The 118,427-nt window shown below is 47.5% G+C and overlaps 5 protein-coding genes across 21 annotated transcripts; 2 read left to right on the forward strand and 3 right to left on the reverse strand.

Moving 5' to 3' along the window:
- The first annotated feature begins 893 nt into the window (after window positions 1–893).
- ATG14 (autophagy related 14) lies at window positions 894–17,227 on the forward strand. Its single transcript, XM_038137567.1, has 10 exons — window positions 894–1,146; window positions 5,747–5,809; window positions 5,945–5,987; window positions 6,397–6,478; window positions 10,613–10,850; window positions 11,511–11,740; window positions 12,246–12,363; window positions 13,433–13,523; window positions 13,640–13,725; window positions 16,651–17,227. Exons 1-10 carry the CDS (start codon window positions 929–931, stop codon window positions 16,955–16,957), a joined length of 1,476 nt encoding a protein of 491 aa, XP_037993495.1. The 5' UTR covers window positions 894–928; the 3' UTR covers window positions 16,958–17,227.
- Window positions 17,228–21,257: 4,030 nt separating this feature from the next.
- On the reverse strand, window positions 21,258–63,018 carry FBXO34 (F-box protein 34). 11 transcript variants are annotated; one of them, XM_038137559.1, is made up of 7 exons: window positions 62,902–63,018; window positions 49,328–49,406; window positions 37,072–37,171; window positions 36,218–36,268; window positions 34,950–35,337; window positions 34,487–34,689; window positions 21,258–26,162 (listed from the first exon to the last, which is right to left on the reverse strand). In XM_038137559.1, the coding sequence occupies exons 6-7, from the start codon at window positions 34,561–34,563 to the stop codon at window positions 24,038–24,040; spliced, it is 2,202 nt and encodes a 733-aa protein (XP_037993487.1). In that variant the 5' UTR covers window positions 34,564–34,689; window positions 34,950–35,337; window positions 36,218–36,268; window positions 37,072–37,171; window positions 49,328–49,406; window positions 62,902–63,018; the 3' UTR covers window positions 21,258–24,037. The 11 variants fall into 11 exon arrangements, with proteins under 11 accessions (XP_037993487.1, XP_037993488.1, XP_037993489.1 ...); XM_038137560.1 differs by lacking the exon at window positions 36,218–36,268 and having other exon boundaries at window positions 34,950–35,121; XM_038137561.1 differs by lacking the exon at window positions 34,950–35,337.
- A 6,614-nt stretch (window positions 63,019–69,632) lies between these two features.
- On the forward strand, window positions 69,633–90,097 carry DLGAP5 (DLG associated protein 5). Of its 4 annotated transcripts, none has more exons than XM_038139544.1 (20): window positions 69,633–69,692; window positions 70,735–70,792; window positions 72,864–73,113; window positions 74,310–74,518; window positions 74,960–75,064; window positions 75,454–75,538; window positions 77,221–77,319; window positions 78,055–78,125; window positions 79,790–80,082; window positions 80,452–80,570; window positions 80,651–80,771; window positions 81,206–81,291; window positions 81,832–81,992; window positions 82,729–82,821; window positions 84,215–84,434; window positions 85,440–85,653; window positions 86,008–86,065; window positions 87,188–87,341; window positions 87,705–87,754; window positions 88,423–90,097. In XM_038139544.1, exons 3-20 carry the CDS (start codon window positions 72,873–72,875, stop codon window positions 88,543–88,545), a joined length of 2,502 nt encoding a protein of 833 aa, XP_037995472.1. In that variant the 5' UTR covers window positions 69,633–69,692; window positions 70,735–70,792; window positions 72,864–72,872; the 3' UTR covers window positions 88,546–90,097. The 4 variants fall into 4 exon arrangements, with proteins under 4 accessions (XP_037995472.1, XP_037995475.1, XP_037995474.1 ...); XM_038139547.1 differs by having other exon boundaries at window positions 80,654–80,771; XM_038139546.1 differs by having other exon boundaries at window positions 69,675–69,692; window positions 70,735–70,746.
- Window positions 90,098–90,593: 496 nt separating this feature from the next.
- LGALS3 (galectin 3) lies at window positions 90,594–96,046 on the reverse strand. 3 transcript variants are annotated; one of them, XM_038139548.1, is made up of 7 exons: window positions 95,973–96,046; window positions 92,984–93,036; window positions 92,833–92,855; window positions 92,134–92,550; window positions 91,896–91,984; window positions 91,468–91,636; window positions 90,594–90,846 (listed from the first exon to the last, which is right to left on the reverse strand). In XM_038139548.1, the coding sequence occupies exons 3-7, from the start codon at window positions 92,848–92,850 to the stop codon at window positions 90,691–90,693; spliced, it is 849 nt and encodes a 282-aa protein (XP_037995476.1). In that variant the 5' UTR covers window positions 92,851–92,855; window positions 92,984–93,036; window positions 95,973–96,046; the 3' UTR covers window positions 90,594–90,690. The 3 variants fall into 3 exon arrangements, with proteins under 3 accessions (XP_037995476.1, XP_037995477.1, XP_037995478.1); XM_038139549.1 differs by lacking the exon at window positions 95,973–96,046 and adding an exon at window positions 94,915–94,978; XM_038139550.1 differs by lacking the exon at window positions 95,973–96,046 and adding an exon at window positions 94,081–94,528.
- A 9,016-nt stretch (window positions 96,047–105,062) lies between these two features.
- On the reverse strand, window positions 105,063–117,710 carry MAPK1IP1L (mitogen-activated protein kinase 1 interacting protein 1 like). Of its 2 annotated transcripts, XR_005257189.1 has the most exons (5): window positions 117,580–117,710; window positions 109,442–109,469; window positions 108,173–108,886; window positions 107,611–107,749; window positions 105,063–107,327 (listed from the first exon to the last, which is right to left on the reverse strand). XR_005257189.1 is itself a non-coding variant. In XM_038138916.1 (4 exons), the coding sequence occupies exons 2-4, from the start codon at window positions 109,463–109,465 to the stop codon at window positions 107,738–107,740; spliced, it is 750 nt and encodes a 249-aa protein (XP_037994844.1). In that variant the 5' UTR covers window positions 109,466–109,469; window positions 117,580–117,710; the 3' UTR covers window positions 105,063–107,737. The 2 variants fall into 2 exon arrangements, 1 of the variants encoding a protein (XP_037994844.1); XM_038138916.1 differs by having other exon boundaries at window positions 105,063–107,749.
- Window positions 117,711–118,427: the final 717 nt, after the last annotated feature.

The following is a 118,427-nucleotide window of genomic DNA, read 5'->3' on the forward strand; positions in this document are numbered from 1 at the left end:
TGCTTAGTGTTTGATAACACTGGGAATGGGGGGAGAAATAGGCTGGGTAGGCTGGGAATTGCTCTTAAAAAAAAAAAAAACCAACAAAAAAACCCCCAAAAACCAACCAAACAAACAAAAAACCCCTACCAAACACAGGTAGGGTAATGCGTTGATGCAGTTGTGCTTCTTTTGGGAAGGGGCACATGGGGATGTTGCTTAAGTTATTCTGGCTTCTGTAGATTAATTGCCTACAGACAGAAGAGGAAATGACTTCAGACTGAGAGTAGGTTCATATTAGGAAATATTAGTTAGCAGGAAAAACTTCTTTACTCAGAAGTGGGTGTCAGGCCCTGGCCCAGGGTGCCCAGAGAAGCTGTGGCTGCCCCTGGATCCCTGCGAGTGTCCCAGGCCAGGCTGGATGGGCTTGGAGCAGCCTGGGACAGTGGAAGGTGCTCCTTTCGAAGTCAGGAGCTTGGAACTGGATGGTTTTTAAGATCCCTTCCCCTCAACTCTCCTTCATCCTGTGTATTTAACTCCTCATCGTCACTCCACCATGGAGGCCGGGTTGAGGCAACCTCCCTCTGCGTCGGTTTCCAGGGTGTGCCTCGGTCTTTGCCGCTCGCACAAAGCGCTTTGGATGTTACTGTAAATACAGGGCCGTGCTTTCGCTGGGAGCCGCAGTCCCCACAGCAGCGTTACTGTTACGACTACCCGCTGTGACGCCCTACGAACCGCATACAACACCCCCATCGCTCTGCGACCACCCCAGCGGCGCTCCCCTTCCTCCTACAGAAGACAAAGGGCGCAGTTCCCATTAAAAATTGAGACTTTTCCCGGCGGAGCGCGGCCCGTCCCGCGCCCTCCCCCGCTGCCGCCCGCCGCCTCAGCGCCCCTTCCCACAATGCCCTGCCCGGCAACAGCGTCCCACGTGACCCGCGGCCCCAACATGGCGGCTCCCAGCGGCCGCCGGCCGCAGCCCGCGGGGCCGGGCGGGGGCAGCGCGGCCGCGCCCGGGGCTCTGCGGGGCGCCGAGGAGGACGCCGAGGGTCTCTACGTGGCGGTGGAGCGGTGCCCGCTCTGCAACACCACGCGGCGCCGCCTCACCTGCGCCAAGTGCGTGCAGAGCGGCGACTTCGTCTTCTTCGACGGGCGCGACTCCGAGAGGTACCGGCGGCGCTGAGGGGAGCGGGGCGGCCTCTCCCTGCCCTGCCTCGGGGCCGGGGGTGGGGGCCGGGTTGTGCCCCTTTCCCGCTGTCCCGGGGCTCGGGGGGCTCAGGGTGTGGGTGGGGAACGCTCCGGGGGCCGCCGGGCCCACCCCGGGGCTGGGGTCGGACGCAGCAGGACCCTCGTACGAGCCTTGAAATAATAATACTTGTAGTAATAATAATAATAATTAAGGAGTGAGCCCGAGTTTCACTCGGTCAGGTGCAGATGTGTCCGTGTTGATGTAGCCACTGAAGCTCCAGGCAGTTCAGGGCACAGAGACCCGTGCAGTGTTATTTCAAACGGGTTGCCTCTTTTTGTCAACACTCCTTAAACGGTAGTTTTCTAAATCGTTAAGCAAAATTAGGAAGGTGTATAAGAAAGAAAATAAACGTTTTCCTGTGTGTATACCCATAAATGTGGACAAAAAAAGTATTCACTTGAGTTGACGGTGTGCCATGCTGCTCCTTTTGGAGCTCCGGCTCTCCCTGGCTGAGCGCTGTGCCCATAAACAAATTTCCTCATGGAATGAGTCAGATGGCTCCTCCGCCGCTGCTGTCCATCCCAGATTCTTCAAAAGTCCCCAGGGCCATGTCTGGAATGGCTCTGATCCTTGGCTGCCACCGTGTTCTTGGTCCCTCGTTAGCAGCTGTTGGGAGCGATTCCTGGGGCTATTTTGGGAGGGTGGCGAGCAGCCACCAGTGTGTGGGGTGGCGGTGTCCTCGCTCCAAAGGCTCCTTGTGTCCCCAGGAACAAGGGGACAGTGGTGCCTTTCACCCACCAACATCCACGGAAGCGGGGAAATGCTGTCAGCCAGTGTGAGTCAGCTTGCAGAACTCAGACTTTAGTCTGTCACTGGATGGCTTTCCCTTTTTTAATGTAAAAAAGCTGTGCTGGAGAACCACGAACTAGATTTAGCCTGTCTGAAATAGGTGGAAAACGTGTAGTTGTGTGAGACTGCTTGGGGTTTTCTGCAGATTCTATTGAAGGGTTGGATATGGAGCTTGGAATATAAACCAAGTTTGTTTTTTTCCTGTCTCTTTTGCAGCCTGAAGTTTTTGGCTAAACATCAGGTTTAATTATAGAAATTCAATTGTAGCCTTTGTTACAGTTGAAGCTCTATTGTTTTGCATTAACCAAGGCTTAAGAAGTCTGTGTCCATCAGGAAAATGAAGTCCTAAAGAAGCAGCAGTGTAAGGGAAAACCCTCTTTATCTTCTCACATGAGACAGGATCAGCTTTTCTGTCTGACAGTTGTCACTGCATCCTCCTGAGAAGCTTTCACTGCCCCACTTGTCTGTGCCTGGAAAGGCTCCTGTATATTTACCTTGTGTTTTTTAACTGCAAGGATTAAATCTCTTAATCTCTTTTTTTTTTTTTTGGTCTTTTTTTCCCCTCTTCTCTGCCTGGTCATCACAGTTCCATCTCTGAGGGTCACTGCTGTTGTATTAACCTGGGGCCTCCCTACACACTCCATTTCCCCAGGCTTTGTTTCTCCTGCTGCTCAAAACTTTTCCATGAATTAATTGCAGTAGCGCAATTCATTAAAAACGGCAAATTTATTTTAATGAATTAAAGGAGCAGCACTCCTGTGTGAATAACACAATGTTAACAACCTAAAAATCCCCAGTGGCTGCAGGAACTCTGTGTAGGGACAAAAGCTTGGGTTTTGAGGATAATGGGATTATGTTTAAACCGTGCCTGAAACATTTTGTTTGCATTCTCTAATTAATATTGGGAATGACTGATTTAAGAGGGGGGAAGAGGTCAGTTTTCTTTGTTTGCTCTTTGTGGGTGTCTCTGAGTTTCTTGTGATGTGAGCCCTGGGAGAGGGGGAGATGTTTGAAATGGTGACCAGGCAGCAGCAGGGCAGAGCCAGGCAGGGACAGGTGCAGTTCACTGGGTGCCTTTCAGCTGGTGTTTACAGCCATCGTTGTTTATTTATTTATTTTATGCCTTCTAGTAGTACCTGGGTTAATTTTAGATCAGCCACTGCTGGAGGAGTGTCGTGGCAAGGGCTTTGCTGAGTGGCTCAGGGTGAGAAATTCAGAATGTGGAAGTGTTTGGGGGCACTTGGGCCTCCCGTTTGTCTTTTTGAAGTGTTACAGATGGGGAAAAATGATCATTATCTTCTGGTTAAATAGAAAGAAACCAAGCATTACTCCTTGTATCCAACAGTGGTTTATTTTTAGAATTTTCTTGTGAATTTTCCTTATATGAAGACAAGCAGTTCCATGTTCTAATCATTTCAGATTTCCTGGGACTGTTTTGTGTGCTAACTTTTAGAAGAACTACAGTAAAATTGGAAGTTTTTCATCTGTCTGGCAAAAATCACACCCCGTATCTGTGAGGGGGAGAGACTGAGGAGCTGTTGAGATTAATTACTTAAGGAGAGCTACAATTAAGGATGAGTAGTCCAGAAGTCCTCCAGTAGAGCAGTCGCTGCCATCCTTCTTTTCATGACTAATGCGTTGCGTATTCAAAAGCCAAGCTGGCATCTTGATGTTGGTCTCAGCTCGGAGGTTCTTCTGCCTCCTGGGAGTGTCCTCCAGCCTGTTGTGTGCATAAATTCTCAGACTGTGTTTCCCAGACTGCTGAATTGCTTTGCTTTGTGTATCTGCAGATGGCAAAAGCCAAAGACAATGTAATTGTGACGTCTGAGCCTGGCTAATTTCTCCAAGCTAAGGGTTCTGGTTAGGAATAGTGATTTTTTTTCAGCAGGGGAGTTATAGTGAATATAGTGCCCTCAGCTCCTTCAGCATTAATCAACTGCTGATTAGTTGATTAGGAAGCCCCTCTCTCTGGTTGCTTCTCTCTAATCATGAACATGTGGAAATAAGCCAGGCAACCACAGAAAATCTCACCTTAATGTGATAAGACTTGAGGAAAGAGAAACATTTCATGGGCAATTCAAGATGTTCTCTCCTCTCAGTTTACATTTTATGGGAGTTCCTATAATAATTCATCCCCAGTTTTGTTTCTTTGCCAAATTGAAAGGCTAAAGTTATATAAAGAAGAAGGAGTTGCAGGATGCAGTGCAATTGAAATCAGAGCTATATAAAGCAGTGGAAATGTTTGCTTAGGAGGAACCTGCTGGAGGATTTGGTAGGAGCTGTTTGACATCGCTGCCGAAGCGCGTGGTGAGCTGGAATTTCCACAGGCTTCCACAAATACTTCTGTCTTCCCCCCGCAGCCAGAACTTCATTTATTCCTGTGTTCTTTGATGGATCATTCAGCTTTTTGCTGGTGTGATGGACAGGAATTGGGTGATTCTGTGCCCGTGAATCCAGCTCAGGAACCAAGAATTGCCAGCTTAGCCCAGCGCTCTCCTGGGTGGCTGCTGAGCTCTGTGTTTCTGGGCCAGGGGATTTTTGGTGGCAGCCAAAGGTCGGGGTGCAGTAGGTGTGCTCTGCTCTGAGGTAAACAGGAGGCTCGTGCAGGGCCTTCTGTCATTTCCAGGGTGACTCCTGGGGTGAGGACACACAGGAAGAGGAGATGAGCTGGGCTGAGCAGCTGGGCTCCAGTTGCACCGCATTCCTCCAGCTCACGTGTGGCCTCTGGCTTTTGTGCCAAGCACCTGCATTTGGTTTTGGTTTGTTTTGGAAGGAAAACAGATTCTTTTGCTTGACTACAAAAGCAGCAGCCAGTGGTTTTGTTGTTCTGATGCTAATGTCATGTGGGAGGGTGGTTACACACGCTCTGAATCCAAAGGTAGTCACCAAGCTTTCAGATTTCAGCACTTGAAGGAGAAAAATGAAGCATTTTGAAGTTTCACCTGAAATCAAATCCACAGAGAGGGAAAACCAAGATGTCATCCTGTCAAGGCTTAGTGCATTATTCTTTCTAAATAAAGCATAAATGTCCATGAAATGAAGGTGAAATCATAAAATCTCATGGTTTGGGTTGGAAGGGACCTTAAGGACCATCTAGTTCCACCCCCTGCCATGGGCCTTGAACGCTTCCAGGGATGGGGCATCTGCAAATATCACAGCTCTGGTAGGATGAAATTGTCAACTCAAAATATTGCAGAGAAAAATAGAATGGATTGTGGAACAAAAAGGGGGGCAGAACGTGGCTTTTCTGTGTACTCAAAGGGTGAAAACACAGGATGGTGAATCCTGCAAAAATTCCCTTCTGATCAGTTCCTGTATCCTAGAGTCCAGTGAAGCAGAGCTGAAGCAGACATTTGGGTCATGGGCTGTGTGAGATAGTACTTTTAATTTCTCCAGCGACTGAAGGTTTTTTAAGTATCCATGTTTTTTGTAACACACAAAACACTGATCTTGCTAAGCTATAAATCTAGAAATAGCAGTAAATTGCTATTTGTTTGATAGTTCAACACTCTGATGTTTCTCCAGCTTAGAGGCTCTGTTGCAATTCCAGTGAGACTCATGCTCTAGAATTCTGCAAGAGTTTTACACATTTAGCCATTAACTTCCCCAGATCAAGACAGATAGCTGAGGTTTGGAGAATCCCCAAGCTTCAATTTTATTATCTTTTTCAGACAACTTACAGTGCTGTAATTGTGCAAAATATCAATAAAAGAATTTAATCTCTTCCAGGTTTTCAGACAAGAAAGAAAGGCTGATGCATCTTAAAACCAAACAGAGAGAATTCCAAAAACAGTAAGTTGCATTTATTAAATTGATATAAAAGCTAAGAGATCTCATAAAAGGAAACAGTCTCTATTAACACACTATTGCTGCAGACAGATGAAGTCCAGATAGTCATAAAACTTTCAATCCTGTTTTTTCCTCTAGTGTTTTGAAGGCCATGGAAGGCAAAGAAGTAACTGATCAGCTGGTGAGTTGCTCCAAGTATCCCATAATTTTTAAACTCTCTGAATTCCTAGATCTCATAGTTTAAAGTTACAGTGTACCTTGAGGGCATTGTGTTGCTTTCCCAGAGAGCCTGTTGTAAGCAAAACTGAAATGGGCTCTGCCAGCAGAGTGTTCCAAGCTGTCTGAATTTTTCATTTCTCACTAGATATTTGTTCAATAACTTATTTTACTGATTCGCTTTGCACTAAGCACTCGTTTTGTTTGTGGCATTCTTCTGTGCACAAAACACTGTATGAAATATTTAGTTGTTTGATCCATTCAGGAGCATCCTGCTACTTTTTTGCACTAAAGCTGCTGGCTTTGCTGTTAATCATTTATTCAGCGTGTTTGAAGTCGTTTGTGCCCTAGAGTTGCTGAATGTTCTTTTTCAGAGATGGAAAATAATGTCTTGCAAGATGAGGATTGAGCAGCTGAAACAGACCATTTGCAAAGAAAATGATGAAATGACAAGACGTGAGTAATGCCTGTGCTTTTGTGATGTGGAAAAACTCCCTGTGCCTTAGAGTGAAAAATCAATTGAGGTGAATTTTTGAGCGTTAGGTTTTTTTTTTTTAATGGTGAATTTCCAAACAGTCGCTTCCTAAATCAACTCGAAGGCAAATCACTGAGTGGATTTTGGCCTTTTTATGCTTGGGTTTTAATTAGCAAACAGCAGACATTATTCAGCTGGATGGAGATGGTTTTGCAGCAGCTTTAAGAGCAAATGCTTAGCAGCCTGTGACTCTGGCTGTGTCCCTAGAGATGGCTTTATTCAGCGTAGTGTTTCTGATCACTTCCTCCTGATAAGGAGGAGCAAACAGTTCTGCAGCTGTCACAAATTTCCTGAAACTGCTGAATTTTAACCCACACCTGTCTGAAAACCCTAAAATCCTACTTGAGCAAGAGTCCCTGAAATTAAGGTGTAGGCTCCATTCAGAAGCTTCAGTTTTTGAAACCCATTGGATTGTTTCCCACTAAATTTGCAGGGTCATTTTCAGAAGAGAATATGCAGCTCTCCTTACAACCTATGTGCAAGGGAAGTAGAGGAAGCATATTCAGAGGCATATTGATTGAATCTGGGATATTTTTATGGCTTGAAATTCAAAAGGAGCCGTACAGAGGGTGGAAGCAGAGGCAGAGCCTGAGAAGAGTCATAAAGGATTAGCACGGGCTTGGGGTGAAAAATCACAAAGGCTGAGATGCAAAATTATTTTCAATTCAAAAGGAGGATGGATAGGAACAATAATAAATGGATGATAAAGAAAAGGTGAAGGAGCAGACAAGTGTGTTAGTTAACAGGAAAGAGAGCAAATAACACTGCAGGGAAGTCTGAGGCTTCAGTCACTGCTGCCTTTGCTTCGTCTTTCTGCAAAGAAAATGGGATCAGCTGCTTAGCCAGGTTAAATTTGACATCATGAGAGGACTGCAGGCTAAGGAAAGGAAACAGACAGCTACACATTAGTTTGCTTTATGGAAGCCAAGGAACAGGCTGAAGGGATCTGTGGAGCCTTGGGAACACGTGAGGGAGTGAGGGTGTGTGAGGCAGCTGAGAACAGTACCTGCTTTCAAAAGGTGCAGGAAGGCAGAACCTCAAAGTGATGGCACAGGCATCCTGTTACAGACCTAGGGGGGCTCTGCTGGTAACTGACAGGTAAGGTGGGTAAAAATAGCCATCACTTGGTTATGGTATTCTTGTCAAATCCATGTTTTGTTATTTATGTCATGATGTTCATGTCAAATCAACCCCTCATCTGGAGATCAGGTGGTGCAGTGGAGGATGAAGCAGAAGCTGCACGTAACTTGGATTTTGACACTGCCTGAAACTGTGTCATGAGCAAACAAAATTTGCTCCGGGTGTAAGCCCTGCAAGGTCATCACATAAGGTTAGAAAAGCTTCATTCAAAGAGTGGTGGCACTGGTGAGACAGGTGGAGCTCAGCAGGAGCCACTTCCTGGCCCAGTTCCTGTCAGTATTTCCCATAATAGCTCAGTAGAGTAGAGGGTGGAGTGGAGGAAGCCAGGCTGGATGGTGAAATTACTGCTGTGGAGACCAGGACCAAATTCAAAATCATGCAGATAAAATAGCAGCATCTGAAGAGGACAAAAACAAGGCACACATTGTTGTAAAGAGAAACATAAACCCAGAATGGGGGATGGTGGTGAGATTTGGCAGGAAGGGATCTGGGGAATTGCAAATTAAATAAAAATTATCAATCTTGTGCTGCTCCAGAAAGGTTCAGGCCTCTTTCTGGGTTAACTAATATAAGTGCTGTATTTAAGATGGAAGCAGTTATCCTGCTGTGCCAGGTGTTCTTGTTGCTTCAGTGGAAGCCTGGTGTCCAATTTAAACAATTTAAGAAAGATACAAATCATCTGAGGAAAATCTGAGTAAAAATTGGAAATTAAATAGAACAGCTAAGAAAATTCATGTTTGGTTTAGAGAGGAGGAAGTTGAAGAAAAACAAGCTTTTCAGTGGGTAGAAGATTATTGTTATGGAGATTAGATTGTGACTTTTTGTCTTTTGCCTGTGAAGAAAGGAGAAGAGGAAATCAATGTGACTTTAAGGAATTAGTCACCTCTTCTCAAAATGCTCTCCTCTGGAGGTGGCAGAGTGTTAGGACCAACCAGCGAGTGGAGTTCTCCATTTTCCCACTCTTCTGTGGAATTTACTATCTGCAACTTTTGCAACTTCTCTTGACTCACAGTGAATTTGATTAGATGTAACCTAAAAGCTGAGCTGACTGTTGCCCAACTAACCTATTATTAGCACAGTTGCTTTTGGAGAGAAACCAGAAATGAATTCTAGCTGTGAGTAGCCAACAGATCAGGATCCAACTTGGTCACTTTTGGCCACATTAAAAAGTGTGGAAAGGTTGTTTCTCTGCTCTTGGATGTGGCATAGTTTAATTTTCTGAAATAAAAACCATTTCTGGAACACTGGGTTCCTGCTTTTGGAGTTGACTCTCCTGGAAACCTCAATAATTGGTGGTGCTTAAAATAATGTTTTAAAATCTGTGTGTTTGCCTTCTTTCAGTGCAGAACAGTTCAAGGAGACAGGCTCGCAGATCCCTGGCAGAGCTGTCTGGGCAGAGATCAGGGTGCCTGGGCTTGCATTTATCAGCCAGTGCAGGTGTGTGGGACACAGTGGTGTCCTCCAATACTCCCGGGGACAGATTTTTAATCACCTCATAAACTGGGTCATAAAGCAGAGGTGCTGTGCAGAGGGCAGGACAGTTGTCTGTGCACTGGGACTGCTGAAGGGGAAGTTTGAGTGCAGTGTCTCCCCTACTCCCAAATAATTGCTGTTGTACCTGCAGGGAAGGGAGTTCACTCTGAAAAAGTAGCCTTTCAAGTCAGACATGAATGTGAAAATTGAACAGCAGGACCTTTTCCTCCTTGTCCTGTCTCCCGTTCTTTTTGGAAAGGGAGAGTTTGGGAATATGACTGCAAGTGTTAATTGATTTTCTGTTGATGTTACAGGACTGCTTAAAGGAAAGGGAATTACAGCTGACACATAGGGATTCTGGCATTGCCCAGAGAAAAGTGGATTTTTCTACTGCTTTTCTAACAGGGGTCACTTATTTGTATTATATAAACCTGAGGATTATTAGTTCTTATCTTCATGGAGGAGCTTTTTTCACCTCCTTTAATTTGGGACTTTGCATCTCCCACATACCAGATCTCCCTTCCTGCCAGACACACCATGGATTGCAGCAGATCAGATGACTGGAAACAATTCCTGATGTTCAGAGAGAGCAGCCTCCGTGTCTGCAGGGGCAGGAACACTTCAAACTAGGGCACGGGGAGAGTTTAAACATGTACTTGGGGACAGCACAAGAAATCTTTCCCTGTGCTTTTAAAAGACAGAGGTGGTTGACTCTCATTGCTGCAGCCACTTATTTTATATCTGAATTAGCAGATTATAGGATCATCAAGGTTGCAAAAGACCTCTAAGGTCATCAGGCCCAACCTTGGATGCTTCAAGATGTTCTTGCGGGATATTTTTCACATGGAGTGAATCCAGGCAGTTGCAGCACTGAAGCCCATGAGCACAATTCCCATTTGTGACTGGAAAGAGAGATAGCCAGTGTTCCCTGTGGGAACAAGGAGCCTGCACTGTTGGGATCCAAGTGCTGCGAGAGCACATCCATGAGAGAATCCCAAATAACCCACACTGCCAGCAGCAGAGGTGCCAGGACTGCTGAATGAAGATGCTATCTGCACTTGATTTTGGCTGCAAGCAGGGCTGGGCTTTTTTGGCCAGCACGATGCAAACATGTACAGTCAGGCTATTTCTGTCAGGATGATTACCTCAGGAGTTTAATTAAACTGGGAAATCTTGGCTTTTGTGCTCCAAATCCAGAAATAGCTGGGTGAAAGATAGGGAAAGAACAATCCCAGTTGCAGTCTCTTTGGAGATCTCCAGAGGAGATTAAAAAGTTGTATCACTGAGCAGCTGGAAGAAGTTAATAGTTTAGCAGGGTTTTCTGTTTTAAGCTGCCATAGATCTTGTTTTCCATAAATATTAATAAAGCTTCTCTCAAGCTTGTCCTACAAGCACTTCCCAGCTCCTTTTCCAAGGGATGACATCTGCTGCTGTTCTCACAGACACAGAGGGGCTGCTGAGGATTAAAGAGGAGAACCAGAAGCACTATCGCAGGGCTCAGAGGCACCAGGAGAAGAAGGAGAAGATCCAGAAGCACAACAAGAAGCTGGGAGACCTGGTGGAGAAAAAAACCTGCGACCTGAAAACGCAGTACGAGCACCTGGCCAACCTCCGGCGCGCGCACATCCTGGAGCTCACCTCGGTCATCTTCCCCATGGAAGAGGTGAAGACAAGCATGAGGTATGGCAGGCTTGTCCTTTTGGGATCATTTTGCTTGGTTTTAGGCACCCAGAAGGGAGTTGTGTCAGTCTAAGGTGGGTGGTCTGGTTCCCTTAGCATCTGTGGGGAGGAGGAGTTGTGTTCTCACCCACAGACACAGGTCCAGGACAAAAGAATCTGAATCTGGAGGTGCTTGCATCTCCCCACTGAGAGAAATGAGCTGCATGTCCAGTGTTAAACTTCCTTAAAATATGGATTCCCCATCCCTGGAAGTGTTCAGGGCCAGGCTGGACAGGGCTTGGAGCAGCCTGATCTAGTAGGAGGTGTCCCTGCCCATGGCAGGGGTAGAATGAGTTGAGGTGTCCCTTCTAACCAAAACCTTTCTAGGATTCTACAAAAACAGATAATTAAAAATCCCAGAGCAAATGAAAGTAGTTTTGGGAATGAGGAGTTTTGCAGAAGTGGTCTATAAGGTCCTTTCCAACCCAAACCATTCCTGGATTCTACAAAAACAGCCAAATGAAAACCCCAGAATGAATGAAAGTAGTTTTGGGACTGAGGACTTTTATGGGAGCATTCCTACAAGCACTTTGCCCTGGGTGAAATCGGGCTCAGTGCCTGCCAAGTGTGTGTTTGATTCCATTCCCAACCACTTCTTTCCCACCCCTCTGGGCCCTGCAGGGACCCTGCAGACGTGTCCTCAGAGAGTGACAATGCCATGACCTCCAGCACTGTGAGCAAGCTGGCAGAGGCACGGAGAACCACGTACCTGTCCGGGAGGTGGGTGTGTGACGACCACAACGGGGACACCAGCATCAGCATCACGGGGCCCTGGATCATCCTCCCCAACAACGGGGACTACTCTGCTTACTACAGCTGGGTGGAGGAGAAGAAGACTACACAGGGACCTGGTAAGGGACAAGGCATGGTTTCAGGCAGCTGGGACACTTTGGGTGCCAGCAGAAGGCACTGAGGAGCAGTAGATTGATCCGTTTGCTCTCAGCCTGAGCCAGAAACAAATGTCAGAATAGGGGTTTTAGGAGAAGATTCCCTGCTCAGTTGGAACTGGGTGGTCTTTAAGGTCCCTTCCGACCCAAACCATCTGTGATTTTATGACTAGTCTGCTGAAATCTTCTTTTGCATGAAATGCTCCCTGGGATGCACAGCACAGTGAAATAGAGAAAGTTAATTATTCACAGTTTTGACACAGTTCACATGTCATCATCTTAACAGGAATTCCAAGAATTACTATTTTCTTCCAACTTCTGACAGATTTCACTGGAAATGATTGCTAGATTCAGGCTGTTCTCCATACTTAGAAATGGCATATTCCAGAGCAGACTCCAGGAACATATTAACACACCCACCAAGACTTCATTTAAAACAAAGATTTCGTGTTGTTTTTATTTCTTTCAGATATGGAACATAATAACCCTGCTCATACCATCAGTGCTGCATTGTGCTATGCAACTCAGCTCGTTAACACTTTGTCTCTCATACTTGATGTAAATCTTCCCAAGAAGCTCTGCAACAGGCAAGTAAAAACACAGCAGGGGAATCAGTGACCTTAGATCGAGTTAGTTTGAGGAGTAAAGTCATTAATTGGAACAGCTTTTGATAATATAGGTGGCTTGTGGATTTTTGTGCAGGATTTTAGACCATAGTTACCAATCCCTCCCTCCCTTTTTACTTCCTGAGAGGGAGACCAGCCATCACAGTTGAAAATAACACCTCTGTAATTGATGTATTCTGCATCCTCAAATGAGAGGTGAAATATGGCACTGCACAAACAGCACTTTTCCTTTGACTGGACCCCACTGTGCTTCCCAAAATCCCAGCCCAGTCCAGCAGCTCTTGAGCAGCTCTGCTGCCTCCTGTGCTGTAGGACAAGTGCTGTGATATGGCATGGCAGCAGTGTCCTTCCCAGTGGCAGAACAAACCCATGGGCAGCACACCTAGGAGTAAACCCCCTATGGGATGAAGAGCACTGTTAGAATTTCGGTGTCTGTGTGGAGCAGCTGGGATCTGCACAGAAGGAGCTTCAGACCTGCTCAGGGGTCCCAGATGTGCTGCTGAGATTCTTTTAAGTTTTTTTAAATAGTGGTTGTCGAAGTGAGGGCACAAAAGTTGTGTCGAGTTTCAGCTTTTTTTCCCACCCTGTGGCTGGGGGCTTGGAAGCAGATGATCTGAAAGTCCCTTCCAACCCAAACCCTTCTGTGATTCTCTGATTTTGTTTGGGTGTTCAGCCCTCACAGGAGGAAAAGGTTGGGAACAGGAAATGATGCAAGACTTTGAAGGAGATCTGAAACAGTTTGGCTCTGGTGGATCTGAGTTCCCTACGGCTCACACCACCTGTCCTGTGGAAACTGGTGAGGCCAGGGCAAGCAGAGCTTGTTGATAAAATGCTCACAGTCCTGCTAGGTTTAAAATTAATCTCCTCAGCACTCTAGAACTGGCTGTAGACTTTAAACAATCCTCACTGCGAGGATTTTTACTCCAGGATTTGTTAGGAAGCCAGGGCGTAGAATGCTGATGCCTCCAGGAAGTGTATTTTCACAGCATTTTGTTTTCTGTGTGTTTTTGTGTGTGTGGTGTTTTAACAGTGAATTCTGTGGAGAGAATCTCAGCAGACACAGGTTCACACGGGCAGTGAAGAAGCTGAATGCTAATATCCTTCACCTCTGCTTCTCTCAGGTAGGGGGGATGCACATTTGATGTCTTTAAATAGCTTTTTAAGTATCAGCTGTGCCTGCTGGTTTCCTTCGGGACCTGATCATGGTTTTTTTTTTTTTTCCCCTTCCCCATGTCAGCATGTAAATTTAGACCTGTTGCACCCCCTGCATACCCTCAGGAACCTCATGTACCTGGTCAGCCCAGACACCGAGAACTTGGGCAGGTAAGAAAAGCAAAATATGAACTCTCCTGTGGCTGAATCCCTTTGGAATTGATGACTTTGCCTTGTTACTTGTGAGAGAAATTCTCTTCTGCTGTGCCTGTAGATCAGTCCTCAGCACAGAAATCAGGGTAGGTCCAGGAGGAGGACAGACTGGACAGAAAAAGGGGATCCTGAGTAGGGAATTGAATTTCTGACGTGTGTTTGCTGTGCTTCTGCCTATGGCAGGCTTTGCAGCTGATGATGGACTCATTTCCCCTACACCCAGCAGCAGGAACTCCTTCCCTCCAGGGAACAGCAGCACAAATGCCAGGCAGCTTTGCCATGCTCCAAGTGTGACCCTGCCCACGCCTTGCCAAATGCAAATACCTGAGAGCATCCAGAAATACAAACCCTGCAAAGAATCCCAGGCAAACCTTTCCCAGAATACTTCCAGTCAATGAACTGCCTAGACCAAAGCTGACCCTTTAAATAATACTCATTTATATGTAAATTAAGATTAAAGACAACTGTTCTCTTAGCTTAGAACGTGATGAAAAGAACATCAGTTCTGGCAGGCACGCACTGGGTTTAATAATTTATTTCTTTTTTTTTACAAGTTAAATATAAGAAAGCAAACAACACTGATTTCCCCATTGGGATAACCCAGACACAAGTCACTTGTGCCCAAGAGAGTCTGCAAATATTTGTTTGATGTGCCTGGTGTTTTATTCCCCCTTTAAACACAGGGGTGTTCTGAAATCTGCTTTTCTGCTTTGCTCTCTTGTACGGGTCTGGTTTTATTCAAAAACCTGCAGTGCCACTAAGAGGAGCTGCCTGTTCCCACTTCCTTGTGTTCTCTGGTTATATCCCTACTGAGTCAGCCCACAGACACGGGGAGCCACATCTTTGTAAAAGATTTTGGACAAAAGTCTGTGCTTGCTGCCTGAAATAGAGTGCTGGAGATAGCCAGAGGATGGAGAGCTGTGTCCTCAAAGGAAAGCAGCTGCTCTGAAGGGTGCAGGGGCTGCAGGGGCCACCTGTGCAGGTGGCACAGAGCTCCCCATGCATCAGCTGGGTGCAGGGAGTACAAGAAAGGGTTACAGGAGAGCTGGATAAAATACCCACCAGGCTGCTGAATGGCTTCACAGACACCACTGGGAGCAGAGAGTCTGAGCTGGTTGAAATGAGGCACATGCACTTAGCAGAGACATTAATTACCCACAGGAATGAAGGTGGGGATTCTGTTGCCTTCTGTCATCCTCTCAAGGCTGGATGAGTTTCTGGGATGGATGCTGTCATCAGGCAGGAGTTGCTGGGCTCAGGACAGGGAGAAGGGTGGGACTCAGTGGCCTTTTTAGAGAGGAGGTCACTTGGAATGATCTCATGGTCCCTTCTGCCTCAACCCTGATGACTCCTTCTTGTGTTGGCCTTGTTAAGCAAAAGGCTTTGCCAGGAGGCAGCGCTCCCATTGCTTTCCAGATTGTGAAACAGGAGTGTTTGCCTTTAATTTCTCAGCTGGCTGCAGAGTTTGCAACAACCAGCTCTCTTTGTTTTCCTTTAGATACCTAAGCCTGTGGTTGCCTGACAATCTCCTTTATATGCTGCTGCTTTCATATGCTTATAATTTTACCAAGCTTTAATTATCTGGATTAATATTTCCCATGACAAATCACTGCTTAAGGCTCCTTCTCCCACTAAGGCTGGATAAACTCTTGCCTGTGTTAAATGGTTGCTGTGTTTAATGTGACTCAGTGATCTTGGGGGTCTTTTCCAACCTAAATGATTCCACGATTCCATGGAATTCCCGCTCATGTTCGAGGGGCAGTTTTGTGGCTTGGAGTGAACTCTGTCAGGGACTCTGCTTGCTGTGGGGAATCTGCCTTTTTCCAAGGCAGCCCAAAGCAGTGGGATGGGGCAGGATGCAATCGCCTCTCCCACCAGGCAGTGGCAGCAGGGAACTCTGAGTCACAGCAGAGCTGGGACACTGCAGGACCCTGGAGCTGCAGCCCGTGGCCCTGCTCAGAGCACTGCCCACGACTGGAGCACCTCCCTGCCCAGGAAAGGCTGAGGCAGCTGGGGCTGCCCAGCTGAGAGGGACCCTCAGCTCTGTCTGTCCCTGTCTGCAGGGAGGGCCCAGAGATCGAGCAGGCTCTGCTCCAGGGGCCCAGCAATGGCACCAGAGGAATGAGCAGGAACTGATGCCCACAAGTTCCACCTGAACGTGAGGAAGAACTTCCCTGTGCAGTGACCGAGCCCTGAGCAGAGACCAGAGAGGGAGTGGAGCCTCCCTCAGTGGGGACATTCCAGATCCAGAGCCATCTGAACCCAATCCTGTGCTCTGAGATGACCCTGCTGGAGCAGGGAGATGGGACCAGATGAGCCACTGTGGTGACTTCCAACCTGAGCCACTCTGTGATTCCATGTGGTGGGGTTTGGAATGTCTCCAGGGGGGACCCCTCAGCCTCTCTGGGCAGCCTGTTCCAGTGTCTGGCCAAGCTCAGAGTGAGAAGGAGCTCGAGGTGTTGCTGGGGGCAGAGTGGGAAGCCTCTCCATTGTGAGTTGTGCCAGACCTGGGAGTTGCAGGGTACAGCCTGGCAGAGCTCAGCTCTCTCGGCTTGGCCAGGGCTGGTGTTGGAAATTAAAGCTGCTCCACATCAAGCCAGGATTCCCCCCAGTGGAGCCCTGAGTTATCACCAGCAGATTTCTCTGCTCTGTGTGTTTCTCTGTCCCTGCCAGAGCAGAACTGCTCTCCCACCGTTCCTGCTCCATGGTCTGGAACCCTGTCCCTTCCTGGGCCAAGTGTTTGTGTTACATCCAGGGGGTGACACCGAGTTCCCTGCGCGGCTCCTCTGCCAGCTGATAGAGACAGGGCACCTGCTCTGTGCTGTGCCCATGCAGAGCAGGGTGAGGACAGAGGCACTGATGGCACCGTGTCCTCACGCACAGGTCCGGCCCCTTCGAGATCAGCGCCGACCTGGAGGACTCCATGGAGTTCGTGGAGCCCAGCGCGGCGGGCGAGACGGACGAGAGCGGCGACGAGCACGTGAGCGACGAGGAGACGGACCTGGGCACGGACTGGGAGAACCTGCCCAGCCCCAGGTTCTGTGACATCCCCTCGCAGCAGGTGGAGATGCTGCAGAGCCAGAGCACCCAGGTGTCCCAGCCCATCGCCAGCAGCAGCGCGGGCGGGATGATCTCGTCCGCCGCCGCCTCGGTCACCTCGTGGTTCAAGGCCTACACCGGGCACCGCTAGCGGGCACGGGGGGCTGTGCCAGGAACCCCTCCCCGACCGGGCTGTAGTCAACCTTTACCTATTCAGTTAAGTAGTGCCTGGAACAAAGGAAAGGTCAGACTTCCGTTTTGTAAACCGGAGAAAACCTTTTTATTTCCCCAAGATGACTGTGACGGCCCCGTTTTGTAAATTAGCTCTGTGCTCCCGAGGGATCCTGCGAGGCCACTTCGTGTCTTGGTTCTGTCTGCATCGAGGATTGGCAAAGGACCCAGCGACCTCCAGCTCTACTTTCTGAAGAAGAAACAGATTTTGGAGTGTTTGGATCGGGATGAGCGCAGGGAAGGCTGCTCAGGGCGCGGTCTGGACAGTGGTGCAAATGCAGTTCCCACTTTCTTAACTCCTTACAGGGTTTTCCTTTGTGTGTGTGTTTTAAATCTGTCTTGCATAATGCAAAAATGCGTATTTCTAAATTTTTTTCATTCAGGACATGAAAATTATGCATTTTTAACATGTTTTCTAATCTCTGTTGCCATATTTTTAATACAAATGATCAGCATGGGCAGGGAATTCACACAGCAAATTGCTCTTGGTTTAGATTTGGTTGTGAATCTTTACCCAGTTTTGCCATAGAAAACTGGTTTGTTTCATGCTGTTTCCACTGGCAGGTGTAGAAGTTTTGTGTTGTGCTGAGGCACACAGGCTCTGTACTCTTAATACCATACACCAAAGAAACACTGGACATTCTCTTGCTAGACCCGCATTGGATGCTGATACAGAATTGCATTGTTGCAATAATATCCATCGGTTACCACACCACGTTGCCACTTTTTAGCATTAGAAAAACCCCATTTCAAGCCAGTTTGGTGAAGTCACCCGCTCTCCACACTACATGTGTTTTTTAACCCTGTTTTTTGTGTGTTCACGGTGGGGTTTGTTGTTTACTGACTGCCAAGGTGTTGCTTTGGTTCCCCTGGCACAGCTGGCTCGTGGAACCCCGGGCGGTGGGTGCTGAACGGTGACTTGGTGAGCAAGGGCTCCTCCTCTTCCTCTGCCTTGCAGGATGGGACACCCTGACGGGTGGTTTGCTCAGCAGAGCTTCCAACGTTTACATTTAGAGCTGGGACAGTTCCTCCACAGGGCCAGCCGAGGGAGGAGCCTCCTGCCCTCCCTCCACCAGGGAGGATTTCTGCCACTGCCCCGCAGCTCCTAACGAGGACGTGGTGACAGAGGCCACATCCCTGCCTGATCCCAGCTCCAGGGCTGGCTTTCCCAGCCACCTCACAGGGTTTTTTGTGGTGGATTTCCCTCTCCCTCTCCAGTGCTGCCCCTGTCCCCACCCAGGAGGGGTGGGAAGCCAGGTGTGACAGTGACACCCATGTGCCACCCACCCCTCCACGGCAGCTGCTTCTCTTTAGCCCTGAGCTGGGCATCTGTTGTCAGTAGTTTCTTCTAGTTTTTCTTTTTTTCTTTTTTTTTTTTTAAACCAAAGACCCTTAACTCCGCGCGAGCGCCGCGCGCTGTCAGACAGCGCCAGCCTCGCTCCTGCCGCTCCTCTGCTCCAAGAGTTGGGTTTGTTTTAGGAGAACAGCCCAGGCCCCTGGGCTGCTGCAGCTGATGGGGGCCGGTGCCCCCAGCCCCGCTGCCAGCCCGAGCTCTGGGCTCTGTTGGCTCGCAGCACTTTATCACTCACAGCTCTGAGCAACCAGCACGCGCCAGTATTGGAAACTGGGCTCGCAGCCCAGCCCCTTCTGCTTCCCCGTGGATTTTGCACTGGACCCCGGCATCTAAATACCTTTTTTTTGTTGTTTTTTAGGCATTTCAGTCCCTTTTTCGTTGCTGCCTTTGTGCTTTGAGCCCCGGAAGGTCAGGCCGCGACTCAGCTTCGTGTACTGTCACTGAACTTAGGGAAGGAAAATCCAACACAATAACTTTTCTAAGCCATATTCTTCCTATCCATGTTTTCCAAAATAATTTATTTGCAACCGTGTCATACTCTGAGAGTGCACAAGGGCACCGTGGGGGTGTTCAAATGTGTCGGGGTGGGGCTTTTCATGGAACCTTTTTTTGTAACAGAACACGAGGTTGTGGTGGTTTTTTTAAGTGTTTTGCACATGTGTAGCTGAGGAAGAATTGTGTGTGTCCAAACCTTGAGTGCAATCACCAGGATTTGTTTCCCAGGTTACTGGGGGGGTGAGGGAGGGCAGGAATATCCATAATTATAAATATTTGAAGGCAGCCAGTTGAGAGTTTACAAAACTTTTTGTGTAGCATGAACACGGGAATTTCAGTTCAGGCCGGGACTTCTGGTGGTGACCGGTGACCTGGGGTGGCCAGTTTGGGCTGCCAAGGAAGGGCCTGATTTCGGGGGCCCAGCCCTGTGCTGAAAATCAGGTGCCTGTGCAGGGTCTCAGGTGTGACACCTGGGGTGGCTTTTTCACCTGGGGAAACTCACGGCCCCCCTTCCACAACTTCCGGACTTAAGATGTAACTAAACACAAATGGTTTGGGTTTTTTTGTTTTGTTTTTTTGTTGGTTTTTTTTTCTTCTAAATTTTATTGTATTATTGCAATAAATCTTTAACAGTAATTTTTTTAAAGTTGTATATTTATGACTGTTACTTCTGTGTGGTTTGTCACAAGAATTTCCAGCCTTCGAAGCATCACAGGGACCAGACCTGTTACAGTGCAGTCAGTCACACAGCGGTGGAATAAGCAATACCCAGTCTAAAAAAATACTCTAACATAAAATAACTGCATCTCCGTGGGAGCAGGGGGTGGAGTCCTGCACAGCACTCTCACACACACCCCTCTGTGTCCATGTAAACGGAATAAACTCTTGGGTGAGCCTGGCTCGGGGCTGCTCCTGTGCTGGGGGATGTTTCTGCAGGTGCTGGATTCCCTCTGCATGCAAAGGCTCCTCGTTACAAGCTCGTTTCAGGGTGCAGGGAGGTGTCTTTTGAAGGCTGGAGTTACTCAAGTGAAGCAGTGTCACAGTGACAGGGATGGGAAAGGGCCCAGCAGGCTCTGCCCGCGGGCCCCGGTGGTTCACAGGCTGCTGTGAACAGACCATGGAGGAGAAACAACCCCTCCCGCTCCATTTTTTGTGACACATGGGATGGGGAGGACGATGGCCCTGTGCTTCCTGGCTGCTGGACGCCCAGCAGTGGGAGCAGCAGCCAGCTGGGGCTCCAGCACGCAGAGCTGGGCAGTTCATGGCCTCGGGCCCAGCGCAGGCAGGCCGTGGCCAGGGCAAAGCCGGGTCTGGGCCCGAGCTCAGCTCCTGCAGACGATGCTCGGGCCACTTCTGCTTAAGCAGGACCAGCAGCAGCAGCAGCTTTTGTCCTCTGCCCACTCTGGTTTGTGGCAGCAGAGCAGCTGATAATGCCCTCACCTGTCCTACACCAGAACTGCCCGGACCAGCCAAAGGCAGGTGGGAAGGGGAAGCAGCCCCGGGTGAGGCTTCAGCACCATTTCCACCCTGCAAGAAGTGGGAGTCGAGCCTCAGGTTGGATCTGCCAGTGCAGTTTTGTGCAGCTGTGAAATCCTAGAATGGTTTGGGTTGGAAGGGACATTAAAGATCACCTCGTTCCACCTTCCCCTAGCACAGGTTGCTCCAAGCCCTGTCCAGCCTGACCTTGGACACTCCCAGGGATCCAGGGGCAGCCACAGCTTCTCTGGGAACCCTATGCCAGGGCCTCACCACCCTCACAGGGAAGAATTTTTTCCCAATCTCCCATCCATCCCTGCCCTCTGGCACTGGGAGCCATCCCCTGTGTCCCGTCCCTCCAGGCCTTGTCCCCAGTCCCTCTCCAGCTCTCCTGGAGCCCCTTCAGGCCCTGCCAGGGGCTCTGAGCTCTCCCTGGAGCCTTCTCCTCTCCAGGGGAGCACCCCCAGCCCTCCCAGCCTGGCTCCAGAGCAGAGGGGCTCCAGCCCTGGAGCTTTCCTGTGCCTTTCCTGACACTCCAGGGGCTGGCAGGGGGCAGATGCTGCAGGGAGGAACCTGGGCCCAACACAAGGAACTGAGCTGTGCTGCAGCATCCCACGATTTCTCTGCAGGGAACAAAGCCCAGGACAGGGAAAAGCTGCTGCAGAAACAGCCAGGATGGAGCAAGAGCCCAACCACAAGGCTCAGCCACAGGCAGCTGTCCATGCCAGGAGAGCCCCAGAGCTTGATGAAAACTGGAAGCTTATGGACAATGGAAATGTTATTACAACTTCTTTGCAGGCCTATCTGGAAATTCAGTCCAGTCACTCCAAATGCTCCCAGGCAGGGAAGTCAAGCACACGGTGCAGTCCTTCATCCTCAGTCCTAAACACTGAACTTTGTAAATCCAACACTGGATTTTTATTTTTTTTTTAATTGCTTTTTAGGAAAAAAAAAAAAAAACAACAAACCCTAACATTCATCAGACCTTGGCTTCTCCCTGAATTCCTTAAGGAAACAGAAATCTGCATTTTACAATGTTACAGGAAAAAAAAAAAAAAGCCTGCAGGCAGCTCAGCATGGCAACACTCAGAACCAACCCGCTTCTGGATGCAAAGTTTGCTCTGTGAAACAATTTTTAACAGCAATGCTGTGCAGGAGGGACAGTTCCAGCAGACAATGTAATAAATGATGCATAAACCAGCCCACGCTCCCCAGCCAGCCTGGGGGGAGGGCAGGGATGGGGTAGGGGAGACAGCAAGTTGTCCTCTGGCTTTACCTGCTCCAAGAACAAAATAGCCTCATGATATTATTTCATCCTCATTTTTCCCCTTGCTCAACAAAGGTGACCAAAATCTCACACCCTGTTCCAAACAAAATGACCTCACGGGCCCCTTATCTAATTACAAAATATTTTCCTCTGCCACTCCACTCCAGCCTCGCAGGGACTTTCCTCGCTGCTGTCAGCCTCAAGTTTTCCAGAGTCTTGGGTGGAGGAGCAGGAAAGCAGCTTCTTTCCCTTTTCCCCTCATCAGAATTAAGCTGAAGGCTTTTTGATGCCGATGGCTTTGGCAAAACAACAGCCTGGAGGTTGCTGTGCTGCTGGTCCAGGTGCAGCTGAGGGAGCAGATGGAAGTTTGGGTGAAGCCTGAGCCCCGTTAGGAGATGAAGTCAGGGGTTAAGGAGGGATCCTGCTTTTCCTCTCCCTCTTCCCAGCCGGTTACAAGGTGGCCACACCCTTCTTTTAGATTCCTAATTTCATTCCTCCTGGTTGTCATCATGTCTGCAGTGCAGGGAGGCTGAGCAGCTCCGGGAGGGGTGGATGACACCCGGTGGGTGGCAGGAGCAGGTGAAGGCAAAATATAAAACCAGCACATCCTTTCAACTTCCCTCAAAAGCCTGAGCTCACCAAACCCACATTTCAGGCTGTCAGGGCTTGATTTTGCATTTCCCACTGTCAAAGGAAAGAACAAAAGCCTTCAAATCCTTTTGTCCTCCTCATGCTCTGAAACCAGAATGACTCCCAGCGAGCCCAGGGCAGGTGGAGGTGGGTGGCTCAGCCTGGCCCCCACAGCCAGCAGTTTTTCCACACCTTGATCCAGCACCAAAGGACAGAGAACAGGATGAGGCAGGTGCAGGGCCACCCCATTCCTGCCCTTTTCAGCAGCTCCTTGGGGGTTGCAGGGCAGAGGTGAGCCCCGTGGGAAGGTGGCACCGGCTCTTCTTGCACCAGGTCAGAGATTTGGAATGCTGAGAGCCAGGAGTCCTGAGAAGGGGCAGAGGAACAGCAGCAGCACCAAGAGGGGGAGAGGAGGGACGTGGCCAGGGCAAAGGCACGGCTGCCACGCTCCGCTGGGCTCCCTGAACACGGCTCCTGCACTGGCCAGGGTCCATTCCCAGGCTTCCAAACCTTCCACCCTGCGAGGGCTGGAACAGGAGGCTGAGGTCTGGCTCACAGCACTGCAGGACAGGAAAGGATCCAGGGAAACTCTGCCCTGGATGCCACGCTCCGCTCTGAGCGCGAGGAATCGCCGTTCATCCGACACGAGCCTCTGCAGCTCCCCTGGAAAGCAAAGCACCGACCCACGGCACGGGGAGAGGCCAGGGCTGCAGCAGAGCAGGCAAAGCACTGCAAGGAGGCTTCTGCGAGGGAAAAATTCCATGCAGAGCAGAGAGGAAAGCTTCCAGCACATCCCAGAGCCAGGGCAACTTCACACTGAGCCTGCTGGACCCACACTCCATCCTCAAGCATCCAGGGAACAGGGCAGGTGCCCACACAAGAGCCAAGGAGCAGGAGGAGCAGAAAGTGCACCTAGCACCAGAATTCCCAATAAAGGAGCCTCTGCTGTATGCAAAGCGGGCAAGAAGGAAAGGAAAAGCTGGAATCTGTGATTGTTACAGCAGGGAGTTCTCCAAGTACTAGAGATTTGGGGGGTTTTTGTTCCTTTGTTAGTAGGAGGAGAGGTTTGCTAGAGAAAGCACATTGCACGTCTGAACTACAGCACAGCACCAAGTTTCTGCCACGTGTTTTACAGCATTTTTATTTTGGGGCAAAAGTCTTACAAGAGAAAGTCTGGTAAGGCAGATCTAGAATGCACATTTTATTTATGTAAAAAAAAAAAAACCCAACCAGACAACATGGGTAAGGTAGACAAGAACTTTTTTTATATTCTGACTATACAATAATATTCCTCTCTTTCTTTTTTTAATCCACTGCCACGCTACTATAATGGATCTGTTCTATAGTCTAAGTTTCAGGTTGTCCAGTTAAGTTGTCTGCAGCTTCTTTAAACAAGTTGACCTTTACCTATTTAGAGTTTCTTCTCAGAAACATTCATATATTATACAGGATATACAGATTTTGAAACAAGACACTTAAAAACACACACACCTATAGCCGCAACACTGGGATAGCTGCATTGTAGGGGTTACCTTGTTCAGCCAGCTGTAGACTCTGTATGTACAATTAGTTTTTATAGTGTTATTTACAGAGATGGACTAAAAGCTCTTTTTTTAATCTAAAAGGTAAAGGCTCTTGTGTTTGAGTATGTGCAGTTTCATAGCCCTGTGGAAAAAAAAAAAAAAATCACGACAATTATATACACTGTAAACAGCACAAGGCATGAGAATCTCCTCCTCCTCCTCTCCCAAACAATCTTGCAGGAAAGTGTTTGTGCACTAATATTCCTCTTCCACCTCTGCTCCCGCTCCTCGGGTTTTCTTGTGGATGGCGCGGTTAAAGCTGTGGCAGGCAGGGACCCAGTGATTGTCGTGGAGACCCAGCTTACAGCCAGGGATGCCCTTCTGGGAGCGGTGACAGCACATCCAGTAGCCAGGCCCGTAGGGCAGGGCCTGGCAGTAGGGCTTGGGGTGCCACCGGCACAGGGACACGTCCCCCTTCACGTATTTCTTCTTGCACTGCTTGCAAGGGTCTTCCCGGTAGCGAGGGTCGCGCACCCAGCGCGAGTCCGCCGGCCGGATGTTGTAGTACTCGATGATGAACTTGAAGTAGTAGCAAGTGCATTTCAGGGCAACCAGGCTCCTGGTGGGAAGCAACCCGAAGATCTTCACGATGATGTGGTGAGGCAAGAAGGCCATGTACTGCTGAGGCTCCAAAAGCTGCTGGATTTTAAACCTGGTCTCCAGAAAGTCATGTGAAACCTGCCGCTTGAGGCAGGAAGCATCAAGTACTTGCAAAGCCCCTTCTGTGGGAGGGACAGAAGGGGCTGATGGCTCTGTAGGGACACCGCTTCTGACACACGATCTACCAGATGCCAGAGCCTCCTCATCCTCGTTTTGGGCTACTTCCCCTGGCTTCTCCTGGGGACCCTCCCGCCGTGGCTGTTGCTCGTGAGCAGCAGGCTGCTCACCCTGGAGGAAAAACAGCCTCCCTGGAAGTGAATCCTCACCAGAACTGGAGAGCTTCTCCTTCCTGCACCCTTCCTCTGTCTTGGTGACTGATATACTGATGCACAAGGGCTCCTTCCTAGCAGGATGCTTTGGGAAAATTACAGGCTCTTTCGACATACAATCAACAGTCGCGTTCTTGCTCTGCAAGGGATTCGGTGGCAGCCTGGCAGCAGGGGGACACGGGGACAGCAGAGCCCCGGGGGGCTCAATCCGTGCGTCAGCGTCATTCCTGCCAGCTGTCATGGCCAACACCGCGTGGGCAAGTCCCGAATTCACATTCCCCACCCGGGTATCCAGCCCCGAAGGAAACGGCCGCTGGGCAGAGGCGCCGCCATCCCACAGCTCGGCGTCACCCAGAGGGCCGCAGCGACCTCCATACCCGGCCTCTGCCACCCCTGCCTCCCCCAGGCCGTCCCCCTGAGCCGGGCCCCCCTTCCCCACGTCTCCCTCGGGCTGGGTGCCGCTGGCCAGGAGCACCCTGCCCACGTTCCTGCGGAAGCTGTTGTTGCGGGAGAGGCTCCCGGCCTCGCGCTCGCTCTGCCGCCGCAGGCACTCGGACTCCAGCTTGGCCACCATGTCCAGCACGCGCACGGGCTCGCCCTGCGGCTCCGCGGGCGCCTCGCACGCCCCGGCCGAGGAGAAGGGCTCGGGGCCCGGCGGGGCGGCCTTGGGCTGGGAGCTCAGCCTGGTGGCGGAGGCGGCCGTGCAGGTCTTGGCACAGTCCACCAGCAGGGCGCTGGCCCGCTGCTCCAGGAAGGCCACCATCTCGATGACCGACAGCGAGCGGCCCGGGAACGCGCCCTCGCCGCCGTCGCTCCCGAAGTGCACCGAGCAGTGCTCGATGCCGCAGGCGAAAGGCTCCGGCTGGGAGCACCTGGCGTTGGCCTCCCTCATTCTTTCCAGTTGGATTTTGGCTTTTTTAAGATCCACCGATTTTTTCCTGCGCTTGGCCGTTCGCCCGTCGATGTCCCACGTGCTCTTGATCTTCATGGAGCCCGTGCGGGTGCCGCTGCTGCACTGCTGGGCTGCAAAGAAGGCGATTTTCTCCTTGGTGTTGCCAGGTTTCACCACAGCCCAGACATCCAGCGGCCCTTCCCCTTCTTCTCCCTGGTGGATGGTGGCGGACAGGGCGTTCTTCTTCTCCCTTGCACTCGGAGCGTCCGCCGGGCCTTTCCCGTTCATATTGCACATAGTATTTGGATAAATAATCCCCAGAAGCTTTTGAGATGGAGTCACGAGGGAGGGCTTTGGGAAAACGCTCAGTTTGGTGCAGTTGGTGTATTTTTCTCCTTGCGCTGGTCCCTGGTGGCCTCGCAGGGAATCCTGGCTTATTTCTGGGGATCGCTCTTTCTTCTGTAACTTGAGATATGGCTTTAAGTGCATACCAGAAACCCTGGAAAAACAGAGAGGGAAGAAGTTATAGTTGCAAAATACGCCTGTCTGGAATTAGAGAAGGTGGCCCAGAGCAGGCACCGGCCCACACCTCAAGAGGAACCACATGAGAAAGGAAAAGAGCCACCAAGGCTGCAATATCCCCCTTGAAGAACTTCCTGCAGCAGAAGAGAACTTCCCATTAGAGAAATCTGTTTCCAGGCAGTCGCAAGGAGAAATCCTACAGTTTAAGTTGTATCAGTTGTGAAAACATAGCTAGTGGTTCATTCTTGAGCTAGAGCCATCCTCCTGCCTGTTCATTCCTTAATCCAGTTGCAAGGCACACATGGGTCACAGGCTTTATCTGGACATCAGCCCCCACACACACTCTTTTCAGTAGATAAAATGTGGTTAAAGCTCAAAAGAGAAATTAGCAAGAGTAATTATATTAATCAGAGATCCCGGGGGATATCTAATCTCCTCCTATCACCCAAAATCACACAGCGGTTTGGGCTGGAAGGGACCTTAAAGCTCATTTTGTTCCACTTCCTTCCACGGGCAGGACACCTTCCACTATCTCAGATTGCTCCAAGTCCCATCCAACCCATCCGTGGACACTTCCAGGGATGAAGCAGCCACAGCTTCTCTGGGCAATGAAACCTTTCCTGTAGCATACTGAAAATGGCAAATTCAGTGACTTTCCCATAATGATCCTTATGTACCCATCAATGCCCCTCCCAAAGTGACAGCAGCGTGACATCCAGCTGAGGACACCACTCTCGAGGATGGGATTTTACACTCAGGAATTCCAGAGCTGTGAAGGACCCCTTGGATGCTGCTGACACTGCAGCAGCAGCCCCAGACTGCTATGTCCTGTCACACCTCCACTGTCACCTTTCCTTCAAAGCTCAGGAACGCCAGAGCCCGGGGCACTGCACGCAGGATGCAACCACCAGGAGACTCCAGGCTCTTCTCCCAGGAGCATCACACTTTACAGAACCAACCACAGGTTATGTTTCCATGGTAATCTTTGAGTTGTCGCACTCAAAGGTCTCCTCTTCAGGGATGATCTGTGCTCAAGGGTGAAGAGCAGCAGGTTTAATGCCACGTTCACCGTGAGCTGACACAGGCACCTTCAGGCACTGAACGTGTTCCCCTTGAGAGCCAACACCAAGAGAGTTGTTTAAGTGTGCTAACTTTGTAGGTTTCTGGGCTAAAACCAACTTTTAACTAAAAACCTCAATTTGTTGGTCTGTAAAGTCCAACAAATTTATAAGTGATGTTGCCCAAGCAGAGGAAGCCTCCAGGACTAGAAGCAGCTGTGACTTTCTCTGGAGGTTTGGTTCCTCCTTCTGGCTCTAGGGACAAGAAGGGAGGGCAGGAACAGAAATTTTGGGGGGGTACATCAAGAGGAAGGGCTTAGCTCACCTTTCTACACCTCTTTGGTCCAAGCAGGGCTTCGAAGGCCAGGAAGCAGCTGCTGGAAAGGCAGATGTCACGTTCCTTCCCTCTGGATTTTTTTAGGGAGATCACCACCTGGCTCTTGCAACCAGATAATGCCAAAACCACCTGAGTCTCATCTGGAGACTGCGGGGAAGAGATCCCAGGGCTGCAGACACACCCACCCAGCCCCTGGGTTAATTCTCTGCCTGAGCCTCCTGCGTGCCAATTCCAGCTCCTTGGAACTGGGTCACCTCCCAGTTTAGTCTCCTCTGCAAAATGCAACTGAGCTACTTTGTTTGCCTCCTCAGTCGATGCTAAAAACTAAAATAATCTCATGAAAATAGAACTTCAGGGCGTTGAAATAGATGCATGGAGAGAAAATTGGGAAATGGAGGCTGCTGGAGTTTGCTCCGGCCTCATTTTTCACAGGGGCTGCCTCACTCTGGTTGTACTTCACAGTGAAGCAGGGTCAGGCCACTGAGGTGACCTGGCCAAAGCCCAGCCCAGAAGAGCAGCGGGTGAAGCACTGCAGCAAAGTGCTGCAGAGAACAGTGCCTGCAGCCTTCCCCTCCCTTCCCTTCCAGAAGGACATTTCCCAGACTAGGGAGAGAAAAGCTCTGGTGGCTGCTCGCCACCGTACCCTGGGGAGAAGAGGTGAGTACAATTAAAACACGACTTTGCATGCTGAAATCTCCTGAGCCAGGAGCAGAAGATCAAATTTCATTCATGAGTTTTGTGCCAAGGTGTTTGAAAGATGAGCTGAGCTTGTTTTTAAAAGGCTTTCTTCAAGCAGTTTTCAGGAATCCAGCAGGACAATCAGCTCGACACCCTTCATTAAGAGAAGCTGCAAATGGAGGTGAGACCAGGTATTATGTGAATAAAACCAGAACCAAACTGGTTACCCCAACAGGCTCAGGGGACACGTTCAGCCAGCAGAGTTGGTTCAGCTGCTCCCAGCTATTTCTGGTCCATGGAGAAAGACAAAGGGTAAAGTTCTGCCTCACCTTTTACAGATTTCTTGTTTAAGGTTGTATTTCCTATGTTTCAGTTAGTCCCTGGCTAAGCCAACAATACTATTTAAGGTTGAAAAGTTATAATTTACATAACAAAATTATGCCTTAGTCAGAAGTTTTACTGCCAGAATAATTGCCTCATTTGAATTCAGCACTCAGTTCAATGCACATGTTTCAATGGATCTGGATTTAAAGAAAACCTTCATCTAATAACTTCAGACAGCTATAAAGAGCTCTGCAAACTCCACGAGACCAGCTGCCACCTGCCTCAGAGTTTTCCAGCAGCAGGGAAGAGAACTTTCATTTCAAAAGCCATCTTAGCAATGAGCCTTACCTGAAAGTGTCACTTGGAAAAACGAGCCCCCACCTCGCAGGCCCTTTGCTGTGGACATTGAGAATGAACTTTTAGGCACTCACAGCTCCTTCCCTGCACATCAGCTGCACATTTCATCTCTAGCTCCTACAATTAGAACAAGGCTTCCCAGCAGAAATTGCTTTGAAGATGAACCAGAGCCCAGTCCCCACCCACAGACGCCCCTGTTTCTCAGTGCTGGCAAGCAGAGAGCTGTGGCAGCTGCAGGTAAGCTTTTAAATATTTAAAACCACCAAAAATAGTTGTTAAAAGGTGAAGTCACATATTCCCTATGACACTTCATTCCAGAAATAATTCTGTTTGCTTTCCTCCACCCTTTAAGTTATCAAGCTCTCTAATTTTATCTTTAGAGACAACAACTCTTCAGAAGTCCACGGGAGCAAACATAAAAGGTTTTCAATCCCAAATGTGTGGTTTTAAATTGCTGATAAGAGAGAATTCTGCCAGGAATGATCAGCACTGAAACAACGAGCAGTGCTGCCTTTCTACTGTTATTCCATCCTTAAGCTGATGAAATAAAGGGGCCAGTTTTTCTATTTCTAATCAGCCACGTCTGAAAAACAGGATACTTGCACTGCTGGAATGAGACTGCTGTTTTTGTAAGTCCTAACTACAGCTTGTTTCCACTGCAGTTTTATCAAGCTGGTTACTATACATTGTTGATACAGAAATATATTCCTTTATATGAGCTCAGATACTCACACACCCCTCCTCTCCCCACCCAAGGGAAGACCCATAACCCACTGGTGGACTCCCCGTCCCTGAAAGTGTCCAAATCCAGGCTGGATGGGGCTTGGAGCAACCTGGTCTAGTGGGAAATGTCCCTGCCCATGGCAATGGGTTGGAATGAGATGGGCTTTAAGGTCTTTTCCAACCCAAATCATTCCACGATTCTACTTGCCAAGCTGGCCAGAATCTTCCAGCATCCTTTTGTGTTTATGTGTGTTCTAAATCACAGCAGCCTAAAACAATAATGTATTTGCTTTAGTGGAAACTCCAGAGTTGGAAGAAAAACTGTTAGAAGAGACTCAGTTTTCACAACTCCTTTGTAAGGCCCACAGAGAGCCTTAATTCCCCCTGCAGCTCCCAGCTCAGGGATTCTGATGTTGCCCCGTGAAGCCAAAAGATTTCCTCTGGCCAACAAGAAGAGCAAGGACAAAAAAGCCTGATCTTCACAAACAGCATATTCACACTGCAAGTTTTCTGGGCAAAGCACTGGAAGGTTTTATTAGGGGGAAAATTTCCATCAAAACCCCCAAGTTTCCTATGGATTTCTCCTTGTAAACACCAACTCCAGTCAGCAAAAGCTCCTCACGCTGCTGACTGCAGTGCCAACTACAACTCTGAAAAACCCCTCAGGACATACTAACACAAGGCAGAAGCCAAAAAAAAAAAAAAAAAAAATCAACAACAATAAAACCCCCACACCTCTGGCAAAGCATTCCTCTTCCCTGGCATCCCAGCTCTCTGTCCATAGAGTTTTCCTCCTCCATAAAGGACACTGACAATTAGCAAGGACTAAGCACTGAGTGGGAGTTAACCACAGTCAACCACTTGTTATTTCTGGAAGGGCTTGGTGGGTCCTTTGGGCTCCATCTCCAGTACCATTTCCATCCCCTTTGCACTGCCAGGGCAAGGCAAAGCAGACAGAGAGCAGCTTCAAAGGCATTCCAGGGATTCTGCCGGGGAAAGTCCCGGGATGGAAGGCTCTCTGCACTCATGGAGTTTGTTCTGGAGCATGGCAAGGGTCCAAGCTCACAGAAAGAAGGGCTGGGAAGCTCCAGAGCAGGGGTGGGTTTGACTCTGGCAGCTGTGGAAGCTTCTGATTTCCTGAAAACCCACTCCCCTTGGAGCAGCAACTGCTCCTGACCCACCTCCCAACACCTCCAAAATGCCTCTTGCAGCAAAGGGAGAGCCAGCAAGGATTAGAGAGGGATTTGAAGGCAAACAGAAGGCATGTGGCTGCTGAAGGAGAGCTCTCTGCTCCAGTGGCCAGCCTGGGGCAAGTGGGAGAATGCCAAAACCTTGGGGCAGAGCTGGCCCAGCAGAGCTGAGGAGCTAAATGCACTGTGTAAGAACCAAACTCCTAAGGCTGGGTCCCTCCCCAGCTTGTTCCCCTGCATCAGGTGCTCAGATAACCCGATTCTGGGGGAGACAACACCCAAACACAGCTGCACCCAGCACAGCCAGAAAATCCATCCCACAAAGGGCAGCAGCTGCAGCACACAGAGGTTTTGGGTGACAGAATGCACCCCCAAGCCTAACACAGAGCACTCCACTTTGAGGGCTCCCACCCATCAATGTTTTGAACATGTTTTACACTAAACACACACCCACCCTTCAGTAAAGCACAGTTGCCTGGGCTGCTTCCTAAATTTTGTACAAGAAGTGCCACAGCTTTGCCAGGCTTTTGTATAGAAGCATTTCTCATGAAGGGAGAGATGCAGCAGCAACTCTGTGCTGAGCCTCAGAAAGCTCAAAGCCCTGCTTGCCAACCACACCAGACACGACACAGAGATGACAAAGCAGAAGGGAACAAAATAAACTGGAAGATTTGGAATTCAAGGTTATCAGCTGCTCCAGAAATGTGCAGCTCAGAGATGATGGGATGGCACAGGTGGCTGTGGTGGGACAGGATGAGGGGAAACCACAGAGGGACAGCAAGACAAAAACTGGTGCTTTTATAGGGCTTCTGCTGAAAGCTGCCCAGAGCAGCACAGGTAAGTGACAAGTGTCCTTCTGGAAGTGTTTTACATTTATTAATTTGTTTCCTGATTCATAAAGTGCAAGAGGACCTTTCTTCATATCACAGTGCAACAAATTTCTCGTGTTAACCAACCATCACACAGTGATGCTATTTATAGCCTTCATTGTTGTGCATATGTAATGAGAACACATCAAAGGTTGCAGAAATTAACCTTGGACCACACCATCAGTAACATTCTCAGCATTCAAAATAAAAGCAAGCAAAAGTAGAGCTGAAGGCAAGTTACCAGGCTGCCCTGGTTCATGAATTCAGCTGTGCTGGGGAGGATTTTACTGCACACTGCATTCTCCAGGAGTCAGAAGGTGTTTTCATTATTAAGAACACATCCCTAACAAAAGATTCAAAGCAACTCCAACTGGATGTGATCCTTTTTTGTGAAAGATACCAGGAGCAGACACAAGTTTCAGGTCACATTACTTGGAAACGTCTACCTTAGAGACCAAAAAGTCCAGGAATAAACATCAGAACTGGAGCAGTGTTAAGTCACTGCAGAGATATTTAACAACAAAGAAATAGTGAAAGGTTTTTTTTCAGTTTGTGAGAGAAAAGACGAACCAGGGTTGCAAGCAAGGGCAGGGCAGAGATCAAGAGTACAACACAAAATACCAAATTTGACTTTGCAGCATTTTTAAAGAGGGGAGGTAAGGGTGATGATGAGGGCAAAAGCCCAGGCGTTAATCTGAACAAGAGCATTGGCAGGAGGAGGATTAGAGAGCTTCATAAAAATTGTGAGGATTGGCTCATCCCAGGTTTAGAATCCAAACCAGATAGGCTCATGCACCGCAGGCCAAGAAACAGGATTTATAAACCTCTTGAAAGGCAACAATAGGAGATAATAAACATGTGGCACATTGGAGGGGGCACTGCAGGGGAGAAAGAGAAGGAGAATGATCACAGCCTCTCCAGGGCTCGTATTCTCACTCCAATATAAAGGTGCTTTGCAAGCAAAGAGGATTAATGTGACACAGAGAAAAAGGGGGAAGAGGGAATAGTTCAATATGCCAGACTAACCTCAAGGTTCTCAAAAAAAAAGCCATCTTTTTAGACCAATCTACTATATCTTCCTCACATGGACTTCAGAGAGCACAAAGAGATTTACTGGTTAAGACAGATTGGCAGAGGAATGGGAAAACAGACAAAGGAGCTGGCTTAGCAGCAGACAGCCCCAGGTGATGCTGAATAAGAAAATACCAGCCTGGAAACCAAAGACATGCCTCAAGAATCAGCCCTGGGAACATCTGACTTTGTTAGGAATGACCTCAGCACTAATTCTGCACCCACAGAAACAGAGGCAGTTCCAAAACAGCAGAGGGACAAAGTTCCAAGTAACAGAAACTGAGGAGGGGTTTGAAATGCAGGCAGTGATGCATCAGCAAGAGGAACACCAACAAATTTTGGAAGTAACTGAGATGAACTGGCCACCACAGAGACATCCATGAAATAAGAAGTGGAGGTGCTGAAGAAGCCCTCCAGCCAGAGCAGCTCCAGAGCACAGCGCACACTTTTAGCCAGGACTGAGAATATTCTGTGAGGGACATCACAGACTGAGAACAGCAGCAATTGCTACTCAGGAAGCTACTAGAGAACACTTGGGTCACTTAGCAAAACCGCAGGTGAGGGTTACAACCCCCTCCCACAGAATGCAGAACAAGAGGTAAACCACTGAAAATAAGCAGCAGTCCTTAGGCAGAAGGCAAATAGAGGAACAGAAACTCAAATGAGTCTATAAACTGTCATGAATGTTCAGCCTGGGAGTGAAAAGAAGGTTCCTAATTGCACAGCAAGATCTGTCGTCTTCAGTAATGGCTTGATCTACAGGAGGAGAGAAGAAAAGATGCAAGAAGAGATGTAAATGTTTTTAGGCTGGACTAAGTTCACAAAAGGGATTATGAGATCCTGCTTGGGAAAGCAAGGAGCTGGGTGACCCAGGAAGTCTTTTCCAGCACTAAATTACCATGAGACTAACATAGCAAGTATATGCTGTCTACACAACCACAAAGAACAAAGGTTAAAAGTTTGCTTTAAACCCACACAGCCTTTGGAAACCAAAAAGCTGGCGCTCTTCCTCCAGACTGAGGAAGTTTAAGAGCCTTGGTTTCAGAAAAAGAATTAAAAAAAAAATACACATATATTTTGAAGTAGTTTGAACTCCAACAAACTGGCATGTCCTTGCATTTGCATGAGGACAAGTTGTTCCGCATGGTGTTCCTATAAGGAGACACAGTGAGAGGCATTCACTTAATTGCCACATAAGCACAAGTGTTTGAAATCAATCGTGCATTTCTCCTTAATAAGAGACACAGGAGAGTGAGCAATGCAAAATCTGAGCTTAAACTAATCTAATTACTTAGTCCATAGTAAAGACAAACCACAACAATGACTGCCAGCATTTCCACTTGCTTTAAGCTGCCTGCGTGTTTTAAAGCCTACTCTGATGAGCCTTTCACCAATTAAGTTTTACTTCAAAGCCATGTTTCCCAAACTAATTTACAGCTGTTGTTAGAAAACCCAAGGATTTCTGCAAGTACCCTAACAGCTGCAGCGGATCTGTAGTTGTCATTATCAAACAAAAACGTCAAAGAACATTTCTGCCCTTAAGCCATTGCGACGTTTCCCTTAAGCACCACCCAAAAGTCAGGATTTTGAGCAAACATTTGAGTGACAGCGCAAGACAATGGGAGAGGAGAAGGCGAAGGCTAAAGTCAGTGCTGACCCCTCAGCTGCAGGCAGAGCGGGCAGTGTGTTCGTACCGTTTGACTTGATGGAAGGTGGAGGATGTGGAATTCAGCGGTTCCCTGTGGAGGCCAGCTCTGCAGGAACTCTTCATGGTAACGACCTCTCCGGCTAAGGCACGTCGTCGTCACAGCCAGTCCATCCTGGGCTACACCCCAGGCTCCCCCATCAGCTCTGCCTGGCCCACGCTCAGCTTCACCGTGTCTCTGCCACCTAAAAACTGAACGACAGAGAGCTACGTGAGGAGATGACAAGAGCAGATGATCAGGACGTGGACTTTCCCATGAGAGAGAATAGATATAAATATAAATATACACAAACACAAACATGCCACGCATGCATAGATATAAAAGATACATATTCAGATATAAAAGAACTTAACATCATCATGCCAGTGTTGCAGCTGGAGTTCCTGAACACCACCAAACACAAATGGACACGCCCCACCACAGCCTGTCTGCGCACACGGAGTTTTTTCACCTTATATCCAACTGCAGCTCTACCTTGGCACCTCCCACGGAACACGCTGTCTTCCCAGCTCCGTGTAAACAGGACGCACAAGATCTCTCTGCTTGTTAGCACCACATCAGGCTTTGGAGGGAAGTAGCTGCTAGCAGTGAGATTTGAGGCTGCCAGGAGTTACGTTAGCGCTCTAATCAAAATAACGTGGTGGATTTTATAAAAGGACAGAAAACATGTCACCACGCAGCCTCCAAGGCTTGTGAAAACTGCCCTGTCTTTGCATCACATGCAGATAAGACAGATTACACCAGAACAAAGCTGTTCTGCAGTATCTCTTGTTCTCCCTAGGCTGCTGCCTTCTCCACCTTGTCCTTGGAGCAGACACTCTTACCGGCGCTTTAACACACTTTGATGGAGAAAGAACAACAACCTTCAAGCTGGAACATTAAAGGGAAGAGTGACACAGCAAAAGAGCCCTGGAAAACCTCAAATACTCCAGCCTGAGCTGCCAGCAGATTGTTTTAGAGACCGTTTGCTTCCTCTCTAGAGGACTGTGCACAATGATGCCGTAATAAAGGAATGCCATTTGAGGATGCTAACTATGGAGCTGTGTCCCCAGGGGAGCTGTGATTTAGTGCAGCAGGTTGTTCTCCCCTTTTCAGCAGCTCTGCCCGGCGTTCCTACTGCTGTCCTAGCCCTGCTTTTGCAGGGATTGAGCCTCTCACATCACCCCCTTCCTGATCCCTCCCACTCAGAAGAGCCCCCACTACGCCCAGCCCAGCACTGCCTCACCGGTGTGGATCACAAACAGTGCTCCCACTAAACACTCCTGGCCTGGAAAACCTGCTCTTGGTAGCCACACTTGCCAGGAAAATGATGAAGGATGAACCTTCCAGGCAGGAAAACCAGAAGCTGGTTTAGATCCACCTGACTTGATGTCTGCTACAGCAATTCCACGGTTCGTTTAATGATGGCGAATAAGAGGTTAAGCGTTTGCCTACATTTGAGTAGCAGGAGCCTAAAATAATATATAAAATATTATATAAACACATTCCAGTCTTCATGAAGAAATCTCTGCTGAGCTCTACACAAGGCTAAGAAACGTGTGGGGTGGAGGAGATGGAGGCAGGGCAGTGGCAGAGCAGGAGGAGGAGAGCATGTCCTCTGCTCCAGGGATTCAGGAAGACCAGGAATGAGGCTGCCACGATCAGCAACAGCAGAAATTGAAGCTTTGTAGTTAAACATCATTTTCAGCAGACTACCCAGAGTCTCTAACAAGGACCTACCTCTATGAGTGAAACCTAGGCACAAAACCAGGTGTTTCTGATGTTCTCATGCTGTAAAGATATACATTCACAAACAGTAACTCACAGAGAAGAAAAAGCATATGCCCGGTGCTTTAGGAAAATCAAACACAAAATCCTTACTTTCCCATGAACCATCACTAAAAGGCACTGAAATTCTGACTTTTCTCCAAGCTTTTGTCTGGCTCTCCTTTTGGCTTTACTAACACTAGCATTTCAAACTCAGCAGGAGCTGTATCACAGAAGCATGATTATATCCACACCCAAATAAACGCAACCACACCATTTCAAGAATGCCACTCACTTTTCCAACAGCTTACACCCTCTCCATGGATCCCTGGTTAAGAATACCACATGTTTTGTCCTAGTCCCAACTCCTCTGGAGATCAATTGAGAAAATAAAAAAAGAATTGAAACTCAAAGATATCTTGTTTGCAGTAAAGAGCTCGAGAAGCAAAACCATCAAGAGAAGTGGTTCGGGTCAGGAGCAGCCAGAACCCCGATCTGAGCACGGGCATTGGATGGTGGGATTTCGTGAGTTTAGGAAGGGACCAGCAACTACTAGAGGGAAGCAAAAGCTGACAAAATAGACACAGCCAAGTTCAGATGGGCACTGCAGCACAGACCCAACCACAGCTCCATACAAAGCATGCTTTTTCCCCCCTCTGTAGCTGCTGGGCTATAGAAAAGAGCTGAAATAGACTATTAATGCCAGCAAGCTCCTGACAAATTCCTACTGTGTGAGGAGTAAAAAGCTGTGCTTGTGAATTAAAAAAAGGAAAAGAGAAGGAAAAAAAAAAACAACAACCAGCATTTAAGCTAGCAGATATACTTACTGCCTTTTAACTAGCACTGTTTATGTACCAAGGCTGATCCTTAGCAGAAGGAGCTGCAGCCGATTTAAGTTTTGCACAGAGTCAGGTACAGCCCAAAAAACTGAAATACAGATGCACAGAGAAACAAAACAGAAGAGGAAGTTAAAACCCTAATCGTGTTCTTCTCCCTCTCTGAAACCACCCCCAAACATATGCCTTTCTGCACAAGATGTGGGAAGGACTCTGGTTTTGGCAGCAGAAAGCAACACATCCTCTCAGCCGCGGACGGAGCTCAGGGAACGGGCCACAAAATTCCCTCTCTTATCACCAGGTTTGAGCACTGCTGCAGCCTAGAAAAACAAATGTATCAACTCAACCAGGCTGCAGTCAAGGTCTCCCCATCTGTGTAGCAATTCACCACAGCTTTTGATATTTTGATTAGTGCAAGTGTGTTTTAGCTGTAGCAACAGTAACTGATCAACAAGCCAGTTCAAAGGGTGGGCACATCCTCTCAGAAAAATTTACTTTCTTGAAAGGAGGCCGTGGCCTCGGGACTGGATCTGAACAGCAATCACCCTGTTGGTAAAAACACGTGTAAAAACACATTTGACCACCCCACCTCCGTGCAGGGCAAGCTTTGGGATGTTCCATAGGGATGTCACTCTGGATCAGCTGGGCAAAGAACATCAGCACACTCAGGATGCAGAAGGAAGCAGCAGCAAGTGTTTCAGAGCAGAACTCAGAGGAGTTAGTAACAAAAACAGTCATTAGGGTGGAAAAAGTCAGTGCTGAGGCTTTGTAATAAGATAAGGGTGTTTGTTTTCTTGCAAGAACCAGGTTCCATGTCCATTCTCCCACCATGGAGCTCAGTCTTAGGTTGTTATTATATGATCCTTGTCTCCAAAAGAATAATTCGCCAGACATGCAATTCTGCCATCCCCCAGCCAAGTCATCCCTCCCTCCTCAAACACCCTTCAGGACACCTATAAACAGCACCAGATTCCCCTAAGCAAGAGGCTTTGGCACAAAGTCTTTCCCCATCCCAACACTCCCCCTGGGAAGGATCCACAGCAGCTCCCAGGCTAGGTCTGAAATCAGGTGATTGACACACCAGGTCTGAGCAGACACCTACAGGAACAAGCATTTCTTTTTCTTCATTCTTCAGGTAATATCTACACATCTAAAACACCCAAAGAACTGCCTTTTAACCCCAAAGGAGCCATCACAGACATCATTTGCCTTGTGAAACCTTGTGTGCTCAGCTTCCTCTCTGTTTGATGGTCCATCAGATCTGGGATTATCTGATCTAAAGGCAACGGAACTGCCACAGGGCTCCAGCTGGAATTAACGTGGGGGAGTTTCCTGTGTCTCCTCCCACACCAAAACCAGCTGCTGGCACTTCTGCCAAGCACCAGGAACCGGAGCTGGCAAAGCAGCAGGACCTGGTTACCACTGCCCTGTGCTCATTTCCCCACCAAATTCACTCCAGTCCTTCCTTCCCAAGGCTCCTCCAAGCTCCCATCCTCGGATCACACACACAGAGCAGCAATTCAAATGAAAACTGAGGATTCCCATGAAAGCAGAATCAGCAGAAGCCACAAAGACAATGAGGGGTCTGGAGCACCTCCCTTATGAGGAAAGACTCCAAGAGCTGGGCCTGTTCAGTCTTTCACACCTTCCCCTTTTCTCAGCACTGCCTCCCTGTCTGATTTCTCACCTGAACCCTCCCAAGGACCTGGACCAGGACAGAATGAACCCAAAGAGGTCAGCTCCCTGAGCCCACTCACCCCCTGACCTGGCAGGAACTCACAAAGCCCAGCAAGACAAGGTTCTCAGAAACTCAGACTGCACTCAGCCATCTCCAATCCACACCTGGAATCATGCTGGAAAATGTGTCTGCTACAAAGTGGGGTTTAGGTCCTTTCAGTGGAAAGGAACACTTCTGAATGCACAGTGGGCAAAGTGCAGAGTGTTTCAGAAGCAGGGAAATGAGCATGTAGGGCTCCGAGGCAACATTTGACTCCTCACTGCTGTCAAACAGCTCCACTTGCTGTACTGATAAGCGTGTGAAATGCTTATTCCAATGAAGCACTACAGGGAGAACCTGTTTTCCTTCCAAGATCACGTCAAGAAAGAATGAAAGGCTCCACGTTTGTGGCTCACATGCTTTCTGTCTAGGTGGGGTAAGAGTTGGAAGGACTAAATTGTCCCCTCAAAAAGAAAATCTCAGAAGGGAAAGAGAAAATAAAGACAAGCTCTGCTGCACCCTCTTAGCCCTGCATGAGTATTGGGAAAAATAATATTACAAGTGTTTCCCTTGTTCAACTATTCCTGAAAGGTTTCAGCTGCCTTGCACAATTTGGGTAAGGACATCACTCGCTGCTCAGCTGGGAAGAAGTTAAGAACTGGCTCATTAGATTTGTTCTGCTTGATCCAAGAGGAAAACAAAACCAGTAAATCCCTCACTGGGCAGTGCTGCTGCAGCTCTGGTGACAAACACACGGGGCTCACACATCATTCTGCTTTCTAGAAAGCTGCCTTGGCACCCCTTGGCACCGTCGCGTGCCCTGAATGACAAACCGGGGGTGGCAGAGCCCCTGTGAGCGTGGCCGTGGCTGCTGCACCCTCAAAAATCCTCCCTGAACACCCCACACTCGTGGCCACATGACCCACGAGCCACATCTGAATTATTTAGCCTCTAAAACTCCATCTGTTTTACCATGCAGATTGTGAATTCGTGAAAGCTCAGCTGAAAGGCCACTTTCTTGGGGCGAGAGGAAGGAGAAAGCTTCCAGAAGCCTTCCTATTATAGAAGCAACAGAGCTGGTTCCAAATATAGTAGAGCAGCACTCCCAGAGCTCTGGAGACGTGGTGCCCTGGTTTTGTGAGGCTGAGGTCTCGCTGGATTGCTCCTGCACATGTAAAGATGGGGAGAAAGGACTGCAAGAACTGACATGAAAAGGGAGTTTCAGGACAAACAGCAGAGGCAGAAACCCAGACTGCCTCTATGAAAGATCAGCCTGAACACCAGGACAGAGCCAACCTGCCCCACTTTACAGAAAGCCAGTCAAAGCCAGCAAGAAAAATCCCATCTTTTTCAAGAATACAACATAAGCTTGCTAAAAAAGATCATCATCATCATCATCATTATTATTATTATTATTATTACAACCCCGACATGGCAGATTAGGATTGCCAACAATCATTTCATCACCCTGGTTTGCCTGTGGTAGCAGGGATCCTGGCTGGAGAGGATGACTGCACTTGACTCACTTTGGCATGCAGAGGGTGGATTTGTTTTTGTTGTGACAGCTCATAAAGTGACCATCACATGCCCTGCCTGACAGAAATTCCTCACCAGTTCACCAGGAACAATTTGTTAGTGACCTATTTTAATTCCTAAAGTTTCCTTCTCCTGTTTCAGGGCAGATCTTGTAACACAACAGAAATAAACTCAGTTGCAAAACTGATTACAAGTGTATCTTTGTGTATCTCTGCCTCTGTGTACTCCAGCATAGGACTGGACTTTTGATTGGCAAACAGTAACAAAGTAAAATGTCACCAGGACAGCAAAAATCTCACACAGGACACTACAGAGGGAAGAAGGCTCCCTGCACCATGGCACAAAATGCACAGGAATAATTGCTCTTGCACATCTCTCCATGGGATATGAAATGGCTTCTAAAATAGCAGAAAAAAATCTAAAGCTGACTTCTAAATATCCAGCAAATAAATAAACACAGTTCCTTGTTTAGAACTCTGCTAACAAGGAAAACCCCACAGCAGGTGACTCAATGTTAAGCGCTCATTTCATCAGGTTTAAAACTCAATTCACTGAACAAAACATGGCTTTAACAGGTTTCTATGGCTCTCACTTGGTTTGAAGCAGCCCTTGGGTTGCCAATTGTCCTTTCTGAGACCACCCCATATTCCCTGACCACAGGTTCAGCCCTACACAGTGTAGCAGAACAAGGGGTAATCCATTTTTATTTACTTAGGTGGAATCTTACCCTTTCACAAAAAGGTTATTTTGTGCATTTCTCTGTCCTATACCACTGTGGATACTTTTTCAGCAGAGACAGAGGCACAAAAGACTCCCCCAGAAAACCCCAAGCAAACCAAACCCACACAGACACACAAAAGACTCAAAGCAGAACGATGCAGTTTCCTCCCCATGGATTCATTCTGCCAGTCCACTGCAGGGCTGAGAGGTTCCAAAATCCATTAGGCATCTCTAAAGTGTCCAGGTTTTTCCTAAGGGTCTCCAAATCCAAATTCAGCAAACCTTACTCAGCAGCACAAACACTAGATTAAATACAGTAGTACCAAAAAAGACCTTTAGAAGTTACTGTGCCATTACTTGCAAATATTTGGATAGGTTGGAGAAGGCCTTAAGCAACCTGGTCTAGTGGGAGAAGTTCCTGCACATGGCAGGAGGTTGGGATGAGATGATCTTTAAGGTCCCTTCCAATCCCTTAACATTCCATGATTTCTGTCATTCAAAATGCCCAAATTTCTCCTATCATATTCCTGAATCCACTCTATTCCCACATAAAGGCATTTCCCACTATTTTTAGTATCAATGTCTCATGAATTGTCACAAAACCTTAAATCTTTCCAAACTTTTGTCTAAAGTAGGCCACTGCTGGTGCCCCAACGTCACACTTTCACACAGAACTATCCTCCACCTTGCAAGGACAATGGGAAAATGCTGAACTCAGAACTCTCAAATGTATAGGTCAGCAGTTTACAAAAAAAGTCTGCTCTGCACTTAGGGAAAGAGCTATCCAAGTATACCCAACTTCAGGACAGATTTCATGCAGAAAGAAGTTCAAACTATTTTTCACGGCCCATTTTGGAACCAAGTGCATCATTACATCTTCAAACTTCTACCAGAACAGATTCCTTAGGAACATCTAAAAACAACCCACCCACCCACAAACAGGACACACTGCCACCCACACCCTCTGAATAAGTTTGGGATTCACTGAGCTTTCCAGCTGTGTCTTAAAAACAAAGCATGAAGCTCCTAAAGAACAGGTTACAATCTAAGGGAAAAAAAATAAATAAATCACTAATTAGTATCAGGTTCTAACAGAGCTTCTACTGCAGGAGGTCAGGGGTACCCCAGGCCCCTTCCAGCCTGCTCCTCATGTTCCACCACACGACGTGGCTGAGCCCATCACTGAACCCACTGGTACCACTGAGGAAACGTTTCAGAAAGGGTGAAAAACACCTGACAGAGAGACCATGAGGAAAAACCCCACCAAGGCCAGGGAAGGATAAGGGGCACTCCATGGCAGAGCAGGTCATGCCCCACAGTGTAACTGGAGAGAGAAGATTGGGTTTATGCTTGTTTCCTACTATTATTTTACTATTCTAGCCATCAATAATTTTTTTTTGTTTGTTTTGTCCACAACAGTAATCAGTAATCTCATGAACTTTATTTTGACCTTTATGCTCTCTTGGCAGTGCTTCTGTGACATCTCCAACTCCAGTCCCTGGCAGGCAACAACCTCCTGTGGCCAACCTGTCAGGTGGATGTGTCTGTCCCTGCAGCAGGGAGTCACCCACTCCAATCACTCACAGCTAATTATTAATGTCAGGTCTCAGGAGGGACAGGAATATCCCTCCTTGTATGGTGAGTGGCCACTTCCCAGTCTTCCTCTTTTATTCACATCTGACTTCTTGTGAGAGGTGGTGCAGACCCCACTGGGATCCCTGATGCAGGGGGGAATTCAGACTTCTGAATCTGGGTTCTCTGAAAACATCCTATTTCACAGAACCCTTGAGAGGTTCAGGGTGGAAGGGACCTCAAATCCATCCAGTTTCAACCCCTGGTCAAGGGCAGGGACACCTTCCTCTATCCCAGGCTGCTCCAACCCCATCCAACCTGGCCTTGGACATTTCCAAGGATGGGGCAGGCACAGCTCTGGGCACCCTGTGGGGGGAGAATCACATCCCTTGACCTGCTGCCCACTCCTGCCTTGAAGCAGCCCTGGACTCAGCTGTCCCTCTGGGCTGTGAGCACACACAGCTGGCTCCCAGCCCTCTCTGCATCCACCACAACTCCCAAGCCCTCCTCTGCAGGGCTGTCCTCAATGGCTTCTTCTCCCAGTCTGTACTCACATCTGGGACTGCCCTGACCCAGGAGCAGCACCTTGCACCTGGGTGAACTTGATGAGGTTTCTCATTCCCGTGAAGACCACACAACCTTCTTATGTTCTCATACAACTCCTGGCCTTGGTGACACAGCTCCTCAATGAATGAGGACATGCCTTCTGGAGAGGTGACTCTCAGCCCCAGTTTCCTGGACAGGGAGCAGCCACTCTCTAAAATCAGAGGCCTCCAGAGCTCTACTGCCACCAGGCCTCTTTGGGAGGGACCCTCTGACATCCTCGGGGCTGCCAGGAATGAGCACCCCTCCTACACCTCCAGGCCTGCATCGTGAAGTGTCACCCTGATTTTTTAAGACTTTGCTAAGCCTTCTGATGTTTGCATTCGTGTAACAAACTTTCTCACACACAGTTCTGTAAACAACTTATGTTTTGCATTCTTTCATGGAGGAGGAGAGAATTGATGGACTCTTGGTCTGTCCAGTGTCATTGGAGAGGTGGCACTGTCACCCTCCAATCCACTGTCACTTTTGGAAAACTCTAAATGTTGGAGTCAGAAAATAAAGGTCCCTCTTTTTTGTTCACCTGGAGAGCAGCAGTGTCCGTGTCGTCATTTCGTGTCGTATTGCGACGGTGAAGTCATGCAAGGAAAGGGGAAGAAACAGGACACCAGGGTGTGACAGCCAGCAACACAAAGCTGGAACCCTCACCAGTGACACAGGAACAGCACACCACCACGACCAAAGTGGAGCCCTGGACATCCATGAGCCAAAACCAGGCTCCGGCAGAGCTCACCCAACACAGCCAGAGCAGCAGCAGCAGAACAGGGAGGGAACAGGGCGAGGGTGAGCAGAGCTGGCTCACACAAACAGGTGAAGGATCCCAAAGCAGCAGCAGGGTATTTCCCACCCTAAACTGATTTGCAGCTCGTAAAAAAGCACAGAACCTGTTTAAAGGGACCAGAAAGGACTTTGACCAGCCAAAGCACAGACATGTGACATGTCATGGCCAAAGGGCTCAAGATGGAGACGGAAGGCAGCCAGGAGGACACACTACAAATCCTTCCCAGACAAAGCATCACCGGGGTTTATAGAAATTCTCAAGAGAATGTTGTACACAAAACATCTGCTGAACCAACTCAGCTTCACATAAACTCAGGAGTTTTGACTGGTAAACTGCCATAAAGACCAACATTAAACACAGGATCTTACTGCATGATTATTTCAAAGGACTGTTTAAAATCTAAGCTAATCTGGAAACCTACCAATTCCACAGATCTTTAATCTTTTATTAGCTCTATTTTTAAAGATTTTTTTCCCCCACTAATAACTCAAGAATTATTGAAGTAAAAATAGTTTGATATTTTCAGAGCTTTGTAGTCAATACACCTAGCAACTGACACAATTAAAGTTTCAGAAATCCTAAGCATAGCACGAATTCCACTGTAATTCATTCTTAAGGAAAAAAGAAAAGCCCCAAAATAGCATTGAAATTTCAGTAAAGGACAACTTCTGCACACTTATGAACTGTGACAACTTCTGCTTTCTGCTTCTGCCTTTCCCTTTTCCTCTTCAAAATTCAGTGGCACAGACCTATAAGAGGACATCAGAAATAATTGTGGTGCAATCCTTTCCATGTTAATAACCACTTTGGAAGTATGAACTTTCCTAAAGTCCACTGAAAACATCAAAATTGGGTTTGTTTTACAAGACTAATTTTTTTTTTTTTTTTTTTATGAAAAAACACAGAATACATAAAATCCTAGAATGGTTTGGGTTCTTCATGATCACCTTGTTCTAATGCCTTGCCATGGGTAGGGACACCTCCCACTATCCCAGGGTGCTCCAAGCCCTGTCCAACCTGGCCTTGGACACTTCCAGAGATCCAGGGGCAGCCACAGCTTCTCTGGGCAGCCTGTGCCAGGGCCTCCCCACCCTCCCAGAGAAGAATTTCTTCCCAATATCTAATCTAAATCTCTCCTCTTTTATTTTAAAACTGTTCCCCTTTGTCCCATTCCTACCTGCTCACATAAAAAGTCACATGCCCTCTTTTTCCCAAGTCCCCTTAAGCACTGGAAGGGGCTCCAAGATCTCTCCAGAGCCTTCCCTTCTCCAGGTGAACACTCCCAGCCCTCCCAGCCTGGCTCCAGAGCAGAGGTGCTCCAGTCCTCAGAGCATCTTTGTGGTCTCTGCTCTAACAGGTCAAAAAAATAGCTTTATAATCAAGACAGAAAAAGGAAAAAATACCTACATTGCTCTCTAACCCAATATTCCCACTGCTCCCTCCAGCACAAACAGTGTTTTCTTCTCAGAGTTTCCCCTCTTGGACAAAATGGAGAAAATATGAATAAACCCCACCGAATCACTAAGAAGCGAAGCAGAAAATAAGGAGCCCACAGCTGTGGTTTAGAAGGGATAGTTTAAATGAGCCAGCTTTGGAGCTGGGGACTGGGACCCTGCTGTGGAAATCCTCAGCACTTTACAAACCAAATGTCCCACTCCAGAGCTCCCACTCACCCCCCTGGCTTTCAACAAGCAATTCTCTCCCAAAAGCCAGCTGCAGCTTGCCAGCCCAAACACTGAATTACCAAAGCAATCACCAATCTTGAGCCCTCACCCTTTGACATCTCTCACCAATTCTCTACGAGCTTGCAGGAAATAATTTCAAACGGCTCCCTCAAGAAAATAAGTTTCAAGCCTTAGTTTTTTCCATCCCAAGCCATCCCTGCACTATTTCATAGCTCTGATAATTATACCACTGACTAAACCTCCAACTGGGAATAGCTGTTTTTATCATCACTATTAAAAACAGTCCCTCACACTGTTAGGAATCTGGAAATTCACTGGAGCTGCATCCCACCCTTCGGCCTCTCAAAACACTACAGAGCAATGAAAGTATGTGCTGAAACCAGAGGATCCCTGTGCTGAACAACTCCTGTAATTTCTGGGTAACTGGAACTGCTTCCCAAGTGAACCATGGAGGCTTGGTTATTGATTTTAGCAGGGCAAGTGGCACCAGAGCTCTGAAAGTCAAAGTCTTCCATGCTGGACTGGGAAAATTTCATTACTTTTAGAAATGCAGCAGTGACGTGCATGCTAAAGAGCTCCTCATATTCACCTAGTTTTGTATTTTTTATGCTTTCTTAAAAAAAAATTAAAAATCTGCAGTTTTTCTTTCTTAAAAGCACATTATCTTAGTTTTTACACCTCAGCCAGAAGAGTGACTGACAGCTCTCAGAGAAGTAACAAGATGCAGAAAAACAAGAGCTGAAAGAAAAGTGGATTTAAAAAACAGCTTTTAATTATCTGAAGGTACGGTTGCCAAGTAGACAGCAAAGAGGCTGTGCATCACTTACAGCTGGGAAAATTCCCCCAGGTTGATTTCACAGCCAATTACAGTGGATTAACCTATTAGGAAGAATGAAATAGATATATATTTTTTGGTGGATGCAAGTTTCAACAGCTTGAAAAATCATTGCCATTGGTACTTTGATACACAGGATCAGCAATCTGTTTTATCACACTTCAAGTCATCACCATCTATAAACACACCCTAGAAAAAAACCTCACCCTCTTTTTTAATGCATCTTCTGTCATTAATTCCTTCTCAGAGAACAGCATCTCTCTTGGCTCCCCACTTTGGGTATCACTTCATACATCAATATTTCTTTTATTGCTGCTAAAGAGAAACATCTAACACCTTCAAGCTGTTTTACACACACCTTTGCACACACATATATTATTATATCTGCCAGATGCCACTGTGTAAGGTATTTGTCAAACAGAAAAGCACCAAGGCACCGATTTTCAGCTTTCCAGGATCCCTCTGCTAAATCCTGGGTGTGCCTACTTTTGTTTGGTATCAAGTTCCTCCTGCTGGCTCTGCTGCAAGAGCAAACTACAGGGATAGTTAAGTTTTTCCCCACCACCAAAAACATCTGTTCCTTTTCTGAGTTCTCCAGACTTCCTTCCCCTCGACTGTATCACAAAGCCTCTCTTTTCAGCAAGGCTGCCTTCCTGATAGTCCATCACCATTATCTTCTTGTTCTCTGCAGAGCAGCTTGAATCACTGGGTCCTGCAGAGCTTCCAGTCCTTTCAGCTCAAGGCCAGGATCTGAATTCAAGCATCATGATTTACACAGAGGGTTGTTAAACTCTTTCCCTGACTCTTTTTTACCACTTCACAGTTTCCTGTCCTGGGAGGCAACCAAACTGCTACAAGAAATGCCAGTTTCTGTTAAAAGTCCTCAATTCCTGTGACACTGAGCATTTAAAACAATTACAATACTTCCAAATCTAGCACTATAACAGCTTTTACCCCACGAAGTGCAGAGATGAGCAAAAATTACTTTAGCACCAAGGAGTGTGAGTTGGTTATTTGCTGCATCTCACAGCATTTCTAGTTAACATTCAGCCTTGGCACGACCCACCATCCGCTCAGGCACACAGCACAATGTCACCCCTCAAAACCCTACTGTTCAACCTAAAGGCACTTTTTTTAAAATCTTTTTTTTTTTTAATTTTATTTTAAGGGTGCATCAGCTGCTCGCTGAAAGTGGGAATGCTTCATTTAGCACACACACACTTGTTAAACTGCTCACAGCATGCAAATAAAACACTGCATTGTGCAAAAGCCATTGAGTCTCCCCATCCGTAGATATGAGCAATGGAACCGGGGCCAGGAAAGAGAAACTTGGAACAACATGCAAATATTTCAGTCCCTTATTCCCAGTATTCACATCCCAGGCTAAAGCCCACAGCCCTGTCATGCTGAGGGGTGACCATGTTTAAGAATCTGCCCTGTGCAGTGGGTGGGAAAATGACCATTATCTGTCTTGCCCCTGGACTGCACCCTTTTATTTGTAGTTATTACTGCAAACTGCCTTTTTTTCCAGACAATGGTTGTGTTATTATAGGTACCTTCATGCCGTGCCAAAGCACATACACACAGCAATTCAGAACAATCAGCCTTGTTTTCATGGGAGCAAAGGTTGCAGCCAAATGAAATGGGTGGAGATCACATTAAACAATCTTGGAATCTGCTAATAGGATATAGGAAAATGTGACCATAATGCAGATGCGGAGTTCCCCTTTCACCTTCCAATGTTATGGATAAAATAAAAGCTTTGGAAAACCAATTAAACTGTTTGAACAACATTAAGCAAGTCAAAGTATTCTCAGGGTGCTTACAAGACCACTGAGAGGTTCTTTAAAATTAAAAGAAAGCATTGCCCTTTCAGAGCTCTGAAACCAGAGAGCATTTCCCCACCCCAGAAATGCTGATCTCTTCCACCACCTGTTTTAAAGATATAGGAGACCTGCAAGTCCTCTGCTTCTCCACGGTGAAGAGAAGCTCTTCAAGACAATTGTTCCAGTCTTAGAGACAGAATCAGCCCCTCCTCTAAGCGAGGAATTTTCACACTGAGGCACCTTGGCTGGTCAGCTGTAACCTGCATTCCCCTTGTTTGCTTTTGAGATGTGCATTAGTCAGCTTTCTCCTCCAAAAATCTGATTGTGCCTCTGCATGATCGTGCACTGAAGTCATGTCCTTGAGCGTGTGACATCAGTCTGTTGCCATGGCAATGCACAGGGCAGTCCAAAATTCAGTATTATGGCATCACTGCGGGATCAGGCAGCAGAACAAGCCAACGCCTGAGAGCTGGTTAATGCAGCACGAACAGCCAAGACATTTCAATCTAAATGTTAAAGTGTAACTGCACTTCATCACAATATTCTTTATAAATATGCCTAGAAGCCTCAAGAAAGACAATCCAGAAGGTCACTGAGTTGAAGAAACGGGCAAACCATCATGCATCACGAAAAGAAGGGAAATATGTTTCCAAGGATGGCCACCAAGTATGAAGAAAGCTCAGTTCAGCTCTGAATAGAAACCACCATCTGTTCCTAAGGCAACACCAGAGCTGCCTGAAGACATCATCATCCACAGAGAAACAGGGATGGTCCCTCAGCTCCCCAAACCAAGTGCTAGGTTGCACCCAGTTTTTCTGGAAATCAGAGGCTGGAGGATCACAGCACTGTCAGCCCTTTCAAAGGGACAGCATTACATAAGACACAGTTCTCCAATTTCAAGCTTTGAAGCAAAGATCAGCACATCATTAACCCAACCTGTAACAAAGCTACGTAGTTAAAAAAGGGTGGTACCTTCCAAGAGTTGTCATTCCATGTAGGGTTAGACATTACAGTTCTGTAGGTTCCTTACACACTCACGAGAACGGCATTTCTGAAGAGCAAAAGGGAAAGAAAAAGAAAATTAGTGACACGGTAAAGGTATTAACAACCACTACCCAGCTCCTAAAACCCAAAAGATCCGGTTTGCCCAGAGCAAAGGGCACATGGGAACAGCAACCCATGCACTGCTGACATGGAGAACCACCAATTCAAGCTCTTCAGTGCTGACTGATCAAGTACACCCCAAAAACAGCCCAGTGGCTGGGCAGAAGCCAATCTGGCACCACAAGAGCACAGATAGCAGAGAGGAGGGACCGTCAGGCCCCCAGAAGCCACAGTGGACCCCCTTTCTTTACCTGTTCCTCTGTTCCCATCAAGCACACATGTTCTGGGGTTGGGGTGTGGATTCCCAGTGGCTGCTGTGACACCCAAATTCCCCCAGCCCCTGGAGTGCCACTGCTGTTGCACGTCAGCTTCCACGTAACGCGGCCCCTCCCCGCACGCCTGGCTGCTTTCATTTTGCCTCCTTCCGCTTTCCCTTATTAATCCACACATCTCCAATAACTCAGACAACGCTTCCTTCTGCAGAGCTGACCTCCAGCCTTCCCATAACCGCAGCTGCACCCACGGTTTCTTCACACTGCCATTAATGAGGCACATTTCAAGTTCTCCACACGGATGCAGCCCTCACCCACTTCGAAGACCTCCACCCATGTCCTTGGCTGTAATTACCCCATGCCTCGTTATCTAATACCCAGCACAAGCCTTGGGGCTGGGAACCTCTGTTTGTTTGGCTCCGCAGTGTCACACACCCCAGTGGTGTTGTATAAATAAATTCCACAACCTGTTTGAGCCTGAGCTTGATCGAGACTCGAATTATCCCCGTTTCCAAGTGACTGCTGCAAATACCTTCGCTCGCTTACGCAATCGGCCACCAAGGCAGCTCCGGGGCCAAACACCACGACAGCCAACTGCTCCCACGGGCCACAGCTGCACAGAAAACAACTGAAACCCCCCTGCTTTTAAATGTAAATTGCAGATTATAAAGGGATGAGACAGGCAGAAGCAGACAGCGCTCAGAAATGTGCCTCTGCCTGTCACCTGAAGGACAAGTTCCATGTGCCGGTGTCACCTCTCAGCCACCGAAGCACCCAGGCTTTGCCACAACCCTTAACACTCAGCAGGTGACACAGTCACAAGTCTGAAGTACCAGGGAGGATGAGATTCTGGAAGTAATTTTGAGCCAAATGGATTTTAGAGCAAAATAAAGCCAGCAGGCTTCATCTCCATGGAGCTCCTGCAACACAACACAGGCTGAGCAAGTCACTCAGGGCAGAGGTCTTTCTTATTAGGTACCTAGTAAATTCAGATTAAAGTCAGACAACTTTTCCCCCTCCCTCATATAAAAATCAGATGCTATCCAGCCCTGAGGATTCAATCCAGCTTCTGCAATAAGGAAAACCTGCTCACAGCTACATGACACCACACACAATCCATAGGATTGTGGCCCTTCAGGTACTCATTAAAAACTTTTTCCCTGGAAAAGTGTCCAATAACAATTTGCCTTCCATTCATTTTCTGCAGTGAAGATGGATGGTGACTAAGCACTGGATATGGAAGCACATGAGAAGTCCCAGTGCAGCCATCCCAGGCCATAAACACACCAGTGTAATCCCATGGCCATTCCCCAAGTACCCACCTGCTCCCATGTGCTGATTCCAACATCAGAGGGGCCACCAAACCCCTGAGCCAAACACCAGGAAGACAGGAAGGAAGCACTGAGGCACTCCATGGCCATTAAAAGGCAAACAGAAGCCAGAGAGGAGCCAAGGCTGGGTGTATGTGATGGTGTTTACAGGTGGAGGAATTTTGCTCACCCTTAGGAAGGAGCTGTGCTTTGCTGAGGATTCCTGACTACCCAGCTGAACCTCCTGTCCACAGGTGAGTCCCTTCCCACCTGCATTACCCTTGGAGCAGCTTGGCCAGCATGAAAGATATCACAGCCCATTTTTTGGCTTCTTTTCCCTACAAAGTCAAGGCATCCAACCTCTTCAAAAGGCAGCATGGCACCTGTGCTCCCACGTGAGACTCAAACCCTGAAACCTTTTCCTAAATAAACCGTGAGCAAAGAGCACTGTGAGTCCCCAGCAGGTGGGGGCCAGGCGGCCCTGCCAGGTAACACTCCAGGCTTGAACCTCATTTTTATTTAGGCAATATCCAATCCAACCTGCCAGCTTCCTGTCCAGGCAACATCAGTGGCTAGAAGGGAATGCAGGAGTCTGATCAGCTACAGACTCTCAGCAAAAATGTATTTTTCCCCAATACAAATAACTAAATACCTCTTTTTAAAAAAATGTCATGCAGTTCATCTCATTAAAAAAGTCACACTGTTCCTGTCAAAGCATGGATCCACTACAGTACACAATGCACACATTGGTTTGCAAAGCATGTTTGGGCCTTTCCCTCTGAAAGCCACCCTAAAAACCTAAGATTCAATTAAGGGAGTCTTGCACTCTTTGTTCCTTTGAAATTCACCACCGCTTCACCTTATTTATTCCCAGAGCTTAATGCTGCAGTTGGATCTACACCATCAACCCTATCAATGCTGCAGTTGGATCTACACCATCAACCCTGTCAATGCTGCAGTTGGATCGACACCATCAACCCTATCGGCCAAGTTACCACCAACACAACCAAGCCTGCGCTTACAAAACTATTAACTTTTACAAAGTAATTACATTTTCTTTCCCAAAACATTTAACCCGCTAACAAATACCTGCCTTAGTGCATAACCATCCTCCCGTTGCCCTGGAGTGAGTTAGCAGGCTTGCAGAAAACACAGGGAGAGCCAAGCACAGCCTGCAAGAACAGACCCCCTTTGGGGCAGCGACAGTTGAGGTCAATTTAATGGGAAAACAAACTACTTTTCCATTCAAGTCCAAAGCAGAGACAAAGAATTTTATGTGGCTCAGATTGCACAGTCAGCTGTCTTTTTAGGAACAGATCAGATTTAATGGTTCTGTGGCAGTCCAGAAAAAATGAGCCTGAAGAGAGTTTAAGGTTTGGCCGGTACTGCACTGTGCAAGGTCCAGGCACTTGTCTGGGGTGATCTTGCGGCCTTAAATAGGTACCTTAAAGTCATCATCATCATCATCAACAGCAGTGCCAGATATTTTATGAGGCTCTGGCACAGGGTGCCCAGAGAAGCTGGGGCTGCCCCTGGATCCCTGCGAGTGTCCAATGCCAGACTGGATGGGGTTGGATCAACTTGGGATAGTGGAAGGTGTCCCTGCCCATGGGAGGGGGTTGGAACGAGATGGGCTTGAAGGTCCCTCCCAACCTAAACATTCTGGGATTTTATGATTTCCCAGGGTTCAGCTTGGAGTACAAATTCACTTTTACCCCATTTCAAAGAGAGGCAAAATTTCTCTCCCAGGCTCTGCCTGATATTTCTCTTTTGCATCACACGGGCTGCATTTAACACCATTTCTAACCAGAGAACCAAAATGAGGCAATGCTTCAGCGTGACCACCCTCACCACGGGGACTTGTATTCTGAAGCAGCAGAGATGTGCTCAGCCTCTTTCACTTGACTATTTCAGGGCCTAATGCAGACAGAGAAGCTAATTAACATGTATTGCTATGGAAAGGAATATAATCCAAACCTTCACTGGTTTATATCTAAACCCTCTGAGACATCTAACGTCAAAGCTAAACTGATCTTCACCTGGCAAACATTTAGAGAGCCTTCGACTGAAGCTTCCAGGTAAGGGAATGCAGTATTTTAGGATATTTTTGCTACATACACTGGGGACATACCTCTAACACAAAGCCCAGAGAATCATCATGACAGCTGCAAAAACAACTTTGTCCTGGCTAACATTCACGTAACGAAATTACAGTTTCACTCCAGGGAAAAAGGAAAAAGCACTTAAGTTTTGTTTAGATTGAAGTGCTTCGAGCCACGCCACTTATCTGCTATCACAGCAGATTGCAGGGCTGCTCCAATGATTATTCTGTAATGAAGTAACTGGAATTGGAAAGTATGCAATTAGTCCTATCTCCTCCTCCTCTGCCACCTCCCTATCCAGAAGAAAACCAGCACAGACGTTATCACCTCTCCCTGGAGCTCTGCTACCCTCATCACTTAAAATACCCACAAAGCAAAGTAGGGCTGTCACTTACAAGCTGCTAACAAGCCTGGCTTGGCCCTGACTGGCAGCAAAGGTGATATTCTCACCATCTCCCCAGGAGAAAGTTACAGGGTTACCTAATGGGATGCTTTCTCAGGTGCCCACACACACATATATATTAAGTTTAACATGCCTGCATTTAGCTATTTTAGTAAAAGCAAACCACTTTTGAGAGGGGAGGGGAAAAAAAAGCACTGCTGTTCCAAGTAGCTTTAGGTTAAAGCATCTCTCACTAATCCTCCTGGGCATGACCACTGGGAAGTGAATAGATTAAACTCAGCACACAGGTATCACTCGCTGGCACTCTGGGTAGTTTTACTGACTCCAGCCTGGCTCATTTTACCTGGGTCATTTACCCTTCCTTCCCCTAAAGAGCTCTGCTTTATGTCTGTAAAGTGGAATATGCAACTTTCCCACAACTGCAGTATGAGATGGAAGATGCAAAAAGGCCCCAGACAGCCCACAGCCAAATGGAAACTCAGTGAATCCCTGATTCCAAACTGCAATTCTGACAAAATGCAATCTGACATTTATTCAGGCTCAAAAGCTCACTCATCTCTTCCCCTCCACCCCAGTGATACCCGTTGGTCTAATTAAAGACAAGGCTTCTCTCAGCAGCCTCTGCCTTACATACATCCCAGTGAAGTCTCTCTATCTGTGACCCAAGGAGCACAGGAGACAGCTAGGGGGTATTCCCCAAATCCTTAAAATAAAATAAAAATATTTAAATAACCTTAAAACCACCGTTAAAGCAACATCAACAAATTTGCTCTGTATAGATCCACTAGAGATGCAGCAATTGTCACTCAGTGAATTCACCCAATTCAGTGAACTTCTCTCAGGAAAATGTTGAGGAAAAGTGAAAACTAAGTTCTTCCCAACTTCTTAAAAACATTTTCCCAAAGAAAATAGGCCAGCCCTGCAGGATGCACTGGTGCCTTCACTTTGTAGGATTCAGCCAGGTCAGGGATGAAGCTGTGTTAACCTCACAAAATCCATACACAACCCTTTCCTTGCTCCATACATCCAAACGAGGAAAAAGGGCAAAAAAAACCCTTTTAAAAAGAAGAGCGTGCAGAATGCTGCAGAGACATTGGCTACAAAGGTATGTAAACTGCTGCTCTTTATCCTACAATTTACCCCATGGCCTCCAGCTGACACATCAGCTGACACCATCTTAACAACCCCAGAAGTAGCTAAAGCTGAACAAAGCAATCATTAGGAAAACCGGTTCAGTCCACTGCTGGTGGCATCCCATGTCCTCTCCATGGAGGAAGCATGACTCAGACTGCGCTGGGCAGCACAGGCTGCAAAGCTGCATTAAAAAGAGAATTGCCAGTAACTTCTACCAAAGTCACGTCTCCAGCTCCTTCTGCTGAGAGACCAATTCCAAGTGAGATATTTTATATTTTAATATGACTACATCTGCAGTCCTACTGCATCTAAAAAAATCCATAAGCACTTCAAGAGAAATACAGGGACTTTTTTTTTTTCCTTAACACATGGAAGATGGATTCGTTGCTATCAGTAATCCTCCCACAGCCCCAGTTTCAGAAGGAGCTGCAGATTCACAGAGATTTCAGCCACAGAAACAAGCACTCTTTACATCACCTCATTAAGATAAAGTTACCTCATTTTAAAAAAATGGTAGAGTGTTATCCTTCTTTAGAGAGGAAATAAAGTGAAAAAATACAAGGAACTAACAGTCTGTCCCACACCTGCTGGCAAGCTCTGGTGCCCTGATGGTCAAATTGAGGTGTATAAACCCATTTTCAGGCAACAAGATTTCCTTAAGGGTGAGGTTTCTTCTAGAATTCCCTTCCCAAGTGCTTGACGCTTGTCTCAAGGTACCATGCCTTGCACGCCCTCATTGCTCAGCAGCAGATTCTCCTCTCCCCAGCATCAGGGGATGCACTCATGCAGGTGGTCAGGAAGGGAAATGAATAGGAGAAGTCACAGTAGACATCATGGCAAAGCCAGAGCTCCTTTCAGCAGGAGAAAAAGGGGCAGTTCTGCATGTGCATTTACAGGGAGCTTGGCTCAACCTCAGCAGTCAGGGTGGGAGGAAGCACAGAAGCTCTGAAGACATAAAAACATTAAGAGGCCCAACACAAGAGCAGAGGCTTCACGATGGGAAGGCTTTTTAGACTTTGCCATAAAGGTGAAGCTCAGAACAAAGGCCTCAATTAAGGGTTTCATAAATGAAAAGAGAACTGGGGTGCTCTGGAAGCACACTAACATAATTAATCCACAATCCAACACTAGCCACTATCACTGATGCACAAGTCCTGCTTGAACCCAGGGTCCAAACTCTTTTTTAAAATATAGCCTGCAGTATGACACATCTCAGAAAGGCAGACCACAGGCACAAACCATGAGCCTGTCTTTGAAGTTCAGATACACCAGAAAATTACTTCACCTCCCTAGATGCAGAGGGGATAGTGCTGCCTTTGATGCTACAAGAAATTTTGGTCTTAAACAGCCCAAGGACTTCAAATTGGGTGTTGCAGCGTGGCAACACTCGAGCCTACACATACACACGAACATAATTATGCCTGGTCTAGACTTGGGGGGAGGGAAAAAAAAAAGAAAAAGTATTTTCAGTGATGTTAGCACGCAAAGAAAATAATAGCACACACAAAGAAACCTCTAGGGTAACTTATGAAGAAGATTTTATGCTTGGCTTTCTGCCAATTAGAGAGGAATTAAAGAGTCTGGCAACATAACCCCGTTCATCCCAAGGAAGAAACTGCATTTTTAAGTGGTCAACAGAGCAAGAGGGATGAGAAAAGAGAGACAAAGACTCAGGAGTGCAACTGCACAGAGCAACACAGGAAGTTTCTGATGGTACTGAGACACAAAAGGGGCACAAATAATTCAGATTTTAAAATTAATCCAGTCTATTGCCTCCAAAAGAAAATCAGCATGTAACAGCTGACTCCAAATGACAGCATTCCAATAAAGCAGACAGTATTTTTTGCTATAAAATTCCAACTGCTTCAGTATTGTACAGATTATCCACCTCCACTGACTGCCAACCAGCAAAATCAGTGAAAGGTGGAGGTCTCAAAAACAAAAGCAAACCAAGTGGAAAAGGCATGGCTAGACAACTTAGGAAGCTGAAATAATGTGTCAAAATACAGCCTTTGAGTAAGAAAGAACATTTAGTAGCTATCTGCAATGATGAATTTACATCCAAACTCTTTGGAGCTTAAACATTCACATCATAAGACCAGCTTTTACCAGAATTAGGACCAGACTTGACATGCCCCAGTTTCCCCAAGGTTACTTTTGGAAATGCATATACTCTTAAAATATTTCAAGTGCTCTTCTCACACTGCAGAAGAGCAACCAAAACCTACCTTCTAATTTTACTTTTTTAGATTTTTTTTTACAAGAACTTAACTTCAACACATTTTTTATCTGAATGACAGAAGGAATTTTGTGTCACATTGCAGGTTGAAAGTTATTTGAAATGGTAACAAGCTGCTGTTGCTTATATAAAGTCATTGCAAGGAAAAGACAAAAGAAGCTACTGAAGCTTTCAAAATCAAACCCTGTAAAACACCAAAACCACAAAATGAACCAGAAGTAGCTTAGGAGTTGCTAGGGATGTTTAAAGTTAATAAAAATTCTAAATTAAATGGCTGCCGCTTAGGTTTGCCAAAAAATTATGCAAATTTCCAAAGTTCATACATAGTAATTAGCACAGCAAAAAGCAGGTCCCAAATAAATGATGAAGTTAGCCTCGCTCTTATTCCTCCAGCAGATGGAATTAGCTATGTGTGAAGCTATTTTTTTTGCAACTGAAGATTAAACATATTATCCTGAATATCAATTCTGAAAGTACAGCACGTTGGATATATGCATTCATGGAAGCAGGAATATGCAAAAGCCAGCCTGAATCCTCCTCTGCCATCATTCTGAACAGGACACTGAAGAGGCTGGGGGAAGGTTTACATATTTAAGACTTCATTTTTCAAACTGATTGCTGACAACTTGGTTGAGACGAGTTCTCTCAAAGCACATTTAGAGTTAATAGTCCAAACAGGTTTTTCCAAAGAAAAATGTCTTCCTTGAGTGAAAATACATCCTCTTGATGTGCTAATTGACAGATCACAAAAAGTCACCCAAACTGCAAGTCCAAACAACGTGTGTCAGCAAAGGCTCCTGGGTTTGCCCATCTTTTCTCCAAAGCCTGGTTCACAGGCATCGTATCACATACTGCATGATACAAATTCACCTTCTCCGTTCCTATGATGGATTTGCCCCTTGCTTCACCCTTCAAAAGACACAACATTCCCCTCAGCCTGCAGCTCTCCAGCAAGGGCTGAACCTCGTGTGTGCCCTTGACCAAAATCCTCCACCTGTGTTCCATATTCTCAATTTAATTTCTCCAGCTCTGGAGCCCAGGGCTGCCCCACCACAGCAAGTTCCTCTCAAAGACACCGAAAGACCCAGCAATTTTAATTCTGGGCTGCATTTTATCTTTCTTGGAACAGCACGGGCCATGAAGGCTCATATCAACACATCCATCCAGCTTAGGGGGCACCACCCAGCAGCAGGAGGAGAGTCTTGAGAAGGTGCAGGGAGGGCAACCAAAACCAAGTTACTGCACTGATCACAAAGCAAGTGGATAAGTTTCTTCCTAAACACCAGCTTCCAAGCAGAAAACTGGTAAAAGAAGTAAAAACAAAGTACAAGTCTCTTCCTACATGAATATTACTTTTAGGCAGGCCAGAAAAGACTTCTAGAATCTGTGTGTGTTACAAAAAGAACCCAAAATGTACATAATTAAAGGAACATAGGGAGGGGAAGGTAAAATTTAATGCTAATTTCAAAGTCAAGTAAGTGACACCCTGGATTGAATACTATTAACCAAAATTGTGCAAGTTAAAAGTGGATGTACTGAAAGCAGCAGAAACCCTGCCCGCAACAAAATGAGAATTCTCTTACAAAAATACTTCTGCGGCCAAATGAAACACTGAGTTTAAGTAAGAAAGCAAGCACTTACACCTATCATGCTCTCCCCCTCTTCCTTCTCATCTAGGGAGTCTCGTTTATCTCAAAGCAATCTAAAGAAAACACTTTGATTTTTAAAGTCAGAAAAGCTGCAGAAATTACAGCCCTGTCTGGCAGGAACAAATAATATTTCTGAAATCAAAAGAAGATTCTCCAAGTTAGGGGAAGGGCAAAAACAGTCCCGAATAACTTACTTTGCATAGCCCAATTCCTGCCAAAACAGTTCTGTAAATCCCATGGTAGTTCAGATAATTTCCATTCTTAGAGTAGAAAAAAAAAAAGCTAGATCGAACATTAGCAACATTAATTGTGTGATATGACCTGAATGATGCAAGAACAAGTAGTTAAGTGAACCACAGCATCTGCTGAATTTTTAATCACTAGTTGTTTTGCTGCAAGGCAGAAGAACACTGTATATCAGCTTCCAAGCACTGCATGGAATGGCACATTAGGACAGCAAGATTTTAACTGGCAGGAATTCTGCCTCCCTGCTACCCAAATGCCATCACTTTGCTGTGAACTGCAGACAGAGCAGCTTCTAAAGCAGGATTATTTTTTAATCACACAGGGGAAAAAAAAAAAGAACCAGCACTATTTTCTGCTCCCCAAGATACCAGTCAGCCATTTCTAATTTTTTTTTTTAAAGCTGACACTTTATTAACAGCCATTTATGCGTCCCTCTGTAGTTTATTTCTACTCTCCAAACAGCTTGAAGCAGTCATGTGGCTGCCCAGCAGCAACTTGCTACTAAAGAGGTGGTTGAACCTGGGATGTGTAGGAAGGTGATCTATGTAAACATTCCTATTAGCCCTGTACTGCAACAGGAGGAGCAGCTGCAACATGTTGGGACACACCTGAGCTATATTTAATCCATCTCTCCCTGACACCCATGGCAGTGATGCTGCAGACACCCAAATTTGGACAGCCAGGTCATGGTACCACTGATGCTCATCCTGTACCTACACCAGACAGTCCTGCTGTGATTTCTCTGTGTTTGATACCCAAAAATAGTTAAATTAATCAACCACCATGCCTACAGTGGTAAATACAGCTCCAGTTATGCTCTAGGCATAAAACTCCAAGAGCAGGATTAGTAAGTGATACAGCAGATATTCCCCTTCCACAACAAAGACAAAAAAAAAGAAAAGTTATTTGGGGAATAAACACTAAATCCACAACTACAATGTGAATTCCAAACACAAATCCCACAATTACAGGCAGAATCTGAACTATGGACAATTAGTTGGTTTTATATTTTAGGGGTGAAAAAAGGACATTTGGGAAAAAAAAGGACGACACTCCTACATTAAAGAAAGACTGTCACACTGACTTTAATAGACTCTAATAAGTTAATAGAATCAAAATAGCTTAGAAAACAAGCCAGTAAAATATGGTACAAATAAAAATGGAGCAGCCACACATACCAAAGCAGCATTCCTGTGCCCTCCTTCCTGCAGAGCTTACAGAAGAGGATCTCGAACCCACAACTTCCACTAAATCAGAATTTCCTTCAAGAGCTCAATCTATGGATTGGAACACCCAGTGATAAATCCAGTGACCAAATAATCCACAAGAGACAAAAAATCCCAGCAGACAAGGGCAAGAGAGATGCTTCCCAGGCTATGTTATCTTTCATGATTGGTTTAGGATCAGTCTTGTGTTTTCCTTATAGGCTCAACCATCAGATCCAAGAAAAGCTGCTCTCTTCTTTGAAACCTGGTATCAAACCTGCAACAGGAATATTGAAATACAACAACCTCTGTGTGTGTGAGGATTAGACCAAAATGCTGGTTGGGTTATGCTACAGGGCACCGAGAAGTGAAACTAACACATCGTGATGAAGGTGTTGACACCTGGAACCTCAGGGAGTGTTATTACCCAGGCAGTGTCTGCATCCACTACACAGCTCTCACCTTCACATCACCCAGACCTAAGCTGGCACCTCCACACCCCAAAACCACAGTCCTTCCTGCAGCTGCAGACCAGCCCGTGATAAACACCCGCAGCACAAGCTTCAAGATGAGCTTCCCAATTTAAGAGACACAGAAAGATGTTTTATAACCTCTAAGTCACTCAGCTGCAGCTTAGCACTTAACAAGCCACTCACAATCCTTCTCCAAACGGGGAAAAGATTTTAAAGAGCATTTAGTGCTGCAAGTGAAACATCCCCAGCTTTCTCCTCAGCCTCTGGTCACTCTCCAATTAAATATGAAAGCGACAACTTAGTCACAATGAGCATGCAGGATGATTTTAAGACAGTGGTATTAAATCCCGCAACTTTTCGCACCTATTAAATTGTTACTCTGTCATTAGGAGGGGAGATTTTGATAAGCACGATGCAATTAACAGACAGTGCCTTTGTTACCAGGCTGCTGGTGATGAAGCCCAGGCTCCCTGACATTCCATTTCTTCCCCTCCAAGGCTCTGTGCTACAGCAAATTTATGGGTTTTAGCATGTAAGAGGAGAATTGGGCAGGTTACCTTCAAAATCAGTCAATAAGGCCCTTTCACTCAGGCTGGGGGAAGGCGGGTGGCTGCTGGAAAGCAACACAAGGCACTCCCTTCCCCCTCCCCTCAGGACCCAAAAATGCTGCGTTCAAAACACTCCCATCCCCTGCAGCAAGGGATTAGCCATTTATTAAAAAGGAATCAAAACACTGTAAAAGGCTTCCAGTTAAGATTTCAAGAGAGGAAAAAAAAAAAAAAAAACAAAAAAAAAACCATTAACACCGGTAGAACCAGAGTCACATTAGGAATTCTGGGCACTGAGGAACAAGCAGCTCAAACGCAAGCAGGATGTCATTTGTCCCAATGATGCTGATCAAGTGGCTCAAAAGGAGGACAGAATTAGATTAATTCTTTTTTTTTTTTTTAACTCAGTCATTTTGCTGTCTCCACACCCAGAAGTAACAGCATTCACAACCTACAGGCATTTAGACTTTGGACTTTTATGACAACTACCTACCTCCCCGCTTGTCTTTTAGGGGGTTTTTTTTTGGCTCTTCTCTAGGGGTGACAGACAATTATAATGGCCAATTATGTAAAACCTTTCATCCGAGAAAACACGAAGCACTACGCAAACACTCATTAAGGCTCTCGGCTGGAGCCTGCGCCGCACGTTCGCCTGTTCCACAGCTCCCCTGCATATCTCCAGCCACCAAAACTGGGTGCCGAGCGCTGTGGCACGGCCAGGACAGCGCCCAGCAGGGCAGGGCCAGCCCTGGAGTACTTACACGGCCTCGCAGGCGGGTTTACAGCCCGCAACACGCTCCGGGCTGCTGGGGCTGAGCTTTCCAGCCCCATCCAAGCCGGTGATTTAAAAACAGAGCTGAGACACACGCGGCTGCTGGGCGTTGTACGAAAGCACCTCGCAGGACGAGCCTCAGACCCACTTGTCCGGCTGATCCAAGCAGATTTTTCCAACTGGGAGCCGCATGGCACAAGTCAATAATCTCGGTTTACTGAAGAAATTAAAAGCTGCGCTTATTGTTTCGAGTAAGGCCTTGGAGGAAGTAATTCCGAGAAGAAATCACTTCCACTGTAATTGTACTTTTAACCTTTCCTTAGGTTCTTACGCCATCCCCACGTGAAGGCGTCATTCAAGAATTATCACGATATCTACTAACCATTAAAGCTCTTTTCGGATCACTGTTTATGTTTAGCGAGTTCACAACCCCTCCCTTCTGACGGGCGGCTGATCGATGTATGAACCACGGGGGAAGCCGTGCAGAAAAAACACGACCAGGAAGTGACCGCAACTCAGGACATCAAAATCTGGGGGGGAAAACACGCGCTTTGGGAAGGGGGGTTGCTTTTAAAAGAAGATCCGCGAAAAGACCGACCCGCAGAAAACAGGGGGGCTCGGTCCCCCGGCCACGCGTGGGACGGGCGCGTTACGCAACCGCGGGGAGCGGGGATGCTCCGCGCCCCGCACGCTGAGCGGGCGCTGCGGGGCACACGGCACCGCTCCCGGGCTCCCGCTGCCCGCCACGCCGGGCCGGGAGAGCCGCGGCAGCGCTGCCAGCGGCGCCGGGGAAGGAGCACCACAAACCCTCCCGGGGAGGCCGGGAGCGGGGCGCGGGCGCTGGGGGAGCACCGCGGACAGAATAAAGCGGGAGGGTAAAATAAAGCCAAGCGGAGCGCGGGCGGAGCGCGGTGCCCTCGGCGCGGCCCCGTCCTGCGGACGGCAGCGGCCCCTCGGCGGCCCCGCAGCCGCCATGGCCGGCGGAGCGCGGGCGCTGCGGGCGGGCCCCGCTCGCCGCTCGCCGCCCACCTGCCCGCACCGCGCCGAACCCAGCGCCCACCCACCCGCGCCGCGCCCGCGGGAGCCTACCGGGAGCGGGGCCGGAGGACGGGCCGTGGCGGAGCCGCCAGGCTCGGCTCGGCTCGGCTCGGCCGGATCCCCCCTGCGCCCGGCGGCGGCGGGAGGAGCCGGGCGGCCGCGCCAATCCGGGGCGGAGCGGGGCGGGACGCGGAGCCGCCGGGGAGGGACGCGGAGCCGCCCCCGCGCCGCGCCAGGCACCGGCCGCCCCGCCGCGCCAGGCACCGGGGGCTCGGCTCGGGGCGCTTCCCGGGCTCCGAGCTCCTTGCAAGTGCCTGTTCGAGGCCAGCGAGTTCCAAGGTAGCCCCCGGCGCTGGCGACCCTGTGGTCGCCCGCTCTCCCCGGTGTGCCGGGCTTGCGGCTCACCGATGAGGTTTAGCGACCAACGTGGCACTGGAAGCCGCGGGGGTGCCAGTTCCCAGCCCGCTGCGGGGACACCGGCAACTTATCAGTGAATTTAGTCTGGGCTAAAAATCTGTAAGGTTCGTCCTGTATAGGAGGCCAAAAAGTCGTTCGAAAAAGCTCCTGGCTTTGAAACCTACTGAACTCCCGACTGCAGGGCCAGAAGTATCACAGAGTCAATTCGGTTGGAAACGACCTCTGAGATCATCGAGTCCAACCCGTGACGGAACATCACCTGTCAACCAGATCATGGCACTGAGTGCCACGTCTAGTTTTTCTTTAAACACCTCCAGGGCTGGTGACTCCACCATCTCTCTGGTCAGTCCATCCCAGAAGAGCGGCAGGGAGGTCACTGGGAGTGTCCCTCCCTACTGGAACCCCACCAGCGTGGTGCCAGCCTTGTCAGCTTGTTTTGCCAACGTTTCCTCCCCAGCACAATCACTAAATGGCCTTTGCTGTCATCTGTCCTTGGCAGAGGCAAACAAGAGCTGCTGTTCCTGCTGTAGATGTATCCACAGCAGTGGTTTGTCATGCAAGTGTCACCCCAGCCATCTTCTCTGTAAGTCTCAGCCTGCAGAGAGAAAGAGAAGGGCACTGGAGAAATCCTCTGAAACCAAAGGTACTGACCACAAGAGAGAAACACAAAGAGAAGGCATTGGGAAAAGGGGAATTAAGTGGTGGCATCAGATGGTACTTTGAACCTAAAAGGGTTTCTACAAGAAGGAGCTTCCCCTATCCTTAAAAGATTTAGGCAAATCGTTTTCAGTTAGATGATGGAAGCAGGCAGCAAACTGAAAAGGCCTGGTTTCTTTCCACCCCAGGGAACAGCAGGAAGCTGTTCAGAGGACTTTTTTTTTAGATGTCAGGAAAAGGTTCTTCCCCCAGAGGGTGCTGGGCACTGCCCAGGCTCCCCAGGGAACGGTCGCAGCTCCAAGGCTGCCAGAGCTCCAGGAGTGTTTGGAACACGCTCTCGGCACAGGGTGGGATTGTTGGGGTGTCCTGTGCAGGGCCAGGAGTTGGACTGGATGGACCTCGTGGGTGCTTTTCCACTCAGGATATTCTCTGACTCTATGATTCCCTGACCTGCTGGAGGACAGCACTACTTACTCTCTGGTTACACGACTGAGAGGAGATCCTTGAGACTGTTCCCAAGCTAAAAAGCAGCCTAGGTGTGTCAGCACTGCCAAAAAGCAGTGTAAGTGTGCCAGCACAGCACTGTGCCATGACGGCCCTGACCAGGGGCAGAGCTAATTAGCCAAGGCCCAGGATCACATTTACAGGGTGCCTCAGGTGGCTGAAATGAACCTCCCAAAGTCTCTGGAGCCCCTGTTGACTACGAAATACAAATGGAGGGTGGGAGGGAAGATGAGTTGCTGAAGGTCAAATATTAGATGAGGACAGGACAGAAAACAGACCCTACTGTTCTCACCCCTCCAGTACTTTCTCCTCTGAACTGTAACAAACCACAGAACAACAAGGGGATTTAGCTGCTGCTGACACAGTAGTTTCCTGTGTTCCAGGGAAAAAATTCTGTGTTTTGGTATAGGACCAAATGCATATGGAAAAAAAAACCTATTCACTAGCATGGCCCCACAGTTTGGTGATGTGCAGTGAGATGCAAGACATCCCCAGGTGACTCAAAGGGGAATGAAATATGTGCCCTGTCATATTAGAAAAGGCCTCACAAAGATACGGCCCCAATCTTTTGTGGTAAATTGATAAAGACAGTGAACTGCCATTTGCTGCTAAGTGACTTCTAATGATTAAACAACCTTTCTCCTCCCACCCCCTCGGGGCAGTTAGTGATAATATAAGAAAGATTTTGCACATTGTTTAGCTTAAATGGCCATCTGGCCCTTGTGCATTTCAGTAGCCTTGAACATTAAAAAAAAAACAATAGATAAAGTAAACCAGTCCTATCTTATCAGAGAGCTGGAGAAGTTTAACTCTGTCAGAGCAAAGAGGATTAACCAAGTCCTTACAGCTCTTTTGTTGTTTCCATCTTGATTAGCAGTCATATTCCTCACAGCTTGTGTTGTACTCCCTGAACCAAGAGAAGAAACTGTCCCTTACTGGCTGTACTCATTTTAACCAACACAGCTCCAGCAGTTTCATCCAACTTCCACAGGAGGTGTTCTGCCCCTGGGCAATGGAGACACAATGGAGGCACATGCCAAAAAAGATACAGGATTTCAGCCAAAATTAAAAAATAAAAAAAACAAACAAAAAAACCACCAAACTGGAATTATTGTGCAAGTAGGGAAAAGGATGCTCTTTTCAGAGGAAAATGTAATGGTCTTGGCCTAACTCAGAAACCTACTTCCTGCTGCTGAGACTTCATCTAATCCCACCCCACTAAGTGGTTTCTTCATCTGCTTTTGCTCAAGGGGATAAAAAAACACAATTTCCCCAAAGCAACCCACTCAAAGACTCTGGAAACAAAAAGAAAAAAAAAAAGTTTGGTCTCAACTAAGCTTATGGTTGGTTTATGGTTGAATCCAGCTTTTCTTCTGGGGTTAATTCCCACTCCCCTCTTTGCCTTTGGAAGGAAACTAAGAAGGGTTGAGTCCGTTTGGAAAGAAGTGTGATATCCTTAAGAATGTGGCCTTGGGCTTTGGAGAAAGAAGCCAGCTGAGGATGCTTTCACCTGCAGTGCTGGAGCAGGTTTGTGAGTGAGATCTGCAGCAGCAGGGAACATTTGGTGTAAACGCCCCATAAATAACAAAGGATGTACAGATATGCTGAGATAAAACCACTCAGGCTGTGCTCCCAAGTGCACTTTGCATGCTGACATTGCTAGTTTGCATTTTTGTGAAAGCTGGGAGCTTATAAATGTGCTACAACATCCAGCTTTCGGGTATCAGCTGCCAGAGCGCAACAGAATCTCCAGAGTCAGGTACCTTGTCCTTCTATTTATAGGCCAGAGAGAGACACTTCCCAAGGGCAAGTGGAAACTCCCACCTGGGAGCGGAGACCAGGGAGAAGGAAACATCAAAGGAGGGACGTATTGGATCACTTTGCACAGCCAGTGGAGGTGTTTCCATCAGCTCAGGATCCCAGGCCCACGCGTTGGGGTTTAGGAGTCTGTCAGAGCTCTTTGAAGGATCGGAGCAGTAACAATTTCTGTTTAACACCGTGGGTGTCAAGGTTGTATTTGATGTTATTTGTTGTATGTGCTGATCTGGGTGGTGGAGAAATACCCAGGAAAGGGAAGACACTCTCTCCAGGCTCATCCTGCAGGTGAGAGCCCAAACATCTCTCTAGCTGCTTGGACCATGCCCTCCTCCCAGGTGACAGGCCGAGGCACCGGGGGGTGCCTTCCTCCCATTCCTGGTAAAAACGGGCTGCAGAGCAAAACAAACCACACAGATCAGAGCAAGAGGCTCAGCTGTGTTCCCTAGTTGCTCAAAGACAGGGATTTCACTTCTATTTTCTGCTCCTAGAATTTGTTCTGGTTTTTAAACTAGCAGCTACTTCGGGTGCAAAGCCCGAGCAGAAGGGGGAACAGCAGCCAATGCATCATAATGAATGTGCTGCTCAGTACTTGATTGAGAGGTTATCAATTGAATTTGGCAACCTCTGCCCTCTGCAGTGTCTCAGTTTGCCTACAGAGGATTTTCTTGGACTGCATGCAAGTGGCTGTGGGGTACAGCTTTACAACTCAATTCTGAGTTATAAAATGTAATTATTTCAGGGCTAAATTTAAGGATAAATTTCCCTACACACCCCATATTGCACTTGATTTGTGCAAGGGTGGGGAGAATCACCTCCACAAAGAACAACATTCCATGTGAAGGAATGAAGAGCAGAAAGAGAGAGTTAGCAGACTGCCACATAATGATCTCCTCAGTACAAAATGTACGGGATAGTGGCAGTTATATTGCCAAGAAATAAAGAAATTCAAATTGGTTCTCAAAGCTCAACGGCTAAAGTGGGATATTATCATAAAATCATCAGGTTTGCAGGAGAACAAGGAGTTCAATCTTTCAGGCATGGCTAATATGTGCACAGGATAATGAGTTTAGAAATTCATATCCTTTGTTTATTTCTATGAAATGGCAATATATTTATTTCTCTAAGCACAATAAAATCAGTAGCAATCAGCAATTCGGCTGGAAAACACCCGATTTGAGTGTTTTATCTTAAGTGCTATTGCAACACTTTAAAATCTTGGCATTGTTCAAACAAACTGAGGCCCTTGTGGTGACCTAAATACTGTCAGTGGAAGGTGTCTGTGCAGCACATGAAGGGAACCCGTTCTGGCTGTAACCTACCTGGCTCAGGTAACACCTGCAGAGGAGCACAGCAAACCCAGGGCAGGTGCTCAGGTTCCTCAAGGGCCCACGGCTGTGTTTATCACTCCTGTTGTTACTTGAGCTCCTGAGATTAAGCCCAGGCTGTAGCAAAGCTTCCCAAATTCTGTATGGACACCCACAAGAGTGGAAATGAGCAAAGGTGCCGGTCCAGATGCTCCAAGGAGCAAATAAGTCTTGTTTCAGCATATTCAGGTATGCAATAATAAAAAAAAAAAAAAAAAACCAAAAACAAAACAATTTTTGGTTGAAATGATGACACTCCTAAACTCACTTTCTCCCTAAAACTTGTGTTTCAGCATGGCTCACATCACTGGACTATATCCTGATTGAAGGTAGAACTGCTGATGTCCTCAAATTCCACTGCCATAGGAGAAAAAGTGGTGTAAGAAAAATCAGCAAACCCTGAGGACTGCACTGGATTGACTCTACACTCCACAGGTCTGAGCTCCTGTGGTTCTGTTTAATTGGATCTTTTTCAAACCATCACTTTGGCAGCACTCAATAACCTCCATGCTGGTCTTTTATTATCTCTAGCAAATAAATGACTGTAGGATAAGGCTGGATGGTCAATATTTGTGACCTTTGCTGTAACCTTTGTCAGTCTGTGCAGAAATGGGGCGACTTTTCCCCAACTCCTCCAATCTGGGATGCCCAGAGCCACTCACTGTGATCGTTGCCGAGGGGAACAGCTCTGTGCTCTTACTGTGGTGCTTAATCCATTTACTGCTGTCCTAAAATCGCCTTTATACACAAAATTACTGATGTATTTGTGTAACGCCAGAGGGGATCCCGCATTTTCAGGCTGCTGGAAGGGCACGGCTGTCTGCCACTGACCACGCTCTTGCTAGCAGTTTCCCCGTGTCCAAACACTTTTTTTTTTTTTTTCCTTTCTCCAAGCGTCGTCCCCATTTTTGCAGTGCCACCAAGCGGATGGTTCCCCCGCCAGCATTTGAATTTTTCAGGTTACCACTTTTAAACACAGAACTCTCCAGCAGCTGAGAATTGTGTTAAACGCAACCCACCCCAGCAAACAGCGGGGTCGATGCGATGTGGGTATGGCAGGGAACAAAGGGTCGTTAATAAAAATTGAATTATGTGTTTACGGTCCTTTCAGACCTGTGAAGAGCCGGGCTCGGCTCCTCAGGAGGTGGCACAATGCTGGTGTTCAGGTGTGGACACAAACCTTGTGGGCTCCTCGGTTCAGGAGAGACGTGGAGCTCCCGGAGCGAGTGCAGGGGAGGACGACAGCGGGACTGGAGCATTTCCCTGCCCAGGAAAGGCTGAAGGAGCTGGGGCTGGACCCCTCCAGAGGGGACCCGATCCTTGTCTGTCCCTGTCTGCAGGGAGGGCCCAGAGATCGAGCAGGCTCTGCTCCAGGGGCCCAGCAATGGCACCAGAGGAACGAGCAGGAACTGATGCCCACAAGTTCCACCTGAACATGAGGAAGAACTTCCCTGTGCAGTGACCGAGCCCTGAGCAGAGACCAGAGAGGGAGTGGAGCCTCCATCAGTGCGGACATTCCAGAGCTGTCTGGCCACAAAGCTGCGCCCTGTGCTCTGGGATGACCCTGCTGGAGCAGGGAGATGGGACCAGAGGAGCCACTGCCGTCCCTTCCAGCTCTGCCTGTTCTGGCATTCTGCGCGTGGTGGGAGGGCTCATCACTGTCCCTGAGTCCCGGTGGCAGTGAGGGCTTTGCAAGCCCAAAGCGGTGACGGTGAGCTCCGGACACAGGTGTGCCTCGGACACAGGCGACCCCGCCGCCATCTCAGCGCCCCCGCGCCCCGCGGGACGCCAAGGGCAGGCCTCGCCCCCGCTCCCTCAGCGGCTTCACCTCCCTCACACCGCCAGCCAATGAGCGGCAAGTATGGGCGGGAAATTCCGCCATGCAGCCAATGAAAATTAAGAGCGGCCATTGGGCGACCAATAAGCATCCTCCTGTGGCGCTCCGGCGCTGCCAATCAGCTCCCGCGGTGAGGCCAGCGGGAGCGGGCGGTCCGCGCTGGCCAATGAGCGTTGGCGGGTGAGATTTGAAAGCGAGGCGGGGCGGCGCGCGGAAGGGCTGCGCGGCGCGCGGGGCCGGGGCAGGTAATGGCGGCCCGGGGGGACCGGGGGTCCCGGGCGGGATTTGGGAGCCCTGGACGGGCTTTGAGGGGTCAGGGGAACCGTGGCTCCCCGGCAATGCGCTCCGTAAGGGGTCCCGGCGTGGGGGTCTCGCCTGGCGGTGGAGCTGGCAGGGTGCTTCGCTGAGTTGCGGTGGGAGCAGCCGGAGGCGCTGGCGGGGACGGGGCTGAGGGGACAATCCCGGGCTGGCCCCGCACACCGGGCCTGGGCTGTGCCCCTCGGCCGCTCCCACCCCCGGGGCCCCTCTGGAAACCGTTGAGGCCAGGTTTCCCTCAGTCTCTACCCGCTTTAAAAGTAGCGATGTTTGCTGTTCCTGCTCTTGTTTTCTCACTGTTCAGCCTCAAATGTTTTCATGCTCACGTTGCTCTTTGGTTCTTCTTGTTAGTCAAAACCGTCTCTTTTCCTTTGCTGTTATTTATCAAAATAAACGATCAGCTGTACGTTAGCCAGTCACAAATCGTTTGTCACAAGGATTCTGTTCACAATCCTTTGTCACAAGGAGTCACAAGTCCTCTGTCCCTTTCTTGCTAATGATCATGTCCTGCTCTCTTTTCTCACTATTCAGCCTGAAAGAGCACCTAAAGGTTTTCATGCTCACATTGCACTTTTGTTCCTGTTGTTGGTCGCAAGTGTCTCTTTTCCTTTGCTGCTGTTTATCAAAATAAATGATCAGCTTTAATTTTTGGTACTGTACGTTAGCCAGCCACAAATCCTTTGTGTAAGCTCTCTGTTCCTTTCTTGCTAATAATCATGTCCTGCTCTGTTTGCTCACTATAAAGGAGCACCTGAATGCTTTCATGCTCATATTGCTGTTTGGTTCTTAGGGTGTTGTTGGTCAAAAGATTCTCTCTTCCTTCACTGCTATTTATCAAAATAAATGATCAGCTTCAATTTTTGGTATTATACATTAGCCAGTCACAAATCCTTTGTGTAAGCCCTTCGTCCCTTTCTTGCTAACAGTCTTTACTTGAGTTTTTGTCAATTTAAATACCAATTAATCTTCTAGGCTCCTGTTTGGGTAAGATACTCCACGGGAACAGTAACCTGGGAAGAAGAGGAGACAGGTATTTTTGTTCTAAACACATTTTTGGGCTGTTGAGCGTGACATCCATTTTTAATGAGCCCTCAGATATCACTGGTAACCTTGTTGTACTTAAAGGGTAAATTTAGGAGCTTTGTGCTGAAAGAGGATGAGTGTAGAGACTAAACTGCAGCTTTGAGGAATGTTTATCATCCACTGGGCTCCAAAGCCTGTTGCTTCTAGGACACAGATAGCAGAGATGTATTCCCACTGTTTTCTTTGTGTAATGCCATGTAATTACTAACAATTCTGTAATGATTAACTCTGTAATTACTAGCAGGATCAGTTCAAATATGATTATTGGAGATGCTCATTAATTAACCTCCCTTAATCACTTAAATGTCAAGCAGGGCAAATATGACCCATGAACTGCAGTGGAGTTTTTGCAGTCATCATTAACTGGCATTTTTAATCCATTTCTGAAAGCTGGAATGCAAGATGCAGGGCGAAGCCCAAGATATTCACAATTCAGGTGGTGCTGGTGTGGACCAGCTCTTCCAGGATTGTGTGCAGGAGATCCAGTCCCTGATTTTAGTTTTGATTTTTATTCCCCTTTGCTCTTTAAAAAAGGAGCACAATGCACTGATTTTGGTTTCTGTCCAAGCAATTTTTAGTTTCTAAAAAAACCCATAAATTTGGATTTTTTTTTTGTTTGGTTTTTAAAATTTGTTTTAAGCAATTCCAGGAGGTTGTGCAGGTGCTGTTGGTGCTGTGCAAGTTCCCCCCTCCATGAACACTTCCATGGGATGGGGAACAGGGAGCTGCCACTGACGGCATCTGAGCAGGCTTGGGCTGTATTCCTTCTTCCAACAGCTCAGCTTCTCTCCTTGACTGCTTTCCCATAAATATATCCACTTTATTATTTCTATTTTGCTGCTTTTTTTTCTTCTAACATTTGTGTTTTCCAGCTAGGCTGCTGGTTGAGTTTTTGGCTTTTGGTGGTGCACAGATGGGAAGGGGATGGACTTTAAGAAACCCTGTACACCCGTTGTCAAGGCTTTTCAGTTCAGTTCACTGGTGGTTCCTTCAGTTTGATCAGAGCATGCTGTCCTGAAATGGAGAGCCTCAGTAAATGCCTAAATTACCAATGAATTCATAACTGTTGGATGTCTGTTTAGCTCTGTCACCCTGCTTACTGTTTTCTGTAAGTGGTGGAAGATGAAATGTGTGATGCCTGGGGTGGAAAACCCTTGGCAAGCCAGGTTTCAGTGGGGATGCAGGGGATAACAGAATCCCAGAATGGTTTGGGTGGGAAGGGACCTTAAAACCCATCTTATTCCCATCCCCTGCCTTGGGCAGGGACACCTCCCACTATCCCAGAGTGCTCCAAACCCCATCCAACCTGGCCTTGGGCACTTCCAGGGATGGGACAGCTACAGCAGCATCTCTGGGCACCCTATACCAGGGCATCACCACCCTCACAGAGAAGAATTTCTTCCCAGTATCCCATCTACCCCTGCCCTCTGTCTGTTTACATCCATTCCCCCTTGTCCTGTCATTCCAGGCCCTCTCCACCTCTCCTGACCCCTTTAGGTTTGCACAGCAAGTTCTATCCAGCTGACAATTGACTTAAGGCTTCCTCAGGTTAAAAAAGATGGGGAAAATTCTGCTTGAAGTCACCACTATTGTGTTGGAGTTGCATCCTGGAAACATCCTGGTTCTGATGGCAAAATTCCTTGCTATCAGATGGGTCTAATCTAAATGGAATGTCGCTTCCAAGTATTGTCCTACAGCCCTGTCATTCACTTGTTCATCTCCTTAACGTGGAAAACAGCTGTGGAGGAAGCAACCCAGCCAATCCCAGGCATGGGTGCAGTGTCTCCTAATTCTGGGCCAGACTTGGTGACCATGAAACACCCAAACTGGTCCCTGCAATGAATAAAAATAATGGGAAATTGCTGAAAGGGTCGCTGCTGAAATTGTCATTTGAGTTTTCTCTGGTTGCATACAGAAATAAAGAATTAGGGCTTTGCTTATAACATCAACAAACTTTTAACAGAAATGGAAAACAAATCATGACAGTGTTTTCCTAATCACCGTGGTTGTTGTCTAAGGTCATCAGGATGGCTGCTACTTCCCAGTTTGCCAGTAGATACAAGAAGGATTTGAGTACAGAAGCCCTCAGAACCAAGGTTGCCCGCAGGAAATCCATCCTTCAGAAGGAGAACAGGCACAAGCTCTTCGAAAAGGGCCGGCAGCTGGGGCTGGCAGATGTCAACGTTCAGCTCTCCAAGGACAGGGGAATTTCTGAGCTCAAGGAAACCAGGGAGTTGTGCTCTCAAGAGAACAGCAATGTGAAACAGAGTAAGTAAATACTTGCTATAGACCTTTTTTAAGTGTTAAAAGTAAGTAGGTTTTGTAGCATTGTCACAGAAACCTAATAGCAGTCAACGTTTTAATTTGATAAAAAAGTTGAAGATTTAAAACCCTATCAGCCTTTCCAAGTGTTAAAATCAAGACAATAAAATCTTAATATAGCTGTACCTTCCTCACTGCTCCTGTGGTGTAAATGAAGCTTTGCTCTGGTTTGTCTGCAGCAGCTAAAGGAAGAATGCATTTTGTTATGAATATTCAATAGAAGTGCCTTTATGGTTGCTTTGTCCTTTAAGATGTGAAAAACTCCAGTCTAAAATACCATCTAGCATATAACTGAAACCTGTCATGTGCTTAGCAATGGGCAATTTTATATTATATATAAAATTATTAATGGGTAAATGCATAGGATGACTTTATTTTGAAAATGGCTAGTTTTTTGGCAACTTATTTTCCTCTCAGAAAATAGAGCCTGCATATATGCTGAATTCTGCCCCCTGGCTCTCCTGGATGCTTGTGGTCTAAGAAATTAAGTTAATATTTAAAAATGCTAACAGATTTTTTAAATATATGCTTTCACCTTTAATATTTTGATAGCAGAAGATTATTGGAGGATATTAATTTTTGAAGATTATTGGCGTGCAGTCTGTGTGTGTAATAGTATCAAATATGAAATTTAATAACTTTGTCTTGATCTTTAATAAATATCAACCTTAAGTGGATAATAATTTTTCAGGTAGACATAATTCAAGTTTGACAACATCTTAAGGTTTTTTTCTTTCATATAACTTCTGCCTCAGTTATTCTCAGCCTGAGTCAGACTTGGTATCTAAAGCTGAGTTTTCAATGGCATTGCAAGTGTTTGAGAAGAGAAACTGGTCCAAATAAACCAAATAACAAGATGAGGTGTTAATTTTCATACCCGTAGCCTTGCAAGCCTGTGAAATGGGAGTGAGTTTGTAGTAATCCTCAGGTGGATATTTGGGGAATTCTATTTGTAAGCTGAAATTTATCACAGAATTCCCTTTTAGTGGGAAGGGTTAAAACTCCTTAGAGATCCCAATCCTGCTCTTGATTTACGTTCTTCATCTAACTTGGCAAAGTTTACTGGAGTTTTCTCAGTTCTTGTTGGCTCAAAACCCATCTTTGTGAGTTTCTAGCACATCTGTGTTGCGTGTCTGCTGCAGGGGCAGCCCCAAGTGCAGCCACCAAGAGGATGAACGAGCGCAGGGAGATGCTGCAGCGCTACAAGGAGCAGAAGGAGCTGCGCAAACTGCAGGAGCAGAGAGAGAGAGCCAAGAAAGGGGTCTTCAAGGTTGGCCTCTACAGACCACCTGCGCCTGGGTTTCTTGCCCTTGCTGCTGAGGAACCTGCCGTAGCAAAGCCAAGAGAGAAGGTAACAATGGTAATATTTCATATCTGAATTCATTGCATCTGTGCACTCTGTTTAAATTGGTATTTGTGTACAAGATGTGCGTGCTATTCCAAATAAGCTGTTTATTTTGGAAATGCTTTATTAGTGTTATGATAAGGGAGTAATTTGGCTTATTCTCTTTTTTAAACAAAGCTGGAAATAGTACTAATGATATGTGGATTTTTTGTATTTGTGACTGTGCTCAGTTCAAAAACTGTAATGATTCATCCACAAATGAAAGAGCTGTGTTATTTTAGACCTAGTAACTTGTTCATATTTAGTCAACTCATCTTTGAAATCTTTCACACTTGACCCATTTTGCACAGGCACATTGTTTTTCACATTTATGCTTCTTGCTCAGTCTCTCAGTGACAAGAGGAAAAAGGAGTTTATTCACTCTCATTTCCTTGGGGATGTTTCCAGGCAGCTCCTGCTTTCTCTGGAAGGATTACTCGGTCAAGAGCCAAGATTCAAGAGGGAAAAAGCATGATACCAACTCTGATACCAACTGCATCTAAGTCCTCTACGGTTTGTTTTATATATATATAACTTCAGTGAATAAATTTAGAGAAAGGGATGCCATTTCAGATTCAGGGTAGTATCTTTACAAGTTTGATTAGATCAGTGCAAGCAGAAAAGAGCACAGGTCTTCTGGATCTGTTTGTCAATCAAGTTTTTCAAGATACTTAAACTGTTGCTTAAATATTTTTCTTCACTCTTTTTCTGACAATTTATTAACTAGTTGGATAATGCACAATAACATATCCCTAAACCAATCTATTTTAAGTTATTCTTAATGTCTCTCTACTTTTTAAAGCCCCCTATCCCAAATTATTTTAATTTACTGTAATCTAGGATAGATAGATGATTTTCTGGAAATCTGATACTTCACAAAAATCCTGGTTTTCTTCTCCTAGGTCAGTGCCCACGGGCAGAGTGTGCGCTCTACACAGGCAGGACATAAACAGATGAGTACAGCCAAAGTGGCTGAAAAAGAGAAAGGTATGGAAATACAGCTGAACCTGAAAGTTGGGTGTTTTCTGGGGAAAGATCCACATTTTTGACACATTTTTGGGTGTAGGAAGGAAGGAGGAGGTTTTAAGATGGCCATTCCAAGGGCAGCAGCTGGGGGATTATCAAGTGTGTGGCTCCAGGGACCACAGGAGGTTATTGCCTCCATAGGCTGGGGGAAATGGAATGCAGGGTCCTGACAGTCCTGGTTACTGATTATTCCCCCTGGGAGAGGGAAAAGAAACAGGTCAGTAGGCAAATTGCACAACTGCCAGATGCCTCAGCTCCTGGAGCTGTGCAGAGGTTTCTGTCTGCCTCAAGAAGAATATCACAGGTAGTGACTGCTGTTAGAAAAGAGCAAGTGCCTTCTGTGTCTGTCACTTTGTGCCACAATTACAGATATTTCTTAAGAAAACAGCAATTAAAAATAAACAACCTCTGCCACCTTTAAGGGATTGGAATATCTTGGATCAGAAACTCTTCTTCACAGCTCAGTGATATCCTTAAGTAGATACAACCAAGTCATGTGGAATGTTGGTGTTAATGCAAGATATTCAGTAATTCAGAGTGAAATGACTTTCACATCATTAATCTAATCAAATCAGCAAGCTGCAGACCTTTATTTAATTTCAGTAGTGCCTTTGGTGAATACTGAAAAGATGTATTATTAGTGTTTGATGTAACAATTCAAATGTTTAATTTTTGCAAAATGGTTATTTCTTTCTAAAATTGATTATTTCTTTTGTACTGAATCAAGGATATTCATGATGTGTACTTAAACTTCCCTGCCCATGGCAGGGAGGTTGGAATGAGGTGATCCTTAATGTCCCTTCCAACCCAAACCATTCTGTGGTTCTTTGAAACACCAATATATAAATATTTGGGAAGTGAATGTTTGATAAACCCAATGTTGCAGTTATTTACACAGTGATTTTTTTCCCCTAGCTTTTCGTTCTAGCTTGTACAGAATCACAGCTTGACAATAAGGACAGGAATAGCATTTACAGTAACCAAGTGGGGATTTCAGACAGGCAGGGAATAGAATAAAGAGCTCCCATGAAATTTGTCTGTGCAGGAAAGTGCCGTCATTTAAAAAAACCTGTTAGAAACAGTGCTAAAATACAAAGATGAAAATGATGAAGATGGGTAATACAGTGCATGAACTTGTCATGTTTTATAAAATATTTCAGAGCAAATTAGTCTTAGCAGTACTTTGTAAGATTGCATTAAATTCTGATCTTGGAAATCTTTCATATAATGGCCAGGGCATCGCTTTGTTACACCAATGGTTTGCTTTAGCTTCCAGCTGTGCAAATAACCATGGCAAAGATATTAATCTAAAAAACTTCATCTCTAAAACAGGGAGGGCCTTGACTCTGCTTGCAGGGAGCAGTGGGAAGCATTCCTTAGCTTTGTGCATGGCATCAAGCACACTGATGGACCTGTGCAGTAAAACCACCTCCAGTCAGGATCCCTCTGTGCATTGCCTGGGTGCCAGGGCCAAGCTGTGCTCTGAACTGACCCAACCCTGTTGATTCTGGCAAACCCATGCAACTGATAACTGCTGGTGCATTTCTCTGATTTCTCCAAAATGGAAACTTTCAGTTTACTGAAATTACTTGAGTGCAGCTCCTTATTAAACTTGGAATCTCTGGGATTAATCTCTCTTGCAGTGTTGCAGACTGCAGCCCAGGCAGCCCCGAGTGTGAGAGTCACCAGAGCAGCTGCCTCTGCAGCCAGGCAGGTGCTGAAACCAACTGCTGCTGCTGCTGGTAAGTGAGGCAGAGCTGTGTAGCTCAGCTGTACCTCAGACTGCATTTAAATCATGCCAAATTATCATCTAAGAAAAGGGCTAAATGCTGGATCACTCAGACTCTTGGCTGCAGCTCTAGTGCAGTATCTACATCAGCATGTCGAAACCAGCACTTCCCACAAAACCCATCAGTGTGGAGCATCCGTGTCCACATGGTAATTGCAAACTCAAAGAACAAAGCCAGCCCTGGTAGAGATTGGCACTTTGGCTGTTTATGGCCATATAACTATTAAATGTGTGAGCAGGAACATCTCTGGAAGAGATGAGAGCCTTTGTTCTTCAGGTAAGGAATTTCTCTTTGTGTTTGCCTGTTCAGTGGAATTCAGTCCACCAACAGAATTCCTATGCCATATAGAAATTAAAAAACTGAACTCAAATTGGCTTGACACTCTCTCTCCGACCTTTTAGGAAATAAGGTGACTTTTATATTTACTACATGGCAAGATCTAAAGATTGATGGCTTACTGAATCTGTTTTCTTGGTGATACATCTGTTACTAGGCTGTTAAATCCTAGGCCAGGCTTTCTTTTGAATGAACTTGTGCAATGCTCTTTCTTCCCTCTAGCCACCTCCCACCCAAGAAATAAAACAGTCTCTCCCTATCTTTAGCAACTGGATTTTTATGGCAGTGTTTTGGTGAAAGATTACATGAATCAGATGCCTTTTTGACCTCTGGGAGTGTGTCTTTTTGTAGGTAACCAGTCACAGAGAAAGGCAGCAAACGTAGGAAAGCAGAAGAAAGCTGTCAAACCTGATCCCATAAAGGTAGGTCATGTAATAGTTGAAATGGAAAAGCAGTAAAACTCATTTAAGAGCCAATAACTGTGTCGTTGTAGCTCAAGTGCTCAAACATAAAAGTAGTAATTTCAGTAATAAGCTAGAATTTGGGAAGGAGTTGTATGTATTTATACTGCCTATTTTAAAAATTAAGATCAAATTTAGTGCTCATATAGAATCGTAGAATACTGTGACTTGGAAGAGACCCACAAGGATCATCCCAGTCCAGCTGCTGGCCCTTCACAGGACAACCCCAAGAATTCCACCGTGGATATGGACATGGCTGATGAATGATGTGATTACTAATCAGGATTTGGACAATGATTTAAAATAGACAAGTTCTCGCATGACATATATCTGATGTTTTAACTAGTCAAAAAAACCCCAAAGAACAACCAGGACAGCTTTGCTGGTTTAATCTAGCAGCTGTAAATTTTGTGCAGTTCATTCCTTTTTAAAGTGTATTCTGACTGGATCCTTTTCCTGCTCAGGTAACAATATGAGACTCTAGAAGTTGTAGAAATAAACACAATTTTAGGGTTCGAACCACCAAAAAATAAAGCTGGAAATGCTGTTCTCTGCAAAGGAGAACACTATTCTGTGCTTGATTTACAGCTGAAGGCAGTCTTTGTGGTTCTTGGTGTCATCACTTCCAGAATTTTTTATGCATTCATGTGCAGACAGTTCTGTGCAAGAGCTCTCCATGATTTTTTCCTTGTTTTGCTTCACTCTTCCCTCTCACACCTCCCTTCTCCACCTTGTTCCTGTAACCAGAGCTGTGCTTTAGAGTGTTTGAGATTGTGCAATCACACCCAAACGGGAGGTGAGAGCATTTTTATCTTCCTTGGACAAGCACCTCTTCACAGGCAGGAGTCCCTGCCAGCTGGTAACCACAGGCAGCTCGGTTGAAAAGGTTGGCTAAAAGCAAAATTCAGGGTTTACATTCCTAGCAGAGGTGACTGAAGTGTAACAAGACTTTCAGTGGATTGAAGATGCATATTTTCTTGAAAAACACCCAAAGTTTTTCTGGCTGGCTTGAGCTAACAATCTCAGTTAGGTATCTCAGAAATGTGTTCTGTGTGACTGACTGGTCACTCGTCTCATAAGAATGTGAATTATTGTTTAATTTTTTTCTCCTCTTTTAATGACATTCTGTGGTGCTAACTGCACTTGTCTTGGGTTGCATTCCTCAGCTATCAGCCTATTCCAGCTTGTTTTTCAGTCTTTGGATTGGAGTATGTGCATAAACCATGATTATTCAACAGTCATAGTTGGATTTGGAGCCAGTAATTCTGCTCTTGAGGATTTTATCACCTTAAACCTTTTATTTCTAGCAGTGGGAGCAAGCATTTGTCAATTTTAATGATTATTTTGGTTGGTAAGGTGTTCTGCTTTAGCTCCTGGAGTGGATTGTTGCATTCTTTGTAGTGAAGTGTTATATTCTGCCTCTAGAATGATTTGCAGGTGTCAAAAATGTTTGGACTTGTTGGTAACTCACCACTTTTGTCCAGGTGTGCTGGTTCAGGAGCTGATTTATCTTAAGCTGTTCCCTTCCTGGTGGCTTTCAGACACTCATGTTATAATTCAGCCCATGCCTATTGCAAACACACGATTGATTTGATGATTTGATTTGTCTATCTGTGCTGTTACAGGTAATTTCTTCTAAACATGAAGTGGAGACAAATGCTGGAGTGGATCCAGGGCTGAAAAGTTCTGCAGCTGATTCCAAACACTCACTGTCAGTAGAGCTTCAGCAAGAGCAAACCTCAGTGGAAAACAACAGTTTTTCTCCAAGGAGACCCAGAACACGCTCCTTTGCACCTCAAAACTTTGTGTTTCAGCCTCTGAGTGGATTGGCAACCTACACTGTGACACCCATGTCTCCTTCAAGGGCAAATGCTTTTTTGACACCCAGTGCTGTCTGGAATTTTTCAAAATCTCCAGTGTAAGAGTCTTCCTTCTAACAGGGCCTAAAATGCAAGTGAACCTCTGTGGGGATGCAAAAAAATCATTTTTCTATAGAAAGATTTACTTTGTAACAAAATGTTGTGGTGTTGTAACACCTGATCCTCATGGTTTCTGTCATTGCTTAAATGTGGACTTTACACAACAGCAGATATAATCCATTATTCTGTCCATGCTTGAGGAGCAGCTGTCAAAGACTCTGCCCTGTATCTGCCTGCACTGATTTATTTGAGTTCTCTGGTGTTGTGGGGAGGTTTGCCTTCTAAACTGTGCATTTCTGTGAAATTGGCCATATTTGATGTCACTTTCCCATTGTGTCTTAACTAAATGGACTTTTGTTTGTTTCCAGCAAAATATTTGAAAAATCCAGTGAAACCAAAGCACGAAAGCCTAATTTAAAAAGTCAAACTTCACCTTCTGTTAAAGGCATTCAAGAACAGCAAATGACCACAAGTTTGAAAGGAGGAGGTAGGAAGTTCACGTTTAGTTTATGCTGATGCTTTTAATTATCACCAGATTCTGAACAAGTTCCTTTCATTCCTTTTCAGCAGGTGAATCAGATGAGAGAACTTCCACTCAGAGATCAAGCAACACAACTCCTGTCTCAACAGCACTTGCAGTGAAGTCAGATGATACAAGAGAGCAAGAGCACGATGTGCCCTATTTCAGGTTTGGGTTCACTTGATTCACTTCCCTGATATCCATTTGAAGGTTCTTAATAAGAAAAATTAGATTTTTTTCCAAAGATCAGCTTAATTTAATGGTGATTGGGGTCTGTCAGCTGTGACCTGAGCAGGCAGACATTCATGTTTTCCTTTTTATACCTTAAGGTACAAAAGGCACCTTTTGTACCTGTTTTCCTTGCACCTAAGTGCAAGCAAAGAATGTAAAATTTTGGAGACTAACACCTTGTCCTAAGGATCATGAGCTTGAAAGCAGTAGAAAAGAAATTGCACCTCAGCCCCTCAGCAAAATAAAACAATCTAATCTTCAGCTCAGAGACTGTCGATTCTCTGAGAGCAAAAGGATAGTAACCATTAACAGCCACCACAAGTCAGGAAATTCTCCAAATCCTTATTTTTTCTCTATCCTTGTACTTTCAGAAACATTCTTCGGGCTGAGACAGAGAGGCTGCTGTCTCAGTGCCTGCAGTGGGAAGGAAACCTTGAGCTGGACATTCCAGAGGATGGTAAGAGTGAGCTGCAACAGGCACCAGAAGGGAGGCTCTGGGAACTGAATGGGACAGAGAGAAGGACATGGATGTGCTGTTTGCAAAGTAGCAAAAAAAATTCTGCAAAGCTGCACCAGAGAAAGTTTAGAGTTGGATCTGCCCCAATAACAGAATCTCCTAGTCCTAAAATCTGTGTAGCACTTGCAGTGATGGTGATTGATAAAGTGGCCAAAGTGCACATCAAAATTGTTGTTCTATTGCCAGTCAGTATTTAAATGTAGGCACTTTAACCAAGCTGATTTTTAAAAATAAGCTTAGTTTTTAATGTGGAATAAGTGCCCTTATCTGGGAAAATATAGATGACTCCAGCAATGCTTATCTTTAAGACTTGAGAGAGTAATTTTTTGTGAAAGAAGCAGCTTCAGAGCATTTCAGTGGACAGGAAAGCTCCATCTGAATTGAACTGCAGGTTTGCAATAGGTGGGACAACAAATTCCAGACTCCTCAGACACTTATTTATCCAAGATATCCTGTATTTTTTTTTCTTCTTGCTACCAGCTAAAGACCTGATTCGCTCCACGGTTGGTCAGACAAGGCTGCTCATAGGAGAAAGGTTCAAACAGTTTGAAGGACTGGTTGATAATTGTGAATTTAAACGAGGTGAAAAAGAAACGACGTGCACAGACCTGGATGGATTTTGGGATATGATTAATTTTCAGGTATGTGCTTGCATGTTAACTTAGTAGGATAAAAATGATGGAGTTATTTATGAACCAAGTATTGAAACTGTTTTTTTTTAATATATTCAGGTTTTATTTTTTTATCTTTAATGTAAAAAATGTACGTCCTTGTTTTGACACTGTGACAGTGAATAGTTGCAGTTGGGATACTGTGACTTAAAATTCATGGACCAGTTCTTCTGTTGTGTGTTCCTGTGGCCTGTGTGCCTTGTCTGTCTCTGGAATGAATCTATTTGGCCAAATCTTACTCTGCTTTGGAGTGAGGATGCAGTCACAATGTCTACCTCCCAGTTCTTGGAAAATTCCTGAAGCTCACCTGAAAACAAGAGGTTCCATGCTTCAGTATGAGAATAATGCAGAAACTAAATAACTCTGTTTAGGTCTGAGCTAAGGTGGCAGAGAACCTTCATCTCTTTTCCTCTGTTGCTTTCTTTAGTTTCAGAAAGAAATATAATCTGAATTATCAAAAGAGCTCTCAACAGTATTTGTAAATCAGCACTCAACAAAGGAGTTTGTAGGTAGTTAAATGAACTGCAGAGATGGATTTGTTATGGTCCTAGTCACAGGTTTTGTGTTCTCTGCAGAAAGCTTAGGAGTTTGATCTGCTTCTTCAGAAGTAGTCAGAGATGTTTCCTGCGGTATGGAAGACTCTCCTTGTTTGAATAAAGATTATTTTACAATGTCTTCTTTTGCTTTCCTTAAATGTGACCAACAGATTGAAGATGTGAATAAAAAATTTGATAATCTGGTGAAGCTTCAAGACAATGAGTGGCAGGCACTTGATGTCCCAAGCAAAGCAGTTGTCAAGGTATGAATAGCCTCTGAAGCACATCTTGCATGGCTTCTTTAGCTATATTGAATATCAAGTGACATTCCTCTCAGGGTGCACCCTTCTCCCTCCCCTCTCTTGTATTATTTGGTGGGTTTAGTCCTAGTTGCCTCTCTTGCTTGGTAAGATTAGAACTAAGAATTAACAATGTCTTTTTTGGAGTCATTGGATTCTGTGCTAGTAACACAAATCTCTTAAATTTAGAATATAATCTTACTCTTCAGATGTGAAACAATTTATCTGGGCCGCTGGCTTAACTGGAAAGTAAACCAGCCAGGAATTTGGGAGTGACTGCCAGTTTTGAGCAGGGAGTGCTCCATTGTGATGGTGTCCCATTAAGCCAACACCATGGGTGGCTTTAAACTGCTGCTTCTCTAAGCACAAATGGATCTGACACTCTCCAAAATAAGTTAGTGCTTATTGCAAAATAAGCTGTAATGTGAGTTGTTTTATCTACTCCTTGGTTTGAAATATAGAATTGCTTCTGAATATCAAGTTGTATTTGCATTGACTAAACTCTTAAGTTCCTTGAGACTGCTTAACTAATCATAACATTGAGATGAAGATGGGTAAGAAACTCCAGGCATGGGAAATCAGAGGGAATGTGGTCTCTGGGAGCTGCCCATAAATGCCAGAACTCTTCAGGTGGTACAAAACACAACTTCCCTTGGAAAACTGAATGCCAAGAGAGGCTTCACTGAATGCCTGGAGTCTGTCCTGTGGTTACACTGTGTCCCTGCCACTAGGAGTCCCTGCATCCCAGTACTTCCAAAATCTTACTGAATTTATTAGGAAAAAAGTTATATTGAGGATTTTTGAACTGCAGATTCAGTTGAAAAAAAAAATATTAATATTGTCATCACAGACTTACTTTAACAGCTGGATGGCAGCCCAAGAGATGCTGGGGATGGGCAGAGGCCCTGATGCATGAAATTATAGAATTGTTGTGGTGGGAGAAGTCACCAAGTCCAACCATTCCCCCAGCACTGGCAATGCCACCACCATCCGTCCCCAAGTGCCACATCACGTGGTTTTTCAATCCCTCCAGGGATGGGGACTCCACCGTTTCCTGGGCATCTGTGCCAGGGCTGGACAACCCTTTCAGTGAAAATATTTTTCCTGATATCCAATCCAAACCTCCTCTGGTGCAAATTGATCCAGTTCCTCTGCTCCTGTCCCTGTTCCCTGGGAGCAGAGCCTGATCCCCCCCGGCTGTCCCCTCCTGGCAGGGAGCTGTGCAGAGCCACAAGGTCCCCCCCGAGCCTCTTTTTGCTCCGTGCTGTGCCTGTGGCAGCAGCACCTGGGTAGAGATTCACGTGTAATTGCTCCTGTGCAGAATTCCCAGGTGTGACCCAGCTTTCTTTCATTCCAGAAAAAGGCAGTGCCAAGTGGGGTGCCCAAGGCCAAGGTGGAAGCAGCTGCCAGAGCTGCTGCCCGGAGCCGCCTGGCCTCTGTCAAAGCAGCCATGAGGGACAAAATGAAGCAGGGGGGAGCTGCTGAGGATACCCAGCAGGAGAAGCTGCCAGAGGTAGAAAAAGTGGTTTTTGAAGCAGGATTTTTCAGGATTGAAAGCCCTGTGAAGAACTTTTCAGGTAGGTGAAGCTTAATCGTGATTTCTGTGATCTGAAAGGACCAAAGAGAGTTTAATGCATTTCACTGGGGAGAGGAATTGTGCTGTTTGTTCTGGCTGCAGCTCCAGGACTGGACACGCTGTTTCAACCAGTGACTGATTGCATCAGGGCTCCAAAGTAAACTGGTGTACGTGAATGTGCTGATTTGAGTGGTTATGGCAGCATGAAATCCCTGCTTAGACAGAGGTGAAATAGCTGGTTCGTGTTTTTCCAGCATAAATTTAATAATGGCATTCTAATCTGAGCATTCCCAGATTCAGCTGATGAGCCTCTTCATCGAAGTCAATGCCAGCTCACATCCTCTAATTGTAGGACAGGAACTGGGATTTTTTTTTTTTTTCATTTTAACTAAACCTCTTGCAGTGCTGTCTTCAAAGCTGCAAATAAAGTCCACTCATAATCTGTGCTCATGGTTAACAAGATTGTAACATAATCCAGTTTGCTATAAAAGCTGTTTAATAGTTCAGGTTTTTTTAACAGGTGCTCAAAATATAACTTCATTTTCAGCATTTTATCTTATTGACATCTATATGCAGCCAGTATTTCCAGTACTTCTGCTTCTCTCAGATTTCTAGTTCATAATTTGATTTTAAATTCCTTTTTTTGGGTGCAGATCTCTCTTCTCATGACAAAATTAACAATTTTTTTTCATGTGCCTCTTGTTAGTAGGGGGGAACTTCTGAAAAGCTTTGAGCAACACTGGGTTTAAGCCAACTCCAGTAGAGAATCTGTTACAAGCATCAGTTCTGAATCTGTGTCTTTTAAACTCTATTAAAATTACATAATTTGAAAGATGGAAGTTAATAATTTCAATTTCTCTTTGCAAGTGTATATAAGATTTTTATCTAGTATTTGTATAAGATGATTCAGCAAGCAGAAAACAATTGTGTCCCTGGTTAGAATCACAAAGATCAGTTCATTTCAGCTTCTGGAAAGTAGGAATGACATATGAAACACATTTTCCAGGTTTGCTTCCAAGGACCCCTGGAAAACTGGCAAATCCTAGATCATCCATGAGATCTTTGCTTTCTTCTCCCCTCTGTAACCCTGAGGATGCACCTGCAAAACAAACCCCATCAGCCCTCAAAGGCTTCCACCCAGCACAGAGTTTGAAAATGGACCAGCTTCCCACTGAACAAACTCCCCCATTGGATAAACTCCCTGAAGGTCTTCAACAAAGGTAGGCATGTTAAAGCAGCTTTTAATTAACCTTGTACAAATCATTTTAGAGTTGGAACTGGAAGACTGGATGTTAAAACCCATTAAATGTTACCTTTTGATTTGGCAGTGATAAAGTTTGCAAAGTACTTGTGACTTTTCCTTCCCTTAAGCAAACATTAAGAGCTTTGCCCAAATGTCATTTTGCTGCTGGGGTAGAAGTTTGTTTGCCCAGGAAGTTTGACTTTGATGTAGCTCACCAGTGCCAACCAAGGCAGCAAAACTGCTGAACAAATTGTAAGATTAGTTGGACAAGTCAGAAGGTGATTGATGAAGATGATTGAGAAGAATGAAAATGTTTTGGTTTCTCTTCCAGCATTTCTGTGGTTGCAGAAGAAATGTGTCTGGCTGCTGGCACAGCAGAGGGAAATCAGGTAAGTCATGCATTTTTCATGGACGTGCTTTAAATGCTCTGTTTTTTTAGCAAAAGAAAAATTCTTCTGATTACCCCAGCCACTTGGACTTCTGATCAAATCCTCACTTAGAAATCGTGTGTATTCCTCAGGGCAGTGCTTTTTTCCTCTGGGTGGACAAAGGTGGGGACTGCTGCAGTTTGGAGACCTTGTCTTGCTCTTCAGAGCTGTATTTTGGAGCTCCTGGCTGCTCCAGGAGGACACTTGTCACTTGGACAATCAATGTCCCTAGGAGTCCACCACCTCCTGTTTTCTGGTGTGGATTTTTAAATGCATTTAAAGTATAATAATGCTTTGTGTAATATATGTAATAGAATAATAATGTAATAGAATAATGCATTAAGTGCATTTATGGACCTTGACAAAAGTAACAGCACTCAGTCCTCAGAGCATCCTCCACAGCAGAGCATTGGGCTCTTAATCTCCTTAATTAGTAAAAAGAACTAATCCAAGTGTCAGAAATCCATGTCCTGAAATGTCTGAAGGCTTGGTGACATTGCCTGTGTTGGAGTAGCCTTAAAAAAGCAGGAATGTGGCCTCTGATTCAGATGATACTGTGCTGCCAGTGAAAGTCAGTGCTTTGGAGTCAATCATCCTTGAGTGACTTTCATTGGAAACGGAGTCTTTAAATTTTGTTACTGCTTGGATCTGTGCATGACTGCAGCACTCATTTCCCCTCCCATCCCCCTACGTATAATATAAATTTTAAAAATCCTTGTTATTAATTTTTCTTATGGCTTTTACTTCATCCTTTCTCTATTAAAATGAGAGTTGGTGATTTCACTCTCTGGGGAAACCTTTCAGCATTGCTGATGGGTTTTTCTGGAGGAAAAGTCGCCAGATAACACTTGAAGTTCAAAACCCTCTTTCCTGTGGAAGAACTTCCCTTATACTGTCAGAGGGATTTTCGGGCTTTAAAGGGTGTTTGGGATTTGAGTCACAGCCTTGGCCTGCCTGTGCCTTGCTCGGTGCCTGGAGTTAAATCTCTCCTGAACTGCCCATAAGATCTGTAGGTGAGATGTGTGGACTTGGTCTGACAGAACAAGGACATGGTTGGGAACAGAGAAAATCCCTGTTTTTCAGGTCCTGGGAGATTCTAGCAGTGAACCAAAAGCAGCGGATGGCATGGAAGAGATGGAACTGTCTGCTGCAGAGCAGGGACAAGACATCATCATGTGCAGCCCAGAGAAGGAGACAAACTCTGCTCAGTCTGGAGAGCCACAAATCCATCAGACAGGTGCTTATCTCAGAGCTGCGTGGTGCAGCTCGGGGGGCATTGCTGGGGCCTTCTGTCATCCTAAGGACTTAGGGTAATCTGAATATTACTCTTTGAAATCAGATTGATTTGTGGGTGCTGTTAGAAAAGCCTCCCTTAGCTGCTGTGACTTAAACACACATTGCACACGAGCAAAGAGTGCCCCTGGATTTCTCTGAATCATTTCTGAGGGATATGTGAAGCAGAAAGCTAATATAAAGAAATAAATACAGTTTAGAGTTTGGATTTCCTCTTTTAATAAATACAGAAAGCAATACTGTTTTTTCAGCTTTGGCAGCATCAGACTAACTTTTATTTTTTTTAAATTATGTACTTATTTTTCAGATGTTTCATGCAGTGATTTGACACTCATTGACAGAAATCCTTTTGATATGGTAAGTTGACCTTCAAGTTTATTCGACTAAGGCACGCTGCACGTTGCAGGACTGTTCACCTTTGCTGCAGACTGAGTAACTGCACAAAGAAAATTAAACTCTTAAAGATGTTATCTAACCAATTGATGTAGCTTTACATACAAACCACATTCCAGCTGTCTCTTTGCTGGGCTCACACTGGTATTGCTTATTGCACATGATGAGTGTAGGATGAATCAAGACATTTGTAGCAGGACAATGTCTGATTCTTGTCAGATTGAGCCTTTAAATTGTGTTTCTTACAAATATCCTTGTAGATATTCACTAACAGCCTTTTTTTTTCCTTCCTGGAATTTTTTAAGTCTACCCCAAATCTTTTTTAATCACCTCAGCATTTAGAGCTGGAAGTAACATTCAGCAGGGAAAAGCAGGTGTGTAAAAGCTTTCACATTGAATGCAATTAATAGAATTTGAGTGTAGGTTTTCTTGTGAAAAATCCTCTTTAAAATATGGATTACTGACTTGAGTAAGGAGTGTCTGTCTTCAGCACGGACCATGTGTAATCACCTTTTATTTTATACCTGGGAAATAAGCTTGCAAAATTGCTCTTGGGGAAATCAGAGTCCTTCCAGTGCTCTGTGGTTCAAGTGTTCCTCCAGCCTGACTCCCCCCTCTGGCTCCTCCCACAGCCCTTGCTGGATGCTGAGCTTCCCTTCACTCCAGTCAAGACCAGAGCCCAGAAGTTTGCAGCAGCTGAAGTATTCAGTGACCTCATCGTGTTTTCTCCTGTTGGTCCCTCTGGGGATCAATGAAAAGTGACTTTAAATGCAAAATGTGTAAATGCTATGAACAGGAAGCCCGCAGAAGGAATCTGGAACACAATCTGCTACCCTGGAACTGTGTTGAGAGAGGAGGAGTAGCCATGGCAATGGATCTGATAATGGGGTTTGTATCATTTGATGGTGCAGCTGTGATGTACCAAGCTCTGCTGCACATCGGTAGTGGGCTGTGTTCTGGTGATCTCTGCTGTATCCTCTGGCTGTAAATTCTGACTGCAACCTGAAGCATTTTTATGTTGGTATCATTTAATGTATTTCCTGTCTCCTCCAGGTTGTAAAAGTGTTCACCTTTAAGCTTTTCTACCCTGATCTGACTGACCTCATGACTTACTGTTATTACAAGGGGCACAGCTGTGCCTGTGCCCTGTATCTGCTGGCAGGGCACCCTCTGGGGTGAGACCCAGCCTGTTCCCTCCCCAGAACACTCTGCCTTGCTCTGGGGGTACCTGTGCACCCCCAGGCTGCAGTGTCTGCTGTGGTAACATCTGCCTCAGCACCAGCTCCGCCAGGGTTGGATGCATGCAGTTCTTTCCTGGGAAAGTTTTCCTGGTGTGTAACAGCCACTGGATTTGTAATCCCAGAAACTAACTCAGAACAAGGATTTCTAAGTCAGATAATACCTTTTCTTGGTGATGTATTGAAAATATGTATTGCTATTATTTCCTTTAAGGATGCAGTTTTCTACTGAGTATCTTAAGGACCCATGTTTTCTACTTGTTTTTGACATGTTTATGCTCAGTCTCTTCTCTCATCTTGTTCCTTGTGCCTTCCCCATCCAGACTGTAACATATTTGTGCACAAGGAGCATGCCAGTTCTAGAGACTGTGGGTTTGAGGAGAAGCATTACAGTACCACCACTTGTTATGTTTTAACAATACCTCACTGGGCTTCTTCTTGCACTGGTGACCTGAGTGTAACACACACATCCTTCCACCAGCCTTGATCCCAAACCAAGCAGAGATTTCAGTCCCTCAGCAGAAAGTGTTGCTGCCACTGCCAGGGGTTAAGTTTTAACCTGGAAGCTGTGTACTGATTACACTGAATAAAGAGAGGGAGCTGAAGTGTGCTGGAATCCATTTTCTTCATTTCTAACTCCAGTTCTAGGGATCATTCAGGTATCTTTTAATGACTTTCCTTCTGGAAAATGGTTTGGGTTGGGAGGGAGCTCAAAGCCCATCCAGTTCCAGCCCCTGCCATGGGCAGGGACACCTTCCACTCTCCCAGACTGCTCCAAGCCCCATCCAACCTGGTCTGGAACACTTCCAGGGCTGGGGCAGCCACAGCTTCTCCACGCTGGTGGTAGCAGTGCGCTGCTCTAGACTGCTGCATCTGCTGGAAATTTTAAGGACTCTGCTTGTAACTTGGCACTCAAAGTATAAAAGGAGTCACTGTTATAAAACAGCATGAGCCACGTCAGAGAAAGCTTTGGAAACTTCAGTGGTGGCTGTTGCACTGTTGTTTTCCAGACAAGGCTGCAGTGACTCACAGCGAAGGGAACATACTTCTGTTTTCTTTTTTTACCAGCCTGACTCACAGGATGAACTTGCCAATAAAACACCCCACCCTTGAAACTGCTCTTGACTCACCCAGGGGTGATGAGTGGGGAGCAGCACGAGCCTCGTGACCCGTTCATGGAGTACCTAACACTTGTAGGGGTGGGATCTCCCTGGGGTGGGAAATGTTCCTGGGACAGACTGGTTTGGGCCCCCAAAAGTGAAGGACAGGGATGGCTTCTCCAGCCATGGTCTAGCAGAGAGATTTTTCTTCCTCCAGCTCTGAACCCTCTCCTGAAATGCCTCATCCTGGTCAGGCTTGGAGGGTGTCAGGTTTTCTCTGTGCTTCCTGGAGGATTGCTGCCCCCGTCCACAGGGGCAGAACGCCACAGGCTGCTTTCCCAAGTTCCTCTCCACAGAAATCAAACTCCTTGTTGCTGCCTCTACAGCAGGAGTTCAGCTCCTTCCACACCAGAGCTCAGCGCGCCTGGAGCGTGTCTCATCTTTCGAGAAATTATTAAACCCCAATTTTACAGGTTAAATGTTTTATTACCTCACAGTGAGCTGCTGAGAAGGCACTTGTGTTACACATAGAAGAGCAGGCTTTGCCCAGAGTCCCCCCCAGTTAAATCATGGTGGGCACCACGCTGGTGAGGGCGATGTCCCCCCCGATGCAGAGCTTGGTGACCTCGTTCAGCCTCTTCTCGCGGAAGTTGTACTGCAGCAAGTGCGCGTCGTTCACGGCCACCTTGAAGTGATCCGTCTCACAAAGGACCTGGAGCTGGAATCAAAACCCCGGATCAGCCCCAAAAGCAGGCTGGATTTGTTCTAGGAGAAGTTTTAAGCCGCACACCCGAGCAGGCTGGCACTGGCTGGAGGCTGCTGCCAGCTGAGTCCAGCCCTGGGGCGTGCGGAGGAGCTGCAACACCAGCGACCTTTGCCTTCCCAAAACTCTCCTGCGCTCTCCCTCCTCCGAGTTCCAGCCCAGTTTCTGCCTCCTCATCCCTATGCCAGTCCCTCAAAGCAAGACTCCACATTGTGAACCTCCTTTGCAGGGAAAAACACCTCGTGAGGAGCTGCCAGCAGGGAAAACACATTATAGAAACCTGTCCAACCACTGTGCAGAACAACAGTGTAAATAAAGAGGGTTTCATAATCCATGGGGATACCAGAACAGAGGAGAAGTTATGTCCTGGGCAGCTGGAGCTGCAGGAGGGGGTCAGAAGAGCTGGAAGGTGCTGTAGGGACAGCCAGGAAAGCACTTGGGGTGGCTGCCCCAGAAACAGCCCAGGGAGCTGATTCCTGTGCAAAAGCAGCATTGTCCTTGCACAGGTGTTGCTGCCCAAGCCCTCTCAGTGCTTTTGGTGCAATGAGACTGAGCTGGGATGGGTTTTTCTGGTACCTTGAAGGGTTTTCCAGCTTCAAATGGAAACCTGGGAGCTGTCCTCTCCTCCTTCCCCCAGGTATTTTGGAACATGGAGTTGCAGACGATGACTTTCCTGTTGTCTTCGTTGAAGCGGGGGTTGAAGTGGAAGGCAACGTCATTCCCTCTCTTGAAATCCAGTGCAAACCTGCAAAAACAATAATGGAGTTGCTGCTTTTGCCACAAAACCCCTGAACTCTGTTGCAGGGCTTCCCAAAAATAGCAAAGAGAAAATCCCACAGACCCCGTAGGGCAACAGCTTGGCATTTACACATTTGTTTGGTGGAGTATTTGATATTCCACCAGGCAGGGGCTATTCAGGAATGGAAAGCAAATTCCAGCCCCCCTGCTCCACCCAGCAGTGCCCCATGGAAGCCCCCCACCCTCGGAGCTGGACCCCCCAGTACCTGTTTGGGTTGGGGTTCACAGTCCCAGTGATGGTGATGAGCAGCCGAGGGACGAGTCCTGCCTGCAGGGGCAGCTCAAAGGGGACTTTCTGGGAGACAACAGGCATTTGGTATCAGCAAAAAATCATGTCAAAAGCCCAGTGCCACCCCTGGGGACAGCCAGCCCCAGACCCCTCCCATGGCCAAGCAAAATCAGCCACTGAGGACACAGAAAGCCTCATCGTGATGGAGCCGTTACCATTGGAGAGGTTGGTCCTCCCTGAGGAGGAGCTGGTCCTCCCTGTGGAGCTGTTGGTCCCCCCTGAGGAGCAGAAGGCCCAAATCCAGGGCCACTGGATGGTTGTCCTGGGGCAGGAAACGGCCCTGTTGCTGGTGGAGCTCCAGGGAATGCTCCAGGTGCTCCTGGATACGCTGCTGATCCTCCAGGATAAGCTCCAGGGTATGCTCCTGGTGCTGCAGGGAATACTCCAGGTCCTGGAGGACAGGTTCCAGGTGCTCCAGGATAGGTTCCAGGTGCTCCAGGATAGGCTCCAGGTGCTCCAGGATAGGCTGGGAAGGCACCAGGAGCTGCTGGTTGGTTCCCCCAGGCGGGCCAGCCCTGGGCTGGGGGGGCGCAGGGGGCTGGGTTGTTGCTGTTGGCCAAGGCATCAGATAACTGGGGACAGAGGAGAGGACAAAGGTCAGGCTGGGGAGATTCCTGCTGGGATCACACTGAGCTCTCCAAAGTCCATCTCTGGTGGCCTGCAGCGTGGCCAAGGGCAAGAGCTCAGCTCTCAGCTGCTCCCTGGGCTTTTCCAGAAAACTGCTGACAGAGCTGGAGAGGGTTTGGGCATTGAGCAGCTTAGCAAGGATGTGTTCCCTCCCATCCCAGCCAAAGGTCTCTGCTTCAAGGCCACAGGCACAGCCCCCACGGTTTTTTAGAGAAATCCATACTTACAGAGAAACCGTCTGACATCTTTCCTAAAAAAAAAATAAAATAAAAGGAAGTGTCAGTCATTCTTCACCTGCCCCATCCAAAAAGCAGAGTTTTTGAGGGGAGGGACAGTTTAGTGGCAATCGATGGGGATTGCTGAGTTGCCATCACGTACCTGCCCTGCAGAGCTGACAGCCCCGGTGCCAAAGAGCAAATCCTGTCCAACACCTGGGGGATAAACGGGAGGCACTGCTGGGAGCAGCCTCAACGCCCTGGGGTGAACCCCCGGGATGACTCCACCACCGAGCTCACCGCACTGCCAGCGCCATTCAACCCCCCAGCCCTGAGGCTCCATCCAGGATTGCCATTCCCATAAAAAAAAAACCCCAAACGGGATCCCCGGGAGTGCAGGGGCAGCAGCAGCCCGGAGCTGTGCGGGAGCTGCAACGCCAGCGCAGCACAGCGGGGACACGCAGCCACCCTGTGACACGCGGGATGGCCTGGAGTGGGCACAGGAGGGTGGCAGCCACCCAGACAGGTCCCCTTTCTCCTGCCGTGCATCCACAGCTGTCCCATTCCGGCCGGAGGGCACCAGGGACAGGGAGGGACAGCAGATAAAAGCTGCTTTGCAAGTTTTGTGAGTCCACAAACACACGGAGAACACACACACACACACACACACCTGCCTGTGCACAGGAACAGCCCCAGCTGGGAGCCTCCCGTCAAAGGGAGCATTCATAAGAGGAGGGAACAGGGAGAGCCAGAAACGAGGAAAGGAAAGGAAAAATCCAAATTTAAAGCAGAGAAGGCAAATTCTCTTTGAAAGAAACGTTCAGATGCACAAAGCTCGCAGGAGGTGTGGCTGCCCTGCCCCAGGAATAACAAACCCCCAGCTTCACAGCTAGCAAATCATTCCTCTCCCTGCAAAACACTCGTTCTCCTGAGCCCGGGGGCTTTTTAAGGCAGAAATCCAGTGGCCGGGAGTGTTTGGGCAGCCCATCTCTCCCAAAGCTTGATTTGCCTTCCGGGCTCTCTCCAAAGGCCAGGGTTTGCCCTAGCTTGGCAGGTGAAGCCAGGGCTGCAGGCACAGCCAGGTCAGGTGTGCTGCTCCGCTGGAGGTCCTGCATGGTGCCCCTGGAACACCCTGGGAACAGCAGCTCTGTTCCCTCAGGATCCCCTGGGACAGGGTGACCAGAGCCTCGTGTCCCCCAGACAGCTCTGGGGACACGTCTGGGCAGTTTGGAGGCTGTACCCCAAATCCCCAAAACTCACTAATCCTCTGCCACCGCTGATCCTCTGCAGCCAGGCCTGGAGCCCAGGGTCACCTCCTCTCTCCAGCACTGCTGGAGCTCCTGGAGCTCTGGAAGTGCCCTCTGGGTTATCTGCCATGGGGAGGGGCTTCCTCCCACCTTCTTCAGCAGTGCCCCAGTGATGGGTTGCAGAGAATCACAGCACCAGTGGGGCCGGAAAAGCCCTCTGAGCACATCCAGCCCAACCATTCCCCCGGCACCGTGTCCCCGAGTGCCACATCCACGTGGCTTTTAAATCCCTCCAGGGATGGGAACTCCACCACTGCCCTGAGCAGCTGTGCCAGGGCTGGGCAACCTTTTCCATGAAGGAATTTTCCCTAATATCCAATTAAACCTCCTCTAGTGCAACGTGGGGCCATTTCCTCTCATCCTGTCTCTTGTTCCCAGGGAGCAGAGCCTGAATCCCTCTCAGATCCACCCTCCTGTCAGGGAGTTGTGGAGAGTGAGAAGGTCCCCCCTGAGCCTCCTTTTCTGCAGGCTGAGCCCTCCCAGCTCCTTCAGCTGCTCCTCATCTAGTGCTTGAGCTCTGATTTCCAGCAGCATTTGGGCAGCTGAGCTCAGCTCACCTGAGCTCTCCCTGCCCCGACAGAGGATCAGCTGCAGGGAAATCCCAGAGCTGACCCCAAACACTCCCTATGTTCACAGCAAGTGGGAAAAACCTTCTATTTGGGGAAGAAACACCAGTTCTCTCCCCTTTGGTGCTACTCCTGCAGAATTCAAATAAAACCATTCACTCCTAAACGTAACTGCCAGAATAGAAAAACAAAAATGGCTCATATTAAGAGGCATTTCTTACAAAGTCCAGTCAGTATCTCCTGTCTTCGACTGTCAGCTTATTATAATGGGCTTCTTTCTTCACCCTGCAGGGATTTTGGGGCATGGGCAGGGCTGTCCAGCCCCCCCAGGAACCTCAAACACCCCTGGAGCTGCTCCACAGTCACCATCCCTCCACCATCCCTAAACCCAGCCGGGGCTTTCCATGCTGTCCAGCCCCCCCTGGAGCTGCAAACACCCCTGGGCTCCCCACAATCACCATCCCTCCACCATCCCTAAATCCAGTGAGGGATTTCCAGGCTGTCCAGCCCCCCAGGAACCTCAAACACCCCTGGAGCTGCTCCACAGTCACCATCCCTCCATCACCCCTAAATCCAGTGAGGGATTTCCAGGCTATCCAGCCCCCCCAGAGCTGCAAACACCCTTGGGGCTCCCCACAGTCACCATCCCTCCACCATCCCTAAATCCAGTGAGGGATTTCCAGGCTATCCAGCCCCCCAGGAGCTGCAAACACCCCTGGAGCTGCTCCACAATCCCCATCCCTCCATCACCCCTAAATCCAGTGAGGACTTTTCGGGCTGTCCAGCCCCCCAGGAGCTGCAAACACCCTTGGGGCTCCCCACAGTCACCATCCCTCCATCACCCCTAAATCCAGTGAGGGATTTCCAGGCTGTCCAGCCCCCCAGGAGCTGCTCCACAGTCACCATTCCTCCACCATCCCTAAATCCAGTGAGGGATTTCCAAGCTATCCAGCCCCCCAGGAGCTGCAAACACCCTTGGGGCTGCTCCACAATCACCATCCCGAGGGATTTCCAGGCTGTCCAGCTCCTCCGGAGCTGCAAACACCCCTGGAGCTGCTCCACAATCCCCATCCCTCCATCACCCCTAAACCCAGCCGGGGCTCTCCGTTCTCCCCGAGCCGCAGAGCCCGCGGCGCTCCCGCCTGTCCCACCTATAATTCGCATATTACACTGAATGTGTATTAAGCACTCCCAGGGCACAAGCGCGCCCCAAACCCTTCCTTCCCAAGGATTTTTGCGCCTCATCCCCCTGTTCGCCCCGGGCTGCCCCATCCCTCACCTGCGTGCGGCGGCTCCGCGGCGCTCTGCGCTCCCGCTCCGGGACACGGCGGGACCCGCCCGGGCCGGGGCGGGGCCGGGGCGGTGCCGGCGCCGGGGACACCCGCGACAGCCCGCGGCAGCCGTGTGTTCCCCTCGTCAGCGGTGACATCACCAGCGGGGGATGCTGACAGGGAATGTTTGGGTTTTCGGGCTGTTTGCGCCTTGCGCGGGTCCGCTCCCGGCGCGGCGGCTCCGTCCCCCTGCCCTGCCCGCCTGCCAGATGTTCTCCTTGCCAGATGTTCTCCTTGCCAGATGTTCTCCTTGCCAGATGTTCTCCTTGCCAGATGTTCGCCCGTGTGGCTCACGGCTCCATCCCCCCCAGCTTTAGTGCAGCTCGGCAAAGCACCGGTTGGATCTTAAATTCTGACCATTTTCTCCTTCCCCGTGTAAAAAAATAAAAGCCGAAAAAGCTTTTTTTTTTCCCACCCGGCGCAGCGAAGATCTCAACACCGGCAGTTTTAAAAAAGAAATCTGCTTTTCCTGAGGGCCAAATGGGAGCCATGGGCTCTACCCCCATGTGTCCCCCAGAGCACAGGATCAAGGTTAGCAGCTAGGGGCAGCCAGCAGCTGTTGGACTGACCCCCAGCGCAGTGCTCAGAGCGTGGCTCAAAGGTGGCTGTTGCTCTGACCACGTAAATGTCTGCATCCTGAGCTACAGGCATCGCGGGCTTCCCAGAAACCTTGTGCCCTGGGGATTTTTAGGCCTTTGCCCAGGTGGGCCTGGGGTAGTTGATGCAGGGCTTTTCCTTTCCTCTAGGAAAACAGCCACGTACGATTGCTCTCCATTCAGCTCTTCCGCAAGGCGATGGAACTGGTGGTGGAATACAGGAAAAAACCCCTGAAATTGTGGACAAGAGCCTGTACAGACTTTTAATTTACTGCCACGATGAGAACCTGGCTCTGGGAAGCTGCTGGAGGCAGCTGGAATTTCAACAAGCCCAATTTCATTTGAGGCTGAGGGTGAATCACCTCTGGTTTGCCCCATGGGCTCCACAGCTCAGAGCGATGGAAAAGAACAGAGTGGCTTTGAGCTGAAATCCTGCTGTGCTGCACCATGCTGCTGGGAGAAGGGAGAGGGAAGGAAAAGAGACGAGGGGAATTGGAATGGAATAGACTGGACTAGATTAGAATTAAACAGAAGAGAGGATTTCGGTAGGAAGACACCCACAATGACCACCTAATCCTCCTCCCTGAACAATTCAGGGCTGACCAAAGGTTACTGAGGGAGGCACCCTCTAATTGGTGCCATCACGGAGGCACAAACTGCTGCTTCTAGGCAGCAGCTCAGCCAAAGGGCTCAGCTGCAGCTGATATCTCAAATAAAAAAGGGCAAAAATCTGTCGACTTTGGTTCTGATTAATTTTAGTATAAATTCCTCAGGTTGAACTCTGCTTATCTGAAAGATTTTGCTTAAAAGAGGGCAGCCTCCTCTCCATGGGGGCTCCAGCCTGGATTTTAACATCATTCAGCTTCATGCAATACTTGCCACAGGGATTCAGGCCAAACCTGAGAGTGTAAAAATGCCAGAGATGCTCATGAGAATGGCTGGAAATTGAGTATTTCAGGGAAAGATGTATATTATACTTAATGTGTGTTAAGTAATAGATATTAAGAATATTAGTACATAAGAAATGCACTTAATTAGGGAGTGCTGCTTCAGTTGCCTCTGACAGCACCCAACTCACAGTAAACAGACACTGCAATGTCTTTGGAGGTGTTTTAGGGCAAAGGGACCTGGAGAGGATTCAAGCCAGGAATGCTGAAGGATCCCTGATACCTGGCATGAGGAGCTGCAGCTTCCTGAGCCTGTAACCCAGGCAGGGATGCAGGAATTCCTCAGAGCACAGTTTTCCCCTTCCTCCCTAAGACTCCCTCCAGATGTCTTTGGGAAGGGATATTTTCATGGAAAACATGTATTGCTATTTTCAGGATTTTACTCAAAGGCTTCAAACATCAACCAAAAAGGTTTGCCTGCTTTTTTTGGTTTTTTTTTTTTTTCCTGCTCCAATGCCCTAAAGGTTTCTACTTTCACTTATGCCAGACACAGAATTCACAGAATGAATGGGTTGGAAGAGACCTCAAAGATCATCGAGTCCAGCTCAACACATGATGATAAAGACAAATATTTGACCAAAAGTCAGTGGATACAGAAAATCAAAACCAGATCTAATGAATTCCTTAATTTAAATAACCCAAGCTGCAGCAAGGAGGATGAGTGAGGTTGGATGGGGCTTGGAGCAACGTGATCTGGTGGAAGATGTTCCTGCCCATGGAACAAATGGCCTTTGAGGTCCCCTCCAAGCCAAGCTGTTCCATGAATCCATGATTCAGCATCCACGGGGTGGCTGCTGGGGCCTTTGCACGCAGAGCCAGCCATGCTCCTCCTCTGAGTCACCCCACGGTGACTCACGGGACACCCAGGTGTGGCCGCTGAGCCTCGCAGCTCTGCCTCCCGGCATCCAGGGAAGTGGAAGGCTGGTTTATTGCCAGCAGTCAGCAGAGCAGGGCTGGAACACCCTGGCTTTGAGGGAGATGTAAGACAAAGATCTCCTCACTCACAGCCTTGTGATGCCTGGCCATGCGACCCTGGCTCTTCCAAAGTGGGTAAAGGATTAGTCATGGCCTCAAAATTCAATATATTCTGTGGGTTTGAATTTTTTTAAGCACTCCCAAGTATCTTGGGTGCTTTAGAGAACCCTCAATGTAAAACAAAACCCTCCTTGGTACCGTGGATGATTTAAAGCCTCAAACTGCAACCCCAGGGGGTGGGAGATGGAGGAGCCAGGGAGCTGGATCAGCCACGAGACCACCCCAGTTCTGGGGGACGTGCTCACAACTTGCCCTTCACTGCAGCCAAACACTCCAAGCACCAGCTGCTTTCCCCATTTTAGAATTCCCAGCACTTCTCCAGTGGCAGGAGCCAAATGATGCCTGACAGTGGCTGGGTCTGCTCGGGGGAGGTTGAATTCTTCGCTGCAGCTGGTACAGGGCCGTGGAAAAACAGCCCGGTGCAATGGATAATTGATCTCCAGAAGTGAAATACCTTTCAAGCAGCCATTTGGATTACTGAATAACTTTAAAGCAGTAATGGAAGATAATAAACAGAAAGCTGCTCCTCTCTTCCCGATGGTAAATTAATTGGAGGAAACCAATCCAGAGGGCGAGAAGCTCCGTGGCGTGAGAGATGCACTTCCCTTCCCAGAGCAGAAGAACCCACACCCACATTTCCCTGCCTTGTGACTCCTGTGGCCTGATGTGTGTGGGACTGGCAGCACCCACAGTGTGCAATGTTTGGGCTGCAGATCTGCCACGGGGGCTGTGCCTGGCACCATCCCAAAGCGCTAAATTCAGCCACCAGCTCTGCCTGTGCAGCCTCCCAGGCTGGGGAGCTGGGACAGCATCACCTCCTCTCCGTCTCAGAGCTGGGGATGAGGCTTTGAGGAGCCTTTGTGGAGCCCTCATGGCACTTCCCCGAGGTGTCACCACGGCTCCAGCCCTGAATTCCAGAGGCTGAGTCACCTCTGACTCTCCTTGGCAATAAAAAAGGGCATCACAGCAAAATCAGGCAATGGGAATCTCCTCTGTGACCTGCCAGACTTGAGCAATATCATCCCAGGACTCCTGAGAGCAGCGATGAAGAGTCCTACTCCTCCTCCTCCTCTTCCCCTTCCTCCTCCTCCTGCCCTTTTGAGGATTTGGTTCATTCCAGAGCTTCCTTGGCTGCATCACCACCACCCCCCTCCCCAAACATCACTTTGCCCCAGCACTGGGGGAAAACTCCACCCGAGGAAGGTTGAGAACTTCAGCACCTCAAGTTTGATGGCCAAGACAGGAAAACCAGCTCACACAAACCCTCATGTGTACCAGCAGGTCTGAGCTTGCTCTCTTTATCCTCCTTCTACTCTTTTTAGAAAGCACCAAAGCAAAACTCCTGCCTTTGGAGCTTCCTCCTCCTCCTGGAAACCACCAAGCTGCAGCTCACCCAGTCCCCTCCTGCCCTGGCAGCTGCAAGTCCACCCCAAAAATCCTCACCCAGCTTCTCATGCTGAGGCTTTTGTATGACTGAAGATGAGGAGATGAGAAGCACGCTGAGGCTGGCATTCAGATCTGAGCATAAGTTGCTTTTTGAGTGTTAAACGAGTCTCGCAGCAATTTGTGTCAACAGAGATTTTACTGAAGTCCTCACACTCCCCCTGGCTTTGAACGTGATAGGAATTCCATCCTCCTCTGCAGCCTGGTGCCCAGGGGCCCTTTTGGAGCATCCTTCATGCAAATACGATGAACTAACTGCAGGAGAAATGCCTACAGTGACCCCAAATGCTGCTGCAGATGGGGCCAAAGCCCCCACGGCTCGTTGCCATCAAAATCCAAGACCTTGGTGCTTTCCTTGCCCACCCTCTGTGCTCGTGAGCCAACCCCTCCAGAAACTACTCCAGCCTAAAAAGCGGAGAGGAAAAGTGCTGTGCTGAAGGAAGGGATTTCAGCAGTTCACTGAGGGCAAGGAAAACCCCCCTTGTCTCTGGGACAGGTGCTCCATAAGGAGAGTAAAATCCCTTTTTGACACCACCCTGAGCACATGGGGTTGGGAAAAACATGAAGGGCAAAGAAAGCCAGGACAGCTCAGCTTCACCCAGCAGAAAGCCCCAGAACCAACCACCCTGAAGAGTTTAAAACAACTTTATTACACAGCAATCACAGAATCTTTGAGGTTGGCAAACACTTTTAGGATGCCCAAATCCAACCTCAATGGATGGTTTATGCCAGATCTCAGGAAACCAGAGGAGAGGGAAAGGGAAAAGCTTTGGAGGAGTCCTTTTCCTTCTTTCCCGCACTGGGTTTTTGCAGAGCACAGGAATCCATCCTGCTGTGAGCCCTTCCACTGAGCAGGGCCCAGATTTAAACCTCCTGTGTTTGTGTTCTTCCTGCAGCAGCCAGAGCTCAGCAACGTCTGTGCAAAGGTGCAGGTTCTAACAACCTCCCCCAGCAGCACCATACGTCACTAAAATGTCGGATTTGCCATTTTTTATCAAGTTCAATGTTAAAAGTAATCAATAGCAGACCCAGCCACCTCTCCCAGAGGCTTTGCAGGGCAGGTGGAGCAGCAGCAGGATGGTGGAGGGGCAGCTACCAGCACTGAGAGCAAAATCCAGAGGAGCCTCATCGTGCTTTGCTTTCACACAACACTCAAAACTCATTTTTCCAACACCTTATCTATTTTTTTTGACCCACTCAGAGCAGTTTTTTCTTGATGCCACTTCACTCCCACTCTTCTTTTAGCAGCTCCCTGCTCTGCCAGCCAGGACAGAGCCCCAGGAGAGGAGCAGCAAGACAAGGATGGTGACAGTGGCAGCCCAGAGCCATGAAGTGATCAGCTCAGTTTTCCAGGTTTATGTGGTGCTGCTTTCTGAGGGGAAACAGGACAGAATCCAGGCAGAAATGCAGAAATGAAAGCCTGGTGTGGAAGCTGATGAGACTTTGAAGTACCTCAATTAAAAAACCTTCAAGATCAACGACTCTGTCTCCTTGAGGAGTGCCAGCACACCCTGGCCTTCCAGAGCTTGGCACACAGGGAATGCAGCACCAGGGGATTAAAGCAGTAATTTCCCCACTTTAAGTGAATTTAAACTTGATGTTCTGCCACTTTCTCTTTGCCTGTTACTGAAGGGAACGCAGGTAAATTGGAAACAACCCCTCTGAACCATTTCTGTCACACAAAGCACTGGAATGTGAAGGTTTCACATTGTGCAAATGAAGCAGGTGCCTTTGAAAAGGCACCACAGCACAGGGTTACTTTTCATTATCCTTTACAGCTCAGAAAAGTGGAGTATCCTCACAAAATGCCCTCGTCAGGACACACTTCTGGGGTTCTCAGCATGGATCTACCCCAGCACAACACTGCATTCATGAGCCAGGGGTGTCACAGAGTATCCTGACTGGGAAGGGACCCACAAGGATTATGGATCCAGCTCCTGGCCCTGCACAGACCCCCCAGCAATCCCAGCCTGGGCATCCCTGGCAGTGCTGTTCAAACACTCCTGGAGCTCTGGCAGCCTTGGGAATGTCACCATTCCCTGGGGAGCCTGGGCAGTGCCAGCACCCTCTGGGGAAAAAACCTTTTCCTAATATCCAACCTTAACCCACCCTGGCACAGCTCCATGCCACTCCCCATTCATGCCAAGCCCAGGAATTCCCAAATGAAACCCAGTGTCTTTTGTCATCTCCTGAATTTATTCCAAGAATGGATAAATTCCACATTTGCTTTTAACCAGGCACAAACCAGCACTGCTCTCTAAGAGTGATGTGTGATTCTGGTGGGAAGGGACACTGGGAGGTTCCTAGTTCCCACTTGGAATGAAACTGAGCTGATGCAGGAGTTTAGGGGTTAATTGCTCCAGGAATTCCCTCCCCTAATCACAAGAACATGAATGTGCAGGAGGAGGTAAGATCTTGCACAGCCAGCAGGAGGAGGACCTGAAATGAAACCCGAGGTGTGCCAAGGGCTGCTCACAGCCCTTCCCTGTCTTGTCATGAGAAAACTGGGGAGAGGACAGGAACACAGGCACTGTGATTTTATCTCCCAGCCTCTCATTTAACAGGGAGGGTCCCCTTTGGAAAGTGATACCAGGGAGCAGAACTGTTCCTGCTGCTGCACTGACCTGGGTGTAGCCTGGAACTGCACGGCAGCTTGCTCTGCTGCTCGGGGGACACAGAGTCCCACTGCCACCAAACAGGACAACCTGAGCAAATCTCTGAAACAAAAGTATCACAGAACCCCAGGATGGTTTGGGCTGGAAGAGACCTCAGAGATGGTCCAATTCCATGCCCTGCCATGAGCAGGGACTCCTGCCACTATCCCAGGTTGTTCCAAGCCCCATCCAACCTGGCCTTGGACAATTCCAGAGATGGGGCAGCCACGGCTTCCATGGGCGACCTGCTTCCAGCAAACCTGAGAGGTTCTGCAGGCAAGAGTGCCCAAAAATATGTTCCCTCTCTGTTATCAGCTGGCATTTTTAGTTAACTCATTCCACTGGCCTGTGAGAGCAGAGGAAAAGTGACAGTGGCTCATCCCACTACATCAACCGTGGAAATGGGAAAACTGGGCCAGCAGTGAGTGAAATAGAGGAGCATCCCATCAGTGGAGGCACCACCCTACCCGGACCACAGCCCTGGGTCCCACAGGGATGGGGGGCTGTGGGTGCAGAGCTCGCTCCCCTGCACAGCACAAACACCTACAACACCCACCCAGGGACACATCTGGGACACATCTGGGTCCAAGCCCTCCTGGATGCCCCTGTGGCTGTGTCTGGGATGAGCACACGCTGGTGGGACACTGGGAGTTACTCCTACTGCGTGGAGGAGTTGGTTGGAAGCTTCGTGTGAAAGCTGAAATTTGTGTTTTTTCATTGCCCAGCTGACACTCAGTGCCTGGTGAATAAATGGCTGGCTGGTGTGTATGGAACTGCCCTCTACCACCTGGAATTCTGAGCTTAACTTTAGAAATAGGGCAGCCAATATTGATAAAAATACACACAGACATTTCATCCTTCCACAGGTGCTGAGGGGCTCTCACTGCACTGAGGCTCAGGCCACCCTTCCTGTCAAGGTGGTGGTTTTTAAGAGTGGTTTTTAAGAGAACGAGATGGTTTTTAAGGCCCCTTCCAACACAAACCACCCTGTGACCAGCACCTCTCTGTCGGGACAGTTTGGGGTGGCTGGGCAGTGAATCCAGTGATGGCTGGGCACAGCAGTGGAGCTGGGCTCACCCTCAGGAGGCTGGGCACCTTCCCTCACAGGAGCGGAGCAGAAGTGACACATCCACAGTGGGGTGACCCTGGACTCTGCAACAGCCCTGAACAGCTTTCACTCCTCTCCCAAGAATTATATAAATATCACTTAGAACCACTGAATCTGTTAGTTTGGAGAAGCCCTCTAAGATCGAGTCCAACCATTCCCCCAGCACTGCCAAGGCCACCACTGAGCCCTGTCCCCAAGTGCCACATCCACACAGCTTTTAAATCCCTCCAGGGATGGGGACTCCACCATTTCCCAGGGCTGGACCATTCTTCCCAGGAGGAAATTTTCAAATTTTCTCTAACATGCAATCTAAACCTCCCCTGGTGCAGTTTAATTCCCTCTCATCCTGTCCCTTGTTCCCTGGGAGCAGAGCCCAGACTGCACCCAGGGAATTGTGCAGAGCCACAGGGTCCCCCCTGAGCCTTTTTTTCCTCCAGGCTCAGCCCCTTTCCAGCTCCCTCTCATAAGAGTTGGTCCCTCAAAAATATTCAACTGAAATTTTCTGGGTCTGCAGGGCAGCAATGAACACAATTGGAGCTGCATGGCCATGACTTCACTGATGCTCAGGAGCTGCAGACAGAATTCATTTGAGAAACCCAGAGGAAGGGACAATCCCACAGCTGAACAGTCAGGATACAGCACTGCCCACACACTGCACTGCTCTATTCACAGATGTCAGGATTATTTTTGGACCATGGCCTAAAAAGAGCTCTTCTCAAGCCTTAAAGTGGGTAAATATTTTGTTTCTATTATCTCCTGTTCACTGCTGCCACTTTTACCTTCCCTGAAGGGTGAAGGTGTGAACCAAGGCAGCAGCACTGGCCAGCTCACTGTGACTGCTCTGCAAGCCAAAATATGGAAATGCAGCCACACGTGATGGCCAAATTTAGTGGCTCACACTGATGCCAAGCCCTGGAGTTCCTGCTACTCACTTTATCCCATCAAGCTCCTGGGAAGTGTGTAAGAACAGGGGACTGGGAGTCACTTACCACATCCACATGTGTTAATCTAGCCCAGGAGTTGTTCAGAGGCAGGGAAAGCACACACACAGCTCTTCACAGGTAAAAACCAGTCCCATTCCTCCTCTGCAGCAAGCAAGAGCAGACCTTTTCTCTCCTAATTAGCAAGGAATTTGTGAGCAGGCAGTACCTGGGGCTGACATGCTACACCAGAGCCATGGTCGCATCCACATTTAATACCCCTCATGTACAGGCTGCAAATATCACAAAAGGAAGAGGAAAAACACTCACAGAAGTCAAGTAATTCTGATTTTATATTCAGGCTTTGCAAATCAAGGATGTCCTATTTTTACTATTCATTCAAGGCAAAAGTCTACACAGGCATGTCAAAAGCAGGAATTGAAAAACAGTGAACACAACAGTCTTGAAAATACGTTTAATGTCTAATCTTATACAAAAGTGACAGCATTTTCAAAAAAATATCAAATCCTGTATTTATAGCTTCTCACTATCATACAGCAATATTTGTTTCATCTAAAGAAAATACAGCAGCAGGTGATAATCTATACTTTAAAGATGTGATTGCTTATATTTCGTATTGTAAACAAATGCAGTATGTCAACCTCAAAGCACAAGTCAAAACGAACTCCTCAGCAATTGAACTCAAAATGATGCATAGAAATGTACAAATTCCATTGCAAAAGCTTCAGGCCAGAAGTTGCTCACACTTGACATAACATGTGATAAAGTTACTACACGGTATATAGTGACACCTTGAGTTTTTACACAATAGATTAACAGGAATACCCTTTTCACTGCTATGCAAAGAACTCTGCTCACAAAAACAAAGGGGTTATGAAACAGTTTTCATGACCTCAAGAAATACGAATATACATTGAAAAACATCCCATATATATTGAATTTTAGCCTAAATGTTCCAGTAATAAATCCTGCCTATTTCAGGAAGAACCTAGAAGTCTAGTTACTTTTACAAAACCCCTTTCCAAAAATCATTACTTGCTACTTTTGCTTTATCCTTTCCTACCTCTTCCCATTCCCTGCAGAGACATATGGCCAGTGCAATTCCAACTGGAGGGCTGCTACTGCATGATCCATTCATTTGGAATAAATGTTTTTTTTCATTACAATGATTTACAGTCTAAGGCTGCAGGTATCAAAAAAGCACTTAAGCAAATGCAGTCAATGTTGCTGCTGTTAATTTTAATTAGTCTTGCCAAGTCTGCTTTGGGGGGCAACTGGGGTTTTTTTAAGGTTAGTGAAGACTTGCACTTTTGGTTCTTATTCCAAGTATTAAGTTGCTGGGGTTTAAGTTGAAGTGTTAAAGTGTTTTTGTTCAGCTCCAGTACTGTCTTCCTAAAAGAAAAAATAGACATTCCTTTGCTATCAGCTTTCATGACGTTGGATTAAAGCAGCCACAGCTCAGCTGGCTGCCTTCTCCTGCAAAAATACTGTAGGACTTTGCCATAAAGGCTATGACTACCAAGGAGCATCACCACCAGGTCACCCCATGTGCTTTCAGAGCGTCCGTCACACGCATGCAGGAAGCCACGAAAGTACTGGAAGAGAATTAACTCGTGTTCACAGTTCCATGATACAAAGACTCCCTAACGAGCTACCATGTGAAGCAAAATCTGTTCCTAATTCTACCCACAGAGGCTAAGTCAGGAGATCCCCAGCTGGGGAGGAAACAAACTGTCCGTGGTCCAAGTGTAGGCCATGAAGTACCACCAAGAGACGCGGCCGCGCCTCGGCAAAGCCCTGGGATATGCTTGGCACGGATATGGCGAGAACACGAAAGCTCAGGGCAGCGCCCCTCGGGAGAGGCAGCTGCACAGCAGTGCACAGGCTTCCTGACATTCAACTTCTCCCAGATTCCTCCTACTCAGTGAGGTATGCAGACACCCAGCTGGGAACAGGGGCTGCTCCCAGGGACAGCAAAGGAGAGCCCCTCGCGCCCGACCGCGGCAACGAGGATCTCTGTCGCGACACGACTGTGCCAAAAACTGCCGGGAAGGGAATGCTCAGGTTGGGTTTTAAGCTCAAGCTCAGTTTCCAGGGACTCTGAAAAAGTCTGCCAGGTTTACACAACCCAGCAGCCGAGTCGAATTTGAAATGACTAGAACCCAGGTCAGAAATAGGGAAGTACCTAAGTGGGGATCAGTTTCTCTTTACACAGACCAAGCCAAACTTCCAACCACCACAGAATGAGAACTGGCAACGGGATGTCCTCATTTGCATGCATAAAACTCACATTTTGCTGATTCAAAGTTAACTGCACATCCAGGTTATTTCACTTGCACAGGAATGCCTGTTTGTGAACACCGACAGTGTGATGACAAATCACACCAAGGCTTCCAAACGTGGCTCTTCTCCTCCGTAGTCCCAGACCGAGCAATTGGTTTGAGTATGTACAAAATGCTGAGAAAACCTTCGAGTTCACATGCTCTGTCTTGTTAGTTTGAATCACTGTAGCACGTTCAAAAATTAGGTTTCTTGACTAAAATGTTGAAACACTTTCTCTATTGACTTTTTAGAATAACCTGAAAATAGACAAAATATGACTATCCATCTGTTCAATGACCAGCAGGAGTCTGGCAACGAGACTTAAAGCATTAATTTAAGAATTAACTTTTTTTTAAAATTCCATGGGCCTGATTCTTTATAATCCTTACATGGCAACTCCTGTTTTTCCAAGGAATACTTGCCAACATAAGAACCACAGGTGTGTTAGTTGATTTCTTCTCTTTGTATTTCGCTTGATCAAACCAAATAATTATGCCAGCATATGAGCAAGGTAAATTGATGTAAACTGCTCCTTCATACCTCAAATGCACATACAAGAGGCAATATTCTTCATAGCCCCATACATTACTGAAACAAAAACTGTAAAAATCTCTGTAAGTAGTGGATGAAGGTGGAAAACTACAGTATTTTGCTGCCCAGAACGTATTCAGCGGTAAGGCTGCAAGAGACAATAAGGCATGGTCAATGCAGGTTTTTCACACAGCAGCTCATTCACAGTTACAAACACCGTTAATTAATCACAAATTCATCCTTATATTCTGTTATTCCCTCCCAACTGCTCTATCAGCAAGCTCTCTCATTAAAGAGATCAGAATATTTTCTCTTTCAGAATTATTACAATGCTTTCCCCCCTTTTTTGACTTTCCAAGCAGTGGAAGACCACTATAACATGAGACATTAACATAATTTAGCCATTCTGGTATATTTATTATTTTAATTGCTGTTATCCCACTGACTTGAGGAATAAAACTTGGGGTGTGCTCCAATTCCTTACCTGCACTAACAGGTTTTACCCTACTGAATTTCCCCCCTTAAAAGCGAAACACTTGAGAGTAATTTGAGACCAAAATTAAATACTCACATGGGGACCACCAGGCATTGATGGAGCACCAGCAGGACCAGATGGCACTTGAAAAGGATTAGGGGGCGTAGGATATAGTCCCGGAGCTGGATATGATCCCGTGGGTGGAGGGAATGGCCCGGGCGGTGACGGTCCCCACGTTCCGGGCGGGACCGTACCCCACGGTACTGTCGGCGCAGCCCCTGGAGTCTGGGTGGGAGCAGAATATGGCCCTGGGGGTGGATATGGCATGCTGGGAGCAGGATACTGCCCTCCCATTGTTGGTCCCCATGCTCCAGAGGGCATGGATCCCCATGGCCCAACAGGAGCAGGAGGTGCAGCTGGCTCTGTCGGACCTCCGTAAGGTCGTGGAAGCTCTGGAAAGGGCATATTTGGTGGAGGATACTGCCCTGGAGGGACAGGACCCGGCACAGTTGGGGGTGGATATGGACCACCAGGAGGAGGGCAGGAGGGTCCAGTAGGAGGAGGAGGAAATGGAGCAGGCGGTCCCGGGGGCATTGAAGGATACATTCCCGTGGGAGGAGGTCCGAAGGGCACGCTGGAAGCCGATGTGTTTGGTGGCAGTCCCGTTGGAGTCATAGGGGGGGCGCTGGGGTTATTCCAAGGGTTGGAAGCCGGCCAGCCCTGCGGAGGCTGCCCGGGCTGCTGGCCAGGCTTGGTGCTGCTCACTTTGGAGGTTTTAGCAGGCGACTGGTCTGGTAAAGCATCTGCCAACTGAAAGACAAAGCGGCCGGTGAGAGCGGAAGGTGCCGGCGGAATTCCCGCTGCAGACATCCCCCCACCACGCGGCTAGAGCCCAGCTGCCCGAGGCAGGGAGGAGAAGAGGGAGGCAGGGAGGAGAAGAGCTCTCGGCGGCTGCACAGAGACGATTACTTTCATTTTGGTGCAGCTCCTATCGCTAAGGCAGCAGAGGTGTTCTGACAGGCCACAGTTAAGAAGCCAGAGATAAAAGGCGACCCCCAGCACGGAACCACGGGCAGCTGCGGCACAAACCTGAAAACATTTCCCTACATTTCCATTGCAACTATCCTGATGCCATGAAAGCACAGCTCCTTTGGGAATGTCACAGGAGAGAACCCACGAGGCACCCGGCAGCTTCAGATGTTTAGTCCAGGGATTGCTACATCTAGCCAAAAGGAAAACACCGCCACTGCGACACACAGGAAATGTCCCAGCTGTCAGCTCCCCTTTTCCTTCAAAAAACTCTGTCAGCTTTTGGAATAATCAACACAACTGGCTGATCTTCAGGAAAGAAAAACTGTTACTTACCGAAAAATCATCAGTTCCAGACATTGTGCTGAAAAGTAAGGTAAGATAAAGTGAAATTTGTTGAAAATAATAAAGGTGTTTTTAAGCAAGACTAAATGAGACACCTACGTTTGTCTCACTGGGAGCACAGCAGGTGCTGAACCAGCAGCACCTCCTGGTGCCTCGGCTCCAGAGCCTGGGGCCACACCAGCTCCTGGAGCACGGATCAGGGGGATCAGTGCTCGGGGACACCTGTGCCAGGTGTTGCTTTGGAGATCCCCAGTTAGTGAGAAAATGGGAATAAATTTACTCTCTGTGTTTTAGCCCCGGGTTTCTTGCTGTCCCAGCTGCCTCCCTGTGCTCACAGGGTGACCCAAACACCTTTCTCTGGATAAAGTTCCCATGAAAAGGAAAGCCCTGAGCCTCCAGCTGCCTCCTCTCAGACAGCTGTGACACTGTGTAAATGGGTCACATTGCAGTAGCAAACAATATTTTAAGCATTCATATGGAGTCTGCCCAGACAGGGATGCCTGGGAAGGATTCCAGGAGTTTTCTAAACTGGGATTTGGAAAAGGTAAAGCAGGGTTCTTGGGGGTGAAGTCAATGCCTCTAAACCAAAACGTGATTAAATCAGAGAATCGTGGAATGGTTTGGGTTGGAAGGGGCATTAAAGATCATCTAGTTACAGGGACACCTTCCACTATCCCAGGTTGCTCCAAGCCCATCCAACCTGGCCTGGAACACTTCCAGGGATCCAGGGGCAGCCACAGCTTCTCTGGCACCCTGGGCCAGGGCCTCACCACCCTCAAAATTGTTCCCAGTCTCCCATCCGTCCCTGCCCTCTGGCACTGGGAGCCATTCCCTGTGTCCTGTCCCTCCAGGCCTTGTCCCCAGTCCCTCTGCAGCTCTCCTGGAGCCCCTTCAGGCCCTGCCAGGGGCTCTCTGCTCTCCCTGGAGCCTTCTCCTCTCCAGCTGAGCACCCCCAGCTCTCCCAGCCTGGCTCCAGCCCTTGCAGCAGCTCCATGATTTCCTCTGGACTTGTCCCAACAGGTCCATGTCCGTCTGATGTTGGGGACCTCAGAGCTGGAATCCCCACACAGATCTTACTGCCAAAAATAAAAGCGCTATAGCTTGCTGATGGTTTATCCTCCAGTTATTTCAGAATAAATAACAACAGCAAGGGCAGAGGATGCTTTTATTTACATCCACCAACTCCAGTAAATGACTGCAGAGGTGTCACTAATGTGTACCCAACTTCCAAGCTCTCCTCACTTCCACATAAACAGGCACTAACAGATAGGGGCCAATGAGACATTAACACGTAACCAGAGGTGAGGAACTGTTTAAAAAGATTACCAAGAGCAGCCAAAAAGTTTTAGGGGAGAATATAGGAGCCAGAAAGGACAGGAAAAATGTAAAAGACAAGTCAAAAGTATAAATGTTACTGCAAAGTTGGTCCCCACAAAACAAAATCCTTTTATTTCCCTTGTTGATGGTGAAGAACTGACTTCTAAGACAGAGGACGGTCTCAGGGATGGAGGTTTGTACAGAAAGCCCAGCTCAAACAGGTTTTTAAGCTCCCTTAGGTTAATATATATCCATATTATTTCCATTTTACTCCCTTAGGTTAATATATAGCCACGTTACTTACATTATATTATTTATAGAATCTTCTCTGAAACTGCATTGTAAGTTTGTTACTACCCACACAATCTCCTGACCTCAGCACAGCTCTGGCTCAGACAAGGGGCATTTAGCTCAGCATCCCATTTTATCTTAACAAAGGAGAGAAGAGCAAGGACAGGAATGACACTCACCCCAACACTTCAATGATTCCAAGCTCAGCCATTCCCTAAGCTGTAGACAATTTCCACGGAGCAATAACCCCCAAATAATTCCTTTCCCACAAACACATCCAGTTCCCTCACTTAAATGAGGGGATGTCTCATTTGCCCACTTCAGAGTTGTTCCTACAACACCCGCTGGCAAGGAACTCCACAGGCTGCTATTTGTTGCACAAAAGCCACCTCCTTTTTCTGTTCTAAACCTGGATTTCACTACTTTCGCTCGTAGCTCCTCCATTCTTGCAGCTGAGGAAATCAGCAAGCCTATTCTTACCCACCCTGCCCATGCTGATCATTATCCTACAGATTGTCACCGTTTGCTTTCATCTCTCCCTTCTCCAGGCTGAGTTCCAGCTTATTCCCCTGACCCTTGTGCAGCAGCTCTTCCCTACCTTTGATTATTCTCCCTGCCCCGATTTGAGGCTTTTCCAAGTCTTTTGTACCTTTTGGGATGAATGACAAGAAAGAGCCACAGAGAATTGAAGATGTGGGATAAGCATTGATTTATACAGTATCATAATTATGCTCTGCTTTGTCTTCTATTTCCTTCTCAACACTTCTTCATTTTTCAGCTGCTTTTAGATCCCTGGGGAACTGCCACTTCTGTGGCAATATTTCACTCCTCAGTGCCAAGGGTCAGCCCAGCATTTTATATGTGAAATTATATGCACCACTCTAAATTTATCTACTCTGAATCACAGCAGATTTATCGCCATTGAATTATTTCTGCTAATTTATTACCTAATCCTTACTTTCCTGAATGGCTTTGTATCAACAGGACACTGCTCGTCTCATTTCCCAAGTGATTTATGGCCACATGGAACAACCCAGACCTCTGTGGAAACACAGTGAACTTTTCAAGTTACTCCTTATAATTTAAATAACCCTTTTAAAAAATACCTTGTAATTTAAATAAACCTTTCAAGAAACACCTAGGAATTTAAATAAACCTGTCAGGAAACATCTAATAATTTAAATAAACCTTTTAAGAAATATGTATCCACAAAGTTGATGGAATTCAGTGCCTAATTGCACGAACACAAAGGCTTGTTAAAACTCCAGTATTAATTTATAGCAGCAGCAGTTCTCTAAAGTAAGGGCTCTCTGTCTCAGATTTCAGATCAAGGACTATTTGTTTAAAATTGAGAAACCAACTGAACTGCATCAGGGAAGTGCTTTCTGCTCCTGCTATTAACAGCTCAGCTGTCTGAGACATATCTATCACAAACTCAATTTCTCTTCAAGAAATACCTCTTCTGCTAAGAATTCATTAATTTTTGCAATTAACCACACTCAACAATATTAAGCTGGCAGGGGATTTTTGGTGGCACTGTAGTTTAATTTGCCTCCAGGACAGAGAAGTTATTTAATATAACCCCAAAAATAAAGGAAAACAATTATTAATATACAGAGAAGTACAAAAAAACTTTAACATAAGTGCACAGATTATAATAATAATAATCATCATCATCATCAGGTTATTAAAAAAACCACCAAAACAGGTCAAGAGAATCTTCATTTCTTTAGGCAGATGGAGAGATGGGATAAGACCAACTGAACACCAGATCTACAACAGACTGAAAATAGTCCACAGAAGAAGTTGGAACATTTGCTGCGAGGGAGAGAAGGAAGAGAAGAAAGGAAACTAAAGGAGAACTCAGAAGAAAATCCTGTGATCTGTCACTAAAGTGTCAGAGAGGAGTAAATTCAAGTCAAGCAGTGGGTGAACACAGTTGAAACAGGCCTGCTTCCCAAATATCAACTGATATCCCCAATATTCGTTAGCAGATCATTCCCAAATCTTTCTGTGCCACGAAAATGAAGAGAACAATTCTGCTGCACGATAAAAAGGGGGGAAAGAAGAAAAAAAAAGTAGTTAAGCATAGCTTATAAAGAGATTTAGTTGCTTTTTTACTTTGGCAAGCAGACAAGAGCAACATTTGTTGGCAACATTTGGGATAACTGAGCCCATGCCAAGCATGTCAAGGATCCTCTTGCAGAAAGGATGCCCTATTTCAGGGATGTTTTTTAAACAGACATTTAATCTGGGTACTGCCACCTTCATTTCATGAAAAAGAAACTGAAATTACCCTTAACATTCAGACAACATATGAACTCATCTGTACTTAAATCTGGAATCTATATTCCATTCAGGTTGTTCGACACCAGTTAAAGAATTCCAGTCAAAACCTTACAGGAATATCAATTGTATTATTGCAATTATTGCCCAAGGCATTCACATGCTCACCAATCAGACTCAGAGTCAGTGTCAGACACAAGACCCCCACAAGTAACTAAATTTAAAGCCTGTCCAGGTCACACACGGGCTCAAGATTTTAGAAAAAAAAAAACCCCACACTGAATGGTGCCTTGATGGGACTTTTAGAGTAATTAGAATGAAGCAATTATCTCTTGGAGCTTTCCTGGTGCACAAGCACTGGTATCAGCAGAGAAACCCATTCATGTCACAGACTTTCATTCTGCCTCTGCTCCAAATTATCCTCCCTGCACTTGGGAGGAAGGGAGAACAAATGGAAGGAGGGTTCAGGAGGTAAAGTCACTTGGCAGGGAGCAGAAAGACAACAGAGCTGGCAGCATTGAGTGAAGTCCTGCTTGCATCCACTGTGCTGGAAGATAAGATTCCCTTTGTTTTCTGAAGGCCGACGCCCCTGGAAACATCTCTGGCTTCCAGAAGCCCAGAGCTGCCAGCTCCAGCTCTGCTGCTCAGGGCAGCGCCTCTCAGCACCAAACTGAAGTGAGGGATGGGGAGATGATCAATGCCTGCAAAAACAAGGCTGCCAGGAGCTGAGTCCCTCTCACCCTTTATCCTGCAGAGCCATGAGAGGCAGGAAGGATTTCACTGCACCTGCAAAACCTTCAGGCCACAGGCCAGGGCCTCCTGGATATCCGCTCCATGAGCTGCTCCCAGGAACCACCAGCAGGCAGTGAGATGGGCCAGGCTGCTGGGTTCATGCTGAACTGGGAAGAGGGAAAGGCTGGGAAGCACAATCCCAACCCAGCTCTGGCAGGAGAGCTCTTCCAAGAGCCTTCAGAACCTCGGGGTGACTCTCAGGGAGGTCTGTGCCTGGTTCTGGCAGCCTGGTGCTACGAGTGCCGTGCTAAATCCGTCCTACTGCACAGCTTCCACAACAAACCGTCCCCACGCTGGTTTTTTCAGCTCCAAACCCTCTTGGATTGCATCCATCTCACTGAAACTATGGTGTAGTAGCAATTCTTCCCATGCTTTTGCCTTTCCTGGCTTTTATCCACCACCAGTCCTTACAGACCCTCATTAGGAAGAGCCACCCAAAGCACTTTTTCTAACCCAAAACCAAGCATCAACTGCTTTCCTATTTTTTTTTTGAGTTGTATGACATTATTCCAACACTCGATGTGCCAGATTTAGTTCCTGTCTCCAAGATCATCTTTCAGACACGGAAAAAGGTTTTTCTGGATATGCAACAGGCAGTGCTGCATTTCCACTGGGTGGCACGGCAGCCTCGGCAGAGAGGCTCCTTTGTCACTCCAACATGACTAATTCCTGCCGGCATCACCTCATCCACAACAGCATTTCTGCCCACATAAGTGGAACTACCCAACATAGCACCCGGAGAAAATGCAAGAGACACCAAGTCTTTGACGGCTTCGAAATGTTTTCTAAAATATGCAAATTTCTGCAGCTTCAGGCATTAAATATATTAAATATCAACACTTCAGAGTCGGCCTTTGGAGAGTCCCAGAAGGGTTTGGGTTGGAGGAGACCTTAAAGCTGATCCAGTTCCACCCCTGCCATGGCAGGGACACCTTCCTCCACCATCCCAGGCTGCTTCAAGGCCCATCCACTTCCAGGGATCCAGGGGCAGCCACAGCTGCTCTGGCACCCTGTGCCAGGGCCTCCCCAACCTCCCAGCCAGGAATTCCTTCCCAATCTCCCATCCATCCCTGCCCTCTGGCACTGGGAAGCCATTCCCTGTGTCCTGTCCCTCCATCCCTTGTCCCCAGTCCCTCTGCAGCTCTCCTGGAGCCCCTTCAGGCACTGCCAGGGGCTCTCAGCTCTCCCTGGAGCCTTCTCCTCTCCAGGGGAGCACCCCCAGCTCTCCCAGCCTGGCTCCAGCCCTTGCAGCATCTCCATGATTTCCTCTGGACTTGCTCCAGCAGCTCCACCTCCTGATGTTGGGGCCCCAGAGCTGGACACAACACTCCAGTGGGGTGTCAGGAAACTGCAGCAGAGGGGCAGATCCCCCCCTTTCCCTGCTGCTCACTCTCCTGGGATCCAGGGGCAGCCTCACCAGGGCCTCCCCATCCCCACAGGGAAGAATTCCTTCCCAGTCTCCCATCCATCCCTGCCCTCTGGCAGTGGGAGCCATTCCCTGTGTCCTGTCCCTCCATGCTCTTTCAAACAGAGCTCTCCATCTTCCTCACAGACTCTCCTCAGGCCCTGCAAGGCCACAATCACATCACCCCAAAGCCTTCTCCTCTCCAGGATGAACCATGCCAGCTCTCCCAGCCTTTCCTCACAGGAGAGCTGCTGCAGCTCTCTGACCATCTTGGTGGCCTCCTCTGGCCCATCCCCATCCTCAAAGCCTCCCCAGCTCTCACATACCATAAAATAATTTGGTGTGTCCCGAGTGTTCATCCATTGGGAAAATAAAGTTCATTTTTATGAACAGCTGCATCAGCAGTGGCTAAGAGAGGTTTGGGGATATTTCTGCCCCTTTCCCTGTCTGTTATAAATGAAAAAAAATGACAAAAATAACATTTCAGATTTTCAGGACAGATGTCATTAAGACAGACAACCAAATGGTGGCATTTGCTATAAAAATTGTCAACTAGCAAAAAGAAAATAATTCCCCAGAACAGAGGAGCTGGCTCTTCCAAGAGCTGCAGAACACCAAGCCGTAAGGATGTGTGATCTGTCAGGCCGTGCAGCCCCACAGCTGGTCCCCAAGCCCAGCAGATGGCCCCACGCTGGGCACAGGCAGTGCCAGCTGTGACACAGAGTCAGGGCACAGCTGAGAGTCTGCCCTGCCAAAGATCCCTCCTGTCCCCAGCACCCAGCCCTGGGAATCCTGAGAAACATCTGCCAGTCCAGCAGCTCGGGATGAATCCAACTGATCTTTCAGAGCTGCCCCTGAATTATCCCGAGAGATACAGAGCCTCAGGTCACAGAATGCCAGCATGGCTCGGGGTGGAGGGGACACAGAGCTCATCTCATCCCACCCCTGCCATGGCAGGGACATCTTCCACCATCCCAGGCTGCTCCAGGCCCTGGCCAGCCTGGCCTGGAGCACTGCCAGGGATCCAGGGGCAGTCCCAGCTTTCCTGGGCAGCCTGTCTTCTCCTCTCAAGCTTTATCAGCTCAATGATTGTCATTGTTTTGGATGAAATGAACAAGCTGTGACCACCAAAGAGCCTCACTGCAGGGCTCTGGTGTGCCACCCCCAAAACAACACCAAAGCCACGTGTCCCGTGCAGCTGTACCCCCTGTGACACACACAGCCAGACACATTCCTGCTCCTGGGCACAGGCTCTTTCCCGGAAAAATCGCTGTTCAGGATTTACACCCGGCACCCTTCTTCAGCCGGCACTGTTCAAACGCACATGAATGGACTCAAACTTCAAGAATGCCCCGGCCTGAGATTCACCACGAATGTTTCCCTCAGGCCCTGATCTCCAGAGCTGCCGGGGAGGGCATTTCAGGGCGTGTCATTTCGGTTTCAAAAAGACAAAGCAGCCACTTTTGTTCTTACACCACTGGCAAAAAGGCTGAGGAGCATCACATCAGCACCGTTTTCCACGGAATCCTCCTAGAAACAAGTTTTTCATCAGAAACAAAACCTGTCAGGCGGGCAGCACTGATAGCACTGATACAGCGCTGGCCATCCCCTGTAAATCGGCCGCCTTAAACACATTAAAATTTGATAAACCAACTTCTCACCAACTCTGCAAAACCGGCTTTCCCGAGCCCTCCTTTACAGAGGCAGCTTTATGTGAAAGCCACTCAAACGCAATCCACGCTCATTGACGGGCTCATTCATAAACTACAAACAAAAAAACAATTAAAAACCCCCGAACAAATGCTGAACCCGGCCAAGGCGGCGCCGCCACCGCCGCTCCAGAGCCACCAGGCCCCGCCACCAGCGACCCCCGGCGCTCCGCAGGGACCAGCACGGCCCGCCCCCCGCAGGCGGGGCGGCCCCTCCGGGATGGCCGAGGCGCGGCCCGGCGGCTCGGCGGCCGCAGCCCCCCCCCGCCCTCCCGCGCTCCCCGCGGCGGCGCGGGGCCCGTGGCGGCGGCGGGCCCGGGTGCCGGTACCTGTGCGGGGGGAGCCGGCGCAGGCCCGGAGCGACGCGGCGGCCGCAGCTGCACCGCCACCGCGACGGGCACCGGAACCGGAACTGCGTCACGGGGGCCGCGCCCGCCCCCGCCGCCACACCGGAGCGGCGCGCGCTCGGCCGCGCCCCTCCACGGCCGCTGCGTCACCGGCACCGCCCACCCGCGGCACGGCCACGCCCCTTTCCTGACCGTCGCGCCCGGCGCAGGCCTCACCCACATATGGCCACGCCCCAAAATATGCAAAACACCACGCCCATAAATCATGAGACCACGCCCCTATCCGACCGTAATCGCCGCGCGGGCCGAGTGGGGTCACGTGACAGCGAGCGCGGGTCCGCCTCTTCCCGCGGTCACGTGACGCCTCCTCTGAGGGGCGGGCGCGGCCCCTGAGGGGACCCGGCCTGGCGGCCCCGGCAGCCGCTCTTGAGCAGCGTTTCGCCGCCTTTTCACCACCATTTCACCGCTATTTTCACCACTTTCATTAAAAAAAGAATTAGACTTATGTCTTGATTTGTCGCCCCCTTCGTCCGTGAATCAAAATCTGCGCCGTGCGGTTCGAGACCTGCAGAAGAAACCGACAAAGCAAAGCGTTTACTTTCTGTCCTGGCCCGTCAACGGGGAAAAACGTAGAAATATTCTTAGCGTTAAAAAAAAAAATCAATTTAACTACTAAGAAATTAAAATGTTGTTTCTGTGCGCAAGGTAAATTGCCATTGATGGTTCCGGTAAAAGCTCCAAGAACATTGATTTGTTTAGACCTACAGCCGCCAGCACAAACACTTCAGCAGAAGCTGCACAACTCCTGTCATGTTTAACAGTGTAATTAA

The sequence above is a fragment of the Motacilla alba genome, chromosome 5 (genome assembly GCF_015832195.1).
Source record: "Motacilla alba alba isolate MOTALB_02 chromosome 5, Motacilla_alba_V1.0_pri, whole genome shotgun sequence".
Classification (NCBI taxonomy): Eukaryota; Metazoa; Chordata; class Aves; order Passeriformes; family Motacillidae; genus Motacilla; species Motacilla alba.

Excerpts from the sequence above, each read along its gene's own strand:
- MAPK1IP1L (XM_038138916.1), bottom strand. The coding sequence starts at position 109,465 with ATGTCTGGAACTGATGATTTTTCG. Across the intron at positions 108,887-109,441 it reads CTGGAACTGATGATTTTTCG|TTGGCAGATGCTTTACCAGA; the intron begins GTAAGTAACAGT and ends TTTGTCTTTCAG.
- LGALS3 (XM_038139548.1), bottom strand. Across the intron at positions 91,985-92,133 it reads GAGGACCAACCTCTCCAATG|AAAGTCCCCTTTGAGCTGCC; the intron begins GTAACGGCTCCA and ends GTTGTCTCCCAG. Across the intron at positions 90,847-91,467 it reads AAGCTGGAAAACCCTTCAAG|CTCCAGGTCCTTTGTGAGAC; the intron begins GTACCAGAAAAA and ends TTTTGATTCCAG.
- FBXO34 (XM_038137556.1), bottom strand. The coding sequence starts at position 34,563 with ATGAAGAGTTCCTGCAGAGCTGGCCTCCACAGGGAACCGCTGAATTCC. Across the intron at positions 26,163-34,486 it reads ACCTTCCATCAAGTCAAACG|GGTTTCTGGTATGCACTTAA; the intron begins GTACGAACACAC and ends CTGTTTTTCCAG.
- DLGAP5 (XM_038139544.1), top strand. The coding sequence starts at position 72,873 with ATGGCTGCTACTTCCCAGTTTGCCAGTAGATACAAGAAGGATTTGAGT. Across the intron at positions 73,114-74,309 it reads GAACAGCAATGTGAAACAGA|GGGCAGCCCCAAGTGCAGCC; the intron begins GTAAGTAAATAC and ends TGTCTGCTGCAG. Across the intron at positions 75,539-77,220 it reads AGTGGCTGAAAAAGAGAAAG|TGTTGCAGACTGCAGCCCAG; the intron begins GTATGGAAATAC and ends TCTCTCTTGCAG.
- ATG14 (XM_038137567.1), top strand. The coding sequence starts at position 929 with ATGGCGGCTCCCAGCGGCCGCCGGCCGCAGCCCGCGGGGCCGGGCGGG. Across the intron at positions 1,147-5,746 it reads GACGGGCGCGACTCCGAGAG|GTTTTCAGACAAGAAAGAAA; the intron begins GTACCGGCGGCG and ends AATCTCTTCCAG. Across the intron at positions 5,810-5,944 it reads CAGAGAGAATTCCAAAAACA|TGTTTTGAAGGCCATGGAAG; the intron begins GTAAGTTGCATT and ends TTTTTCCTCTAG.